This window comes from Denticeps clupeoides, chromosome 11 (genome assembly GCF_900700375.1).
Source record: "Denticeps clupeoides chromosome 11, fDenClu1.1, whole genome shotgun sequence".
Classification (NCBI taxonomy): domain Eukaryota; kingdom Metazoa; phylum Chordata; class Actinopteri; order Clupeiformes; family Denticipitidae; genus Denticeps; species Denticeps clupeoides.
In genome coordinates this window covers 18,896,654-19,013,238 of record NC_041717.1, presented here as the reverse complement: position 1 = coordinate 19,013,238, position 116,585 = coordinate 18,896,654, and the positions used below count along the sequence as shown (strand labels likewise).

Here is a 116,585-nt window from a genome sequence, read left to right as displayed (position 1 = left end):
GTGGGTAACCATGCAGTGCATATTTTTAAAATCGATATTTTGTAACTTTTGACCTGCGAGAATCCTTTTCAGCCCGCGATATCTCACACTAGAACGGCAGCTTTGCATCGGCCTATGGGACGGGCCGGTGTTGGTCGCTCCAGGGGCTTCCATGCACCATGAACGTGACTGTGGGCAGGACTATGTGCTTAAGGCATTCATAACTAAGCATAGGTGTTCAGTGTTCATTCGTCTAGCCGAACAACCAGCCGAGCGCGAAGGGGACGTCCTCATGCCTCTGTCCACGTCCACCAGGACCGGCTCGGCACGCCTGGCCTCCACCTCGGCTGCTGCGGCTTGCTCAGTGTTTTGGTTGATGTGCGATTCTTGGCGTCTGCTTTTCTTCCCACGGAGGCTCTCTGCTCGCTGACAACCCTGCGCACACAATTCCAGTCAACGTTCCCCCCAAATCCATATGGACGGAAAAGAAGGGAAGATTTTACAAGAAAACGCAAGTGAAAAATCAGAAACACTGCTGATGTGTGAAGAGAGATTAAAAGCAGCTCTGGATCTAACCGATCCGTGAAAAGTTTTTTTTTTTTTTTTACTTCTTGGCTCACTTTAGCAAAGTCCCCTGCAGCGTTCGATCGTGTCTGAAGCAGGAACCGCGAGATGGAGAGCTCTCCTCCCTGAGCTCCCCACGCCGAGGTCAGGGCGGAGCGCGTCGCGGGGAGGGGGGGAGTCCATAAAGCTCCCCGGCGCGTCTCCGGACGCGGGGACATGGACGCACCCGGAGCGGGGAACGGCACCGCGTCCCAGCGCGGCGCGGTGCCCACCGTCAACGCGGTGATGTTCGTGTTCGGCGTGGCGGGCAACGCGATCGCCATCGTCGTGCTGTGCAAGTCCCGCAGGGAGCAGAAGGAGACCACCTTCTACACGCTGGTGTGCGGCCTGGCCGTCACGGACCTGCTGGGCACGGTGCTGGCCAGCCCGGTCACCATCGCCACGTACGTGAAGGGCTCGTGGCCGGACGGCGAGCCGCTGTGCCAGTATTTCGGCTTCGTGCTGCTCTTCTTCTCGCTGGCCGGCCTGAGCATCATCTGCGCCATGTCGGTGGAGAGGTACCTGGCCATCAACCACGCGTACTTCCACAACGACCACGTCAGCCGGCGCCTGGCGGCCGTCGCGCTGCTGGCCATCTACGCGTCCAACGTGCTCTTCTGCGCCCTGCCCGCCATGGGCTTCGGCCGGGTGACGATGCAGTACCCCCGGACCTGGTGCTTCGTCGACTGGCGCAGCGACGCCGGCGCGCACGCCGCCTACACCTTCATGTACGCGGGCGTCAGCGCGCTGCTCATCCTCGGCACGGTGGCCTGCAACGTGCTGGTGTGCGGCGCCCTGATCCGGATGCACCGGCGCTTCGTGCGGAGGACGTCGCTCGGGACCGAGCCGGGCCGGGGCCGGGGCGCGGAGACGGGGCGGAGGCGCAGCTTGGGGAGGCTGGCCGGCGCGGAGATCCAGATGGTGCTGCTGCTGATCTGCACGTCCGCCGTCATCCTCTTCTGCTCCATCCCGCTGGTGGTGAGTTCTCTTTCCCCGGAACAGGCCTGCTGGGGTCGGTCTGGGCTCAGAAATGGGAATTACCAAGTGCGTAAAATGGGGATGCCGGTACCTATCAGACGCCCTTATCCAGATTGACTTACAATCGGTAGTTACAGGGACAGTCTCCCCCCCTGGACACACTCAGGGTTAAGTGTCTTGCTCAGGGACACAATGGTAGTAAGCAGGATATGAACCTGGGTCTTCTGGTGCATAGGCGAGTGTGTTACCCACTAGGCTACTACCAGCAACTTTAGATTATATTAGTGAATATTCTTACTTTAAGTTTGATTTCTTATCAAAATAGATTTTTTGTGGGATGCAGATGAAATCATTTCTCTTACCAGTTTGGAATTCTGCAAAAAAAAAAAAAAAACACCCCACAATGCCACGCGTAAAAGGACAAGTTTGATTTCTTATTAAAAAAGATTTTAATAAGAAACTTTGCGGATGAAAGCCATTTCTCTTCCCAGTGCGGTCAGAGTTATGCAAAAATAAGTTGAAACTTGAAAAGGATCAAACCCACAATACCAAAATACAACGCGAACGTCCCAGGTTTTTGATGTTTTCACCAGGTAGGTGCATATCGTCCGAATTCAGACATGTCCTTTCCCTCCGATTTTCATTACTTGTAGCTGAATTACCTCTTGTATGAGTTACCTTCCGCATTAAGATCCAGGTCCACGGCATGAGCAGAACCCCTGCTTGTATCTTCTATCAAATTGCGACCTCAGCGAGACGTGTCAAAAGGCAGCAAAATGCCATCGTACGCAACTGTCCCTAATACGTCCACAGTAGCACCGTGAGAACATGTGTAGCCGCTGCTGTACGGCGGAATACGCCTGGAGTAGATTTCTGCAAGTTTATTTAATGGAATAAATGGGATACCTGTGTGCTTCGGTGCTAAAGGTCAAAGGTCTGCACCCCGGATCGCACGTCTTTAGTTCAGCCACCGTTGTGTGTAGCCTGAACTCCTCCTACTTGTTCCCATGCTTGGAAAACAGGTCCTTTCCTCGCTGGGCCGAGAAGCTTATAAAATCATACGTTTCTGGCGACAAAATGTGTCACCGTCGAAAGAATGTTAAGAGGTTGCGAAACCCGACCAAAACTTCAACACCCTGCTCAGCCAATCACACGAGTAGGCCTAAGAGGCCGGGAAAAGCCCCCAAATTCCCCTGTTCCCATTCAATCCACCCACCCACACACACACATTTACGGCATTGATCTGACGCCCTCATCCAGAGCGATTTACAATCCAGGGACAGTCCCCCCTGGAGACACAATGGTATTAAATGGGGTTTGAACCTGTGACCGCGGTCTTCTGGTTTACTACGCTTTATACCTAAAACATCGAACACGGACACTGTCCAACATCTGCTGGTGGACCAAACATAGTGTGTTAATAGGGCTCATGATCCAGATGTCTCTCCTCTCAGGTGCAGGTGTTCATCAACCAGCTGTACAAGACCGAGGTGGAGAAGAAGATCGAGAAGAACCCCGACCTGCAGGCCATCCGGATCGCCTCGGTCAACCCCATCCTCGACCCCTGGATCTATATTCTGCTGAGGAAATCTGTGCTCCAGAAACTCGTCCAGAACATCAAATGCCTCTTCTGCAAGATCGGCGGCCGACGGGGGCAGACGGCAGCGGGACCCTTCAACTGCAAAGACGCCCAGCAGCTGTCCTCCATCATTTCCAGGGACGAGGTCTCGCTGGTGTCGCGCGAGCTGAAAGAGGTGAGCAGCACCTCCCAGACTCTCCTCTACCTGCCCGAGGGATTGGACGGGTATGTGGGCAGCTACCACGCCGGCCCGTTTGGGAACGACTCTCCTGGAAAGCCCTCCCCGGAAGAGGCCAGAGACTCGAGTTCCTCAGAAGACCTGACACATGAAGACAAAGCTGCTGTGCGCTGATGGAGCAGGAGACCCGGCCGCTCTTTGGGCTCTTCTCGTCAGAACTTTGGAATTCCGGGACTGGAACTAATGGCCTGCAAAAAACCCCCCCTCAAATTTCTTGGATGGACCAAAGCTCTCTAATGTAGCTGAAGAGGAACCAAGAAGGCTGCTCATAAAGGACAGTAAAAGGGCTGCATTAGCACCATTTCAGGTTATTTTCTCTCTCAGTGTTAAGTCTGTAGGGTTGTACATGATGCTTCTGCTGCCCACAGCTGGGTTTCTGTATTAACTCTGGTATATAACGATTCTCCCATGGCCGAGCTGTACCAGGATTTGAACCCACTGGTGTGCCTGGTGTGCTGTGGTCGCCGAATAGCGTAGTGTGCCGCTCCCACGGCCACGTATAGCTTCGTTAAATCATTTCAACAGGCCTGAAGTGACTCCATTCCCATCTTCTGCCTTAGTGAGACACCGTACTCATTTCTCTCTGCGATTCTGCGAAGATTTTTTTTTGCAATACAACTTTTACATGTAAGTGTGTGCATGTGACTGTAATTTGAACTTTGACTGTAAGGGTTTGGGGCGACACTGGCTCTACTGAAATCATTTCATATCAAATCATTTCACAGTTACCCTCATCAGCATCTTAAAAGGCACCCCTTTATTCACCACATCCACCTGGACATGTACCAGAACACATTTACATACGCCCGTACGTGGGACTTTTGCATGCTGGAGTCACTTCAGAAATGTGACATGCTCACGCTGGAATCAGATTTTACCCGAGTTTGAACAAATTGTGTAAATGCAGTAACATGATGGAAATTCTCTCCGTTAACAGATGAAGATGTTAATTATTATGGTTGGACCAAAAATGATCTAAATAATTATAAATAATAATTTATTTAGGTGAAAGCTACACGTCATCAGGACTGCTATAAATGATAAATATTTTGGCGTTTCTGATGGAAATGATTGACACTTTGTGTGTCTGCCTTTTAAATCAGATAACGATTGGCCCCCCAGCCCAAAACAGCGAGCTGTTGATATAGTTCGTAAATATTGATGTGGGAAACTGTAGTTTTCATAAAATAAATCATTTGTCCAACCCTAACACAGATATCAGACATAAACAACAAAAGACTTGTTATTGTCATCAGAGGAAGTCGGGTGTGTATGTGCTCCAGCGCTTGAGCCATTAGCTGGTCGTCTTTATCTATTTAAATGCAGAACAAAGGGATGGCAGTACAATGTGAAAATAGCAATTTTTTTGTAATTGTGAGGGTTGTAATTACCATTGTTGTCTGTAGGGATTCAATTTCTGTGGAGGACTTGTTGGTTTTGTAATAAAATAATAATCTCTGCCTAATGTTGTGTCTCTTTACCCAACCGATCCTTACCAGTGGATCTGCTCACTTGACCTCTTGACCCCACCATTCAGTAGGTCTATTGATCTATGATCCCTGAGGTGTTATATTCCCCTTAACTAATATGCGTTGTTGGATCATTATCTCCATTTGCAGTAATGAACACAGAACACCAAATGTACTACTCACGTGCATGTTAGTAATCATTAGGGACCTATTTTCACAGCGCGACCTAGAGCATGCAACATGTTCATTAATGGCAAGTATATCTTCAGAAAGTGATTGTTTTTGTCATGATAAACAGCACAACACACAGTGCACACAAAAAAGATGTGTCTCTGCATTACTAGTGTTGTGCTCGTCAACTAATTTTTTTGCAAAATATCTTTAACAAATAATCTTTATGATTTGACGGAAACGAGACGAGACGCAATGTAAATGCTGGTCATGTAATGATAACTAGAACAAAATATATCATGTAACATTGTAGATATATAATAGCCACAGTAAATACTATACTAAAAACTATACTAAAATGTCTCTTCATTTTCGTTAACAAAATTGATGCGTTAAAATCTTTCAATTTAATTGCCTAAATTATTGTGTTTCCTGTGTCTCCCTCTTGGTCATACAGATGATGTCACTTCCTCATTCCCGTTCATGTTATTGAGACATCAGAATGCTTGTGGTGGGTCATAGCTATGTGACGGTGGGCTAGCAGATATTGAGAGTTTTCTTGAGCCTATACGGTAACAGCAATGCAACAATAAGATACGATTTAACTAAAAGAAGATGTTGCTTTTATCTGTTCAACTATGTACTTTATTGACTGGGTTAAATAGAATTGAATTACCAAAAACGTTTTTTTTTTTTACTACTCAATCTGTATTTTGGACAGCAGGAGCTACCCACCCAGCCCGTGGTTGGTAATTATTTCTGACAACCAGGAGAAAAACTTCAATTATGGTTCTTTTTTCAAATAATGATGATTGACAGCACTCATTTGCCCTCGTTCTGGATGCTTTAAATCGACTCCCGTCAGTGGGATCCTGTCAAATCTCGTCTCCTCCCTCCCTCCATTAATTGTATACCTGCAGGTCAGTTTCAAGAACCTGGATCCCGTCTTGGTGTCTTTTTCAATGCATTTAAGTGGGGCACCAGCATCAACCACCCCACCACAGCACATAAACTCCTGCAAGCAGAACAAATTGTGTTTGCTCTGTTGAGCTCTAAATGCTGGAGTTGCTGAGAAATGTGTGTGTGTGTGTTTTTTGGGGTGTCCTGGTCCCCACACAACAGACAACACAGACATACAAACACAAGCAAACACAGCTGCAACGAAACAGAGCCCCCGTCTCCCATATCGCCCAGGCATGCTTTGTGCGCGACTTCCGCATCTAGCCTCTCATTGGTGAGGATTTAAGGGTTCGTCGGGAGACGCTTTCATGGGAAAGGACGTCTGCTGATCCTCGCCCTGAACCCGGAGTCAAACCCGGACTCTGGGTCGGCCGCGTGTTTTTGTGAGGGTTAGCAGAGCATCCTGGGGGTTAGCGGATTCCTTGCCTGAAGTCCTGGCGACTGTCATCGGCCGATCGTGTCATGCTTTGGCGAAGCGCTGTGCTGGTCTGTCCCCCCATCCCCCCCGTGGCAGCGCCCCGAGGGCTGTCCTCGGCGTCCTGCTCTGCCCCGGTGTGACAGCCGACATCCTGTACGGCTCAACAGTGCCTGTAAGATACCCCGGCTCTGCCAGACATTTCGACCACGCGCAGGAAACGGTCGCCGGGATGGTGGGGCAGCGGGGGCCTAGCGAGAAAGGGAGGGCACTGTTAACCAAAGAGTTGTGGGTTCAAATCCCGAGCCATCAAGGTGCCACCGAGGTCCCCTGGATCAAGGCACAATCCCCACACGCTGCTCCCCGGGCGCCTGTCATGGCTGCCCACTGCTCACTCAGGGTGATGGGTTAAATGCAGAGGACACATTTCACTGTGGGCACCATGTGCTGCGCTGCTGTGTATCACAATGACAATGACACGTTTGTGTCACTTTGACTTCTTTTTCACATGTTTGCAAACGATTAGCCTGTAACGGCATCTCTCCAGAGCTGGGTCACTGTCACACGCTTTTTCGTCCCCGTATATTTGCCTCACGTTGCTTTGCTTAATCGCCCTGGAAAAAGAGAAAGGAAAAGTTGACTTTGCGAGGGCCGTGTTTGTTGTTTCGTTTCCCTGAGATAGGGACGCCGCGCTCCACCTCACGGACTTCTGCAGCCGTGCTAGTGAGGTCAGCTTATTTCCTGTAAGCGCCGCGATTTGTTGATCGCGAGGAGGGACCGTCCTGAACCCAGATGGAAATATAAACGTCCAGTTGGTTTGTGTGACTGGAGAAAAAAAAGGCGCACATGGGAAAAACATTGCGGGGACATCAGGACACCGCTGCAGTGAACTTCACGGGGGCATGTGAGGATGTGCTTCTGTGCCGAAATACATGTCATGGATGAAATCCCTCATGCCGGAAACCTGAACGTTCACCTACGTGCACCAATCAGGAGCAAATCGTAGTTCTACAAAACAACATCTGCAACCTCCGCCAACTTCAAAAGTATTTTATAAAAACGGGCCGAAAATGAGACATGGGTTCCCGTCCCATGAGCTTCCTCACAGCCATGAAATGGGGTTTGTTAAAATTGAACGGGTTTTATAATACCTGTTCAATATAAAATATATACGGGTTTAAAGAACGTGGTGTACCGTGAAAAAAAAAACTATTCTCCGCATTTCTAATCTGACTAGACAGAACGTTAAAGTAAAACGGGCTATTTTTGAAGCACACGGTGACACAACGAAATGTGTCCTCTGTATTTAACCATCACCCTTGGTGAACAGTGGGCAGCCATGACAGGCGCCCGGGGAGCAGTGTGTGGGGACGGTGCTTGGATCGTGGAAACCTGAGGCTGGCCAGGTTCTGCCAGTCACATGCACACAGGGGTCCTAATCACCCCCAGCTTCCGCTCCTTTAACATGGCCAATCAGAACCCTTTATGTTGGTTTTCTCCATCTCGTGTCCTGCATTGATTAAGTTTTTTTTTGTTCTTTAGTTTTTCCCGTTTACTAAACACACGTTTTCATTTTATATTTAAATTTACAGCATTTATTAGACGGCCTTATCCAGAGCGACTTACAATCAGTAGTTACAGGGACAGTCCCCCCCTGGAGACACTCAGGGTTAAGTGTCTTGCTCAGGGACACAATGGTAGTAAGTGGGATTTGAACCTGGGTCTTCTGGTTCGTAGGCGAGTGTGTTACCCACTAGGCCGCTACCACCCGTTTTCCTCCCAGTTATAAACCTCGAGAATGATTCAGATTTCAGCATTCATATCGAATGTCAGCACACTTGTGACGAAAGGATACGAACTGCGGTCCGGTCCGCTAGTGTTACCATAACAAACGACAGGGGCCTACTGCATGTCGGCATCGCGTTACACGTTACCGGCGTCAGAGCGATGCGGTGTTTAAAATGTCTCCTGTATCTCTTCCTCGGGACACATTAACGCTTCTTTTTTCCATTTTTTTATTTTCGATGGACACGGACGTCATTTCATTTTACTGCCTCCGCCGCTCCCTGCGTGCCTGTTTGCCTGCTCGCCTCTATAAAACTTGAGAGGCGTTTGATTAACTGCGCGTTCGCCAGGGGCCGTCTCGGTTTACAGTAACGACAAACGTGGACGTGCCAGCGCGGGGACGCGATGCCAGGCGGTGAGGGGGAATATCTCCTTTAAAAGGTGAACCCTCCTGGTCACTGCGCGCGGTGCCGTACGGTGACCTCTCACCCACCCCTGCACATGCTGCGCCTTTAATGGCCTCTTTAGTTTTACACAAGGGGCCACTAGAAGTGAAATTATACCCACGGCAGCTCAGCTGGTTCAGATGGATGTTTCAATTATGCTTTCTGAAACACGGTCGAGCCAAAAGGATTATGGTGTAGCGGAGTTCTAGAGAAGTGAACTGGGGATATACGTGATCTATCTGCCTGCCTGTCTATCTATCTATCTGTCTGTCTGTGTGTCTGTCTATCGATCTGCCTTTCTATCTGTCTATCTATCTATCTATCTATCTATCTATCTATCTATCTATCTATCTATCTGTCTATCTATCTGTCTGTGTGTCTGTCTGTCTATCTATCTATCTGTCTGTCTGTCTATCTATCTGTCTGTGTATCTGTCTATCGATCTGCCTTTCTGTCTGTCTATCTATCTATCTATCTATCTATCTATCTATCTGTGTGTCTGTCTGTCTATCTATCTGCCTTTCTATCTGTCAATCTGCCTGTCTGTCTATCTATCTATCTGTCTGCCTATCTATCTATAAATTGTACAGTTTATAAGTGACATTAAAGGGAGGGAGAGTTTTGAAATGAAAAAAGTGCACTAAAGCTACAGTAAAGCGTGTCTGGGGAAGGAACAGCCATTTATTTGTAAAGGATTCAGGGAATTCACTTTCATATCAGCCATGTATAAGGCTGCACGCCCTTTTTTTTGTGTGTGTGTCTATGTGTTTTTATATTGTAAACAGCTTGACTTTTTATATGCCAACATGTCAGGGCGCGTGGAAGTGTAAGCACTTAAAATAATTCTGGCAAGCCCTGGGGCTCAGGAACGCCACAGAGGCCTTCGCGAAGCTGTGCGCGAATATGCTGGGAAAGAAAAAGAACCTAGATTTCACCCGCGATCGTTACTGAACTATGGTACACCGAATTACTGCGAAAAACCCCGGCGGGTGTTTACGCAGCGCGGACTTTATGGTGGGTCCCACCTGAGCAAAGAAAGGTTTCGACACAAGAGGCCCGTCAGAAACCGGACAGAGAGGTGCGCCCGGGCTTTAAAGTGTCCCTCGGGGCGATGGGAAGACTGCAATGAGGAACGAATCCACCATCTATTCACGCAGAATTTATGGTCCCTCCTGTCCCCTGCTTTATCTGCGGATAAGTTCCTCGCGTAAAACGGTGGGTTTTATTTCGCGCGGCCTTGCCAGCCCCTGTAAATCTCGCGGGACACCCGAGGAACAGCAGGGCCGAGCATGAGAAGCGGAAAACACACACGTACACGATAAATCAACCAACGCCCCGGCACCAGAAGTATTTAGTCGGCGGGGAGGGTGGCCGCGTGTCGCCGGCCCTCGGCGAGGACAGCGCCTCTCGGATCACGGGCCGCCTCGGAACCTTCGCTGAGATTATCTCTCTCCGCTTCCTCCTGCCGCCGCATTCTTCTTCATTTCCGACCCCACTTCCTGCGCGAACGCTGGGACACTGTCTCTGTTTGTTTTTGCGTCTCTCTGCGGCGTGTCCGCTCCGCCAATCGGGCCATCTTTGTTTTGTTTCGCGTTCCCGGTGGATTCGCAAAAGAAAGTAAATACATGCAACCTTGGGAAAATTGTTCGCCTAAGCCGGGTATAAAAATCCGTAAAGTGGGCCGGTGTGAGAGATGAGTTTGGGATCCGGCCGCGTGGTCACATAGGCCCGGCGCCACGCCCTCATTCACAGCGCCCCGCCTTCTGATCGCCAGCCACGCCCTCCGCCGCTCAGCGACACCGTCCCCTCTCTGGACGGCACACATTTCTTAGTAACCGCTGTGCTCGATGTCATCACTCCGCTTGCCCAGTTCCATTAACCCTTACATTGATTCTGCAATAGCAAATCAATCAAATTTTGGAAAAAGAAAAAATTGATATGTGAGGTAGTATTTCAAGTCTATTTCGCAAAACTTTTTTTTTGACATTAATATGTCACACGATGCACTAAAATTTATTTAGATGAGGCAAGAATGCATTTTTTGATGCAGTGAACAGAAAGTTTTGCATACATTTATAATACAATGCTTGGGCTTAGCACGATGTGGACTAAAAACAATATTGCGAAATATTGCAATAAAATTTTGCAATAAAATATTGCAATAAAATTTTGCATTTAAACAATGATTTAGAGGAAATTTCCCTCTAAATCATTGTTTAAATGCAAAATTTTATTGCATAAAACAACACTAATATCATGGATTTAAACAAAATGTAGTCGTCTGCCTCCATGCCCAATTAAGGTGTCTGGATTTTCACTCATCACTGTGGATTCGCTTCTCTCTGCTTTCATATGAGCCTGAAGAGCGACATTTCGATGCATCGCTCCACAGGACTTTGAATTTTGTTGAACTTTGACCTTTGCGCATTGTCCAATATGGAAGAGGCCTTGATTATAGCAGTCATTGTAAGTTGATTTATTTCAACCGTATCTCCTCCTCGAAAGCTAAGTACATGCTGTCGGTTTAACAATAACATTGCTCGATGGTCTCAATATATTAATTTACTACATGCCATTTAGTATATTCGATATATCGCCCACCCTACCTTGACCAATCAGTCGCATGTATGCGAATGTCTCAGAAAGAGATTTTTTTTTGGTCTTTTCCTGAATGGCCATGGGGGAAAAGTGATAATAGCAGTGGGTGATCAGCACCGGCACTCATCGGTCTGGTCTTCAACCATGCAGTGTTTTTCCTGCGTTGGAGCAGCATTACAGCTTTCAGCAGCTCTTCAGACCATTGCATGCTGGGAACACGGCCACGGTCCTCGGCCACAGCTGCTCACGTCTGGGAGTATTTCACACTTTCAGAAGTGGCACGGTGTCTCCATCTTCTGGTGGCGGGAGGATCCGATCACCCCGTCCAATGCCCGACTGCACACACCAGGGTCTGACAGCGCCTGACAGAAAAACAAAACCAATCGTGCAAATGGAGAGACTGTACATGGACGCCATTAAAGCAAAGATGTTCAGCTTCTGACCGCTAATTAATGAAACCCAATCCAAGCTCTTAGTGCAAATGAGAGAGATTCAGTGGCATCTGACATCTCAGACGTTCTCGTCACAAACTCAGGCTTTAACACCTCATAACGTCTGAAAATTAATGAAAAAAAATGATAATGAGCTAACAAGTAAACTGATTTAAAAGGTTCCGGTAGATTAGCCGGGAAAAGTTGATGTCTCTCACGTCTCTAATCACCCAAAACCATCTAATCATCAAATGACTGACGGACGGATGGAGGACTTATGAAGTTATGGATGCAGATAAGAGCTCCCCTGTCCTCCAGACCTCCACGCTCCACAGCCCTCGACCTGCTTTTTGCGCCCGCGGTTGTCTGGCACCAGGCCACGGCATCACGGGTCAAATAAGGCTCTCCTCCCTCCCAGGCCGCGCAGAGGCCAGTTACAGTTTCACGGTAGTAAATAAATTAAAGATGCCACCGAGTACGTGTGGGTGGGAGATGAGACCAAGAGAGAGGAAACCGGAGAGGCGGCTGACGACTCCGGGGAGCGGGCAATCGAAGACAAAGAGGAAAAGTCGGGTCGGTGGTACAGATTGCCCCGGCGAAGTGGCGGACGGGCGGCCAGGGCTGAACCCAACACTGGTGTGAGCCAGCGGGGAGAGCAGCAGAGAGGGGAAGGGTTAAAAGGAAAGCGAAAAAGAGGAAGATGAGAGGGGGAACAAGCGAACGGGGATGATTCTGATCTCAAAGCAGGTACCAGAAATATGGCACAGCTGCCAAAAGCTGGTGGACGAAACGGAGACCGGAGTGCAGATGCGTAAAAAAAAAATCCTTAAAGTGGACGACGTCGTTTAAACACGTCAAGGATCTACAATGGGGTCCAAAGACAAAAAGTCTAAAGATGACGACAAAGCAAAAAAGAAAAGCAAAAGGAAGGATAGCGAAGATTCGACCGAACAAGGAGAGTCTGATGAGGATTCCAAGAAGAAGAAAAAGGACAAGAAAGGGAAGAAGGGCGACAATGAAGATGATAAAAAAGGAAAGGGCAAGAAGAAGTCCAAGCAGCAGGACTATGTGGAGATCTACGAGAACGAACTGAGGAACTATGAGGCGGAGAAGGTGGAGAACTACGAAGATGAATACCACAAGAAAAAAGGTATTTTCCACCATCTTCAATGCTTAGATAGATTCACAAATGGCGTTTAGATTCACACTGTCTCAAAAGACTTTCTACCTTTAGAATTCTGCTAATCATTGGACATTTCTGTATTCTAAGACAATCTTAATTGTTCATCAACCCAAACATTATGTGTATCTCCAAAAATAGAATATTGAAAAAAGGTCATTGGATTTCGTAAATTTCATCCAAAACATGAAAACTTTAATCATTCAGCCCCAACCAAGTACGGACCGTATAAATGAAGAGATTTTTTGAAGTTGGACTTTTCTGCATTCCGAAACATCAACAGCCATAAACAACTGCATTTATGGTGGTTTTTGAAAATGTTTTGAGGGTCTAGTGTCCCTGAAAGATCCTTCTAGTCAGAAACGAATGCTCTGGATCTCCATTCTGTCTGTCACAGACTTTATTAATGCACGTACACTTGCTCGGCCATTCTTACGCATGAGCTGGCCAGGGCAGGGCCTTCAGGACCTTTCTTGCTCTCACCCTCTCTTGGCCAGTGTATGAGGTGGTGACCATCACGGGCGACGTCCGAGGGTCGGGCACAGACGCCAACGTCTTCGTCACTCTCTTCGGAGAATATGGCATCACCCCCAAACTCCACCTCGCCAGCAAGTGAGTTCTGCCTGACCCATGCCCCATGCAGTATACTTTCATACCATTTTTATTTCTTTATTTATTTATCTAATCCCTAATCACTGAATTGATTTGAATTCCATTCTACATACCAATGTTCTGTTTGTGCTTGATAAAAAAACATTTTTTAAAATTGGGTCTTCTCCTGCCAGTACAACAAGATGCATGTATTTTACATACTAATTCTGAATAACCTTGTCTCTCCCTGACTCCCCAGCACAGACAAGAGGTATTTATAGTGTTTTCTGTTTTCATGTTCCATGCATTTGAAATGGAAAGTGGCCAAGGATGGCGAACGTGACGTTCCACTGGGCCTTTTAAATGGCTGCGTCTGATATTCTAGATCCTTTTTGCCATGGGTCCTCATTGTGAGCTACAGCTGAAACGCGAGACATTAAGCATGCAGACATCTGCTCAAGCATGAACATGAACATGAAAACCGCGGTCGTTTACCTCCACCTATCAAACCTGCCACTGTTCTAGATACAGATATTTAAAGATTAATGTGCACATTTTGAAATTATATTTACCAATGAAATTATGTCAATAATTTGCAGCAAGCATTAAAAGTGCATGGCAAATTATTCTAATGATGAAATTAAATTATACCATCAAGCATACTTATAGGAAAAGAATCACTTATTTCAACATCTGAATGTAATTCAGTAATGCCAGTGAATGTGACAATGAATATCCATGGCAAAAGGTTGGAATGCTCATGTGCAGTCATTTTATGAAGGCAACATGCTATTTAAAGGGTGTCTCAGAAATGCATAGCACCGCGTTGCATCCTTCGTTGCTTTTGCTGCGAAAAGGTGAGAAGGGTGCTGCGCAGTGCCATGCCGCTTCTGGACACACTTATCTCCACGATGTTGCAACTTGTGTCTGAGTCCCACTGGATTGTCATGCATGGCATTGCATTCCCCGCATTCCTAGCAGTGATCCTCGATGCAATGACATGTATACAACGGTCGTAGCATAATCGGGGACAGTGCGTGTTTTACATAGCTACATTAACACAATGTAACTATTGAAAACACCCCGCCGCCGTTTTAACAGACAAATACTTTCATTTCGTCGGCTCTGCGCACAGGAAAATGTTTGACACACTATGAGGCTTCATGGATTGAAGCCTAAAGGAATATTGTCATACATGCTGTATATGCAAATTTGAAATCGTGTGTGTTCATGCAACTTTGCACTCGAATTTTCATGTACTGGAAAGTAAAAAAAGTGTAAAGTGAAGTGAAGTGAAGTGATTTGTCACATGTGATACACGGCAGCACAGCACACAGTGCACACAGTGAAATTTGTCCTCTGCATTTAACCCATCACCCTGAGTGAGCAGTGGGCAGCCATGACAGGCGCCCGGGGAGCAGTGTGTGGGGACGGTGCTTTGCTCAGTGGCACCTTGGCGGATCGGGATTCGAACCGGCAACCTTCTGATTACGGGGCCGCTTCCTTTTACCGCTAGGCCACCACTGCCCCTGAAATGCAGGGCTTATTGTATCATATATTGTATCAGTACATCGAGCAAATCATGTGTGATTCCATTTTGATTCCTTGTTGTGGAAAAAAAAATCTGCGTTTAAGTTCTGCGACTCTCGACACTTGTTTCCAGTTTCACGATGTCCTAGACAAGTAAAGCTCATTCCTACCGATCACAGCGTCCCATTTCTGTTTCAGGAACAGAACAGCTTTCGAAAAAAACAAAACCGATGTCTTCCGAATCAAAACCCACAACGTCGGACCCCTTAAAAAGATAAGGTACAACACAGCAGGGTTCGCTCTTGTGCAGTTCATTGTGTTTGGCAGCATTGTGTATTGATTAAATGATGCCCGGGGGAACGGATGTCTATAGGGCTTCATGTGGAGAAGCGTTGCACAGTGAAAGGCTTCTCTTGACTGTATCAGTGTTGCTCGGGTTACAAAATGTGTCACTCACGGGGGACACAAACTGATTAAAATGTTCAGCTAAATGACAGAAGGCAAGCCGTGGTTTTGCACGGCTGTCTGGCTTTAAAAGTGAGGCATGCGCCGAGGTCGGTGCGCTTAAGTGCATAGGGCTAATGAATGACCTTTGCCCTCTGCATGACTTTAACCTCCTTTGTCTCTCCTCTAGAATCGAACATGACAACACAGGCCTCAACGCCAGCTGGTTCCTTGACAGGGTGACAGTGACAGACATGACCCGACCACACTTACGCTTCTACTTCGCCTGCAACAACTGGCTCAGTAAAGATGAGGGGGACGGGGTTTTTATTCGGGACCTTTTGGGCACATCAGACCCCATGGAAATGCCAAAATGTGGGTTTTTAATATTTAATCCTGAATTGCTAATCTCTCGCTGAGGCAGCCAAAAAAAGTGACTAATAATAATCAAAACTCGAAATCATAATGTTCGGAGTTTATAGAGGAATTCATATATGACTCTGCTACCTGCTCGTTTAAAGATCCCTCACAGGTGGGTGGTTTCATTGTTCCAAATTCTGACATGTAATACTGTGACTGGCAGGCTTTGTTCCTTTCCAAGTCAGTATTCAGTTTCTGATTTGAACTGATCCCGAATTAGCAGTGTCAGAATTAAATCAGTAGCGATGGAAACTGAGCTCAGCTTCGCTTAAAGCCGCCTCGAAAAACAGAAGCCATTATGACATTGAAGGGAACTCATGTGAACTACTTCTGTGTGATTTTATTCTTATAGACAACAAGTATGTGGTGAGTGTGTTTACTGCGGACACTAAGGGCAGCGGAACAGACGCGGACGTCTTCATTAATATCTTTGGAGAATTAGGAGACACTGGTAAGCGCAGGAATGAATTTACTAGGGCTGTCGATCCATTTTGCGCAGAATGAGCTTGATTGATTTTCTAAATATGGGATTAATTACATTCAGTTAATCACAATCCATTCTGATGACTTTCAACCAGCCAATCAAATGCTTTTTATTTCCAGAACGTGAATGGGTTGGCCATTCGGGTCAAGTAGCTATGTTGTCCAGTGTGCAAAACGCAACAGCGTTAATAGCATTCATTGATTGATCAAATTTTAAATGAATCCATGACAGCCATAGAATATAAAAACAAATGTCTAATACATGCAGATTAGGATAGATTGTGTGTGCGTTTGTGTTCTGTTTTAAGGGGAAAGGAGGTTGGATAACGATAAGAACAACTTTGAGCGAGGTACAGAGGACAAGTTCACCATAGAGGCTCCAAACTTGGGGAAAGTTCGAAAAATCACCATTGGCCATAATAACAAGGGCTCATCGGCTGGGTGGTTCGTGGACAAGGTACGAACGCTTGTTTTGGGTTCCATCCTATCAGTGTTGCAAAAGAACCAGACGCGTGAATCGTTTCTAGTCTGCTCTTTGTTTGACACAACAACAACATTTTAACGTAGCTCTTTATCTCAAAAATGATTTCAGTACAATCGGACAGATGCACATTATCCATCATAGCACAGGCATGGAAGTTCTAGACACCTTATTTCTATCATTTTTTTTTTTATTTGTTTTTCAAATACTTCTCGATTACAATTATGCTTATATAATACAATGTAGTTAGAGTTAAATACAACAAATAACTGGTGGATTGATGGATGGACTGATGGATTGACTCCATGTGCCATAGGACGGAATTTATTTAGGTTCAGATCAATTACTGGTACAACTTTGTCTTTCTTACTCTTTTCCGTATGTGGCGTCTGTAGTGGTATTTTTACTGGAAACATCTCCACCACACCCCCTCCACAGGTGAGGTAATCTCTCAGGCCACCTTATCCCACCGCGAAAGGAAACACCAGGTTACTTTACAGGATCCTTTTACCCGTCGAGCAACATGCGACCCGAGGATTCACCCGCTGGGCCGGGCCTGGCGCCGCTGCCAACTGTAGACCAGAGTCGGCTGTAACCTTCTGCTGCTGTTTGATTAACAGTCACAGGCTGGCTGCGCTCGCCATCTAATTACTTACTGCTTGTTCAGCATTCAGCGGTGCACGTCTATAAAATATATATATATAAAATATAAAATATCAAGCAAGAGGATCGATTTTATACATAAACCATGAAACAGTGGCTAAATTCCTGATTGGATGAAGGATTGACCAGCATACTATATTTAAATAGTGAAGCTCTTTTACAAAATCTGTCCCATTGATTGGCTTGTAGACTATGGCTAAAACGGACAAATTATAGGGCTGTTTCATTTTTACCATAACCGTGTCTGCGCACATCTCTGTCAAGGTGGTTGTGGATGATCTGGGCAATAAGGCATTGTACGAGTTCCCTGTGGGCCGCTGGTTTGCCATTGATGAGGATGATGGAAAAATACAGAGGGACATCCTGGTCGGGGCCAGTCAGCCCACAGGTGAGTATCCTGGATCACCGTTTAGATCACTGTATTTTTCCAAAAGACAATGTTCACTCTATGGACCTGTTTATACGTCATGCATTTTATAAAGTCGTGGAGGCTGTGCCACTTATTTCCTCCTCGATCTGTCACCAGTGAAACCAAGGCTGCTGTTGAAATACCAAGACCAATAGTTTGGCAAAAGAAAAGACCACCATTGGTTGTCATCATTGGCACATAGCCATGAACTTCTCCAGTTCGGTTTTATGGAAATGTAATAGTCCAATCTAACGCAGTGGTCACTCACTTCCTGTCTATCATGCAGCTACCACTCTCACCTAATCCGTTTACTTACCCAATGCGAATGCATTGGCCAATCAGTCAGGTTTTTTGCGTTCGAAGCATCTATGAACAAGCAAGAAACAATCATTGGTTGCCACTCCTGTGCACCCTGCATAGCAGACACACCGACCATCGGCATTTGATCTGATGCATATGTGTGAGTTTGCAGTAAGCAAAACATAACTACATGATTGTAATTTTGACAGCGCTAATTAATTCCAATACATTTAAATGAATTAAATGAAATACATTTACATTCATGTCATTTATCAGGCAACTTACAATCAGTAGTTACAGGGACAGTCCCCCTGGAGACACTCAGGGTTAAGTGTCTTGCTCATGGACACAATGGTAGTAAAACGGATTTGAACCTGGGTCTTCTGATTCATAGGGGCGTATCTTACCCACTAGGCTACTACCAACCATAATATGTAGAAAAAGATTATATTATATGTAATATGTTGAAATACATACATGCCTTAATGGATTTATTGCTTCCAAAGTGTATAGGGAGAGAAACATTTGACACCGTAAACAAAGTCAGAGTACAAATGTGACAAATCAGTTGCCCCGGGTGCTGTGTTCAACAACACACCAACACTGATAACCTCCTGCTCTGACACCCAACGCAGATAAGACAGCCTGATTGTGGCCTGTGGATAAGAAGGCCTGATTGAGCTTCTGACTGAACCCGTAACCGTACCTTTCAGGCATCGTATACAACGTCCAGGTGGGGACAGGCAAAATCAGGGGCGCAGGCACCAACTCCAAGATCCACTTGGTAATGCATGGATCCAAAGGCGTGAAGAACAGTGGCAAGATCTTCCTGGAGGGTGGCAAGTTTGAGCGCGGACTAATAGACATCTTCAACGTAGAGATCGCCGCCCTGCTCAGCCCCCTCAGCCGTGTCACGATTGGACATGACAATGGCGGAGTCAGTGCCGGCTGGTACTGTGAAAATGTAAGAAAAAATACCCGAGACCTACCCGAGAGTACATTTTGGGTCCCAAAAGCATGTTTGTGGATGAAGTCTCTGTTTTGCTGTGCTCTTTGTATCTCAGGTGGTGGTTTACTGCCCCTTCACTGGCATCGAGCAGACCTTCCCCTGCTGCAAGTGGCTGGACGAGAATGAGGGAGACGGACTGATTGAGAGGGAGCTCTATGAGATGGTGTCCCTGCGGCAGAAGAGACAGAAGAGTGCGTGGGCACCACACTGTCCGCCCAACAGCAACATTTCATCTGCATGTCTTGTTATTGTTTTAATTAATTGGACTCCAAAATTATGTCATAATTTTATAACCCAAACACCATTCCATGCATTTATTCCATGCATTTTATAATATTTTGCCTAAATAATAAAAATAAGTAGCCTGAAAAATGCCAAATGAGCTGGAAATTATACACAAATCACCCATAACATTATAACCCGATGTTGAGTAGATCTCCCTCTGGCCACCAAAAAGCCCTGGCATGTCAAGGCATGGTCTCTGGAAGGTACATACCAAGAAAGCTGCAGTTTTGGAGATGCTATGGCCCAGCAGCCTAGCCTTACTCTTACCCATCCAAGATGCATCCAAGACATCAGCTTCAATGACAAAAATGTTCACTTGTTGCCCAATATATCCAACACTGTACATTATAAGGTACCTCTGTAACATAACAATCAATTTTATTCACGTCTCTTGTGGTCAAAATTATATGCATAATATATCGAATATACATTTGTTCCCTCAAAAATATACTAATAGTAAAGACATACTAAGAAGATGAAAATCTATTGATATAGTCATAATGTAGGGGTGTGCTATAGTATGATGTGCTGATGCGCTAAAGTATGTAACCATGATGGACTTTCTTACTTTAGAAAAATAGAAAAAGTAAAATAAGGCTTGTTATTTACAGAATAGACTGAACTAGGACCTATCACTTAAAGACACTACAGCTGAAAGTGACACTATGGGCAGGGTTAACTACTATCTTTATGATGTGTGGTGACAGCGGCATGTAGGGCTCATTGTTTTTGGCTCTGCCCCATTATCCAGAGCACCCCTGGTCACTGTGGATCTGGACGTCGGACCTCCCAGGGGCGGGAACGGACTCTGCGGTTTTCTTCCAGATTTACGGAGAGAAGGGCAAGTCGGACGAGATGAGGATGGACAACAAGACAGACAACTTTGAACAGGGGCAGCTGGACAAGTTTATTGTGAGTAAAGAGCCCTAAACACAGAAACTTGTCTTAGAATAGGCACTAAAAATACTGTTTATGTAAAAAAAAAAATTGCTTATTCAAGCAATTTAAATTATACATTAATTTGTAACTAAGTAAATTATATAATTGCTAAAAAAGAAATGTAATTCAAGCCACTGTTATTATTAATTTACGGCATTTATCAGACATCCAGAGCGACTTACATCAGTAGTTACAGATAAACTGGAATCAAGCTAATCCAGATAATAACGTTCAAATGCCAGGGCAGTCAATTTTACTCTGATATATTTTAATGTGGTATATGGTCGATGACACACGGCAGTTGCTTTAATGCATGTTTCATGACCATGATTTCTTCATCTGCTCTGAAAATCACGCACAGGTAGAGCTGCCTGATCTTGGGAAACTCACCAAACTGAGGATATGGCACGAACGGAGGTCTCCATTTGCCGGATGGCATTTAAGCAAGGTATTTTAATACCTTGATTATATGGCATTATACCAAGGTATTTTACATTGTGTACTCATGTGAGGTATTTTTCATTTTCTATTCTAAGGCATCTCTAATGAAAACCCTAACCAAAGAGATTTACAAATTTCCATGTGAACGCTGGCTGGATGTTAATGAGGATGATAACGAAGTCATCAGGGAGCTGCCAGCCACTGGAGACCTCATTTCTGAACCTCTGCAGTGTAAGTGAGACGTTTTTTTTTCTCATTTTTTATTCTAAGGCATCTCTGATGAAAGGGTGGTAGTAGCCTAGTGGTTAACACACTCGCCTATGAACCAGAAGACCCAGGTTCAAATCCCACTTACTACCCTGAGCAGGACACTTAACTAAGTTGCTCCAGGGGGGGACTGTCCCTGTAACTACTGATTGTAAGTCGCTCTGGATAAGGGCGTCTGATAAATGCTGTAAATATAAATGCAAGGTCCAGATTCTGCAGTGTGCATACAGTGCAAAAATTACCTCCCCGCATTGGGCACTCGGTGAGTATGTGGCTCTGAATTGTCCGTAGGTGTGAGTGAGTGGTGTAACTGTCCCCCCCTGTCCCCAGTGTCCCAAGATGGGCCCCGGCAGCCTGACCCTGAGTAATGGAAAGTCAGTGAGTGAGTGAATGAATGGTGCCATGTTGTTCTCTCATTGTGCAGTGATTAAGTACCGGGTAACTGTGTGCACTGGGGACGTGAGTGGGAGTGGGACTGATGCCACCGTCTTCCTCTGCCTTATTGGAAACCTGGGCGATACGGGAGATCGGACGCTCGTCAACTGCAAAAACAACGTCAACAAATTTGAGAAGGGGAACGTGAGTGTGAAGGCCATGCCCTGCAACCGAGCATCGTTGTAGCATCCTCACCGCACCACAGCCAACAAACGAGTCCCCTTCATCTGTACACAGGCAGATGAGTTCATCATCGAGGCCGTGTCCATTGGCCGAGTGAAGAGGGTGCGGATCGGCCATGACGGCCGTGGCGGCGGCTGCGGCTGGTTCCTGGACAAAGTGGTGGTGAGGGAGGAGGGGAAGGCCGAGAGTCAGGCGGTAGAGTTCCCCTGCAGGAGGTACCAATGCCTTAATTTATTTGACCTTTGTTAGCTATCTGTGGTTCCTAGTAAATCTCAGTAAATCCTCGGAATTTTTTAGATAGTAGTCTATGGTCGCAAAATATTCAAGATTTTTTATATTATCTTGTGATCAGTCAGAATAATTAATACATTCCACAATGCACAACACTTTGAGTTGTAATTTATTTTCAGATACAGAGGTTAATAATCTATAAACCCTGCACATCACATATTATATATTATGGCTTTTGGGAAGTGTAAATATGGATTTGGGTGAATCATCTTAATATGCATCCAAAAGCCATGTATAATAAATCTGAAAATAAAATGTTTCCATTGACCACTACAGATGGCTGGACCGAAATGAAGATGACGGACAAATTGTTCGGGAGTTGGTTCCATTCGCTGATGGACAGCGACTCTTCAGTAAGAATCAATAATGTTCTTGTCACGGGTGGGCTGGACATGGCATGAAGGAGGATGCATTCGCACGATTTCACGTGACGGGTTTAATACAGACAAATAGACACCAGGTGAACACGATCAGGGAACATTACACAAGACGAACATGAACATCACCCCTGCCGGTCCGGATCATGACAGTTCTCTCACTCTCCAATGACATAATGCATGAGAATCAACTTATTATAATATATCCGAGGGCATATATATATATGTATATATAATAAATGGGACATGTTTTTAATGATTTTAGACATCAGCTACCAAATAGCGGTGAAGACTGGAAATATCAGCGGTGGTAGCTCAGACTCCAAAGTGTTCGTTAAGTTATATGGGGAGAAAGCAGACACCAGTAAGATGATGCTGGTGGTTTCTGAGAACAATCTGAGGAACTACTTTGAGACTGGCCGAGTGGACGTCTTCACGGTGGACACATTGGACATTGGACAAGTATGTTGTTAGAACGTAATATATATTAAAAATATAAATCAACTTTGTAACTGTTATGTTTCTGAACTTGTGACTGAAGACAAGCAAAGATGAGGTAAAGCACGGCCGTGTAGTGGGATTCTATTTCTTCTCTTTCCATAAGTTTTGCAAAAGGCAGAAGAAAAGGGCCCAAGGACATAATGCAGAGGGGCTGTTATAAACCTGCATGTCAGATAGGGCATTTGTTGCTATAGTTTAACATGAATAAAATATCGACTTTTTTATCAGATCAATCGCCTGATGATCGGCCACACGAATGAGGGAATGCGGGCCGGCTGGTTCCTGGACAGTGTTCAGATCGTGGTTCCAGTGCATGGGAAGCACTACATGTTTCCCAGCCACCGTTGGCTGTGCAAGGACGAAGCTGATGGCAAGACCGAAGTGGAGATTTACCCCAGCGAGATCCTGGATGAAGAGAAATGTAAAAAAAGAGAATATATGCATTTTCATTACATCTACTTTCTGTTATGTCATTATAGACTGCATTTAGGTTAACTATACATATACATGTCTTTAATCCCAAACGTTTTTCATCGATTACAGTGATAAACTATGAAGTGACGGTCATCACTGGGGAGTTATTTGCTGCTGGCACCAATGCCAATGTTTTCCTCCAGATATATGGAGACCAGGGAAAAACTGAGTTACTTACATTAAAAAGCAGATCGAACAACTTTGAAAAAGGGACTACAGAAATATTTAAGGCAAGGCAATTTGAATTTAGAGTTATGCATTTCTGTCAAAATTATGTCAAGTGGCAAGTGTATAATAAAGAAAGAATGTTGAATGCTTGTCAATGGTTGTTCCAGATCGAGGCTGCAGATGTGGGGAAGATCTTCAAGATTCGGATTGGTCACGATGGAAGTGGCCTGGGTAGTGGTTGGTTCCTCGAGAAAGTGGACATCAAGCACCTGGTCATGGGCTTGGCGCCAAAGGAGAAGAAGGAGGACAAGAAAAAGAAGAAGAAGAAGAAAAAGGGAGAAGAGGAGGATGACGAGGAGGACGAGCAAGAGCTGCAAGAGGTCGTGCAGACGTACACGTTCACCTGCTGCCGGTGGATCGCCAAAGATGAGGAGGATGGAGAGCTGGTGGTGGAGCTCCTACCTGAGGACACAGAGGACCTAGAGGGTAAAAAAAAACATCAAACATCATCCAGAGCAAGGGTCAATGAAGAAAACGCTGTATCATTTAACTTCTGGAATGTTTCTGAGGAACTGCAGCGTAGTTTAGTGGGCAGTGGTGGCCCAGCGGTTAAGGGATCGGCCCCGTAATCAGAAGGTTGCCGGTTCGAATGCCGATCTGCCAAGGTGCCACTGAGCAAAGCACCATCCCCACACACTGCTCCCCGGGCGCCTGTCATGGCTGCCCACTGCTCACCAAGGGTGATGGTTAAATGCAGAGGACACATTTCACTGTGTGCACCGTGTGCTGTGCTGCAGTGTATCACAATGACAATCACTTCACTTTCACTATTTCAAGTAGGGTAGTAACTAGAGAGTTTGTCGGTGGTATTTTATATCCAGGTCTCTTGAAGCCTATGGTGATAACAACATTTAAAATGGGACCCAAAATGTCAGAATGGTTTATCCAGCATGACAAAATGTGAATTTAGCCGAACTGGTAACCTTCCGGTTACGAGTCTGTTTCTTTACCTGCTAGGTCACCACTGCCCACCGCATAGCATAGATTTATGAATGATACTTTTGTCTTAGAAGTCTTGTTTAGACTTTTTGTAATGGCAACTGTTTTTTTTTTTTCTTGTTCCTGTCCCACAGATGTTGAGTACGAGATCACCGTGATCACAGGCACCATGTCGGGGGCAGGGACAGATGCCAGCGTCTACGTCAACATCTACGGCGAGAACGGGGACACTGGCGAGCGAGCACTGCGGAAGTCCAACAACATCAACAAATTTGAGACTGGACAGGTGATCCCTCAATATGATGCAATACATGGGGAATTTAGAGCCTACATAACTTTACAATGTCCTCCCCTGTTATCACAGTATGGTGGTGAGGTGAGGGTGCATTTGCAGACATGCTGAAAGAACTGCAGTCAGTCCGGGGTTAATCGTTTGCCGGTGTTGGGTGGTGTAGAGCGATGTTGAGGTGGGGACAAGGATGGTAGTAGCCTAGTGGGTAACACACTCCCCTACGAACCAGAAGACCCAGGTTCAAATCCCACTTACTACCATTGTGTCCCTAAGCAGGACACTTAACCCTGAGTGTCTCCAGGAGGGGACTGTCCCAGTACCTACTGATTGTAAGTCGCTCTGGATAAGGGCGTCTGGTAAATGCTGTAAATGTAATTGTTGGAAATAGGTCACAACCAGAAGAGCAACTTGTCCAAATTGTTAGGCAGTATGGGATGTCAGAAATTGATGTGCTGGGGGCTGGATCATGAGATGCAGGGGTGAAACCCGGGAAATAGTAGGGATAAAGTCATTCACAGAGAAGCTGTCAGGGAATGGCCAGTAGCATAAAACCATGAGGAATTTATGAATGAGCAGCGTCCTTATCCAGAGCGACTTCCTATGACTTCCTGTGACTTTGTGGTCTTCTGGTTCAGAGGTGAGTGTGTTACCCGCCAGGCTACTACCTCCCTCAAACACGAGGAGCTGATCTCGTGAAGGATTTCAGCCGACCTTCATAGGACTGAAGTTGACGTAGACCTCAGAAGTCCACAACATAGCATGAGTTCCCTTCATAATGGCAGCATGAGTATTATACTTACCTACCTTCTTGGTGAGTGGTAGTAGCCTAGTGGGTAACACACTTGCCTATGAACCAGAAGACCCAGGTTCAAGTTCCACTTACTACCATTGTGTCCCTAAGCAGGACACTTAACCCTGAGTATCTCCAGGGGAAGACTGTCCCTGTCACTACTGATTGTAATTCGCTCTGGATAAGGGCTTCTGGTAAATGCTGTAAATGTAAAAATCTTCTTCTTGCGTCTTGGGAGGGAAGAATGTGAAGTAATTCCTACTTTTCACCTATGAATATAGTGTTGGAGGAGCTCCTGGTTCCTTCAGCGTCATTTCCAAGTCTGTAACTTTATAGTCACTGCAATGACGGCAGGAGTTGCAGAATAAATGACAGAGCGTCTGCCCAAAGCGTGACAATGAGCCAGAGCTCGAATTTGAGTGCATAATTAAGAAGTGCAGCCAGGATTTGAACCCGTGATGCCAGCTGCAGAGGGCTGGCACGCGCCACCGTCGGCTGGGGACAGAGCTGACTGCGTGGATCCTGGGTTTTAGAATACCATCTCACATGTCCGCTTTTGAATCAGGTAGCACTGAACGTGCCAGTCGTTCCCGCGCCAAGTCTGAGGGACAGCAGCCAGTCGGGCTCCGGTATGAGGAGGGTTAATGCTTGTGTCCCCAGGAGGATGTGTTCACCTTAACCGCAGTGGAACTCGGGGTGCTGAAGAAGCTGCGGATTCGCCATGACAACACGCAGGCCAACTCGGCCTGGTACCTCGACCGTGTAGAGATCGTCGACACCAAAGAAGATGTCACGTGAGTGGCCAACCCACGGGCAGATTATTTCATTTCTCGATTTTCCCAGCATGCCTGGGAATGATGGCAGCACAGTACACTCCACAGTGACAAAAGAACACAAACTTTTCACTCAGTGAGAGCTGATAATTACAGTTAATTACAGGCAAATGGCCTAGGTAATATAAAAAAAAAACAGAAGTGGAAATACATTTTTAATAGAAATACATTTCATTGTCCGATAAATGTGTTCCGAGTCACAAATTGGCCCTGAACTAGAATTATAAAGTATTTTTAATTTGTTACATTCCATCTCATATGTTTAAATTTAAATAAATTCAGAGAAAAATAAAATCTCTCCCAAGAAACTTACTGTTTTTATTATTATGACTCCGGTGGCTGTTGATGGTGGTATAATAGTACCAGTGTCATTCATACAGCATAATTACAATGAAAACACTTATTTCTTGAAAATATTTGATTTCAGCGAAATCATGGCTATATTCACAGACAACATGGCATAATATTCTAAAACATGTACACTCCTGGACATTATTCATATCTCCAGAATAATAAATAATAATTTATTATTGTTTCTATTATTTCTTTCTATTTCTGTATTTCATCAGTTATTACTTCCCCTGCAACCGCTGGCTTGCCATAGACGAGGATGACGGACAGATAGCAAGGGAGCTGGTGCCGGTGGACGAGGCTTTCATGAAGAAGAATGACGATGAAGAGGAATCTAGAGCCACTCTGGGGCTTGAGCAGAAGGGTAGCGAATCCAGTCTGGCCTTTAAGATCTAGCTGACCACTTTAAAATGTTTTTTTAAGGAGCCAATTTTAGATGCCAATATTTCTTCATATAAAATATTTATGTCTTTCATTTTTGATAACAGCCATGTCGACAACATACACAATGAGGGTTAAGACGGGTGAAAAGAAATATGCTGGAACTGATGCCAATGTGTTTGCCATACTCTATGGAGAAAAAGATGATACAGGTATCTTAGAAGAGTTATTATATAACATGAATAAACGATTTATTGGGAATATAAAATAATCATCTGAGCTGTGTACATGTATTGTACAAAATACAACATATATGTAATTGAATTTTTCCTTTTTGCTTTTCTCTCCTTGCAAGGCCTGATCAACTTGAAAGCCTGCAAATCTCACAAAAACAAGTTTGAGACGGGCATGACTGATGAATTCACCGTGGAGGCTGTGGACCTTGGGGAATTAAGGAAGTTGAGAATTGGCCACGACAACTCAGGTGGGTAGGGATTATTGTTTTCCATGTAATCCATATAAAGTCATTTGGTGTTTTACGGTAAAATTTGATTGGATTTAGTGATTTAATGGAATTGATTTTGAACTTTTCTATAAAAACACACATGCTTTTAAGGTATTTTATAATTTTTATCAGTAAACAAGAGTGGAATTTTTCTGAATGTGCATTCTATGAAGTACTATTGGCAGGATGCGTCTTTTATTAGGGGGGTCACCTGGTTGGTTTTTGGACTGGGTGGACATTAACGCTCCGTCTCAGGGTCAGAGGTTACGTTTCCCATGTGGCCGCTGGCTGGACCGATCGGAGGATGATGGGGCCATAGTGAGAGACCTTTACCCCGCTGACCTTCAGACTGAGCTCTATGTTCCATGTAAGTCTATAGCATCTGCTATGAACCAGTAGAGCTCAACGCAAAACTAGAGTTTTTGTACAAAAGCTCAATTGCTTGAATTGTCATGGTCTCATCAGTAACTGAGCTTGTTGAGCAGAGATAATATGATATTTCAGGCTAATAAAAGCACTTTTTTGTGTGTTTTCGCAGTTGTTCCATACGAGATAACTACTTTTACCAGTGATGAATTTGCAGCGGGGACGGATGCCAACGTCTTCATCGTTCTCTATGGTCAGAAAGGAGTGTGCACACAACAGAAGTACCTCTGCGTCAACAAAAGAGAGAGGCGTATGTTCTTTGAGAGAAACGCTGAAGACATGTTCATTGTGGAGGTGGGCCTACTGTTTTTGTGTAATTGGACCATGCTGATTTTGATGATTTTAATAACTGGTGTGGGGTTTTCTAAAATGAATACAAAGTGCCATAGGAGTTGTCCAAAGTGACTCTTACTGCCACTAAACCCTGAGTGTTGAATCTGTCCAGCTTGAAGACGTTGGTGATGTCATTGAAAAGATCCGCATAGGACATGACAACAGAGGGCCCAACCCTGGCTGGCATTTAGACAGGGTTGAGATTAGAAGGCTTTTGAGGAAAGGAAAGGTATGCAATTGGAACAAATGACAAAAGGTCTCAAATGACCCAACATACTGATGAGATTTACACCAAATAAAAAAAAAACCTGACCAATTTGCAATCAGATTGCTAGTTTGTAGATTGATAATGCGAGCTTTGTTCTTGTCAAGGGATCAGAGACCATTATCTTTCCATGTGAGCGGTGGTTAGCTAAGTCAGAGGATGACGGAGAAACAGTGAGGGAGCTGGTGCCCTCTGACATCATCCAGGAGAAACTGCTGAGGGATGGAACGCTGAAATGCACCGAGACTGAGGTGGAGGACGCATTGGAGAGTATGTCCACTCAGCTTTCTATTGCAAAAATACTAGATCATGTGTACTGTTGGACTGGGATATTGGACTGCATTAGGTAGATTATAAGCGTTTGTGCACTAATTGAGAAGATTTAAGACTTTTAAAAGACATTTATATCAATTATATCAAACTGAAGATTGTTGCGGACCATGTCCACACCTGCATCAGAAGAATAATGTGACCTGATACACTTTTGATGCTGCTTTGATGCATTTTTGCTGTTCTGCCTGGCTGAGTGTTGCTGGGCGTCATGGTTGAACGTGTGCCCTGTTAATCTCTGCCGTCTGCGCTCCGCAGCACACACGTATAACGTGTCGGTGAGGACAGGCGATATGTATGGCGCGGGCACCGACGCAAACGTGTTCCTCACCATCTACGGTGACTTGGGCGACACAGGCGAGCGCAAGCTCGCCAAATCCGAGAGCTCCGGCAACAAGTTCGAAAGAGGGGCGGTAAGTCTGGACTGGGCTTGAAGCGGAGTCTTGTGATGGATTCCCATTTCATTGGACTGCTCAGTCTGTGCATCCTCAAATGACCAATACAAATTAAATAGTTCATTTTTCATATGAGTTTAGATCATTTTATAGATGAAGTTATGTTGAATTCAGAGGGACAGTGTTACAACCTGTAAATTCAAGTCTTGTACCTGAAACAGAATGCCACTTGGCACTGCAGTGGATAGGATCCAGTGTAACAAAAGCCTTGCTGTTACAGGCAAATAGAAAAAAACAAAAAAAAACAGAAGTCATCAGTGGTTAAAAAGTGAATTATTAATGCTGAGAATCATGCATTCCTGCTGTAATTCATAGGTGGACAAGTTTACAATTGAGGCTGTGGACTTGGGCCAGGTGTACAAGGTCAAAATACGACATGACAACACCATGCTGGGGGCCGACTGGTACCTGGACCAGGTGGAAGTTGTGGATGTGGAAACAGAGGAGGTGTACATGTTCCTGTGCGAGCGCTGGCTCTCCAAGAAAAGAGAGGACAGACGAATTGATAGAACCTTCTATGTCCAGGTAAAGTGTGGAATGAAATGCTTTAAAATATCCAATATATTGACAAAAATGTTGGGACGCCTGCCTTTACACCCACATGAACTTTCATAACATCCCATTCCTAAAATGGAGTTGGCTAAGCATTTTCAGACATAACAGCTTCAACTCTTCAAGCGTGAGAAATGCCATCTGTGAGCGTGTGAACTTGTTGAAATGCATGAGCCGGAGCAATGTAACTGGTGTACTGACAAAAGTTCCCCTTTGCTTGATTAAATGTGTTATGTTTTTTCTAATTAATCACAATTAATGCAATTAATATATATACACACACACACAAACACACACATATATATATGTGTGAGTGTGTGTCTAACCCCTTACATTTCTAACCAAAGGGTTATGAGGGGGAGAGAAATGCCAAGAACAACACAATGAGCACCATGAAGAGTCTAGATGCCAACATGAACAAAAAGAAGAAAAAAAAGAAAGTTGCAGAAGAAGGCCCAGGTTTTCGGTCATTTTCACACTCCTCTATTTAAGTCCTTTCATTCTATTTTTCATTTGTTGCGGTTTTGATGTTGAACTGTTCCTCTGCATCAGTGATCCCTTACGACTTCACAATCTCTACGGGAATGGATCGTGATGCCAGCACCACTAGTCGTGTCTACGTGATCATCATCGGCCCCAGCGATGTGGAGACGGACCGATTGTGGCTGGACTTGCCAGAGGGGAAGAAGTGCTTTGAGGCGGGTGGCATGGAACACTTCCAGTGTTACGGAACTGATGTGGGCGAGATCAAGCGTGTTGAGGTTAGAAGCGGCCACAGGGACCTCAGTGGTCACTCACCATGGTCAGAGACTATGTAGATAAATGGGGTCAAGGGTGGCACCGTATGGGCTTCACAAAAAACTAAAATGCAAGAATATAATTCTGCAATATCAGCGGGTGAGGCTTTTTTTTTTTAGATCACAGTATATTCTAAAAAAAAGTCTTATCTTTTAATACTTTCATTAAATGTGAAAGTGAAGGGATTGTCATTATGAAACACCCATCACCATGGTAAGCAGTTGGGCAGCCATGAAAGGTGCCCGGGGAGCAGTGTGTTGGGGACTGTACCCGCTAGGCCAACCACTGCCCCGCTCCAAGTATTCTGTTACACCCCAATCCTGGGCAAAAAAAAAAAGTACATCACGGCATCACAAGTACTAGCCATCACACCAACAGCCAAACACTTATAATCTCTTCAGCGAAAAACAATGAAACGTTTAGACCTCATTTCATCGGACTGTGCGGCTGTGTAATCGTACCCATCCCGGCGTGTGTAGTGATTCTAGGCTTGTTTGCTCTGTTGACAGCTGGGACACAACGGAGCGACACCTGAGAGCTGCTGGTTGGTAAATGAGCTGTCTGTTGCCGTGCCAACTAAAGGGATCAAATACATCTTCCCGTGTAAGTGCTGGCTGGCCAAGGACCGCGGGGATGGCTTGACTGCACGAGTCTTCAACATCCTGGACGCCATCAGCATCAGTATTATCCAGAAGGTACAGCAGCTTTTTGAAACATGGTGCATAAGCTAATAACTTGTCCAGTTTGGATCCAGCAGTTATAATGGGAATCCAGAATCCAGAATTTGAGTGTTCTTCTTCTCTAGGTGGTTTATGAAGTCACGGTTGTCACGGGAGACACACAGTATGCTGGGACAGACACAAACATTTACGTCACTGTGTTCGGGACTAATGGCTGCACGGAGGAGATCTTGCTACCAAAGAATGAGGACAGGTGAAAGGACAAGTGTGGTCCAAAAATAGGAGCTCCTGCAATCTGAATGTAGTATGAAATCTCATCTATAATCTACACAAGGATGAAAACAATAAGAACAATAATGATGATAATAATAATAATAATAATAATAGTTCTTATTATATATTATAATAATAACTCATTAATCACGCATTTAGCTAACAGGGCTAATTTATTGTAATGCATTAAATAGATTACTATTTATTACTAGATTACTATTTAGATTACAATACTAATGCTACTGAGGACATGCAATTCATAACACTAACAATCTTAAATATTTTCCTTAAAAGACACTCTTAAGAGGACAAGTGGAAATGTGATGCCATTGGGAATGAGAAAGAATGAGAGACCCAAGGGCAGAACAACACACAACTTACTTCACAAAAACCAAAAGAAACAAAGCAACACCGGGATGATTCCTGAAAACTCTAGACACACGTGGACAGAGACCAGATACTGACTGGTGGGGGAGTGAGGTCTAGATGGAGGTGCGATTATAGACGGTGAACAGGTGCGGTGTGTTAGATGGGCGTGGTTGCTTGTGATGTTCTGGGTAGCGCCAAAGCCTGACGCGTATGCGTATGTGAAGAAGTCCTGGATCAGCTCTGCTCCTCTGGTCTGTAGCCTACCGTGTCGACCAAGGTATTGGATCTGTTTCCGCTGGTGACAAAAATCCAGTGCCTCGTGTGACGCACGAGGCACACTGATTCTCCTTAAACACCTGCCTCGGCATGGCACCCTCCAGTGCCATCGGACCCTGAACCACAGGCCCGAGGATGGACACCAGAAAAGTGTGAGAAGAGTGCAGCTGTGTGGGAAGATCAAGTGTGACCAGTTACCTCCTCAGCAGGCTCAGCTTTTGGCAGGGCAGGTGGAGACTGAGGTCCTGGGTGGACAGGCACACTCTGGCAGTCGGGGAGGTCCAGCAACTGGCAAAGTTGCCACCCTGAGGTGCGCATGGGCTCCCACCCATACAGTGATGGGGCAGTTTACAATGAAACGCAACAATGTTTCTCAGGAACCCGGTGTTACATGTAACAGTTAAACAATTCAACTAAGTTACATACTGACATAAAGTGCATGTGTGCAACACAGACAAACTGGGCTACATAAAGTGCAAACAGGGGACACAGGCAGTGCAAGGATATCGTTAAACAAAAACATGTGGACAACAATGAGAGTGACAGTGCCAAACAGGTGAAATGAATAAGAAATGTGCAAAGAAAACTAGCGCAAATCTTACTGTGCAAAAAGGAACGGTGCATTAATAGATAAAATTACTCAATATAAAAGAGGTCGTGTGTGTGCATCAGTCCAAAGGGGAAAGTCTCTGAGTGTTCAGTTGTCTTATGGCCTGTAGAAGGAGTGGTGGCCTAGTGGGTAAGGAAGCCGACCCGTAATCAGAAGGTTGCCGAACTTCCAAGGTGACACTGAGGTCCCACTGAGCAAGGTACCGTCCCCACATGCTGCTCCCCGGGCGCCTGTCATGGCTGCCCACTGCTCACCAAGGGTGATGGTTAAATGCAGAGGAAACATTTGGTTGTCTGTGCTGCTGTGTAACGACAATCACTTCACTTACTTCCTACGCTCGGCAATGGCCGGGCCGTCTGTCAGCGTTGGTTGACATGGGAACAGTGATGATTGGTGACACAGGACACACCGGAATTTTGTCAACCCTGCGGTTCTGAGTGTATTCAGGCAGGGAAGAGGGTTGGTTTGGCACTACACCCACAGGGACCATCCCAGCTACCCCCAGGTTATCATTGCCTGTCTGTTTGTCTGGGGATGTTCAGCAGAGGTTCGGCTCACTTGTACTCCTAGCCTCAGAAAAATCGTATGAGGTGAACTGGGGACCACAGTCCATATTTCATTTTATACAAGGACGCACCAGTAGATGGAGAAGCCTGATTCTGAACAAGGTAACCAATTTAGAATACAAAGAATACAATTTAGAATACAATTTAGAATACAAAGCACATTGCCCACTAGCGGCCACCAAAAGAAATAATTCCAGACTATTAAAAAAATTATTGGGAACAACGACAGCCTTAAATAGCAAAAAATAGTAACTATCAATGTCTATGAGTTAAAAAACAGAACAGAAGCTATCAGTGCAACAATATTTGCAATTAAATAAAAATACATATAAAACTGGTCATTAATTATGCCCTAGGTTTGAGAGAGGTCAAGATGATACCTTCAACTTGGAGATAGATGACATTGCTCCACTGAAAAAGATGAGAGTTCGAATTGATGGCACAGGAAGCCGTCCGGACTGGTTTTTAGACAAGGCATGATCTTCTGCTTCATCTTTGGCATGGAATATATAAATGAGCAGCATTTTTGTACACTCCGAACATCACTCAATGGCACCTGTACACTGCATGTAACACAGATCATCATGCGGAACCCGATCTCTGAGGAAGTGTCAGTTTTCACCTACGAGAACTGGCTATCGAAGACCAAGGGGCCAAAGCGGACAAAAGTGTGTGAGCTGGGTGCGGTGGTGGACGACGAGGAGATGGTGGAGAAAACCACTTATATCATCCAGGTCAAAACCAGCGACCTCACAGGTAGCTTCCCGGAATCATGAATGCCAGATCAATTTACTGTTAAAAATGACTGATCTGACATTAGAGACCAGTAGCAAACGCTAGGACAAGGCCAAAATAGCTTGTCATGTGGGGGTGATGTCACTGACGAAGGCCAGGGTTCCAGATAAGACTCACAAATGAGTGTTACCGTACATTTACTTGGTTCAATTCAATTTGTTTCAACAATGAAGCTGCAGGCACGGACGCAAACGTTTTCCTGATTGTGTTCGGGGAGAACGGCGACACGGGGACCCTCGCTCTTAAAGAGTGCAGCAACAGGAACAAGTTTGAGCGCAACCAGGTGGACGTTTTCCGTTTCAGCGACGTTTTCAGCCTGGGAGAGCTGTCCAAGGTTCGGGTGTGGCACGACAACGATGGTGAGAGCAATTTTTGTGTTTTTCCTGGTATGCAAATGTATTGTGCCATAAAAAAATACATAAAAAAAAATGTGAGATAAGCTATGAGATAACAATTAATCAAAATGACGAAAGCATTTGTTCGTCATTGTGTTTATTGTGCACAGGCCCTGCACCTGGCTGGCATCTGGAATACATTGACGTGAAAGATGAAGTGATGGACCAGACCTTTCGCTTCCCCTGTGACCGCTGGCTCGCCAAAAACGAGGACGACGGCCAGATCATGAGGGAAATGGCCTGTGCCAACAATGACTTATTGGACCTCAATGACAAGACCAGTAAGCGTGGCTGCGTTCGCGACTTTTGGACTGTCAAAATTTCTGATTTCTGAGCTTTAATCTGATTTGACTGCTTACTTATTGCTCCCCAAGAATATGAAATTGCCATTACGACTGCGAGCACTGAAGACGCAGACACAAAAGAAAATACCTGGATCGTGCTAGAAGGAAAGAAGGGCCGATCGAAAGAGCTGGTGATGGAAAACAAGAAAAAGAAATTCCTCCGGTAGGCGGCGTGTTTTCTTCTGATTTAGTATTAACGTCACTGGACAGAAAACCAAAGGTGAATATATATATACACTAGAGGTGTGAACCTTCACTGGTCTCACGATTCGATTCGATTCGATTCGTGCCTCGAATCGCAGTGCCTCGATATCGATGCATCGCGATGCAACCCAGACATTTTCTACATGGTCACATGATGTTTCCAAATACCAGAGTTACGTCCGCACTCACCTTGTAACAGTTATATATAGTGGTGGTTCTCCTTTAAATGCACACGGCACTATGTTGTGGGCGGAGTTAATCGTCTGCCCCGGTCCTGATGCACATCGACATGTCCACCAAGCAGAGGAACCGAGGTCCTTGTATTATTTCATTTTGTATTACATAAAAGCAGTAATATTTGGTACGTGTAATGTCCAAAATACGTGCAGCGTAAAACTCCTACCCGGAGTGGCGCTGTTCCCAGATCAGGCTGAAATTGATTATGTTCTGCACTGCATCGATGCAGAATCGTCCACGTCTGCATCTCGATGCATCGATTATAAGATTAATTTTAACACCCCTAATATACACACTTTTGTTCTCTGTTCAGAGGTGCCACTGACATTTTTGAGTTTGGCTCTAAAAATGTGGGTGAAATTGTGGGAATCTGCCTGGGCCACATAACTAAAGATGGTAAGAAGGTGAAGTCGGAGTCTTTCTGGCATGCTCTGGAGGTCGTCGTCACCGAGAAAGAGCTGGGGAATAAGTGAGTTCTCCCCCTGGTTAAAACGTTTTGCTGTTTTGCATGTTTAATTCCCTCCGGCTGAACATTTTAAAATGTACCATCTCTGCACAGGTATATTTTCCACTGCGATGCCCAGATCCCCCTCACGGCAAAGAAAGACGATTTCATGACGTTTGAGTGCACGAAGTTTATTGAGAGCTTCGCCAGCAAAGTCCGTAGCCTTGTCCCTGTCAAGTACGAGATAATCATAATCACAGGCGACGTGAAGGGCGGTGGGTCCGACGCCAACGTCTATGTAACCATATATGGCTCCAGTGGGGACTCGGGCAAACGAGCCCTGAAGCAAAAATTCAGGAACCTGTTTGAGAGGGGCCACACTGATCGCTTCTTGCTGGAAATGCTGGACTTGGGGGAGCTGCTGAGGGTCAGGGTGGAACATGACAACACCGGCACCAGCCCAGGTTGGTACCTGGAGTGCGTGGAGATCACAAACACGGCCAACTGGGTGACCACCATCTTCCAGTGCGGAAAATGGCTGGACAACAAGAAAGCAGACGGGCAGATCCACAGAGTGCTGTATCCCAAATACTGAAGCTCCCAGGGGACTAATGCAAAAACTGTTTTTTTTTTGTATAAACATATCATTTTTGTCTGCAATTATTAGTATTTTTTTTTTTTATACAAAGGCCATGTTTTGTACATTTGTTAGCACAATTAGAATACATTAAAATTAAGTGTGAATTTCACAAACCTACTTAATTATTGTACAACTATAAATTCAATTTAATTAATTTAACAATTCTGCAAAGCTTTGACAATTTACAGTGTACTTATTTTTTTTGCCATAGTTTCAATGTTTAATCACTCTTGCAATCTCCTGAATTTAATGTCTCACAACAAACATTCAATCACACGTCAGATTCCATCGTAGTGTTTTAAGCAATTTATTTGAAAAACACATACAAAAAGATCATGTACAAGACAAGAAATTAAAATAGAAAGTACAGTTTGGGTTAAGCTCTGCAACTTTTTGCATCATCATTAGTAATAAATACAGTACAAAATCCACCAAAAGTGAATCTAAGGACGTTTCTTTTCGTACTTAATATACACTTATCATCTAGTTTATACATGATCATCATTTAGCTATTGCTTCAATATTGTCAATACATATTCTACTTCATCTATAAAATATTCATATCATAAAACATTGCGGAGTTACAGCAAACAGCAGTGTCTTGTACAAAGATAGCCACGCCCCCTTCACTGGCAAATTATTAAGTTCTTTTTTTTTTTTTTTGTCAGCAGCAGAAAAAACATCAGAAATATTAAATGGTATAATAATTAACATATCAATCCATTCCCATGTGAACATTTAATCCTGAGAAAAACATGCATTAGATAGCTTGTGCTTTAAAATCTACTGCTCTTTCGGCCTCACCAAGGATGGAAATACTATTGCTTATGTCCACTAATTGCTGAAAAATAAGGAAAGAATAAGGAACAATGACCAAACAAACGGTACGTTAAGGCAAGTTCTGTGTAATCACGAACCCCTTGGACCAGCGTTCAGGCGCTCTGCCTCAACGTGGGGGAAATGGTGGTGGTGGTGGTGGGGGGGTAAAATAAAATAAAATGTTTAAATCAGAGCATCAGATAATCTACTTGAACCACAAGCTCAAAGTCCAGCTATCAGATCATTATCAGCGGGAACGTTGTTTATTTTATTATTCCTTTTTTAATTTTTTTTTTTTTACAGTCAGTTCAAAAGTGCTAGTTCAGCCCAACGCCGGCTTCGCGAGCAGTACTACCTAGTGTCAACATGCAGCTTTTTTTTTTTTTCTTTTCTCTTTTCTTTCAGTTTGCAGCCCCAAGATTCACAGCAAATTTCCCCACAGTACTTTGTTACAAGAACAAGCCGACATTAACAGGAAAGAACGGAGGCGGCCATTTTTAATTCAGACAGCTGGAAATGCCACAGGGGGAAAAAATGCACAAACATTAGTAACCAAACAAATTCTAATTAAATTCATTTCTGGATTTCTTCCAAAAGGTGCAATATCTGTAGGGAGCCATTACAAATAACCTTTATTTAATTGTACATTTTTGGTGAGTGATGCATTTTACAGCCCCCATTTCTGTTAAATAAACATTAGTAAAGTACATCTAAAAATCCACATCATGGATTATGGAGCAAGCTGTCAGCACAACAAACCACACTATGTGTGGTATGCAGGTAACGTAGGTATGGCGTGACAACCCGACAATCACGGCAGAATTTTCTGGAAACACTTGGGACGGAAAAAACTAAGAAAAATACAAGAACACAAAAGGATAAGTGAGCCAGCACCAGCAAGAGGTTGGCCATGCAGAGAGTGCAAAACCAGAGGGGGACATGCAAAACAATTCCAGTCAGATTTCGCAGCTTGTCCACGACTACATCACGGCAGAGGAGACGTTGCGTTTAATGGAATGTGACTAAGTTAAAAACAGCACCACGTACAAACATGTCAACACGCCCTAGATTTTATGCCTCAGAAATACAACTGCATGCAAAGCAAACTCCCATTAAGGTACACACAATGAGGTATTTTTTACATGTGTTTCTAGGTCTAAATAAATAAGCGAGTCATTCGCAAAGCAATAAAGAAAAAGAATGCAGCCCCTCGTCTATCTGTGTAGTTAGTAATAAATTATGATTGTTAAATACTTAAGGCATCTCAACACACAATGTTCTGTGTAAACTATGTACGTTTTTTCTTTTTAACATGGACAACCCTCTTCGCCTACAGGCAAAGGAGAGCTTTCAGACTCATCACCACACACACACACACACACACACACAGAAAAGCTGTCCTGCAACACTGAATTCTTACTGAGAATTGGTTCACATTTCCAATTAAAATAATCCAAATCAAAATCAAACAGAGCTAATGGACTTTCATCAAATCATAGAATGGTAAAAAAAAAAAAAAAAAGCAGAATGGAACAAAATGCGATGATAGTGATGATACGTATCAAAGAGTTCGGCTAAAATCCTTGTTAGCTATAGTCTACATTTAAAAACACTTAGCATTGTTTTTTTTTTTTTTCTTCTTCTTAGAACGGCAGCCCCTAAAAGTAGGACAACATCGGAGTTACAGTGGCAGCTGAGTGGCAGAAACGAACGAACAAAACGCTCACAATCACATCAGGCAACCTGATATTATAGTGCATTTACAGAAACAATAGCTAGCTACATTAAGACAACAATAAATATTATTCCAGCACTGCAGCTATGCCTTAAAAACAGTGAAAGTGGACGAAGGGATCTGTGTCAACCAGACCCAAAGTCCATATTGGCATAATCAAGAAGAAACAAGAAAGCAAATAACAGCAACACTATGGTAAAAAGAACGGATACGAAGAAAATAAAAGCGTAGGAAAAAAAATTATGTTTGGTTTGTAATCAATCAAACAAATGGCTTTTTCTCCCTTTTTTTTTTTATTCCCCCCCTACTATAAATCTACTCCGAGAACAGCACGCACCACCGCCATGCACAACACAGACTAGGAGCTGTATTCACCGCCAAAGGTCAACACGAAGGTTCAAGCAATACCAGACTCCGACAGTGCTAACCAAGACACAAGAAGAAGGGTGTTGCTATGTCAGAATCACATGTGCTTGTCTTCTAGGCAACAAGGTATTTCACAAAAGGGAATTAACACTTGTGGTCCGAACGCTACCAACGCGGCTCGCTAGGCCGACTCAAGAACCACTGACTGAGTAATGTTTGTATTACTTTTTCTGCTAATTTTTTTGTGTTATTGTTGTTCCTTTTTGTTTTTTTTTTACATTTGTTAGAATATTCTTTCAGTGCAACCACAATAACCCATTGTCTTCACACATTCACAAGACAAAGCCTTGGCCCACCACAAATGCATGCATTTTGAAGATGCGGCAAATAATCAGTACAATTTATTTTTTTCTTCGCCATTTTCCCTCTCCTGCACAGACGGACTTCACACCTGCTCTTTCTCTGGTCACCATGGCTACAAGGTTATAGGTGTCTACCACCATCCATGAAATGTTCAGGAAAAAAAATGATATATATCAGTCGATAAATAAAAACGGAAAAGGGTTAAATTCCAATTTTTTTTCCCCTCTTTGACTTGTTCCTCCTGCAGCCATGCTGGGATGTCGTCACGTAACACTGTAAGTCTACGGCAATTAGCGATAATTATGATTATTCCAATTTACCACAAGCAAATGAAACACCACACGGAAAGTCTTGAGCGCCTATTCTCAGATATAAAAAAAAAAAAAAGAGAGCAGCATCGCAAACGCTTCAAAATGTGTCATGTTGGTTTAACAATTAACATTTACAACACAAAGACAGAGAAAGAGCTACAGGTTTTGGTTCTCCTCTGAGAGGAATAGCCAGGACAACATCGGAGGTATGTGTATAGTGTACAACCGCAGCCACACTACACATGCATGCTGGGACATTTTGACCAGTGACAACTTCATCTTTGTAAGCAAAACTGAGCGTGAACCCTCAACTCAACCTGCCTCCGAAACTTTTCTCCCCCTTTTCTTTTCGCCATTCGCATGCAATCGCACACTTTCCATGCTGTCGCTTCCTCTTAGTTGGTCTTCATGGCAGCTTCTGAAGCGCGAGCAAGACTCCATCAGACATCATGTCTTTTGCCAACAGTGGTCGTCGGTCGGCTCCCAAGCCCAGAGCAAGATGACGATGGAGAAGGTGGAGGTGAATGTTTTGGCAAAGCACCCGGAAAGGGATGAAGAGGGGAATGGAGAGGGACGGCTGACGCAAAGCTCCAGGGGACATCAGCTGTCTGGCGTCAGTTGGGTCTCAATGTCCACCCTGCAGATCGGGCACTTCTTACTCGTGGCCAACCACTGGTCCACGCAGGCCTGGTGGAAGAGGTGCATGCAGGGTAGTCTCCTATGGAGGAAAGGGAGAGGCTTGATTGGTGCAAAATGAAACATCTAGTGTGAAAGTGAAGTGATTGTCATTGTGATACACAGCAGCACAACACATGGTGCACACAGGGGTGGTGGTAGCCTAGTGGGTAACACACTCGCCTATGAACCAGGAGACCCAGGTTCAAATCCCACTTACTACCATTGTGTCCCTGAGCAAGACACTTAGCCCTAAGTTGCTCCAGGGGGGGACTATCCCTGTAACTACTGATTGTAAGTCGCTCTGGATAAGGGCGTCTGATAAATGCTGCAAATGTAAATGTAAATGTCCTCAGCATTTAACCCATCGCCCTTGGTGAGCAGTGGGCAGCCATGACAGGCACCCGGGGAGCAGTGTGTGGGGACGGTGCTTTGCTCAGTGGCACCTTGGCGGATCGGGATTTGAACCGGCAACCTTCTGACTACGGGGCCGCCTCCCCAACCGCTAGGCCACCACTGTCCCTATATCTACAAATATCTTATCAGTATCAGTTAAAGGGACATTAAATGGCCAAATGCCTTTGAAGTCTCATGACACTTTTTTTGACAGTCTAAGGTATAAGTGATAAAATAAATACACTAAGGGACTTGCTGATAAATGGCTTATTGAGAAATATCAAGGCATAAATAAATAGACAAACCATAACCCTAAGTAGTAAAGGATTATAAATCTTAATTGTCATATAATAAGGCACCGGATTCTGAGCATGCAAAGAAGCAAGGTAACGTATTCTATAAGAACAATATACTCCCTTTGTGGTCACCAAAATAAGTCAAAGAGAATGTCAGCAGAATGGATTCAAAACATACTATTCATGACATTCATAGCAACCACCGTGTTAAAGTGTGCAAGACCTACCTGACATCTTCGCCGTCCTCCAGCATGGACAGGCATATTGTGCATTTTTCATCCGTGTCCAGCTCGTCTTCATCCATGCCTAATTTAAGTTCTTGGGGTCTTCTCTGCAAATTGCACATAAGCAAGATATCGTGCTCAGTTATGCTCCAAACCAGCACAGAAATGCCAATTTAGCCAGTGAATGTATGAAATTATGGATTCTTACCTTTTTGTATTTGTGCGGGAACGTAAACCGCTCAATCGTGGTCTGCACAGCCCCTCTGTTCACATTCCCCAACCTGTCCTCCAGCTGCAGGAGCTCCTATAACGTCACACATTTTACACGGATTTCAGTACCATCCAAAGCATTAAAATGGCCTGACTGATTTAAAGCTACTCCTCAGCCACGACTGTAATACACCAAGTTGGAAAATGTGAGTTATTTCATTTTATTGTACTTATTGAATAATTTCCATGTCTTGTGTCTAATTTATGCGTGCATGGGCCTACATTTCAGCAACTTTGGTTTAAAAATGGAACCGAATTTGGCTCAAGCGTACAGCGGCCGGGTGTAAACCGGCACAAGTTAATACATCAGGAGGCATCGAGGTCGCACCTCGTAGCTTTCACGCACTGCAGATGCGTGCCGGGACGGGTTCAGGCTCTGCAGCGCGAGCAGGTGCAGTTGGGGGTACGGGTAGTTGCGAATCTCGTGGACCACCTGCAAAAAAAAAAAAAAAAACAACAGGACTGTCATTACCCTTTCCAAATAAGTCCAACAACATACAACACAATACAGAGCTACAGGGCAAATGGACAGATGGAAAATTCCTCCAAATTATGAAAGCACCAATTCTTTCGTGAAGTCTGTATTTATGATGTCAGCTGAAAATTTGTATTAAATGTGATTGTGCTTTAGGCATCTGATGCTGTAAAAACCCACCACTTGTGCAGAGGAGGCGTTCCTGGGGAAGTGGTGCAGTCGGGGGGAGGTTAGGTAATGCTGGTAGGGCTGGGGCAGTGGCGGGATGTGGTACTGGTGATGGAGCAGCGTGGAGTCCACACTCAGGTCCCTTCAGGGAACAACAGACAACTTTAAAGCAAATTCACACAAACTCAGCTTCAAAACAGTGAACAGTGGGTGAAATACTACTGATATTTAGAAGCTTAACGGTTGACCTGACAGGTCAGAAAGAATTATTCGTTTAGATTCGGTCACGGGACATGGTGACTTACCAGTCAGTTCCCTCAGCCAGGTAACGGGGCTGCTGCGTGACGGGTGGTGGGACGTGTATGGAGGTGGCATAGTCATACCCTGTCCTCAGAGCCTGCGGATGGTGCGGCGGCCTCTCTTGTGCATGCCTGTGCAGAAGCAGTGAGTGAGAGGCAATAAGACAGGACATTCCACAGCAGTCACTTCTAAAGACAGAAGTAATACTTATAATGCAGGGTGGTAGTAGCCTAATGGGTAACACGGGTGCCTATGAACCAGAAGATCACGAAGTCCCAGGTTGAAACCCCACTAACTACCATTTTGAACCTGAACAAGACACTTAACCCTGAGTATCTCCAGGGGGACTCTGGATAAGGGCATCTGATAAATGCTGTAAATGTATGTCCCCCATATAGGCAGGGATGGAAGTAACAAAATTAGATCTACTTGTGTTAAGTTAGTTAAATGTAAAAACAAATATTTTTGGCTTTTATATCGGTCTTGTTTGTCCCCTCATACTTTATCTCAAGTCTCTTTCTGAAATTCAGCCATGGTGCAGAATTACAGTCCCACAATGTTTAGGTGTCTGTAGATTTAAATGCTAATAAGGAGGAGGAGGAAAGCGGCCAATAGAAGTGCACAGGCGGAACAGGAAGTCGCGTCAGCATTTTTCCAGAAAAAATAAAATTCATTAACCAATTGGTTCTTCAATGGCTCACGTGACCAAACTAAAACAAATACATTTGTGCTCATTTTTACATCGAATCACTGAGCAACTGCAATGCTTCGCACGTTTTGAAGCCATGACTACCCCTAAAGATTTTTATTTTTTTTTAATATTTGGGTCAACAGAATACAAGCTCAGAGGGGCCAAAGATTACCTGGAGTGGGGCATGATGCGCCGGTGCTGGGCCTCCAGTAGCTGCTGCTGTATGAGGTATTGCTGGTGTAAGGCCTGAGGTAGAAAGGGAGGTCCTTGGATGTCCTGGAACTGGGGCGGTGGCGGAGGAGGGGGGATGGGATTGAGGGGCGGGTGGAGCTGGGGGGTTTGCTGGTGGGGGCCGGGCGCCAGGTGGGCGGCCAGGCCGGGCTGAGATTGTCCTGGATGGGGCATGGGGAAGTCGACGGGGATCTGGGCCTGTGGGCCTAAGTGGAAATGCCGGCAAGAGGTAGCATGGCTGTGCTGATGTCTGTTAAAATGGGAGCCTGGAAGGAACAAGGAAAGCAAATCAGGACCACGCATCATTGATTTATCATCTAATTTTTCATTTTTATGTTCTTATTTATATATAACATGATACAGAATTAAGATCATGCCATTTTTTTGGAGGGTGGGGTGGGGGGGTGGTTGGCATGTCACATTTATCTTTCACGGTTGGTCTTCTCACCTCTGAGCAGCTGACTCCACATTAATGGGCGTGACAAGGGCTCATATTATTTACAGTCTATTTAAAGCAGCTGACTGGGAGTCTCCCTGTCTTAGCTCAGGGCGGGATGAAAAGTTAGCCAACTGCGAGCTTCGGTTTCAGCGGAATGGGATTAGAATTCCAGCTTCAGAGGGAGGACTCTAAGGCTGGGGTGGAGGCCGTGCCGGATCGAGCTAACTTGAAGGCGTGTAGGATCTCTCATGCAGGCTAAAGTAGTCCGCAAGAATTGCTTTTGTGAGGAGCAGTTCACAACCTGCCATTACTGCTGTTTTGGACCTTATTCAACAAAAAAGGGACTAGTTTAGTTTTTTTTTTTTCTTAACTTAGTGACTAAAACACATGAACGGGTCACTTATGACATGAAACAGAAAAAAACTGACCTGCAAATCAAAACCAAGGGACAAAAAATTGACATTGAATATCTGTTGAATGAAAACGCATCCTCCATTTTTTTTCCGTAAGAAAAATATATAAATTCCTAAAGTCCTACCTGTGTCTGAGACATATACGGACATCCCAACCTTGAGTGAAACACACACAAAAAAAAAGCCACCATAATGGTGTCTTCAGTCAACATAGCTAAGCTAATGACGCATTTTTCTCCTTCGCTGATGTCGCATGTATTTTTGGTTTGACCAAGTAGATTTAGAACAACTTTTTAATTAGTGCATTTAAATGATTAAACTATGTTGGACCATGTTGCAGAAGGAAAAAAAAAAAAACTATAATTTTACGGATGTTACAATCGGAATTTTAATGCAAGTGGAAAATGTTAATGTATTTATTTTCATCTGTAGATTTTAATTCTGCAGTCTAGCGCTCCTCTTTGGAAGAATCACACTGTGAGAGCTGGAATGTGTGAATGCATGCTTTCGAGCGAGAGCTGCAGGCCACAGTGTGGGCAGGGCTGTGGGCAGCGCATCAGAAATGGAAGGGAGAGGAGGAAGGGGGAAAACAATTAAATAAAGATAATAAAAATTGAAAACCCACAAAGGACGGTAACCCACGAATGGAACCACTGAGAACAAACCAGTAGAGACGAGTGACTAGGGCATGGTGGGTTATGCCAGATAAGCCAATTAAAAAAACGTTTTCGTCTGAGGAGAACCACAATACTAAATGATGGCTGATTTCTCGCTGTTAAAACTGATTCTGAAGTAGGCTGAGAAATGACAGATGAAGGAAAATGACAGGCCAAGAAAGAACCACCTATCACCATGTGATGCAGAGCTGAGAAACAGCAAGAGTTGGGGGAGATGACTCGCAATGTAGAATAAAGTCATGCTAAATATAATCCAACAATATTAGAATTATGCTGCGGTCATTAAAAGCTTCAGCAAATGAAGACTAGATTAATATGAGGGTATGATCTTTATCATTAGCCAAAAGAATTTCAACCTAGTTAACAAAACTAGTTTAAACAAGCATTTCCAGGCGTTCCTTGTGAAGCATTTAGAAGCTGTTTCAAGTGTTAGAAGAGCAAACGAAGCAGGATGGAAGACCCATCCACCCACAGGTATCACAGGAAAAGGGCAAGGTCTACATTGCATTAAGATCATTTGCTGGGAGCACACTTAACAGGTGAAGATGAATGGAGCTATAGACAAATTTTTAACAGATCTTCTTCCAAAAGCAGGGACAAATATGCAAAAGATGCAATAAAAATAAAGCCCCATTCTCTGGATCAAACGCAAAAGCACCACCACTGCACCTACAAGCGGCTCCTCATAGCAAACGCGATGAAGATCGGGAAAGAAAACGTTAAAAAAATAAAAACAGGAGCAAGGAACTCGTCTATCTTTGTCACGGCAGGAGGGAGGAGGTGGAGGGGGGGAGGGAAGACAATAAATGGAAATCAGCAAGAAGCACACTGAAGGTTAGGAAAAATACTATATTCTTTATTGAAAAATATTAGTACGTGTGGAACCGTGTCATAAATATAAACACCATGCAACAAAATAATAAAGAAATAAACAACACTGACTGAAGGCAAGGCCCACCATGCTCTGCATAGGGTTAACAGAACAAAAGCAGCATCCAATGAGCAGATGTGTTGGCTACAGCACATTACATTACAGCAGGGTACATCTTTGCTACAGAAAGATTACATTGGAAAATACTCTTCAATGTAAAACAAAATAATATGAATATATAAAACGTGACCATGCACTGAAGTCTATTACCAGAACAAAAGGTAGAGAGACCACAACCAAACAATAGACAATTGTAATCTAATAAGAGGATTTTTCTTGCAGTGCAGGAAAATAATCATCCCTGTGAAATGGATAGCATTTTGGTTTTGTAAATATATCTCTTTTTTTTTTTTGCACCAACTTTCCGATTAAGCAAGTTTTATTTTGATTAATTTTTTAGTCTGTGCCGCATGAATAGAAAGCCTTGCACCTTTCACTGTTGAGAGCGAACGTTGAGCAAGCAACAGCCAAACTGCGGAGCAGCGTTGAAAGGCGCAGAAAAACGAGCCCTGGTGCAAAATGTATCCACTTTACAGGAATTTACACATGTTGTCTACCAAGACTAGATGGGAGGTACATGAAAACTTGTTTTATCCGCTAACGCTACAATGGGTTAACTATTGCAAATTGACATTTAAAGAAACACAACAAAACAAAAAGAAGGAGACAATTGTTAGCTAGTTCAGCTTGCTTCACACAAGGGAGTTACATTCTTAAGGTGCTTTAGAAAAAAAAAAAAATACCAAAAAATGTCGTCTTCGGATGGAAAGAGGAAATGAAGAAGGGGTTCACAATAACAGCTAAATGCAGAGTACAGGCAGAGGCCACACCACACAGCAGCAGATGATCATTAGCTACACAATGGAGGGGGGGACGACAAAGATCTGATAATGCAGAATGTAGAGCCAGCCTCGATACTATGGAACAGGAAATAAGAACAGAAATAAAAGCACAATGAAAAATCACTGATGCCATGTGAAAAAGAAAAATAATAATAATAATCAGCTTTTTTTTTTTTTTTTAAGTAAAAGAAGAGAGCCACGCTACCGCCTAGAAAGAGCTGGAAAGAAGCCTTCCGAAGTAAACTAGCCAGCCCGCCAGTTACCTCAGCAACCGGGCAAGCTAGCCGGTTAGCTGGCCGGCCCGCTTGGCTAAGCCGCCGCACGGCCGCCGCCAGCGAACACGTTACCGGTCGGCGCTATTGCGGAACGCCGCCGTCTCCCCGCGGGGACAGAAAACGAAAAAAAAAACAAAAAAAAAAAAAACACGTTGCGTTAGAGAAGAAGCCCCGCAGTTCGCGGCGACGTTAGCTAGGTGGTGTTAGCATGCTAGCAGTACGTAATCCCCCCCCCCCCACATGACACCATCCGCGTAGAGAAACACTCGCTAAACGTGTAACTAGCACAACCTTTTGGAGTCGTGGTGTATATACATTTTTTTATCTTTCTCTCTCTCAAATAAACACATAAGTGACGATTAGTTACGTTTATTTGCAATAATCAAGCCTCGTTAATCCAGGATTAGCACGTTATCGTAAAATTAAAAAAAATGGCGTTAATTGACATATCCGAAGGATTTATATATTTGTTGTTGGGCTTTTTTGGAGGGGGGGGGGTCAAAACAAGCGTCTGAAAAGCCGCACTTTGGGCCCGCTAGGCGTGCGAGAAAAGCCACATTGAAACAACATGGACGCGGTTAGCGCCGCTTTAATCTCACCCCCCCAAAAAAGCAGCCCAGCTAGCCAACAAGCAGCCGCCGCGCCGAGCTAATCGTTATCACCCTCCCCCCCTCCGTCTTACAAAAAGACACCGGCGATCGAGGCATTCCGTCCGGCGCGGTTGTCAAGGATAAATAGATATAAATACCTCGATTTCTTACTGAGCCAAAAACAGGAAGAACCAGATATCCGACATGCACTAAAACCATCCTTGAGCTCGTCTGCTTCTCCTCCCCGTTCCGGACCCTACATTCAGGCTATCCGCGCAGCGCCGCGACGCAGACAAAAGGAGCAGCGCGCTGCCCTACCACCGGAACCAAGATGGGCACGGGCGGCGCGGCGCGGCACCGGAGATCCGGCGGGCGACGCTCGCCGCCGCCGCCAGGGGGCGCCGCCGACGCGCGGCGAAGAGACCGTAAAACCGGCCCGCCGTACGTGCGGAAGACGAGCAGGATCGGGTTTATTGGCCAAGCATGTATTCCGGTAGATGGTGTAGAAGAAAACAACAACAACGTGTAAGGATGTGTGCAATTGTTATTTGTACAAGTTAATATGTATAATCTGTTTATAAATACATATATACACTGGATATAAATATATGTATGAATGTACATATCTATACAAACACAGACAAACAGAAGAAAAACTCTCACGGTCGTGTTGGAATTCACGACTATGGTGGTAGTAGCCTAGTGGGGAACCAGAAGACCCAGGTTCAAACCCCACTTACTACCATTGTGTCCCTGAGAAAGACACTTAACCCTGAGTGTCTCCGGGGGGGGGGGGTTGTCCCTGTAACTGATTGTAAGTCACTCTGGATCAGGGCGTCTGATAAATGCTGTAAATGTAAATGTAAGACAAAGCCGCACACAAGTCACAACCACATAGTGGGGTAACAGAAGCCCTCTGTACACTGGAGCGGTTTTGCACAACCTTATCATTAAAACAAATCCTCTTAATACTAATGTACTATACACCACATGTTCAAGTGTACCATGTATTTGTTGATTAATGCAAATATTTACTGTAGGTCAAATTTGGCCGCAAGGGAAGAGACTGGTAAAACGATAATAATAAAAAAAAAATAATTCCTCTGCTGCCATAACACACGTCTCTCTCCTTGATCAGCTGCTGCGGGCATCCTGTGGATGAAGAAACGCGTCGGTTGCGGTTTTAGAAAGAATCCCACGAAGAGCCCAGGCCGTGCCATCCATCAGAGCGGCCCTTCAGTGACCTCCCAGGCAGCCCTGGGGACAGGGGTCAGCAGATGGACACAAGGAATCCTCACAAATGAAAGCATCAAAAGCGTCACAACAAAATCCCCACGGTCCTAGTGCTTCTTAACAAATCTTGCCAGGTTGTCTCTGTGGTGAAAATTAGAAAAAAAAAAAAATTCCCTTTTTATATTATAACTTTAATATCTTTGCACAAACAACAGAGCGGTTCAGGATGCATTTCACGTTGTACTAGTATTAGTAAAGTAGTAGTAGTAGTAGTAGTAGTAAATTGCATGTGATGAATAAAAATCCACGTTCCCAGCATGGAATAACAGATTTGTTTGAAATTTTATTACCATAAATGTCGTGTGAACCAGTACACACAGTTCATTCAAGCTGAACCTTGGTACGAGTTAAAGTAAAAAAAAAAAAACAACAACAATGCAACAGTCATAAGATACAAATAATACACTTTTCCCAACCTGGAATTAAAATAGAAAAAAAAATTATTTTTTTTTTTCGTGATCTCTGGCCACAGAAACGACAACCTTGGGCCTGTAGCAACCTTATAAAATGATGAAAACGCAGTTATTAGTTCTGTGCCGCCCGTCCTCAGTCCGTGCTGCCGTAGTGGTGTCCGTTCGTGGTTGTTTCCTGCAAGCTTGTATGTGAAATGTCCTCTTCTGACTTCAAACTCACACGTTTCTTGAAAAAGTCAGACACAAAGAACACCTACGAGGGGCGAGCAGAGAGAGTCTTGTCAGAGAAAACGGACGGCTCAGCCAACTGAATATAGGCAAACTGAGTGTGATTTCACCCACCAGTCACAGATTTGAAGGAGAACATAACAAGACTGGAGCTTTTAATTCCGATGAACACATTACCGCAATGTTATGTCACACCAGGCTGCAGACAGGCTGACACATTGTCCCCTCGCTAGTGTAACTCAGTGGGGGGCAGTGGTGGCCTAGCGGTTAAGGAAGCGGCCCCATGGTCGGAGGGTTGTCGGTTCGAATCCTGATCTTATCACGTGCCAAGGTGCCACTGAGCAAAGCACCGTCCCCACACACTGTCATGGCTAGCCACTGCTCACCATGGGTGATGGTTAAAAGCAGGGGAAACAATTTGTTGTGTTTGTTGTGCTGCAGTGTATCACAATGACATTCACCTCACATTCACGACAGAACACTGTACTAGGTCATACAGTATATCCGTTTGCTTTAGCATATACATTACAGGCCAAAGGTTTGGACACACCTTCTCATTCAATGTGTTTTCTTCATTTTCATGACCATTTACATTGGTAGATTCTCACTGAAGGCATCAAAACTACGAATGAACTATGAATGGACCTGGACCTGAACCCAATCCAGATGGTTTGGGGTGAGCTGGACCAACAAGTGCTAAACACCTCTGGGAATTCCTTCAAGACTGTTGGAGAACCATCTCAGGTGACGACCTCTTGAAGCTCATCGAGAGAATGCCAAGAGTGTTCAAAGCAGTAACCAGAGCAAAGAAACTAGAATATAAAACATGTTTTCAGTTAATTCACCTTTTTTTGTTAAGTTCATAACTCCACATGTGCTCATTCATAGTTTTGATGCCTTCAGTGAGAATCTACCAACGTAAATGGTCATGAAAATAAAGAAAACACATTGAATGATAAGGTGTGTCCAAACTTTTGGCCTGTACTGTATATTAAAGTCAGTATGTGCACAACAGTCAATACACTTTGGAGTTTTTCCTGTGCTTCTGCACGCCTCAGCTCTTTTTAAAGAAGCTGAACCTGTCAAGCCTCACATGACCAATCGGTGTCAACAACTGCGCACGTTAAGTCAACAGAACTGGCTGTTCAAGAAACGTCAGCTGCTCCTGACACACCGAGTCACTGTTCGTAGGGCTGAACGAATAAGGATTCATACATATATACGTGTATATATATATACACACACACACACACACACACACACACACGTATATATTGATTTTAAACAAGCCTCACTGCCTATGCAAGGGCTGTGCTGGTTGGCATTCTCATATACAATATATAGAAATATATTATATTTTATATAGAAATATTATCTCTCTCTCAAAACCCATGGCTTTATTATAGGTATACTCACAACAAGCATGGCCACTACAGCGCCCTGAAAGAGACCGGTGAGGACGTCACTCCAGTGGTGCATGTAGTCGGATATGCGAGACAGGCCCACGTACACAGAGGCAGCAATGAGGAAAAACTGGACGGAGGGACGAAGCAAGCGAGCCCATTCTGCCCGGAGCCTCGCCTGCAGATACAGCTGGGGACAGGAGCGTGGAGTCAACAAACAGTTCAAGGTCACACACACGTCATTCAGTGACTGTTTCGACCTGGGAAAAGGGCCGAAGTCTGAACTTACTGCCAGGAAGACCATGCAGTACATGGAGAAGGAGGAATGGCCGGAGTAAAAGGAAACACTGCGAGACAGAAGAGGGAAGAACTGCGGTCAAACGCTATTTCGACACAACAACACTGACTGAAGCGTAATGATCCATCGGTTTAAATACGGCTCCGGTTTCCCAACGCTGGATCTGAAGCGCCGCCTACCGACACTGTCTTACGAAAGCTCGGCATTTATGAACACCCCACCTGCATCGTATCGCACTAAGATCACTGCCCTGAGGGCTGCTGATCCTTGCCGCGCCCGGAAATACGGCAACTAATTTAATCCAAGCTAAATTCCGAGGCATCGCTAGGCAACCAAACAATCGAAATCTGAAGATTTTTTACACTCACCGACTTTCGTTGACTAGGCCCTTATCTCCAGTGCAGACAAAGTCCTCGATGTAGCCGGACTGGCAGTCGATGTTGCTCCACTGGGGTTTGCAAACGGCCAGGAAGTGAGGCCTCAGACGTCCGACGGAATACTTCGCAATGTCCGTCAGCGACTGGCTCACCGCGGCTCCGAAAACGAAAGTGCTCAAAGCCTTGTAGGTGTAAGGTCCGTAGCTGTTTCTGAAGGTCTGTTGTGACTTGATGGGCTTGTGGTACAGATAAAGGCACTCCCCGATGACAATCTGGGAAAAAAAATAAAAATATATATATATATATACACACACACACACACACACACACACACACACATATAAAAAAACGTAATAAAGTTTAATATAGTTTCAATCACATCCGGCCTGATACTTACAACGAGCAATGAGAACGGGATCATAATTCCACCCAGCAGCTGGTACGATATCGTGTCTTCCTTGACTGGATACTTGATGGAGTCATCGCTACAGAAGAACCCTCGCTTGAATGGATTGTGCAGCGGAGTTAATATCGCGAATGGGAGAGCAGCTGCCGAGAACAGTGAAAAGGAAAGATCACATATGGTATCACAACTCCTCTGTTAGGCCACTGATCTAATGAGAACACAGAGCAATAAAAATACACTAGAGGGTTTTATTGATTATCATCAGGGCTTGAAAAAGAACTGGTGGCCGGATAATGTATTTCACTACAGTATATAAACCGTAATGAATTCAGAATGGGTTTAAAATACATACGCATTACCAGTAAAAAGTTTGGACACCCCTACTCTGTGGCAGTTATGAAAGTGGAGTGATTGTCATTGTGAAACACCGCAGCACAGCACATGGTGACACAACGAAATGTGTCCTCTGCTTTTAACAGTCACCCTGGGTGAGCAGTGGGCAGCCATGATGGGCGCCCGGGGACCAGTGTGTGGGGACGGTGCTTTGCTCAGTGGCACCTCGGTGTATCGGGATTCGAACCGGAAACCTTCTGACTTTCGTATTTGTTGTATGAGGGGAAAGTGAAGCATGTTCCTTTTATGACTAATTGTTCACTATTGTTGTCAGCGAAAAGACGCTTGATGAGATGCTCATTAACATGAGAGAATAAGAGTTCAGCATGAACCTTCAGGACTGCAGGAAAAAAAACGTCCCCGTTGTCCAACTTAAGGTGGTGGAGAGAAGACGAGAATATGACATGTTACCATCACAGCAAAAGCTCCCTGACTTGGAGTTCAAAAGATTCAATTTTTTACATAACTTCACACGTATAATTACATAGTCCTGCGTCTTCAGGTTTTTACTCTAAAAAAAAAAAAAAGAGCCATAAATGAGTACTTTCAAACCTATGACCGGTACTGTAGAAAATACTCTTTTGAAATGCGTGCGTAAAACACATCTTAATATATCTTTTGTAATACACATAGGTGGTAAAATTACCAGTTATTGGTGATCCAATGATTCAGCAGTCATGCAGAATATGGATGATTGTGACTTCAAGCAATAAATTACATTTTTAAAGAAATGCTTCTCAGTCAATCATAAAGTTGTAACTAATCGTGGCATATTTAGAGACAATAAAAAATAACTCCACCACAAATACAGTTAAAGAACATTCCTATCAGACAGTCTGGACACATGAACCGTCCGTGAATACATTACAGTCCCCTGAAAATGACGAGAATGCGAACTCTGGTCACCTAATGACGGAACCCCGGTGCAGACGGGAAGGGGGGGGGGACCAGACAGATCAGTTTATTGCACCGTGAGCGTCTTTAACCCAGGGCGAAGTTCGGATTCATCCCACTTGCGGCAGTGTGCAGAATTTACACAATTTCCCCGCCGAAAAAAAACGAAGACACACAAAGCAACACAGAGCCCCTCCTTCAGTGCGTCAGGTGACTATTGAGGTTCAGGACTGTGGTGTAAAGAATGACGCCGTCACAGCACATTCTTCTCCCGGTCGAGGGGAACGTCCTAAACGAGTTACGGAGTCACGGGCTTCTTGTTACAGCTTTGGGGCACGCACAATCCCAATTGTGTGAACAATGACGCCGGCGGTCGAGGCTGCAGTCAACGCGTCTACGTTGAGATTTGGGAAATATCAGAAGCTAGAAACGGGCAGTGACACCTACATAATAAAACACAATACAACATATGTTTTAATTAAAATAAATTAAAACATATGACAAAAACACTAGTTAATTCAGAAGACATTAAAACACAAGTAAAGAGGTATCTTGGACGAGTCAAAATGTTCCGGTGTTGATGTTAAATCCTTTAAAAATTGTATACAAACCACAACAATGATAATAATAATAATACTAATACCTAAAGAACTTGCATACAGACAGAATACAGACACAGAAAAAGAAAATATAAGCAGAGTGGCAACAGGAAAAGCGGGGAGGTCACACGCTGAGTTAAAATGTAAATTTTTTTACAGTCATTTATTTATTCATTATTTCTAACCGAATAAAACAATTTGTTGTTTGAAAAGGGGAATTGAGGGACTTGAAGAAGCTACATACCTGGGTGGTAGTATCCTAGTGGGTGAGACACTCGCCTATGAACCAGAAGACCCAGGTTCAAATCCCACTTACTACCATTGTGTCCCTGAGCAAGACACTTAACCCTGAGTTGCTCCAGGATGGGGGACTGTCCCTGAAACTACTGACTGTAAGTCGCTCTGGATAAATGGTGTAAAAGGAAATGTAAATACCGAGCACGATGCAGAAGGCGTCAAGCAGGACGACGCAGATTCCCCTGGGCTCGAACATCCTGGCGAAGGGGCTGCAGGTGTACCGCAGACGGTGAACTTCAGGCGCGGAGCGTTCCCATCACCCGCGGAGCAGCCCTGCCCAGCCCTGCCCCTGCCCTCGGCAAACCGGGGAAGACGGACGACCAAGGACGACGATGACACGACGACGATCACAACAGCGTGTAATCATCACGCCACTGCCGGTAGGAAAATGCGTTCCGAGAAGGGTTGCCAGATCTGGTATAAAAACAAGCGCGCGTCTAAAAGTCTAAATAACAATGGTCAATCAACAAAATCATTATCATTATCTATAAAAATACATAATACATATTTAATTACAACTGAATATACGTACTAAAAATGCACGAGACTGCATTAAAAATAGTAAAAATGTTGACTAAATAAAAGTACTAAAGTAATAAATATATGAACGTGTGTTTTAAATTGATCTGGCAACATAAAATCTCAGCACGCACAACGCGGACACGAGGCATGGAAGCCCCTCCCCGTGGCAATCGGCCGCTTACACTGATCTGAAATCAGCGCTGAACTCTTCGACATTACCAAAATGACGTGGATGGGCCTCAAAACCCCGATCTACGATCAGCGCGACTATAAAATAGTCCGTACCGAGGCGGAAGTCAACCAAATTCCGTCACATGTCCTTAAAGTCAACGTGTCCGAAAATAGTAAAAGGCAAGTAAATAAGAAAGTAATGTGCGAATTTGATTATTCATTCATCGCAAACTCTCTTATTGTCTTGAACAATAGGTAAAAATGAATAAACACTTAGACATAAAGAGAGAGGGTTATTTATTTATTTACCTTGTCTTCAAAAAGTACATTCATTGATTTACCTGCATAGCTCAGGATGGTTCCTTTTCCAGTTGTACTTGTTATATACGGGCACGGCCTTGAGAAAAGATTTTTGTTGCTGTTACACCCCAGAATGCATTACTGACATATTTGTCACCCATTCACTGCATTAATTAACATCCAATTCAATATACCTGATATGCATTTCTTTGATATGAACTACTTTTCTGCCTTGGGTCCATTACAGTCTTCTTCAAATATTTGCATTGTAGTTTTATTTACAATACTGTAAAAATCTGTGATGTTTATTGTGCTTTCAAACGGCTGTAAACTGTTTAGAACCAGTTTCCTGTCTGAGGTTAATGTAAATCATCTAAATGTTATAAAGGTCCAATTTGAGACATATTATAATGTGTATGAGGACTTCTAAAGGTCGGTTTGTTTTCTGCATCAGTAAGTTGAAGAGCGGCTCGGCCATCTGACCATGCGAGGCCTGACCCACGTCCCAGCGTTGGATGCAGAGCCCGCACGTGTCTGCATGGCTGCTGTCATGCCACGGGTGGAAGAGGCTGAGCGAGGTGGAGCACACCGCCACCAGGTGGCCGTGCAGGTACTTCAGCACCAAAGCCACCTTCGAAGACGAAGGAAACACAGTTCTGATGTGCTGTGCAGTGTGTTAGATTGATGCAAACTGGCGGAAAATTAGGTTAAATGGTTGATGAAGTCTGACCTTCCAAAAGCAAAATCTATTCAAAAGCCAATTCAAGTTCCAGAATTCAACTTCTAGCTTTTAAATGCATAACAACTTCAAACTCTCATCACTGAATGAATTCTTTAAAATAATTGGCAAATTAAGAACATTTACGATTTGCTTTTTTTTATCGAAGGTATGAATAGCCTCATGGGGACCATAGATGAACATCGAACTGGGTTTGTGTTGTTGGATTCTTAATTTGTTGTTTTATAGTGATTGTTATCGTTAATTTATTAGAAAAAAAGTCTGTTAGCAGTACCTACAACCACCCCTAACTGTGTGGCAAGTAAACTCAAACTGGTTGTACAAAGACAGCTTCAGTGAAAGAAAGTGAAGTAATTGTGATACACAGCACAGCACACGGTGACACAACGAAATGTGTCCTCTGCTTTTTTTTTTTTGTTTGTTGCTCAGTGGCACCTTAGCAGATCAGGATTGGAACTGGCAACCTTCTAATTATGGGACCGTTGCACCAAGCGTTCAGTGTTTTCAAAAGTTTTCTGTTGCTTGAAATCATTGATCGAATCTTCAGCAAATCCTCCACCACAGGCGTACATTTGAATCTAGATGGTAGTACATGATGAACATAATAAATAGGAAAAAAAAAAAAGTTCTATAACTTACATTACTAATACTACTTCACTACTTAAATATATACAGCTTTAACACATGCATTTGTTCTAAATTCACCAAAACACCTTCAGATTTAGAATGTTTTATTAAAAAAAGCAAGACACAACCAAAACATTTTTCACATAGGAATTTCTTCTGAACTTTGTATAACAAGCATGAATGCATGGTAATATTTATTTTGTTGTATGCCTGTCTTTTGAAGTTCTAAATTGTAGAAAAAAAACATTTAGAAAACCATCCCTGTAAACCCCTTAATGAAAAAAAAATGTCCCAAACAGAACTATGTGCAATCTTCAAGTTCCACATCTGTCCCCGAGCTGAGGCCACAGAATGGTGTGGTTACCTCGACAGAATCAAATATGAAAGCACTAAAGACAATATGCTTTCAAAAAACTTTACATATTAAAAAATACATGTAAAAAGTTCACTGTACGTGTTCAGCTTTAATAATAATGAACAAGGAATAGAGAATTTATACACAATATTCAGAGCAGCCGGCATCGTAAAAGTGGGCAAAGTTCACTGCTCAGGCTTTGACCAAGTCGTAGACGTAGATGTGATAGTCATCTTGGAACTTGATGAAATAGACGGACGGTTTGGCCTCCACCTGATAGATGACCTGACCCAACCTCTTGGACCCGTCCTCGGAGTTGCTGTGCTCCACCAGCTGTCCCAGCAGGCTCTCGGCCACCTCGCCTGGTTCCATGTCTGCAGTGAAGTCGTCGTCTGCAGACAGGGAGAGTCACGTCAGATTCCGGCCTCATGACCGCACAATAAGGCCAGACCAGTGAAACCAGTGCATTTGTGACAAAAGCTGCAGCTGGAAGTGAAGCCTTTAACCCTCAGAAATACAGCCTGACAGGAGAATAACAGGGGAGTTTACAAATCCCCATAAAAGGAAACACAGAGAATGAAGAGGAATAAAAATCACATGCCATAAATTATGGATCATATTTACAAAAGTTCAAACAGAACACTAGACGGCAATGCATAATATATAACTCAAATTGATACATAAATGGGATAAAGATGGAAAATGTAACTGTCTTTCTATTATTAACCAACATGTGTATGGATGTTTATTGACACGAGATGATAATCTATAAATGGGCCGTTTTAAAGAAATCAAGACAAGTTCCTCAGTCCAAAGACACATCTGGACAATATGGAAACCATCCCACCAGTTCCCCACGGTCATATCAGTTCAAGATCAATCTATCATGCGATGAAACGCATCCTCACCTGGCAGGAGGCAGAGGTCACCTGACCTGTAGTCGTCCATGAGCTGGTACATGTACAACACCGGGTCCTTTTCGTAGGTGATGTAGAAGCAGGGATGCATTACTGGGGCTTTGGCCAAAACCAGGCCCTTCCATTTGTCTTTGGAGCCGTCGCCATTTTCAAACATGTGCTCCACGGGCCTTCCCAGCATGTAGTCCGCCAGCTGGCTGTCGCCGGGGCGAAAAGTGGCTAAAACAACGACGTCGGGGCCGACATTTACCGTTTGCCCTCAAGAGGCTACGTTGCATTTAAGGGTGACCGGCCTCGACTTACCACTAGCATCTGATACGATCTCGAGGTCCTGCACACGCTCGTCCTTGTGAAGCTCAATGCCGTAGACACAGTCGGCTGCATCGTATTTGATCAAGTAGAGAGCCGGCAGGGCCGCGATCTGCTCCAGGACGGTCCCCTTCCAGTAGGACAGGCTGCCGCTGTCCTCCCGCCATTTGTGCCGAATCACACATCCCACGAGGTTCTGTTGGGCGGGCGAGGTACCCCTTCTCCAGCCCTCGCGGTTCCTTCAAGCACACCAGACGGGGGTCCCAAAAATGTTCCGACCCTAACGGAGAGATTTATCGGCGGTGAACTTTAAAGTTCTTACCTGGAGTGCTTCCTATTCATACTCTTTAACAACGCATCAGGAAGCCTAAAAAAAAAAACACATAGTACATAATCTCAGTTCATGTCAGACATCAGAGATGATTATTTTAAACTATTTTTTGTTGCAGCTTTGAGTAAAAGGGGAATTAAGTTTGTTTTAAAAGTAACATTTTCAATCAGAATTTGTGTGCAGCTCATTTTGCAAAATAAATTTGAGAAAAACTTTAAATTGTGAATTTTTAATTGAGTGCAATGACACACATCTGAACAGCCCAACAGCAAAAAGGCAATTCAGTAAACACATTTACGCACAGGGGACAATATTGATATTGATCACCAGTCTTCTCCATCTTAACAGTGCCGGGCCACATCGCCGCCGGTAAGCTGGACGGCACACAACGGTGCTTTTCTGTACTCTTCCGTTTTTCAGCGCTCCTGTCTGTCGTGGTTGTCCACATGTTTTTGTTAAATGTTACTTTTGCACGGCCTGTGTCCCCTGTTTGCACTTTATGTTACCTGGTTTGTCGCACACGTGCACTTTAGGTCACTATATAACTTTGTTTAATTGTTCCAATGCACCATGTTAGAGAAACGTTATTTCGTTTCACTATGTATTGTCTAACACGTATTTGGCTGAAATGACAACGTTCAGCTTCAAATCAAATTCTGCAACTGCCAGGGCCAAGATCTTCACTGTCCCCGCCATAGGACATCTTTCAAAAGTAGCTTTCAGACGCAGGGTGATGCATCTGCTTATATGGCCACAAAGTTCGGCAAAAACAAATTTTTTTTAACTATAAAAGCTCAAAATGAAATATTTATTTTCTGGACATCGCTAAACTGTACCAAGTTGAAGGTCGCAGGACAGTGGGGACGAGCCACCACAACGATCGCCCCGCCCTTCCTGGTAGAAGGTGGATATTGTATGGGGATGAAAAAACTTTTTTTTTTTTTTTTTTTTTGTTAAAACCATCAAACTGTTTTCACGACGCAGTGTGAAACGCCCTAACTTGCCCACTAACGGGCGTGAGGCTTGGATCTTGGCTCCTAGTTCCGGGCCAGCAGCACGAAATTCAGTACAGTCTGATTGTTTCAGCATGTTCTTTATAGTTCAAAATATTCGGTCGTCTCAGTGCCCCCCTCACCTTCTCTAATATTTGTGTCCAGACAATTTAACTTAATGAAGGCCATGGCTTTGTAAAATAAAAGGAAAAAAAAAAAGGCAAAAAGGTGTGTTTAAGAATGATTTTATCCCATGTTGGTAAATGTGGCTCTGCTTAAAGTATAAATTCTATACATATTATCACACGAACACGTCACCAGAATAAAGAATAGTTAAAAAAATGTTTAAAAAAAAAAAAAAAGTCTACAGAACGAATGAAATGCTGATTATTAGCGGAATTCGTGCCGCTCGTTTTTCGTTGTTAGCGCGTTTCGTTTTCTAACTTTCGCGATGAGATGTCTGTTTTAAAACGTCTACAGATCCTCATGCGCAACACGAACAGATCAGAAATAAAACCTCAACACAGCTGCGCTTCACTTTAACTTGCTCACCCACGCATTCCCGGCGCAAACCTCCTCACAAACAGACAAAATGCCGGCGTCTGTTGTCGCCCGGTCCGGGACCACGACACTCGCCGCCAGGTCGGTATCGGCGACCTGCCGTGTGTATGTGTGGGGCGCGCATGCGCGTCAGGGTGACTGTAGCCGGAAGTGGGGAGGGTGGGGGGGATGCGACCCCTGACCTGGCCTGGTATGACCTGGCCTGGCCTATTTTACCCCGAGGGGCAATTTACAAGGCACAGTGGAGCAGTGGAGGCAAAGTGGAGCTCATGTGTAACACTTGTTACAATAAACACAACACACAGTACGGGCCAAAGGTTTGGACACACCTTCTCATTCAATATGTTTTCTTTATTTTCATGACCATTTAGATTCTCACTGAAGGCATCAAAACTATGAATGAACTATGAATGTGGAGTTATGTACTTAACAAAAAGTGGAGACCTGGCCTCCACAGTCACCGGACCTGAACCCAATCCAGATGGTTTGGGGTGAGCTGGACCAACAAGTGCTAAACACCTCTGGGAACTCCTTCAAGACTGTTGGAGAACCATTTCAGGTGATGACCTCTTGAAGCTCATCGAGAGAATGCCAAGAGTGTGCAAATCAGTAATCAGAGCAAAGAAACTAGAATATAAAACATGTTTTCACTTATTTCACCTTTTTTTGTTAAGTACATAACTCCACATGTGTTCATTCATAGTTTTGATGCCTTCAGTGAGAATCTACCAACGTAAATGGTCATGAAAATAAAGAAAACACATTGAATGAGAAGGTGTCCAAACTTTTGGCCTGTACTTTATGACACACAATAAAATTTTCCTTTTATTGCACTATGAACATGATAACTGTACATAACAGGAGCAGTAAGGTGCATCATTTAAAAGTGTGTGAGGTGATAATGGTTGTTTTGGGGGGATGTGCAGAGTTCAATAGAAGGACAGCTTTAGGAACAATGGTGACCTTCCTCCTCTGTGTCCTGCAGCCGGGGCATCGGAGCCGGCGTCTGGAGTGGAGCCACTCAAAGGGCAGCGTTCAGAGGGTGTGAGGGATCTCTAATGATCTTGAGTGGTAGCCTGCATGTCTGATGGTCACTTGTGTGATAAGGATCTCGTAGGCAGTCCAATATTCTTGGAGCACTCGCTGATGGTGCTCTGTAGGTGATTTCTGCTCTGCATTCTGGTGGAATGGAACCAGCAGATGATGGAGATACTCTCTACTCTCATACTCCCAAGCGTTCTAATGTTCAACACCAACACACCCTTCTTCAGCGTTATATAAGATGGGAATTCACTGGTTCATGAGGTTCTGCGCTTTTGTCTTGCGTAGAGGTTCATCACCTTTGTTCTCCATATCTTTGTCAAATGGCCTTCCCCAGAGCAAGACGTGTGAAAGGCCAGCCAATTGTTTGGGGTCCCCTGCTTTGTCTTTGTTGGGCCACGACACCCCCTAAACAGGACACACCAAGGGCGTGACAGGGCGGAAACAACAAAGTGAAAGTATCACAAGTGACAATCACTTCACTTTTTTTTGCTTTCCATCAGGAACTGAAAGTGAAAGTGAAGTGATTGTCACTTGTGATACACAGCAGCACAGCACACGGTGCACACAGTGAAATTTGTCCTCTGCATTTAACGCATTGAGCAGTGGGCAGCCATGACAGGCGCCCAGGGAGCAGTGTGTGGGGACGGTGCTTTGTGCAGTGGCACCTCAGTGGCACCTTGGCGGATTGGGATTCGAACCGGCAACCTTCTGATTACGGGGCCGCTTCCTTAACCGCTAGTCCACAACTGCCCCTGCGGCCAGGCTCTACATTTACATTTATAGAATTTATCAGACGCCCTTATCCAGAGCGACTTACAATCAGTAGTTACAGGGACAGTCCCCTCCTGGAGCAACTTGGGGTTAAGGGTCTTGCTCAGGGACACAATGGTAGCAAGTGGGATGCGAACCCGGGTCTTCTGGTTCATAGGCGAGTGTGTTACCCACTAGGCTACTACCACCCATTTCCACTATATTTCTCTATCCCATATATTCTACCCAGTGGTGGTCATACTTTACTTTACTTTACTTTACTTTATTTAGCAGACGCTTTTATCCAAAGCAACTTACAATAGGAAGACACCAGCAATTCTCGTTCTTTTTTTTAATATACAATACAATATATACAATGTATTATATGTATTATATTTTTGTGTTTTTGCTATTTTGCACACTATTTTGTTTATCTGTACATAACTGCTTTTACTACCTGTGTCTTTCTGTTGCACTGTAGAGTTCTGTCACTAAAGCAAATTCCTCATATGTGTAAACATACCTGGCAATAAAGCTGATTCTGTCGCTATGGGCGACATGGGAGGTTGGCCAGCATGCTGCCATCATGCATCTAATAACCAGCTCACAAAGTAAAACACTGAAGTTATTATTTGAATTGTCCGTTCCACCTTAAATACTGCTCAGCAGGCTGTAATACCCATTTAGTTCAGAGAGGCTTACAGCCAGGGAATCTGTTTCAGAGAAAAAGAACAGTTTAAGTCTGTATATGGTGATGATCTCAACATCCTGAACTACTATAAATGGTATCCTGTTTTACCTGTCTGGTCCAACACGGTTTTTGCTGAAAATTTAAGGGTTAAATAGGATCTGTAGAAACAGTATCAAATAATACCTTTCAGGCCCAAAACTTTTTTCACTGTAAAATTAACCTGGGAACTTTGCTCATGTGCACATAGAGTAATGGTGAATATGGTCATTTCAATGTAAAATAAACAGTATTGGTTCAGGTGGAACAGACAATTCGAATAAGGAACTGTGAATAATCCAAATAAAGCACATTTCAGTCATAATATTGTCAATCCACGGCCATTTTGTCACAATTCATTTTTCCTGGGTTGTCCGAAATGGCAGAAAAAAATGACAAAAACCGAATGTGTGCATTAAAGTGTCTATTCATTTACATTGCAGTGATCCTCGGGTTGGAGGACGGGTATTGATACTGGAGAGCAAAGTTAACACCGATAGATGATGGTCAAAGAAAAGGTCAAAGCCCCATACATGTTTCGAAAAAACAGGTTTAACAAAAGAAAAACGTTAATATATAATTCTTATGTTTCATGATTTGGGGGGTGTTGGGGGTGCCACAGGGGATGTTCGCCCGGGGAACCAGGCATGTTAGGACCACCCCCGATTCTACCGGTTAGATTATCATTTCAACCAAATCTCACCAAAACAAGAAGCAGTTGGAGAACCATCACTAGTTTATCAAAAACATAAAGAACAGGTTATATTTTACACAGTCACAAGGCAATAGGTTGAGAAATAAGTGCTGCAGTGATAGACGAAATCGCTGTATAATTTTATTTTAAAAATTATTTAACAAGATAAGCACATTTGATTACTTACACATTCATATAAAACATATTGTACTTAATTACAATTTTAAGACCATACATTTACATTTACATTTACAGCATTTATCAGATGCCCTTATCCAGAGCGACTTACAATCAGTAGTTACAGGGACAGTCCCTGCCTGGAGCTAAGTGTCTTGCTCAGGGACACAATGGTAGTAAGTGGGATTTGAACCTGGGTCTTCTGGTTCATAGGAGAGTGTGTTAACCACTAGGCTACTACCACCCTACTTGACTAATGAATACATTTTCATTTCATATTATGAGAAAACTGCACATCTGTTCTGCACTGTGGAGAATAGAGCATATGCAGGGAAGGTCTGAAGGAAATGTGGTTGCTTTCCCATGGTAATGGTATAAACAAGTCCTTGATGTTTTAGGGAGTCTCCTAAGGAAGTATATACTCACTTAGGAGACGGAGCCTTATAGAGCGCGATAAGGGTCCAAGATCATAGCTAGTCAATATTCAAGGCCACGGATGTAATTAAGCTTGGATACTGGGACATGTTGCACTCCCAAGACGACCATAAAACACAGTCACTGTCACTTAAAAAACCTGCAGTGGCTTTAACAAGGGCAGCTAGCTCTTCATCAGTGGTTCCAAAACTGCACCCGCCAACAAGCTGAGTGAGCACGAGCACTCCAAGGATCATGCCACAGATGTTTTGTTTTTTTTCTCGTTGTGACACTGCACAGCACAATATGACACAACAAAATGTGTCCTCTTCACTTAATCCATCACCCTTAGTGAGCAGTGGGCAGCCAGGAAAGGTTGCCTGTCTCATGCTTATATGGCTGAGAACAAGAGGAAATGGTTTCACTAATGGAGATCTCTGAGAAGTTTTTTTTTATCTGTTTTTTTAATTACAGGAAAACCGGGTGGCGTTCAGCGTCATAGAAAATTTTTTTAAAGCGAAGTGATGGTCATTGTGAATCATTGGAGCACAGCACACAGTGACAAAACAAAATGTGTCCTCTGCTTTTATCCATCACATTTGGGGAGCAGTGGGCAGCCATGACAGGTGCCCGGGAGCAGTGTGTGGGGACGGTGCTTTGCTCAGTGGCACCTTGATTTTCTATATGCAAATGAAGTAAAATAATGGAGATCAAGTAATGTATGAATTTATGTGTGAAGTCTTGAATGACTACGTATCATAATTAACTGTCACAGCAGCTTCACTGTTGATGTTCGACCAACCCAAAACCCAGGATAGAGGGGCTGAGTGAAGGTGGTCTGGACCCTGTACAGGAGGGTCATGGTGTGAGAGATGCTGTAGAAGGACAGAGTTCCTACCCTGTGATCCACATACACTCCTATTCTGGAGGTAACTGGAGTGAGTTCAGTCTGTTTATTATTGTGCCAGAAAGAGAAGCCGGATGTAGAACAGAACAAACTCCAGGACTGATCATTATATCCAAACCCACAATTATCACCCGCTCCTTTCCTGCTGACTCCTTTATATGAAACTGATACATAAACCCTCCCACTCCACTCCACCTCCCAGTAACAGAGTCCAGACACACCCTCTCTACACAGAACCTGGTACCACACATCAAATCTGTCTGGATGATCAGGATATGACTGGACCACGTCACTCCGTGTCACTCTTCTGTTCTCATCAGACAGATGGAGATATTTATTTGCCGTGTTTAGATCCAGAGTCAACTGGCAGGAATCTGGTCAAGAGGTAAACAGACAGATTTTCAGGGATAAAAAAATTACAGATAATTAAATCTGGGTTATATATATTCTCTATTGTATCCCAAGAGGGCATAAAACCTCCAAAGATTCATATACAAAAACTAAAATCCCCAAATCATCCAACATAATCAACCAATAAAATAATTCAGTATTTACAGAGAGACAAATCAGACCAACAGTTATTAATACAAATTAATACAAATACAGCAGAATCGTGGGTACAGGTGTTCCTGTGAAGCTGAGAATATTTAATGTGTGTGAGAGAGAGAGAGAGAGAGAGAGAGAGAGAGAGAGATACTCACATTGTAAGAAATTAGATCTGGTCAAAGGTTCAGCAAATTCTATTTTGACGTGTTTTACTATGGAAATAGAAATATTCCATCATGACTAATTCTTACCACATAATCCTGTAATATATTTGTAATAATATATTAGTTTTCTCAACCACATCTATTATTCAATTCTCATATTTAATAAATTCCCAACCTGCTGCTGATATCTTCTCCTCTTCCTGCTTGCAGAAATCTTCCAGTTTGTCTTTCAGTGCAGAGACAGATTTTACTACAGCCTGAAAAGAGAAGCTCTGGTTGACGGTGATGTTGGGGAGATCTTTAGATCCAGGAGCAGCACAGAGAGACAGGAAACTCTACAGAGACAAACAGACCAGAGACAGAAATGGAGAGAGACTTTAAATACACTTTACTGGGGAGAAGTGAAGTGCAGCTCCATAGAAGAGAAGTTTGTGAGGGACGCCCCCTTCTGTAGATGATCAGAGAGCAGTGATGGTACCTGGAGGAAATGGATGTGATCTACTGTGTGTGAAAGCTGCTCCAGCTCAGCGTCTCTCCTCCTCAGATCAATGATCTCCTGCTCCAGCAGCTCCAGGTGTCCTTCAGCCAGACTCAGTTCAGCCTTCTCCTGATCTCTGATTTTCTTACACACCTCAGAGCGCATCTTCTCAATGGAGTGGATCATCTGAGTAAAGATCTTCTCACTGTCCTCCACTGCTGCCTGTGCAGAGCGCTGTTAGGAGACACAGAGAGAGGACGGGGTCCATTTGAAGCAGCAGACCTTCACTCAGCTCCTACTGGGACCCCAGACAGCAGCCTGTTCCTCACAGTGTGGTGTCTCAGTGGAACTGGAAAGTGTCCCAACACTGAGCTCCTCACTGGCTGACTGGAGGAGAGACCTGACTGAGTCCTGAAATGTCTCTTCTCCTTGTCTCACTTCTCACCTTGAGAGTCTCCACAGCCTCTCTCAGCTCCTGTACTTTCTTCTCTCTCTCCTGGAGTCTCTGCTGGGATCTTCTCTGGGTCTCCACCAACTGCTTCTGTAATAACATATCATCATCACATTCTTTAATATGCTCTAGTGAATTAATTGCCTCCAGAATTTGAAATGAGCTGAAATGATCAATAACTTGTGTCTTTCTGTGATAATCGTATTATAAAGATGCGCTGTTCCTTGTTTGTGAAACTAGTCCTCACTGCTGCTTTTTGAAGTTGGAGTCAGAAACATTAAACACTTTCTATTTGTCTACTTGGAATATGAACCCAGTAGCAGCATGTAAGTGTGATGCTGGGCTACATAGAGCGCAGTCAGTGAAATGCAATCATTTTTACACATAAACACATTACTGTTGGCATCTTGGGAGGAAAACGTTCATTTTACAGATAAAATTGCAAACAAAAAGTAAACAAGCATCGTTTTTGTCATGTTTATAAGGCCACACGATGCACAACATTATGATTAATATTTATTTTTAATAATAATAAAAATGAGAGTCTATATTCAGAACGTTCTTGGCACAGTCTAAGCTGCTTGGGAAATGCTGACATTCTAACCGGGAAGTGTGTCCAGGTCCTAGAAGCAACAACACAACGAGGGAACACAAACAGGGAGCCTAATTACATGTAATTAACATGTGATGGTGATTAGGGCTGACAAGATGAGGAAACAGCACCACCTGGTGGGCAAGGAGTGCCATGTTGTTTCATTGTTTCCTTAAAGTCAGATTTATGATAAAAATCTGAAATTTCATCTGAAACACACTGACATGGTTCTGTTTTCATGTCTTATTTGAATTTATGAGAACGAGAACAACTAAAATAAAATTATACTTATAACAGGTTGACTAAACAACACTTTTCTCATTTCAGTTTAATTTCTCACCAGTTTCTCCATCTTTTCTGCTGCCAGTGAAACTGCATCATGGCCTCTGTGCTTATCCATCATACACAGATAGCAGATAAACTTATGATCAGTTCTGCAGAAAATCTCAAAGAGTTTGTTATGCTGAGAGCAGATCTTCTCCTGCAGTGGTCCAGTAGCATCAGTCACCGTGTGTTTTCCTCCTGGATTTACTTCATTATGAACTTTGAAGTGAGTCTCACAGTAAGAGACCAGACACACCAGGCAGGACTTGACAGCTTTGACTTTTCTCTCAGTGCAGACGTCACACTCCACATCTCCAGGTCCAGCGTAACAGAGAGCAGGAGGAGCAGCTTGGAGTCTCGTCTTCTTCACGTTCTCCACCAGTTCAGCAATAAGAGGGTTTTTGAAGAGAACAGGTCTTGGTGTGAAGGTGTGTCTGCACTGTGGACAGCTGTAGACGCCCTTCTGGTCTTCCTCGTCCCAGCAGTTCTTAATGCAGCTCATACAGTAATTATGTCCACAGGAAAGAGTCACCGGATCCTTCAGTAGATCCAGACAGACTGAACAAGTGAACAGATCCTGATCTTTAGAAGGAGCTTCAGCCATTTTCCTGCTTTACAAACAGATGGTGTCACACACAGACGGAGCAGCAGAAAGAAGAGTTAACTTTCACTTTCATTTCTCAGAAAGGATCAAACTTCCTGCTACAGAAAAGGGGCGGAGTTGTGGACTGGTGATGTCCGTATACAAAACAGTCAACAAGAAAAATCTGTTTTATAGTTTATTATAAAAATATGAACTATAGATGCAAGACATAACAATTAGTTCTAGAAGTTGATGTGTTGGAGGAAAGGAAAAGTGCCAAAGTTGCAGTTAGATCAGTATTTTCTATGTAATCAGTACCAAAGCACCTACTTTGTTGCGGTTATAGAGACTAAGATGTTTTTGTTCTCTTTTAAAATAAAGAAGCGTATTTTCAGTTATATTTCATGTTGTATTTTATTAATACAGAGTGACTCACCTTACATGGTATTTCATCCTGTTTATTACTATAGACTCTCTCGTCACAAGCTGCTTAACGCTGCTGCCTCCTAGTGGCCAGAAGTAGAACAGCATAGAACCACTGAGGCGGATACTCAACATATAGACATCTCACAGGTATCAGTTTTTGTAATGGAAAATTATCAAGTTTCCTCTGATTGCAGGTTTTTATTAGTGAATAAGGACAAATAGCATTCTTTTTCTCAGTTTTTTTTATGCACGTACAAAGGTGTATTTTAATTTAGTATTTGCAAGAATCAGGTCATCTTAATGTTCTTCTTCAGTAAATAACAGCAGGATGGAAAAACATGCTAATCAGGATTTGGTCCCAGCTGCACAGCAGCGGCTCTCAATAAACTTTTCTCACCAAGTTGGGTTGTTGGAATCTTTATTTTCGACAACACTTTTCTTTAGCAACTATTTTACAAAATTCCACTTGGTATAATACAATACTAAGTTAACAGTAAATGATTATAGATTCCAGTATGCAAATACCAAACTCAGAATTATTTGGCTTGCTCGTTAACTTCAGACTTCTCTTTCTAAATGTAACACAGATTCAGTCTTTCAGGTTTATTAATTGTCTTTGCAGACTTTCTGGTCTCAGTTGCATCTGGAATGTGTGTCTTGGTTTGAGTCTCAGTGTAGGTGTCTGTGTTGCAATCTGCAGGACATGGAGAGATGGACTCACTGAGCTCCTCATCTGCAACAGTCCCTGGTGTTTTTATAGACTGCGCTGATTTCACCTGATGATCTGGCCTTCCTTTGTTCTCACAGTAAAGGTTTTTGGAACAACGGTGTCTTTTCTCATTTTCAATCTCAACTGGGTCCTTCCCGAACAGTGTGAGAAGATGCTTAGCCGTTCTGTCTTTTGCAACATTTTCTTTGTCTGTTTCATCTTATTTTCTAGCTTAGGAAGTCTCTTTTTTGTGTGTGTGTGTGTGGATGGTGTGTGAAATGGCGTCATCGGTGGATCTATTGTGACGATATGCAAATTGAAGGGGGTCTAGACTGGTCGGAATGGAGCTCAAGATGTGCCCCATTACCACATGTTAGTGCCACAGGCCAAAAGTCATTAAGGCAGCTGGCTTTGTTCTTCTTGGGAACTGGGACAACGGTGGTGTTTTTGAAGCAGACGGGGACAATTGTTCTAAAAATATCTGTAAAGACGGCAGACAGCTCTCTCACTACACACGACCCGAAGTTCCATCTGGACCGGTGGCTTTGCGGACGTTGACTCTGTTGAAGCACCTCTTCACGTCCACGACAGACATGGTGGGAGTGACGTCATGCAGATCTGCTGGAGCCCATTCCTGGAGGATGAGAGTTAGCGAGCTCGAAGCGCACATAGAACGCGTTCAGTTCTTTTGGGAGTGATGGGCCGGTGGAAACGAGCGTGTGTGCTTGTGGTATGTAGTCCGTCAGTTAAACCGGGAGTCCACTTTACTGCTCTACTCCCGTTTTGCGCTCCTGATGGCTTTCCGGAGATCGTATCTGCATTTTTTTTTGTACAGGTCCGCTTCTCCAGACTGGATGGTAGCGTTATCCCGGGGTTTGTGGTTGGGGAATGTCCGTACAGCGTTAGTGGGAATGCATTCCTCCACGCAGGTCTTAATGAAACCAGTGACCGCAGTGGTGTACTCGTCCAGGTCAGAGGAGGAATCTCTGAACATGGCCCAGTCCACACAGTCTCTCCTCTCCCTCCCGTGTCCAGCGCTGCACCGTGCGTGTAAACAGGCAGTAACAGAGAGCGATATGCACCCCGACGTGCCGTGCAGCAGTGGTCGAGCGTGTTGTTTCCCCGAGTGGGACCGGAGACATGTTGGTGATATTTAAATCTCCAGAGACAATGAACAGTCCGTTCGGCTGCGCATTCTCATGGCTGGTGATCAGCTGGAAGAGTTCAGTCAGAGTGTGCTGTGTGGGGGGTGTCAACTGTAGGGCCTGTCAAAGCCCATTAAGACATACTGTATGTGATTTTGGGCTATATAAGAAATAAATGTTGTTGTTGTTATTGTTGTTCCCTTGCGGTGGGATATATACCGCACAATATATATATACACACACACACACACACCGGAAACACTGCGCTGAACTCTCGGCAAGTAGAACGACCGGCACTTTATCAGCAAGTACTCGCGTCCTCAGGGTCTAAAACAGCAGTTTTTCCATATTGTTCGCCAATTTTTTTTGCCGAGTGTTTTGTCTGTCGTACTGGATTAAACTACTCACCGACTGCGAACTAGACATTACAAACAAGAATATACACGCAAAACAGACAAATCTACGAGAAGCGACATTCAACACGTTGCCACTCTACGCGCCGCCGCTGAACATCACAGCAGTTTCACTGTTGATGCTGGACCCAACAAAAATCCAGGATAGAGGGGCTGAGTGAAGGTGGTCTGGACTCTGTACAGGAGGGTCATGGTGTGAGAGATGCTGTAGAAGGACAGAGTTCCTGCCCTGTGATCCACATACACTCCTATTCTGGAGGAGCTGGGGACTCGAGGGAGTTCAGTCTTTTTATTTTTGTGCCAGAAAGAGAAGCCGGATGAAGAACAGAACAAACTCCAGGACTGATCATTATATCCAAACAGACAATTATAACCCCGTCCTTTCCTGCTGACTCCTTTATATGAAACTGACACATAAACCTTCCTACTCCACTCCACCTCCCAGTAACAGCGTCCAGACACACCCTCTCTACACAGAACCTGACCGAACACATCAAATCTGTCTGGATGATCAGGATATGACTGGACCACGTCACTCCGTGTCACTCTTCTGTTCTCCTCAGTCAGATGGAGATATTTATTTGCCGTGTTTAGATCCAGAGTCAACTGGCAGGAATCTGGTCAAGAGGTAAACAAACAGATTTTCAGGGTTAAAAAAATGACATATAATGAAATCTGGATTATATATATTCTCTATTGTATCCCAAAAGGGATACAATCAGACCAATAGTTATTAATACAAATTAATACAAATACAGCAGAATTGTGTGTACAGGTGTTCCTGTGAAGCTGAGAATATTTAATGTGTGTGTGTGTGTGTGTGTGTGTGTGTGTGTGTGTGTGTGTGAGAGAGAGAGAGAGAGAGAGAGAGAGAAAGAGAGAGAGAGATACTCACATTGTAAGAAATCAGATCTGGTCAAAGGTTCAGCAAATTCTATTTTGACGTGTTTTACTATGGAAATAGAAATATTCCAACGTGAATAATTCTTACCACATAATCCTGTAATATATTTGTAATAATATATTTGTTTTCTCGATCACATCTATCATTCAATTCTCATATTAAATCAATTCCCAACCTGCTGCTGATATCTTCTCCTCTTCCTGCTTGCAGAAATCTTCCAGTTTCTCTTTCAGTGCAGAGACAGATTTTACTACAGCCTGACAAGAGAAGCTCTGGTTGACGGTGATGTTGGGGAGATCTTTAGATCCAGGAGAAGCACAGAGAGACGGGAATCTCTACAGAGACAAACAGACAAGAGACAGAAATGGAGAGAGACTTTAAATACACTTTACTGGGGAGAAGTGAAGTGCAGCTCCATAGGAGAGAAGTTTGTGAGGGACGCCCCCTTCTGTAGATGATCAGAGAACAGTGATGGTACCTGGAGGAAATGGATGTGGTCTTCTGTGTGTGAAAGCTGCTCCAGCTCAGCGTCTCTCCTCCTCAGATCAATGATCTCCTGCTCCAGCTGCTCCAGGTGTCCTTCAGCCAAACTCAGTTCAGCCTTCTCCTGATCTCTGATCATCTTACACACCTCAGAGCGCATCTTCTCAATGGAGTGGATCATCTGAGTAAAGATCTTCTCACTGTCCTCCACTGCTGCCTGTGCAGAGCGCTGTTAGGAGACACAGAGAGAGGACGGGGTCCATTTGAAGCAGCAGACCTTCACTCAGCTCCTACTGGGACCCCAAACAGCAGCCTGGTCCCCACAGTTTGGTGTCTCAGTGTGACTGGAAAGTGTCTCAACACTGAGCTCCTCACTGGCTGACTGGAGGAGAGACCTGACTGAGTCCTGAAATGTCTCTACTCCTCGTCTCACTTCTCACCTTGAGAGTCTCCACAGTCTCCCTCAACTCCTGTACTTTCTTCTCTCTCTCCTGGAGTCTCTGCTGGGATCTTCTCTGGGTCTCCACCAACTGCTTCTGTAATAACATATCATCATCACATTCTTTAATATGCTTTAGTGAATTAATTGTCTCCAGAATTCAAAATCAGCTGAAATGATCAATAACTTGTTTCTTTCTGTGATAATCGTATTATAAAGATGCGCTGTTCCTTGTTTGTGAAACTAGTCCTCACTGCTGCTTTTTGAAGTTGGAGTCAGAAACATTAAACACTTTCTATTTGTCTACTTGGAATATGAACCCAGTAGCAGCATGTAAGTGTGATGCTGGGCTACATAGAGGGCAGTCAGTGAAATGCAATCGTTTTTACACATAAACACATTACTGTTGGCATCTTGGGAGGAAAACGTTCACTTTACAGCATAGTTTTTTGTCATGCTGATAAGGTCACATGATTCACAACAGCATGATTAATATGTATTTTTAATAATTAATAAAAAAGAGAGTCTACATTCAGAACGTTCTTGGCGCAGTCTAAGCTGCTTGGGAATTGCTGACATTCTAACCGGGAAGTGTGTCCAGGTCCTAGAATCAACAACACAACGAGGGAACACAAACAGGGAGCCTAATTACATGTAATGAACATGTGATGGTGATTAGGGCTGACAAGACGAGAAAACAGCACCACCTGGTGGGCAAGGAGCGCCATGTTGTTTCATTGGTCACTTAAGTCAGATTTATAGTAAAGTTCTGAAACTTCACCTGAAACACGCTGTCATGGTTCTGTTTCATGTCATAATGTGAATTTATGAGAATGAGAACAACTAAAATAAAATTTCACTTAGAACAGGTTGGCTAAACACTTTTCTCACATCAGTTTAATTTCTCACCAGTTTCTCCGTCTTTTCTGCTGCCAGTGAAATTGCATCATGGCCTCTGTGCTCATCCATCATACACAGATAGCAGATGATCTTCTGATCAGTTCTGCAGAAAATCTCAAACAGTTTGTGATGCTGAGAGCAGATCTTCTCCTGCAGTCGTCCAGTAGCATCAGTCACCGTGTGTTTTCCTCCTGGATTTGCTTCATTATGAACTTTGAAGTGAGTCTCACAGTAAGAGACCAGACACACCAGGCAGGACTTGACAGCTTTGACTTTTCTCCCAGTGCAGACGTCACACTCCACATCTCCAGGTCCAGCGTAACAGAGAGCAGGAGGAGCAGCTTGGAGTCTCGTCTTCTTCACGTTCTCCACCAGTTCAGCAATAAGAGGGTTTTTGAAGAGAACAGGTCTTGGTGTGAAGGTGTGTCTGCACTGTGGACAGCTGTAGACGCCCTTCTGGTCTTCCTCGTCCCAGCAGCTCTTAATGCAGCTCATACAGTAATTATGTCCACAGGGAAGAGCCACCGGATCCTTCAGTAGATCCAGACAGACTGAACAAGTGAACAGATCCTGATCATTAGAAGGAGCTTCAGCCATTTTCCTGCTTTACAATCAGATGGTGTCACACACAGACGGAGCAGCAGAAAGGAGAGTTAACTTTCAGTTTGGTTTCTCAGAAAGGATCAAACTTCCTGATTCAGAAAAGGGGCGGAGTTGTGGACTGGTGATGTCTTTATACAAAACACTCAACAAGAAAAATCTGTTTTATAGTTTATTATAAAAATATAAACTGTAGATGCAAAACATAAAAATCAGTTCTAGAAGTTGATGTGTTGGAGGAAGGAAAACTGCCAAAGTTGCAGTTCAGTATTTTCTTTGGAATGTAATAAGTACCAAAGCACCTACTTTGTGGCAGTTAGAGACTAAGATGTTTCTGTTCTCTTTTAAAATAAAGAAGTGTATTTTCAGTTATATTTCATGTCCTTTTTTATTTATACAGAGTGACTCACCTTACATGGTATTTCATCCTGTTTATTTTTATAGACTCTCTCGTCACAAGCTGCATAACGCTGCTGACACCTAGTGGCCAGAAGTAGAACAGCACAGAACCACACCCTCTTTTTTCTGAGGTGGATACTCAACATATAGACATCTCACAGGTACCAGTTTTTGTAATGGAAAATCATCATGTTTCCTCTGATTGCAGGATTTTATTAGTGAATAAGGACAAGTTGCATTGTTTTTCTGTGTTTTTTCTATGCACGTTCAAAGGTGTATTTTAGTATTTGCAAGAATCAGGTCAGCTTAATCTTCTGCCTCAGTAAAAAAGAACAGGATGGAAAAACATGCTTATCAGGATTTCGACCAAGCTCTGCGGTAGGGGTGAGATATAAAGTCATGTGTGGACCTTAGTTAGACAGTTTTTTCTGCTGCGCAGCAGAGCCTCTCAATAAACTTTTTTGCAAATGTGTCCTCTGCTTTTAACCATCACCCTTGGAGAGCAGTGGGCAGCCATGACAGGTGTCCGGGGAGCAGTGTTTGGGGCGGTACTTTTCTGTCACAATTACAATCACTTCACTTTCAGATGTAGGTCCAGTTAATCTTCACCATGGTCAGGGGTGGACACTGGCACCTGATAGACTATGTCATAGTAAGACACTGTCACATCAGTGATGTGCTCATAACAATGAGGACAATGAGAGGTGCGGAGTTCACCATGATATTGCATGGGAGGCGGCTTCACTGTGAGCATCTGGAAAACATTCAAATAAGAGATGAGATTTGTTGCTCCCTGGCTGAAAAACTCCTGGAGCAAGAACTCTTCCTAGTGGTGAACAGTGATGAACAGTGGACAGCCTCCATCAAGCAGCAGCCAAGACAATTGTCTTCATGAGCAAAAAGCACCAAGACTGGTTGGACAACAACTCGGATGCCATACACAATCTTCTAAACATTATGCACACAGTACACCCGGTAGCCCTAAAAAAGCCTTCATCCAAAACGGCCAGAGGAGTCTGTGGGCCATGCAATATGAGTGGTGGACAGCAAAGACACAGTAAATCAAGTCTTTTGCAGATAGGAATGACATGCACAACTTGTACAGTGCGGTCAAATCCATATATTGACCAACAACAACAACAACATTTATTTCTTATATAGCACAAAATCACATACAGTGTGTCTCAATGGGCTTTGACGGGCCCTACAGTTGACACCCCCACACTTGACCCTTCTGCACACAGGTAAAAAAAAGAGAAGAAGAAACGTTGGGAAGGAGTGGTACAGAGAGGGACGCCCTTCCAGGGTAGAGTGAGCCTGCAAATGGTGTCAGTGCAGGTTAGTGATGATTTATCCAATAAGAGAAAAGGTCCTACAGTTGTAGCGGTGGAGAAGTCCAAAGTGTAGTCCAGTGTCATGGTGTACATTACACGTCCATTATGATGCTACTGGTCCATTTGAAAATCCCTGAAGCTTTGTTATTGTCAGGATTGACTGCAGATGTGCTTATCACCTGTACCCAATCCTGACAGTGCTTAAAAACCGCAGATGTCCGCCCCTTCGGGAGGGACGACATTTTCGTGAACTCTGTGACACGTCGCCCATTCTGGTGGAGCGTTTTCTCCCCGATAAGCCATGGTACGCAGCGCCGCGTGATGACGTCACCCCGTCAACGTCGGCGGGTGAGTGGGCAGAGCGAAGACAGTAGCGTTGGCAGCAGCGAGGAAGTGACGTGGGCAGCGAACGCAGAGGATGCGACCCCCACGATCTTCGCCATGTCGAGCCAGGAACTTGCACTCTGCTGGCAAGGCTCCCCGTGGACTTGGACGACACGGACGACGAGAGCACGGGAGACGTGGATTGGGCTCCGCACATCGCGTCCGTCCATGATCGTCGCGAGGTCCGTGGGGACCCACGTCAATTCCAGGGGGGTAAGCCACAATCACAGCGGCGTTCCTCCAGCGAGGAGGTGGGCAGGCTCCAGCCCGAATGGCCAGAGTACTGCCCATGGGAGCTGATTGGATGTCCGCAGGGTGGACGACCCTCGGAGTCACCGGTGGGAGGACACGGATGACGAAAGCGGCAATGACGTTGATTTTCTTTGGGCGGTCGGTGCCGGGATGGCTCCGCCCATTGCGTGCGTCCGAGATCGTCGCGACATCCGTGATGACCCACTGCCCGGACGTTCCCCAGCTGAACGGCAGCGCAGCACCAGCGCCCCCGCCTGCTGGAGAAGACGTCCATCACCCTCCACGCCACACTCCCACCACCATCTCCAATGACGTGCCCAGCCCCGTGTGGGACAGCCCAATGGCCCCGGGACCCTTCAGTGGGGCAGCAGACGCAGATGAGATCACCACCATCCTCGCGTGTCTGTCTGGGTCAGCATGAAGCTGGGGCGCAGCCCTCTGGCAGCAGGGAGAGACAGACAGAAGCCAGGGATTGAACTCTGCCCCTCCTTCACATCCAGTGCCAGTCAGGAAGAAGACCCAGCACTGGTGGGCGACGAGCAGGTCGTGCCTCCCGAGATCCTGGCTGTGCCCCCTGAGGAGGTCCCGGAGTGCCCAGAGAGGGAGCCAGACAACCCGCTCTTCTGTTTGTCTCTGTCTGTGTGTGCGTGGCAATTGTGTCCATATGTCGCCCCCACTTCCCCTCTTTGTGTCCACCAGATGGCGACCCAGCCGCAGAGCCGAACCCCGGGGAGGAGGTTCCTGACCCGAATGTGCTGGTCCAAGACGAGGTGGACGAGCCCCATGGTCCAAGTCCAGCCGGAAGGGGGGGGGGGTGCGCTCCCCTAAAGAATTTTTTGGGGGGGTGCAGTTCGGGTTGGGGGCTCCTCCTGTAGGTGGGGAAGCGATAAAGCTGGGTCCTCCGGTAGCCGGTGAGGAGGGCGGGCCAGGCATGGGCCTGTGTCCGCCTCCAGAGGGGTGGAGCACCATAGAGCCCCCTGGTAGGCATGAGGACCCAGCTGGGACAGGCAGGAAGAGGGCCTGATTGTCCCAACGGACGCAGAAGGGGCTAGCCGGATGGTCTGGCAATGCCCCCCCCCCTTGGCACCAGGGGCGTGCAGTGAGAGGGGCTGCATGTGCCGAGAAGGCATCAGCCTGGGGTGCCTGGAACAGTCGCCGGAGGCTCCGAGACAATCTCCCTGCGCGGTGCAGGGGGTGACACAAGACGTGTCAGAGGGGACGTGTGGAGACAGGGCCAACACGTACCCAGATGGATCGGCCCTGATTATTGTGTGCAGGTACGAGGGTCCGGAGCCGCCACGCGGGACCACACCGGGAAGCCAGGCCGAGGGTCCGGGGCCGCCACGCCTGACCTCGCCGGGGAGCCAGGCCGAGGGTCCGGGGCCACCACGCCTGACCTCGCCGGGGAGCCAGGCCGAGGGTCCGGGGCCACCACGCCTGACCTCGCCAGGGAGCCAGGCCGAGGGACCGGGGCCACCACACCTGACCTCGCCGGGGAGCCAGGCCGAGCCCTTGTGGTTCCCGCGGACTTGCGGGGGCTTTCCCCGTAAGTCCGTAGTCGTGACAGTTATGGTGATGGTGGCTGTGGTTACCCTCTGGTTCTGACCGGCAAGATGTTCCACAACTGTGGAGCTCTACAGGAGAAGGATCTGCTCCCAGCTGTGACCTTTGTACTTTGGGTACCAGTAGTGACCCTGCACCTGTTGATCGCAGGGGGCGTGTCGTGTCGTAAATAACTAAGAGTTCACTCAGGTAAGGTGGAGCAAGACCATTTAGAGCTTTATAGGTCAAAAGCTGGATTTTGTAGTAAATCCTAAATTTGATGGGTAGCCAGTGCAGTGATTGTAAGACTGGGGAGATGTGGTCAAATTTTCTAGTTCTAGTTAGAACTCTGGCTGCAGAATTCTGGCTGGAGTTTACTCATGCACCTACTCGAGCATCCAGACAGTAATGCGATGCAGTAATCTAACATTGATGTGATAAGGGCACGGACCAACTTTTCTGCATTGAGCATTAAGATTATGTTTCTTATCTTTGCAATACTTCTAAGGTGAAAGAATGCTATCCTAGTGATATTATCTACATGCGAATCGAATGAGAGACCTGCATCAACGAGAACACCTAGATCCTTTAATTCTGTACTTGGTGAGATAGAAAGGCTATCCAGAGTTACGATGTAGTCAGACAGCTTATGGCATCGTAACTGGCTGCTGACCGCAATACCTGGCAGCCAGTGGTGGAATGTAACGAAGTATTTGTACTTCCTTACTGTACTTAAGTACATTTTTACGTATCTGTACTTTACTTAAGTAAAAATAATAATGCATACTTTTTATTTTACTCCACTACATTTTGCGGCAATTATCTGTACTTTCTCCTCCACTACATTTCTACAATTTATGCCGTTACTCGTTACATTTCATGAACACAATTTCCTCAAAATCTTGCATGAAAAAATGGTTAGCCTATCGCGTTCTGGCGTTGTTTGCCATTTCCTACCTATCAGGCTTTATTAGCTCCAATGATGACAGAGCGTGCGTCAGTTAGCTGCACGAGCTGGTAGACCGGCTTGATAAACATATAGAGGTAAGCTATGCTATGGTATGCTATGCTTTTGGGTATGTTATGACATGTTATGATACTATTATCTAGCGAAATGTATGCTGACATACAGAAATAGTATAAAAATCACACCAGTGTAGCTTCATTATTCTTTTAACATGGTGGTAGGATACAACTGGCTTATTAGCTCAGAGAAGATAGCTTAATGTCTTTGCTAGCATAATGTCCAGCTCAGTGTTGTGCTAGTGAACACTAGTTCACTTCGTTCTTTAGTTTTTTTTTTCTTTCAGTCCGTGAAAATGTAAACAAACTGCTTCTGCAGAGGCGTCCGGACTCAAAGCACCAGCCATGCTAGCCTGTAATTGCCAGAGTGAACATCACTCACATTCATAATTTGTAAACTGATTCGTTCAGTTCAGCGTTCACGAAAAATAGGAACTCGTTCAGTGAACGCCGTTCATTGAATGCGTTCATGCACAACACTGGTCCAGCTTGGCTGGAAGTGGTGCTTTCCGCCTGTTTCACAATCAGTAGTCATCTCTGACTAGAGATGTGATTACAATAGACCAACACTATTTCCTGGGTTTCTCACATATTTCAGGACCCTCTCCAATTTGGTTTTGTATTCACTTAAATGCAATCTCTCGTAATTATAAGGTTTATATACATAGTTTAACACAGTAAATAGACCTAATAATATACTTGATTGTGCTAGTTACTTTGTTAAGATAAACCAATCAGGACATGATATATCTTTAAATCATTTATGTACTATTCAAAACTATTCAACATTTCTGTTAAGAGCAGTAAAAGGGAAACACAACAGTAACACAACCACTGGTGTTTGGTTACTGTTGTGTTTCCCTTTTACTGCTCTGAGGGATCAGAGAGCAATGATGGTACCTGGAGGAAAAGGATGTGATCTTCTGTTTGTGAAAGCTGCTCCAGCTCTGCGTCTCTCCTCCTCAGATCAATGATCTCCTGGTCCAGCTGCTCCAGGTGTCCTTCAGCCAGATTCAGTTCAGCCTTCTCCTGATCTATGATCATTTTACACACCTCAGAGCGCATCTTGTCAATGAAGTGGATCATCTGAGTAAAGATCTTCTCACTGTCCTCCACTGCTGCCTGAGCAGAGCGCTGAGAGAGGAACACAGAGAGAGGACGGGGTCCATTTGAAGAAGCAGACCTTCACTCAGCTCCTTCTGGGACCCCAGACAGCAGCCTGGTCCCCACAGTGTGGTGTCTCAGTGGGACTGGAATGTGTCCCAACACTGAGCTCCTCACTGGCTGACTGGAGGAGAGACCTGACTGAGTCCTGAAATGTTTCTTCTCCTCGCCTCACTTCTCACCTTGAGAGTCTCCACAGCCTCTCTCAGCTCCTGTACTTTCTTCTCTCTCTCCTGGAGTCTCTGCTGGGTTCTTCTCTGGGTCTCCACCAACTGCTTCTGTAAAAACATATCATCATCACATTCTTTAATATGCTCTAGTGAATTAATTGCCTCCAGAATTTGAAATCAGCTGAAATGATCAATAACTTGTGTCTTTCTGTGATAATCGTATTAATCCATCATACACAGATAGCAGATGAACTTCTGATCAGTTCTGCAGAAAATCTCAAAGAGTTTGTTATGCTGAGAGCAGATCTTCTCCTGCAGTGGTCCAGTAGCATCAGTCACCGTGTGTTTTCCTCCTGGATTTACTTCATTATGAACTTTGAAGTGAGTCTCACAGTAAGAGACCAGACACACCAGGCAGGACTTGACAGCTTTGACTTTTCTCCCAGTGCAGACGTCACACTCCACATCTCCAGGTCCAGCGTAACAGAGAGCAGGAGGAGCAGCTTGGAGTCTCGTCTTCTTCACGTTCTCCACCAGTTCAGCAATAAGAGGGTTTTTGAAGAGAACAGGTCTTGGTGTGAAGGTATGTCTGCACTGTGGACAGCTGTAGACGCCCTTCTGGTCTTCCTCATCCCAGCAGTTCTTAATGCAGCTCATACAGTAATTATGTCCACAGTGAAGAGTCACCGGATCCTTCAGTAGATCCAGACAGACTGAACAAGTGAACAGATCCTGATATTTAGAAGGAGCTTCAGCCATTTTCCTGCTTTACAAGCAGATGGTGTCACACACAGATGGAGCAGCAGAAAGGAGAGTTAACTTTCAGTTTGGTTTCTCAAAAAGGATCAAACTTCCTGCTTCAGAAAAGGGGCGGAGTTTGGAATGGTGATGTCTGTTTACAAAACACTTAACAAGAAAAATCTGATTTATAGTTTATAATAAAGATATGAACTATAGATGCAAGACATCTATACATCTAACAATCAGTTCTAGAAGTTGATGTGTTGGAGGAAAGGAAAAGTGCCAAAGTTGCAGTTAGATCAGTATTTTGTTCGGAATGTAATAAGTACTAAAGCACCTACTTTGTGGCGGTTATAGAGACTAAGATGTTTTTGTTCTCTTTTAAAATAAAGAAGCGTATTTTTAGTTATATTTCATGTTGTTTTTTATTAATACAGAGTGACTCACCTTACATGGTATGTCATCCTGTTTATTCCTATAGACTCTCTCGTCACAAGCTGCATAACGCTGCTGCCTCCTAGTGGCCAAAAGTAGAACAGCACAGAACCACACCCTCATTTTTACTGAGGTGGATACTCAACATATAGACTCTCACAGGTATCAGTTTTTGTAATGGAAAATTATCAAGCTTCCTCAGATAGCAGAATTTTATTAGAGAATAAGGACAAATGTTTATTTGCAAGAATCAGGTCAGCCTAACCTTCTGCTTCAGTTTCTGACAACGGGAGCAGGTATGAATGGACTGGAAGCTCTTATTTGGGGCCCTGCACAGCAGCGGTACATGGTATTGGTCACTGACATCTGGGACTGAGTGGCCCAAAAGTGCAACAGAGGACAAAAATAAATTTTATTGTCAGTGTTTCACAATGGAACATGGAACATGAGGACCATTCTGGACCTCCGTGGCAAGTATGGAGTAAAAAACACATTTTTTTAACTATAAAAGCTCAAAATGAAATATTTATTTTCTGGACATCGCTAAACTGTACCAAGATGAAGGTCGCAGGACAGTGGGGATGAGCCACCACAACGATCGCGCCGCCCTTCCTGGTAGAAGGTGGATATTGTATGCGGAGGAAAACTCTTTTCAAGGTTCTTTTTTTTTTTTTTTTTTTGTTAAAACCATCAAACTGTTTTCACGACGCATTGTGAAACGCCCTAACTTGCCCACTAACGGGCGTGAGGCTTGGATCTTGGCTCCTAGTTCCGGGCCAGCAGCACGAAATTCAGTACAGTCTGATTGTTTCAGCATGTTCTTTATAGTTCAAAATATTCGGTGGTCTCAGTGCCCCCCTCACCTTCTCTAATATTTGTGTCCAGACCATTTAACTTAATGAAGGCCATGGCTTTGTAAAATAAAAGGAAGAAATGGCAAAAAGGTGTTGGTAAATGTGGTTCTGCTTAAAGCATAAATTCTATGCATATTATCACACGAACATGTATTATATGTATTATATATTGGGTTTTTTCTATTTTGCACACTATTTTGTATATCTGTACATAACTGCTTTTACTACCCTTGTCTTTTTGTTGCACTGTAGAATTCTGTCACTAAAGCAAATTCCTCATATGTGTAAACATACGTGGCAATAAAGCTGATTCTGTCGCTATGGGCGACATGGGAGGTTGGCCAGCATCGTGGTGGGGGTGGCATCACGGGCATTAGCAGTTTTTTTCCCTTTTTTGCACGTGCCCATGCTGACATCATGCATCTAATAACCAGCTCAGTAAAACACTGAAGTTATTATTTGAATTGTCTGTTCCACCTTAAATACTGCTCAGCAGGCTGCACAACCTGTTTAGTTCAGAGAGGCTTACAGCCAGGGAATTTTTTTCAGAGATAAAGAACAGTTTAAATCTGTATATGGTGATGATCTCAACATCCTGAACTACTATAAATGGTATCCTGTTTTACCTGTCTGGTCCAACATGGTTTTTGCTGAAAATTTAAGGGTTAAATAGGATCTGTAGAAACAGTATCAAATAATACCTTTCAGGCCCAAAACTTTTTTCACTGTAAAATTAACCTGGGAACTTTGCTCATGTGCACATAGAGTAATGGTCAAAATGGACATTTCAATGTAAAATAAACAGTATTGGTTCAGGTGGAACAGACAATTCGAATAAGGAGCTGTGAATAATCCAAATAAAGCACATTTAATTCATAATATTGTCAATCCACGGCCATTATGTCACAATTCATTTTTCCTGGGTTGTCCAAAATGGCAGAAAAAAAATGACAAAAACCGAATGTGTGCACTAAAGTGTCTATTCATTTACATTGCAGTGATCCTCTTGTTGGAGGATGGGTATAGATACTGGAGAGCAAAATTAACACCGATAGATGATGGTCAAAGAAAAGGTCAAAGCCCCATACATGTTTCGAAAAAACAGGTTTAACAACAGAAAAACGTTAATATATAATTCTTATGTTTCATGATTTGGGGGGTGTTGGGGGCGCCACAGGGGATGTTCGCCCGGGGAACCAGGCATGTTAGGACCACCCCCGATTCTACCGGTTAGATTATCATTTCAACCAAATCTCACCATGACTAGTTTATCAAAAACATAAAGAACAGGTTATATTTTACACAGTCACAAGGCAATAGGTTGAGAAATAAGTGCTGCAGTGATAGACAAAATCACTGTATAATTTTATTTAAAAAATTATTTAACAAGATAAGCACATTTGATTACTTACACATTCATATAAAACATATTGTACTTAATTACAATTTTAAGACCATACATTTACATTTACATTTAAGCATTTATCAGATGCCCTTATCCAGAGCGACTTACAATCAGTAGTTACAGGGACAGTCCCTGCCTGGAGCTAAGTGTCTTGCTCAGGGACACAATGGTAGTAAGTGGGATTTGAACCTGGGTCTTCTGGTTCATAGGAGAGTGTGTTAACCACTAGGCTACTACCACCCTACTTGACTAATGAATACATTTTCATTTCATATTATGAGAAAACTGCCCATCTGTTCTGCACTGTGGAGAATAGAGCATAAGCAGGGAAGGTCTGAAGGAAATGTGGTTGCTTTCCCATGGTAATGGTATAAACATTTTACATTTACATTTACATTTTCGGCATTTATCAGACGCTCTTATCCAGAGCGACTTACAATCAGTAGTTACAGGGACAGTCCACCTGGAGCAACTTAGGGTTAAGTGTCTTGCTCAGGGACACAATGGTTGTAAGTGGGATTTGAACCTGTGACTCTGTAGTCTTCTGGTTCATAGGCAAGTGTGTTACCCACTAGGCTACTACCATCCCTTATAAACAAGTCCTTGATGTTTTAGGGAGTCTCCTAAGGAAGTATATACTCACTTAGGAGACGGAGCCTTATAGAGCGCGATAAGGGTACAAGATCATAGCTAGTCAATATTCAAGGCCACAGATGTAATTAAGCTTGGATACTGGGACATGTTGCACTCCCAAGACGACCATAAAACACAGTCACTGCCACTTAAAAAGCCTGCAGTGGCTTTAACAAGGGCAGCTAGCTCTTCATCAGTGGTTCCAAAACTGCACCCGCCAACAAGCTGTGTGAGCACGAGCACTCCAAGGATCATGCCACAGTTGTTTTTTTTTTTTTCTCGTTTTGACACTGCACAGCACAATATGACACAACAAAATGTGTCCTCTTCACTTAATCCATCACCCTTAGTGAGCAGTGGGCAGCCAGGAAAGGTTGCCTGTCTCATGCTTATATGGCTGAGAACAAGAGGAAATGGTTTCACTAATGGAGATCTGTGAGAAGTTTTTTTTATCAGTTTTTTTAATTACAGGAAAATCGGGTGGCGTTCAGCGTCATAGAAAAAAAAATTAAAGCGAAGTGATGGTCATTGTGAATCATTGGAGCACAGCACACAGTGACAAAACAAAATGTGTCCTCTGCTTTTATCCATCACATTTGGGGAGCAGTGGGCAGCCATGACAGGTGCCCAGGAGCAGTGTGTGGGGACGGTGCTTTGCTCAGTGGCACCTTGATTTTCTATATGCAAATGAAGTAAAATAATGGAGATCAAGTAATGTATGAATTTATGTGTGAAGTCCTGAATGACTACGTATCATAATTAACTGTCACAGCAGCTTCACTGTTGATGTTCGACCAACCCAAAACCCAGGATAGAGGGGCTGAGTGAAGGTGGTCTGGACTCTGTACAGGAGGGTCATGGTGTGAGAGACGCTGTAGAAGGACAGAGTTCCTGCCCTGTGATCCACATACACTCCTATTCTGGAGGAGCTGGGGACTTGAGGGAGTTTAGTCTCTTTATTATTGTGCCAGAAAGAGAAGCCGGATGTATAAAACTCCAAACTCCAGGACTGATCATTACATCCAAACCCACAATTATCACCCGCTCCTTTCCTGCTGACTCCTTTATATGAAACTGATACTTGAACCCTCCCACTCCACTCCACCTCCCAGTAACAGCGTCCAGACACACCCTCTCTACACAGAACCTGATAGAACTTATCAAATCTGTCTGGATGATCAGGATATGACTGGACCACGTCACTCCGTGTCACTCTTCTGTTCTCCTCAGTCAGACGGAGATATTTATTTACTGTGTTTAGATCCAGAGTGAACGGGCAGGAATCTGGTCAAGAGGTAAACAGACAGATTTTCAGGGCTAAAAAAATGACAGATAATGAAATCTGGATTATATATATTCTCTATTGTATCCCAAGAGGGCATAAAACCTCCAGAGATTCATATACAAAAACTAAAATCCCCAAATCATCCAACATAATCAACCAATAAAATAATTCAGTATTTACAGAGAGACAAACCAGACCAACAGTTATTAATATAAATTAATACAAATACAGCGTGTGTACAGGTGTTCCTGTGAAGCTGAGAATATTTAATGTGTGTGTGTGTGAGAGAGAGAGAGAGAGAGAGAGAGATACTCACATTGTAAGAAATTAGATCTGGTCAAAGGTTCAGCAAATTCTATTTTGATGTATTTTACTATGGAAATAGAAATATTTAATCGTGACTAATTCTTACCACATAATCCTGTAATATATTTGTAATAATATATTTGTTTTCTCGATCACATCTATCATTCAATTCTCATATTTAATAAATTCCCAACCTCCTGCTGATATCTTTTCCTCTTCCTGCTTGCAGAAATCTTCCAGTTTCTCTTTCAGTGCAGAGACAGATTTTACTACAGCCTGAAAAGAGAAGCTCTGGTTGATGGTGATGTTGGGGAGATCTTTAGATCCAGGAGGAGCACAGAGAGATGGGAAACTCTACAGAGACAAACAGATCAGAGACAGAAATGGAGAGAGACTTTAAATACACTTTACTGGGGAGAAGTGAAGAGCAGCTCCATAGGAGAGAGGTTTGTGAGGGATGCCGCCTTCTGTAGATGATCAGAGAGCAGTGATGGTACCTGGAGGAAAAGGATGTGATCTTCTGTTTGTGAAAGCTGCTCCAGCTCAGTGTCTCTCCTCCTCAGAACAATGATCTCCTGCTCCAGCAGCTCCAGGTGTCCTTCAGTCAGACTCAGTTCAGCCTTCTCCTGATCTCTGATTATCTTACACACCTTAGAGCGCATCTTCCCAATGGAGCGGATCATCTGAGTAAAGATCTTCTCAGTGTCCTCCACTGCTGCCTGTGCAGAGCGCTGTTAGGAGACAGAGAGAGAGGACGGGGTCCATTTGAAGCAGCAGACCTTCACTCAGCTCCTACTGGGACCCCAGACAGCAGCCTGTTCCTCACAGTGTGGTGTCTCAGTGGGACTGGAAAGTGTCCAGACACTGAGTTCCTCACTGGCTGACTGGAGGAGAGACCTGACTGAGTCCTGAAATGTCTCTTCTCCTCGCCTCACTTCTCACCTTGAGAGTCTCCACAGCCTCTCTCAGCTCCTGTACTTTCTTCTCTCTCTTCTGGAGTCTCTGCTGGGATCTTCTCTGGGTCTCCACCAACTGCTTCTGTTGGTTAAATAAAAATACTTCTGATATGCCCCAGTGACTTGTTGTAAATCTGTTATGGACCAAGGGATCTTCTACTTGTTCTTACCTGTTTCTCACTCCTTTCTGCTGCTGCTGCTACTGTCTTATGTCCACTGTGTTCATCCACCAAACACATCAGACAAACGCATTTCTGATCAGAGCAACAAAAGACCTCCAGCAGCTTGTGATGCTGAGAGCAGATCTTCTCCTGCAGTGGTCCAGTAGCATCAGTCACCGTGTGTTTTCCTCCTGGATTTACTTCATTATGAACTTTGAAGTGAGTCTCACAGTAAGAGACCAGACACACCAGGCAGGACTTGACAGCTTTGACTTTTCTCCCAGTGCAGACGTCACACTCCACATCTCCAGGTCCAGCGTAACAGAGAGCAGGAGGAGCAGCTTGGAGTCTCGTCTTCTTCACGTTCTCCACCAGTTCAGCAATAAGAGGGTTTTTGAAGAGAACAGGTCTTGGTGTGAAGGTGTGTCTGCACTGTGGACAGCTGTAGACGCCCTTCTGGTCTTCCTCATCCCAGCAGCTCTTAATGCAGCTCATACAGTAATTATGTCCACAGTGAAGAGTCACCGGATCCTTCAGTAGATCCAGACAGACTGAACAAGTGAACAGATCCTGATCTTTAGAAGGAGCTTCAGCCATTTTCCTGCTTTACAAGCAGATGGTGTCACACACAGATGGAGCAGCAGAAAGAAGAGTTAACTTTCAGTTTGGTTTCTCAGAAAAGATCAAACTTCCTGCTTCAGAAAATGGGCGGAGTTTGGACTGGTGATGTCCGTTTACTAAACACTCAACAAGAAAATTCTGTTTTATAGTTTATTATAAAAATATGAACTATAGATGCAAGACATAATAATCAGTTCTAGATATTGATGTGTTGGAGGAAAGGAAAAGTGCCAAAGATGTAGTTAGATCAGTATTTTCTTCAGAATGTAATCAGTACCAAAGCACCTACTTTGTGGTGGTTATAGAGACTAAGAAGTTTTTGTTCTGTTTTAAAATAAAGAAGCGTATTTTCAGTTATATTTCATGTTGTTTTTTATTAATATGTAAGGCGAGTGACTCGCCTTACATGGTATTTCTTCCTGTCTATTCCTTTAGACTCTCTTGTTACAAGCTGCATAACGCTGCTGCCTTCAGTGGCCAGAAGTAGAACAGCACAGCACAGAGGTAGAAACTCAACATATAGGCATATCACAGCTCTGCGAGATGGCCACAGAAGGAGGGAAGGGGTGAGATATAAATACATGTGTGGACCTTAGTTTTTATGCTGAGATCCCTCACATGGGCTGCAGGTGGGCAGATGTCTTCTACGAGGCTCCGCTAAGCTAAAATAAAGGGTTAAGTTAGAGTGAAGCTGCCAGGTCTTATCTCTTTTAAGGACAAGCGGCCAACGAGGTTCTTGTTAAAATGTTCTGTTTATGTTCATGTTGAATATTTGTATCATGTAATTGTTAACGTGTTATACTGTTTACTTAAATACAGTTCTCACCGCACAAGTTGCGCAAGTGTTACAAGAACGTCCACGCAATAAAGCCCATTTCGAGAGCCGACCTATGTCTGTGTTGTCTTTAAGAGAGCTACAAACTATTTTGCTTAACTCCAATTTCATTCCCAGAATATTTAATCACATCAACAGTTATTAATCCATCTGAACACAGATGTAGCTGCATCAAGTGTGCACATATTCCTGTGAAGCTGAGTATACTTAAGAGTCTGTGTGTGTGTGTGTGTGTGTGTGTGCTTTTGCACAGGGCGTGCGTGAAGCATCTTGTGTAGTAGGAGAGGGTAGAGGTGTTTGTAGTTAGTGCCTTAGTGTCTGCTTTCAGCTACTGCCTCTGGTTAGCCCCTGCAGGGGTTAAAAAAAAGAGCAGAGTATATAACCCTTGTGGTGCCTTCTTGTCCCGGGCAAAACCGCAAGGGATCTTGAAGCAGCAGTGGGCCCCAGAGACATTAACATTTACAGCATTTACCAGACGCCCTTGTCCAGAGCCCTTATCTACTTACAATCAATAGTTACAGGGACAGTCCCCCCCTGGAGACACTCAGGGAGATAATGGCTGTGAAGAGCACACTGCTTCCAAGGCTCACGGAAACACCTGTGGGCATCAGAGAAAGACTAATGAGTCTCCATATTCCATTTCACTCTGCCTTCAGTAGTGAGATAAAAGACTTCTTCTATCAATCACTAGATGAGGCTCTTCGCAGGTTCCCCAGGAGTATGTCAGAACAGTAAGGTTACCTGCCCTCTGCTCTGAGCACAATCTGACCATAACCAGCACCACCTTCCAACAGAAGACCAAGTAAAACACATGGATGCACCCGCACTCCAAACACTGGCACCTGATAGACTATGTCATAGTAAGACGATGTCACATCAGTCATGTGCTCATAACCCGGACAATGAGAGGTGCAGAGTTCACCATGATATTGCATGATAGCCAAAGTCTGCTTGAAATTGCACCCTCAAGGTAATGTAGGTCAAATGTGAGGCGGCTTGACTGTGCGTCTGGAAAACACTAAAGTAAGAGGTGAGATTTGTTGCTCCCTGGCTGAAAAACTCCTGGAGCTAGAACTCTTCCTAAGTGGTGAACAGTGATGAAAAGTGGACAGCCATCAATTCAGCCCTCCAACAGCCAGCCAAGACTGGTTAGACAACAACTCGGATGCCATACACAATCTTCTAAACAATATGCACATAGTACACACGGTAGCCCTAAAAAACCCTTCATCCAAAACTGCCAGACAATGATGGTGGAAGCTCAACAGAATGTGCAGAGGAGTCTGTGGGCCATGCAAAATGAGTGGTGGACAGCAAAGGCACAGGAAATAAAGTCTTTTGCAGATAAAAATGACATGCACAACTTGTACAATGTAGTCAAATCCATATATTGACCAACAACAACAACAACAACAACATTATATATCTTATATAGCCCAAAATCACATACAGTGTGTTTCAATGGGCTTTGACGGACCCTACAGTTGACACCCCCACACTAATAAGAGAAAAAGTCCTACATTTGTGGAGGTGGAGAAGTCTGTAAAATATGCACATGGGGAGTGTTGGGCAGTGTGTGTTTTGTGTGTGTTCTGAGTTCTGAGTTGTTGGTGTTGCTGTAAGGCATTGTGGGTTTATGGAAGTAAAGAGAGAGAAGCAAAAACGTGTTGAGTATCTGCGTATTTATTCAGCAGCAGCGAACAAAACGTTTGGCGACGGGGATGGAGTTTTTTCTACCTCCTCCACCTCCTTTTCTGGCTTTGCCCGGCGAACCGCCAGTGCCCTGGGACCGCTGGTTTGAATCTTTTTAGACTTATTTCATGGCCGTCGGCCTCGCGGATTCTCCACACCAGCGTCTGCAAGCCTTGCTGCTCCATAACCTGGGCATGGAAGGGCAGCGGATCTTCAGGACCCTGGGAGCCGACACAACGTATGGGGCCGTGCATTTCACCGCCCCACAGAGCGTTATCTGCGCCACATTGTTTTTTTGCCAGAGGAGACAGCAACCGAGCGAGTCGGTTCATCACTACGTAGCGGACCTGCGGGGGCTGCCGTGTTTCTGTAAGTTTGGAACAATGGAAGACGAGTTTTGTCGGGATCAATTGGCAGAGCACACAAACGATCCCAGAATCCGCGAAAAGTTAATTATGTCCTCGGACGAACTCACGCTCGCAAAAGCTGTGGAACTGGCTTTTCAGATGGAGCCAGCAGCCGAATTAGCATCTCGCCTGGCACCGGTGACCCCTCTTCAGCCTGCAGTGCCCACGTTTACGGTCCAGCCGCTACTCTTCGTTCTGTTACTGCAGCATCTCCACCATTCAAAACGTGTCTGGTACAGTTGGATGGTGTTCCACTGCCACTGCTGCTGGATACAGGGGCTTCACGCTCCGTGCTGAACCTGTCCACTGTCAAGCAGATTTTTTCCCATCATACCCTCCACCCTGACTATGAGCTCCTGAGTGGATATGGGAATTCCAAAATAGACATGGTGGGAACTACTTCCCTACCGCTTCAGTATCAGAGCAGGACTCTCGTGACGGGGCTAACCTAATGGGTTTGGACTTGTTCAGCAGGCTGGGCTTTTCACTGATTCATGTGGATGGTGCCACCATTCTCACGGTGGGCTCACCCTGGCAGCAGCGCTGGCCCTCTCTGTTCACTGGCCTGGGCTGTCTCACCACATTTAACCACCAGCTCCTGCTCAAACCCTCTGGCTCGAGCTGAGCATAATTGAGCAGATCGATGCTTCACCCTGGGTCTCCAACCTGGTGCTGGCACGGAAGAAGTCCAAGACTCTCCGGCCACACGTGGATCTAAGATCTGTCAACACAGCTGTCGTTCCCGAAAAGTACCCGCTGCCTACTGTGGAGGAACTGGCCACTAAACTCCATGCTCTACTGTCTTCTCCAACTACCACTTACTACCATTGTTTCCATGAGCAAGATACTTAAACTCTTTATTAGAGTGAATGCTGAAACTGTAGGACATGGCACTTCATTTCTTTTTTTTATTGAGTGGCATGTTTTGCCAGTTATGCATGCAATTGTGTTTTATATTTTTTTGAGAACTACCAAAATATGTATTATGGCTGACATCCCATGGGTAACGGTTCCATGTCTGGGTAGTAGTAGTCATTGGGCAAAAAAAAAAAAAACAAAAAAAAAACACATACAAACCTGATGTTGCAAATCCCACTTACTATCATTGTGTCCTTTAGAAGGACACTGGAATTTCTCCGGGAGGCCTGTCATTGTCAGTAATGAAGGGGAGGGAGTTATGAACAGTTCTATATACCAGTCACTGAAGATGAAGAGGAAATTTACCTTTCAACATGACAGTAACCCCCAGCATGCAAGCAAATAAAAAAAATACGTTTTGGTCTTTGCGCAGTCCTAAATTCAAGAGGAAATCTGTTCGTGTGACCTGATAAGCACCGTACACAGAAGATTCCTCAAAAATCTTTGCCAGGAAGGTGCACCGTACTCATGGACTCCTATCCAAGCAGAATGAATGCTGCAAATCAAAGTGTGTGCAGACATGATATTTTTCCCTCTAACAGATTTGTTTCTTGTTTCATTGAATTGTACAGGTTATAGGACACATTAAAGGTAGAAAAAATGATTTTGAAATTATTTTTTGTGGCCTCATTTTCAAACATCAAAGAATTTAAAGTTAAAAAGGGACAAATAATGTTTGGTTTGTGTGGGGATTTTTTTTAAGGGTTAAGGGTTTTGCAGTTTTCTGTAACTCTGGTGTAGCGCTATTCATGCCTACTGAATATGTTAAACTCCAAATTTCTTAATGAACAGCAATATTAAACATTCAATATTTTTATCATGAGCGGAAATGATTGAACCCAGACAAGGCGGACATAGGTGACAGTGTATTTCTTGGTGCTGGTCCCAAGCCCGAAAAAATGGGGACGGTGGCATCAGGAAGGCCATCTAGAACAAAATAAAACATTCAACCAAATCAGTGGCAGCTGAAGGAAGAAAATTCAGACATAAGAGATCCTGTCTGAATAAAAAATGTGGGTTGATCTGTTCTCTGTATCGACAGATATACAAATAATTGAACATCACAGCAGTTTCACTGATCCAGAAGAAACCCAAAACCCAGGATCTGTGATCCATATACACTCCTATTCTGGTAGAGCTGGAGACTTGAGGAAGTTTAGTCATGTTACCTTTAGGCGACGTCATCCGCAAACACGGTATTAGCTTTCATTGCTACGCTGATGACACACAGCTGTATCTGTCAGCAATGCCAGACCAGAGGCAGCAGCTGAACAAAATAGAGAATTGTCTGAAGGACATTAGACAGTGGATGCTCACCAACTTTCTCCTGTTAAACCCTGACAAGACAGAAGCGCTTGTACTTGGGCCTCAAACAGCCAGGCATAAACTGGCTGACTACACAATAACCCTGGATAGCCTTTCTATCTCACCGAGTATTGAAGTGAAGGATCTAGGTGTCATCATTGATGCAGGTCTCTCATTCAGTTCGCACGTAGATAATGTCACTAGAATAGCATTCTTTCACCTTAGAAATATTGCGAAAATAAGAAATATCATTTCAATGCATGATGCAGGAAAGTTGGTCCATGCATTTATTACATCAAGGTTAGATTACTGCAATGCATTATTGTCTGGATGCTCTAGTAGGTGCATGAGTAAACTCCAGCTAGTACAGAATGCTGCAGCCAGAATTCTAACCAGAACCAGGAAATTTGACCACATCACCCCAGTCTTACAATCACTGCACTGGTTACCCATCAAATTTAGGATTGACTACAAAATCCTACTTTTAACCTATAAATCTCTAAATGGTCTCGCCCCACAGTACCTGAGTGAACTTTTGGTTCCTTACGAACCGCCACGCCCCCTTCGATCAATGGGTGCGGGGTCACTACTGATACCAAAGGTGCAAAAGGTCACAGCTGGGAGCAGATCCTTCTCCTATAGAGCTCCGCAGTTGTGGAACAGCTTGCCTGTCAGTGTCCGGGATTCAGACACAGTCTCAGGGTTTAAATCCAATCTCAAAACCTATCTGTTTTCTCTGGCTTTTTGCTAAAGTCCTAGACCCTCATTTCACTTGATTTTGACACAGTGTCAATTATAAAGTCCAGTTTATCACAGAGTCCCCCTGTTAGACACAGACAAATTCACCAGTTAGGCTGTCCTAGTTAGGGTACCGGGCCACTGTAGCACCAATATACCACATATTTCAGTATCGGTCGTACAGTCCAACCGTCTGCCGCTGCTTCTGTTTGTTTTTCTCCAAGACGCGGAATCAGGCGCCCAGACTACTGGCAGACCCCAGTGATCAGACCAGCAAATAAATCCTGGTTCCTGACAACTGCTTTACAAGGACAAAACATGAAACAAACCAGAGGGTCACCACAGCCACCACCACCGTTACAACTACAGCTCCAGGGATCTTCAAATGGACCAGTAACATCGTTACAGACACCTTATCTAGACCATGACACTTAATACATCCTGGACTTCTCCAACCCTACAACCGTAGGACTTATTATTATATCATATCCAACCCTGCACTGACACCGTTTGCAGGCTCACTCTACCCTGGAAGGGGGTCCCTCTCTGTATCACTCCTTCCCAAGGTTTCTTCCTTTCTTTTTTTCTCTCTCCTAGAGTTTTTTTGTGTGGAGTTTTTCCTTGTGTGCAGAAGGGTCAAGTGTGGGGGGTGTCAACTGTAGGGCCTGTCAAAGCCCATTGAGACATACTGTATGTGATTTTGGGCTATATAAGAAATAAATGTTGTTGTTGTTGTTGATATAGAGAATCAAAGACCTAAAATCCCCAAATCATCCAACATAATCAATCAATAAAATAATTCTGTTTTTACAGAGAGACAAATCAGTCCAACAGTTATTACTACAAATTCATACAAATACAGCAGAATCGTGTGTACAGGTGTTCCTGTGAAGCTGAGAATATTTAATGTGTGATGGTAGCCTAGGAGTAACACACTCGCCTATGAACAAAAAGACCCAGGCTCAAACTACTAACTACTGATTGTAAGTCACTCTGGATAGAAGCTATGGTTGACGGTGATGTTGGGGAGATCTTTAGATCCAGGAGGAGCACAGAGAGACGGGAAACTCTACAGAGACAAACAGACAAGAGACAGAAATGGAGAGAGACTTTAAATACACTTTACTTGGGAGAAGTGAAGAGCAGCGCCATAGGAGAGATGTTTCTGAGGGACGCCCCCTTCTGTAGATGATCATAGAGCAGTGATGGTACCTGGAGGAAATGGATGTGATCTTCTGTGTGTGAAAGCTGCTCCAGCTCAACTTCTCTCCTCCTCAGATCAATGATCTCCTGCTCCAGCAGCTCCAGGTGTCCTTCAGCCAAACTCAGTTCAGCCTTCTCCTGATCTCTGATCATCTTACACACCTCAGAGCGCATCTTCTCAATGGAGCGGATCATCTGAGTAAAGATCTTCTCATTGTCCTCCACTGCTGCCTGTGCAGAGCGCTGTTAGGAGACACAGAGAGAGGACAGGGTCCATTTGAAGCAGCAGATCTTCACTCAGCTCCTACTGGGACCCCAAACAGCAGCCTGGTCCCCACAGTGTGGTGTCTCAGTGAGACTGGAAAGTGTCCCAACACTGAGCTCCTCACTGGCTGACTGGAGGAGAGACCTGACTGAGTCCTGAAATGTCTCTTCTCCTCATCTCACTTCTCATCTTAAGAGTCTCCACAGTCTCCCTCAGCTCCTGTACTTTCTTCTCTCTCTCCTGGAGTCTCCGCTGAGATCTTCTCTGGGTCTCCACCAACTGCTTCTGTAATAACATATCATCATCACATTCTTTAATATGCTTTAGTGAATGAATTGTCTCCAAAATACGAAATCAGCTGAAATGATCAATAACTTGTGTATTTCTGTGATAATCGTATTATAAAGATGCCCTGTTCCTTGTTTTTGAAACTAGTCCTCACTGCTGCTTTTTGAAGTTGGAGTCAGAAACATTAAACACTTTCTATTTGTCTACATGGAATATGAACCCAGTAGCAGCATGTAAGTGTGATTATAAGTGTTAATAATAATAAAAATATATTCAGAACATTCTTGGCGCAGTCTAAGCTGCTTGGGAAATGCTGACATTCTAACCGGGAAGTGTGTCCAGGTCCTCGAAGCAACAACACAACGAGGGAACACAAACAGGGAACCTAATTACGTGTAATGAACATGTGATGGTGATTAGGGCTGACAAGACGAGGAAACAGCACCACCTGGTGGGCAAGGAGTGCCATGTTGTTTCATTGTTTTCTTTAAGTAATATTTATGATAAAAATCTGAAATTTCATCTGAAACACACTGACATGGTCCTGTTTTCATGTCTTATTTGAATTTATGAGAACGAGAACAACTAAAATAAAATTATACTTATAAAAGGTTGACTAAACAACACTTTTCTCATTTCAGTTTAATTTCTCACCAGTTTCTCTGTCTTTTCTGCTGCCAGTGAAACTGCATCATGGCCTCTGTGCTCATCCATCATACACAGATAGATTCTGACTTCTGATCAGTTGTGCAGAAAATCTCAAAGAGTTTGTTATGCTGAGAGCAGATCTTCTCCTGCAGTCGTCCAGTAGCATCAGTCACCGTGTGTTTTCCTCCTGGATTTGCTTCATTATGAACTTTGAAGTGAGTCTCACAGTAAGAGACCAGACACACCAGGCAGGACTTGACAGCTTTGACTTTTCTCCCAGTGCAGACGTCACACTCCACATCTCCAGGTCCAGCGTAACAGAGAGCAGGAGGAGCAGCTTGGAGTCTCGTCTTCTTCACGTTCTCCAACAGTTCAGCAATAAGAGGGTTTTTGAAGAGAACAGGTCTTGGTGTGAAGGTGTGTCTGCACTGTGGACAGCTGTAGACGCCCTTCTGGTCTTCCTCATCCCAGCAGTTCTTAATGCAGCTCATACAGTAATTATGTCCACAGTGAAGAGTCACCGGATCCTTCAGTAGATCCAGACAGACTGAACAAGTGAACAGATCCTGATCTTTAGAAGGAGCTTTAGATGGTGTCACACACAGACGGAGCAGCAGAAAGGAGAGTTAACTTTCAGTTTCGTTTCTCAAAAAGGATCAAACATCCTGCTTCAGATAAGGGGCGGAGTTTGGACTGGTGATGTCTGTATACATTTACAGCATTTATCATACGCCCTTATCCAGAGCGACTTACAATCAGTAGTTACAGGGACAGTCCCCCCCCTGGAGCAATTTAGGGTTAAGTGTCTTGCTCAGAGACACAATGGTAGTAAGTGGGATTCGAACCAGGGTCTTCTGGTTCATAGGCGAGTGTGTTACCCACTAGGCTACTACCACCCTAGTGGTAGGGTGTACATAGGGTGTATGGTGTACAACAGGGCTGTACAAAACTGCTTGTTTATACAAAACACTTAACAAGAAAAATCTGATGTATAGTTTATAATAAAGATATGAACTATAGATGCAAGACATAACAATCAGTTCTAGAAGTTGATGTGTTGGAGGAAAGGAAAAGTGCCAAAGTTGCCTTTAGATCAGTATTTTCTTCAGAATGTAATAAGTACCAAAGCACCTACTTTGTGGTGGTTATAGAGACTAAGATTTTTTTGTTCTCTTTTAAAATAAAGAAGCGTATTTTCAGTTATATTTCATGTCGTATTTTATTAAGACAGAGTGACTCACCTAACATGGTATGTCATCCTGTTTATTCCTATAGACTCTCTCGTCACAAGCTGCATAACGCTACTGCCTCCTAGTGGCCAAAAGAACAGCACAGAACCACACCCCGTTTTTTACTGAGGTGGATACTCAACATATAGACATCTCACAGGTACCAGTTTTTGTAATGGAAAATTATCAAGCTTCCTCTGATAGCAGAATTTTATTAGAGAATAAGGACAAAGGTTTATTTTGACTTAGTATTTGCAAGAATCAGGTCAGCCTAACCTTCTGCTTCAGTTTCTGACAACGGGAGCAGGTATGAATGGACTGGAAGCTCTTATTTGGGGCCCTGCACAGCAGCGGTACATGGTATTGGTCACTGACATCTGGGACTGAGTGGCCCAAAAGTGCAACAGAGGACAAATTAAATTTTATTGTCAGTGTTTCACAATGGAACATGGAACATGAGGACCATTCTGGACCTCCGTGGCAAGTATGGAGTAAAAAACACATTTTTTTAACTATAAAAGCTCAAAATGAAATATTTATTTTCTGGACATCGCTAAACTGTACCAAGTTGAAGGTCGCAGGACAGTGGGGACGAGCCACCACAACGATCGCGCCGCCCTTCCTGGTAGAAGGTGGATATTGTATGCGGAGGAAAACTCTTTTCAAGGTTCTTTTTTTTTTTTTTTGTTAAAACCATCAAACTGTTTTCACGACGCAGTGTGAAACGCCCTAACTTGCCCACTAACGGGCGTGAGGCTTAAATCTTGGCTCCTAGTTCCGGGCCAGCAGCACGAAATTCAGTACAGTCTGATTGTTTCAGCATGTTCTTTATAGTTCAAAATATTCGGTGGTCTCAGTGCCCCCCTCACCTTCTCTAATATTTGTGTCCGGACAATTTAACTTAATGAAGGCCATGGCTTTGTAAAATAAAAGGAAGAAATGGCAAAAAGGTGTGTTTCAGAATGTTTTTAGCCCATGTTGGTAAATGTGGCTCTGCTTAAAGTATAAATTCTATGCATATTATCACACGAACATGTATTATATGTATTATATATTGGGTTTTTTCTATTTTGCACACTATTTTGTATATCTGTACATAACTGATTTTTCTACCCTTGTCTTTTTGTTGCACTGTAGAATTCTGTCACTAAAGCAAATTCCACATATGTGTAAACATACGTGGTAATAAAGCTGATTCTGTCGCTATGGGCGACATGGGAGGTTGGCCAGCATCGTGGTGGGGGTGGCATCACGGGCATTAGCAGTTTTTTTCCCTTTTTTGCACGTGCCCATGCTGCCATCATGCATCTAATAACCAGCTCAGTGAAACACTGAAGTTATTATTTGAATTGTCTGTTCCACCTTAAATACTGCTCAGCAGGCTGCACAACCTGTTTAGTTCAGAGAGGCTTACAGCCAGGGAATTTTTTTCAGAGATAAAGAACAGTTTAAATCTGTATATGGTGATGATCTCAACATCCAGAACTACTATAAATGGTATCCTGTTTTACCTGTCTGGTCCAACATGGTTTTTGCTGAAAATTTAAGGGTTAAATAGGATCTGTAGAAACAGTATCAAATAATACCTTTCAGGCCCAAAACTTTTTTCACTGTAAAATTAACCTGGGAACTTTGCTCATGTGCACATAGAGTAATGGTCAAAATGGACATTTCAATGTAAAATAAACAGTATTGGTTCAGGGGGAACAGACAATTCGAATAAGGAGCTGTGAATAATCCAAATAAAGCACATTTAATTCATAATATTGTCAATCCACGGCCATTATGTCACAATTCATTTTTCCTGGGTTGTCCAAAATGGCAGAAAAAAAATGACAAAAACCGAATGTGTGCACTAAAGTGTCTATTCATTTACATTGCAGTGACCCTCTGGTTGGAGGATGGGTATAGATACTGGAGAGCAAATTTAACACCGATAGATGATGGTCAAAGAAAAGGTCAAAGCCCCATACATGTTTCGAAAAAACAGGTTTAACAACAGAAAAACGTTAATATATAATTCTTATGTTTCATGATTTGGGGGGTGTTGGGGGCGCCACAGGGGATGTTCGCCCGGGGAACCAGACAAGTTAGGACCACCCCCGATTCTACCGGTTAGATTATCATTTCAACCAAATCTCACCATCACTAGTTTATCAAAAACATAAAGAACAGGTTATATTTTACACAGTCACAAGGCAATAGGTTGAGAAATAAGTGCTGCAGTGATAGACGAAATCGCTGTATAATTTTATTTTAAAAATTATTTAACAAGATAAGCACATTTGATTACTTACACATTTATATAAAACATATTGTACTTAATTACAATTTTAAGGCCATACATTTACATTTACAGCATTTATCAGATGCCCTTATCCAGAGCGACTTACAATCAGTAGTTACAGGGACAGTCCCTGCCTGGAGCTAAGTGTCTTGCTCAGGTACACAATGGTAGTAAGTGGGATTTGAACCTGGGTCTTCTGGTTCATAGGAGAGTGTGTTAACCACTAGGCTACTACCACCCTACTTGACTAATGAATACATTTTCATTTCATATTATGAGAAAACTGCACATCTGTTCTGCACTGTGGAGAATAGAGCATAAGCAGGGAAGGTCTGAAGGAAATGTGGTTGCTTTCCCATGGTAATGGTATAAACAAGTCCTTGATGTTTTAGGGAGTCTCCTAAGAAAGTATATACTCACTTAGGAGACGGAGCCTTATAGAGCGCGATAAGGGTCCAAGATCATAGCTAGTCAATATTCAAGGCCACGGATGTAATTAAGCTTGGATACTGGGACATGTTGCACTCCCAAGACGACCATAAAACACAGTCACTGCCACTTAAAAAACCTGCAGTGGCTTTAACAAGGGCAGCTGGCTCTTCATCAGTGGTTCCAAAACTGCACCCGCCAACAAGCTGAGTGAGCACGAGCACTCCAAGGATCATTCCACAGTTTTTGTTTTTTTTCTCGTTGTGACACTGCACAACACATTATGACACAACAAAATGTGTCCTCTTCACTTAATCCATCACCCTTAGTGAGCAGTGGGCAGCCAGGAAAGGTTGCCTGTCTCATGCTTATATGGCTGAGAACAAGAGGAAATGGTTTCACTAATGGAGATCTGTGAGAAGTTTTTTTAATTACAGGAAAATTGGGTGGCGTTCAGCGTCATAGAAAAAAAAAATTAAGCGAAGTGATGGTCATTGTGAATCATTGGAGCACAGCACACAGTGACAAAACAAAATGTGACCTCTGCTTTTATCCATCACATTTGGGGAGCAGTGGGCAGCCATGACAGGTGCCCGGGAGCAGTGTGTGGGGACGGTGCTTTGCTCAGTGGCACCTCAGTGGCACCTTGATTTTCTATATGCAAATGAAGTAAAATAATGGTGTTAGGTTTATCTGTCAGTATAACATTTACTAAACAAAGAGAAGAAAGACACAAAGCATTTGAGTCCGTTTTACTTGCAAGGAGAGCGAATGGAAGTCACGCCTTACAACAGGCTTCCAAAAGCTCTGCCGTCCTTCATCGCATCTCCTTCTTTTATTTGGTAGGTTCATTAGGGTTCACATAAAATCACACCATATTAGTTAATAATTGTGTATTAAACGTAGTCTTATGAATTGATCTTTGGTCGAGTCATGGTGACATGGTGACATGTTCATCTTCGTCTGTAGATTCTTCAGGTGATTGGACTCTGGTTCATCATGGTCTGCTTGTTGTTGGTCCTCAGGTCGCGGTCATGCAGTCCTGCAAACTTAAAACCTTTGCTTTGAGATTTGCTAATGATTAAGAGTTGTCAGTAATATTCCAAGGATTAATACATATTCGTGCTTAAAGGATATGAATAAAAGAAGTAATTACATGATAACATATATACATTTTTCCAACATTTCCCTCCTGTTTATCATGTTATTTACTCTTTTGTTAGCTTCCCTAATAATCTCTTCCTTTAGGATTTTCAACTATTAGTTCATACAATGAGAAATACATTTACACACAAAAGGTCAGTCGTCTTTTTCTTGTAGAGGACTCTCTTGAAAAAGTTGAGTTAGCTTGAAGTCACTAAAATCATAGCTCCCGTAAAATTCTTCATTTTCCAAAAGTGGGTACGCCTGTGTAGGCTCAACATCCCTTGGTGATAAGGCGGTAGTGATGAGACGGTTCACAAGACTGCGTAGACAGGGAATACAACAACATCCACACAATGTCAGAATTGCTGCAAATACAGCCATTGAAACTAAAACAGATTGAACTAGAGCTCTGTATTTCCCAAATACTTTCATCCAGGAATCCCACATGGTCGTTTCCACTCCCGAATGCTCCTTCATCTTCCGGTTGAGGGTGCGTAGGCCGTCAATGGCCATTGTCAGACTGCCTCCTGCAGCTGTGTTGTTTGGTATGGGTATTGTGGTTTTGGAAACTGCCCACGTTTTGGTCTTAAATTACCTTGGCTGTTATGTTTAGCACAGATCAAACATGCTCTACAAAAGTTTTTTGAATATAGGTTAAACCCATATGTGGTGAAATTTTTTTGTACCAGTCCTACCATCCCTCCTGTTGAGACATGTGATTGCCCATGGCTCAATATTGCAGCCCATTTATACATATTCTTTGGTAGGATTGGTTTCCCCCGGGGTCACACATAAATTTTGTTTTGTTTTGTAGCCCCATGCTTTATCCATGCGTCTATCTCATGTGGTGTGCTTTGTTGTTGCATGTCAATGAGAATGTCAGAAGTTATCAATTGGTCTTGGTCTGTAAACAAAACTTGTATACTTTGTTCAGCAGCTTGTTTCGCTATGCGGTCAGCGAAGGCATTACCGAGTGAAATTGTGTTTTTGGAATTTGTGTGTGCTGCACATTTACATACAGCTAATGTAGCAGGTAGATGGACAGCTTTTAACAATTCTTTTAGTAATTGAGCGTGAGTCACTGGTTTCCCAGTAGATGTGACCATTCCTCGGTTATGCCAATACTGAGCAAATGTGTGAACTGTAGCAAATGCATATTGACTGTCAGTATAAATGGTGACATCTTTCCCTTTCATTAATTTACATGCCTCAGTCAGAGCGACAATCTCGGCAGCTTGTGCTGAAAAAGTTGATGGCAAGTGTCCAGCTTTAAGTACGGTGTCTATTGTTACTACAGCATAACCCGTTAGTGTTTTACCCAAATCATTTTTCCTTGAAGAGCCATCAACGAACACTACCTCTCCCTGAGACAAAGGTTGGTCGCTTAAATCTAACCTAGATTTAGCTGTGTGTTCTGCTAGTGCTTGGCAGTCGTGTTGCTCTCCATCATCAGGTAAGGGTAGCAATGTGGCTGGGTTCAATGTGGTGCATCGTTCGATGGTGAGGTGTGGCTGTGACAGCAGCGTGGCCATGCAGGAGAGGTGCCTTGCAGGTGATAAAAAGATCATGTTAGTTTGCAGTAGTAAAGCCGCTACTGCGTGTGGGACCTTAAGGGTCAATGGGTGGAATAGAACTATTCCGGCACTCACTTCTACTGCCATTGACGCTGCTATCACCGCTCTCACACAATGTGGTAATGCGCAAGCTACATTATCTAATTTGGAAGAAAAATAAGCTATTGGTCTCAATTTATCTCCATGTTGTTGACTTAAAACAGAAGTCATGTACTTGTCTTTGCAGTCCACCATCTGTATAAACGGTTTACTATAATTTGGCAAGGCTAAAGCTAAACTGGAGGTCAGTGCTTGTTTAATATCACAAAAAGCTTTCTCTGCATCTGACGTCCAGTTCAGTGGTGATGTCATTTTTAGGTCTTCAGAGTAAATTAAAGCTGTGAGTGTGGAAGTAATTTACGCGTAGTTTGGAACCCAACTTCTACAATAATTGGTCAAGCCTAAGAATGACATCATCTGTTTCTTAGTAATTGGTTTTGGCGCCTGTAGGACTGCTGTTTTCCGTTCTTCTAGAATAGTTCTGCCACCTGCACTAAGGTGGTGGCCTAGATATTTGACCTGTGGTTTCCATAATTGTAGTTTGTTTTTACTGACTTTGTGCCCCTCCTGAGCTAGGTGTTTAAAAAGGGCCACAGTGTCTTCTTTGTATACTTCTAGACTCGGAGAAGCCACTAATATATCGTCAACATAGAGTAGTATTTGACTTCCCCCAGGTGGTTGAAATTTGGACATGCTAGCATGCATGGCTTGTGAATATATAGTAGAGCTTTCGCAGTAGCCCTGGGGAAGTCTAGTATAGGTGTATCGTTTCCCCCTGAATGTGAAAGCAAACCAAAATTGGCTGTCTTTGTCAATGGGAATGGAGAAAAAGGCATTACTAATGTCAACCACAGTAAATATTTGTTCCAATTGGTCGCCCATGTCTGTCCAATCCGTTGCACTGTCACCTTCTTGAACTATGTTACCCAACGACTTCCAACCCCTCTCCTTGTTTTTATACAATGAGATGTGAGGTGGGTACCATCCCCGGAGCATGGCTCTGAGTGGGTTGGGTAAGGTGACCTCTGCCACCACGTTACCTTGCCCGTCCGAGTAAACGCAAGAAATTGTTATGGTTGTTGGGGTGAGTTGTGACAGTTTCTTTTCATATGTTGGATCAGGCCCAGGAGTGTTTTTGTACCACATGGTGACGTGTAGTTCATCAGAGGGCATGGGTTCCACATCTGTCATGATTGGTTGACAGTGTCCCACTTGTCCTCCTACCTTTAGCAATTCAGTTCCCACCTTATGAGGTTCTTGGTCAGATATGTCGAGTGTGTAGTAAAAATTTGGAACGCGTCTTCCTTCTAGGGGGAAAAGGTCACCTCGTTGTAGCTCGGCTCTGCGTTTGATGACCAGTCTCCCCCCAGGAGTGGAGACGAGCGCCAAACCTAGATTGAGTAAGCCATCTCTTCCCAATAAATTAACAGGACATTCTGGCATAAAAAGGATGGACATTTTGCATGATATACCTTTAGGATCTCTTACCCAAACTGGTTTAGAAACAGTGACTACAGTTTTACCCCCATTAGCTGATCGTACAATTACTACCTCATCACTTAGTTCACTATAGGGTATGTGTTCCTTACATGTAGTTCTGCATGCTCCAGAGTCACAGAGGAATGTGATTTCTTTCCCATTTACCATTAAGACTATTTCTAGTCTTTCTTGATTTAAAGAAAAAATTTCTTCCAAATTTAAATCCACATGAGTTTCATCCTCTGTGGACTTTGGACCATGCAGTTTCTGTTCCAGTCATGCTGTGTTATCTTTTGGCCCTGAACGACAGTCTTTGGCAATATGCCCAGGCTTCCCGCAAGACCAGCAGCCTGCTCCCCATTGGCTACGTGGTGTCCACCCTCGTCCCTGGATACCTCCTCTCCTTCCTACTCTGCCCTTTTGGAAGTGTCCTCTCTGTCTCCCTCTACCTCGGCTGTCCTGGTAAAATGTTTCCGCGTCAGTCCCGATACTTCCCCAAAAGGTGTCCGGTTTCTTTGTAAGTTTATCTTTTACTTTTTTAGTTCTTATTAATTTGTCGATGTGAACGGCGTGATCAGTGTACTCATCCAAGCTCCTAGTGGGCATTCCTATCATATGTTTATCTACCCAACTGCGCACACAGTCTTTTGATCCATTATGCAAAGCATTTTTTAATTGCTGATGGTATACCCCCCCATCAGCCCCGTCATCTCTAAGACCGCTATGCAGTTTAAAAACAGCTTCCATTCTTAGTTTATAATCCTCAAACTTCTCATTCTCCTCTTGTTTAACTCTCCCAATTTCAGTGTAATTTGCTCTCTTTCTGTACCTTTCCCGTATTCTTCCCAATAAGTAATTTGTTTTATTTCTCAATTCTGTGTCATCGTGTTTTAGAAGGTCTCCTGTAACCCTTAAAGGAGACCAGTTACCTTTTACATGGTGCCAATCGTGTCCCATTGCTTGCATATATATCTGCTGTACCTCTCTCCCATTTAAGTGATAAGAATGTCTTATTCCTTCCATATCTTCTTCAAATTTTTGCATATCCTCCTTATAGGAAGTGACGCCCTCCACCACTCTTTTTATATCGTCCTGCGTCCAGGTCCGATATACCAAGAGGGTTGTAGACTGTTCACCTGAGTCCACATTAGGGTTGGTCACCTCTATAAGGGGATATTGATTTGCTTCAGTTACTGCCAATTTTTGCGGTTCGGAGGAATTGTCAAACACTTCACCCCAGATCTAGTATTTGGTGTGGGAGTGCTACCGTTAGGGTCATAAGCAGGGGGATTTTCCAATTTGTCTAAATTAGGATATATGTGTGAGATTGCAGGAGCAGAGGGAAGGTGCGGCAAATTCATCGCCCCTTCTGCTTCTGCTCCTTCTTTATAAGCTTCGCTCACCCCTCCCTTACGGCTCCCTCTGATTACTGACTCATCGTCCTCCGTGCGATGAAACAGAATGGTGTTATCAGTTTTTTCAACAGTGAATCCCCCCTCCTCCTTGCTCTTTGCTCTTGCCTGCCTGCCTTCTCTCTCTCCCTCTTCTCTTTTCCCAGCTATTTTAATCCAATGCATTAAAGCTTCAACCCCTTCTTTCTTCATTTGCTTTTCCTTATTCTTACATCCCAGTTTAATGGCTCCCAGTAACTCTATTAAACTTTTTACTCTCAGTTGCCCGTCAAATTTATATTTCGTTATCCATTTATTTAACGGTTCGACGTAAGCCTTATTTACTTGCTCTACATACTTCCAGTCCTTACATTTTAGTTTCTCTTTTGGTTCAGGTTTACTGGACCCCTTACCAGTTTTTAAGTAAAATTTCGACCAGTGTGTTCGTCGTACCTAGGGTAACCTAAAACACTGGTAACTGATCACAGGACAGTGTATAAAAATTCCTCTCGTGGTGTTTTCCACTTCGACCCCAAATGCTTTGGGGTTGGAAAAACCTTGCGTTTGCTTCCACGAGAGGCCACTGTTTACCTCCTGTGAGTTTTATATGGAGTGTCAATCAAGTGACTTTCACTCCCTCTCATTCACACATTCACACCTGCGCGCACGCTCATACACCTGTATGAGTATTATTGAACGTTCTTTTTACAAGCAGAGGAGTCCGCTTCCCCACAGAATTTAACTGCCACCCGGCAGAGGAGTCTGCACCTCCCCACGGAACTTAAAAACTGCCCTTTTACCTGCCAGAGTCTAGAATACCCAGGGTTTTGCTTAAGTAACCTCTTGTTACCCCAGTTACCTCTTGTAACTTCTTATTATGTAACCTCTTGTTACCAAATCATTCATACCATTTTAAATAAGAGTCAACTTACCCCGTGTCTTCTCTCAATTACAGGATCCCGTTCAACCTACGGATCCCAGCCGACAGTCGGTTTTTCCCAGTCCCAAAAAGGGTCTTTCTGACCGTGGCCACGGTTTTCCTGGTGATTTTCCGCTCCGTCTGCTGGTGATCTTTCGGTATCTTGGGATCCGGCTCGAAGGACCAATTAAATGTTAGGTTTATCTGTCAGTATAACATTTACTAAACAAAGAGAAGAAAGACACAAAGCATTTGAGTCCGTTTTACTTGCAAGGAGAGCGAATGGAAGTCACGCCTTACAACAGGCTTCCAAAAGCTCTGGCGTCCTTCATCGCATCTCCTTCTTTTATTTGGTAGGTTCATTAGGGTTCACATAAAATCACACCATATTAGTTAATAATTGTGTATTACACGTAGTCTTATGAATTGATCTTTGGTCGAGTCATGGTGACATGGTGACATGTTCATCTTCGTCTGTAGATTCTTCAGGTGATTGGACTCTGGTTCATCATGGTCTGCTTGTTGTTGGTCCTCAGGTCGCGGTCATGCAGTCCTGCAAACTTAAAACCTTTGCTTTGAGATTTGCTAATGATTAAGAGTTGTCAGTAATATTCCAAGGATTAATACATATTCGTGCTTAAAGGATATGAATAAAAGAAGTAATTACATGATAACATATATACATTTTTCCAACAAATGGAGATCAAGTAATGTCTGAATTTATGTGTGAAGTCCTGAATGACTACGTATCATAATTAACTGTCACAGCAGCTTCACTGTTGATGTTCGACCAACCCAAAACCCAGGATAGAGGGGCTGAGTGAAGGTGGTCTGGACTCTGTACAGGAGGGTCATGGTGTGAGAGACGCTGTAGAAGGACAGAGTTCCTGCCCTGTGATCCACATACACTCCTATTCTGGAGGTAACTGGAGTGAGTTCAGTCTGTTTATTATTGTGCCCGAAAGAGAAGCCAGATGTAGAACAGACTAAACTCCAGGACTGATCATTACATCCAAACCCACAATTATCACCCGCTCCTTTCCTGCTGACTCCTTTATATGAAACTGATACTTGAACCCTCCCACTCCACTCCACCTCCCAGTAACAGCGTCCAGACACACCCTCTCTGCACAGAACCTGATAGAACTTATCAAATCTGTCTGGATGATCAGGATATGACTGGACCACGTCACTCCGTGTCACTCTTCTGTTCTCCTCAGTCAGACGGAGATATTTATTTGCCGTGTTTAGATCCAGAGTGAACGGGCAGGAATCTGGTCAAGAGGTAAACAGACAGATTTTCAGGGCTAAAAAAATGACAGATAATGAAATCTGGATTATATATATTCTCTATTGTATCCCAAGAGAGCATAAAACCTCCAGAGATTCATATACAAAAACTAAAATCCCCAAATCATCCAACATAATCAACCAATAAAATAATTCAGTTTTTACAGAGAGACAAATCAGATCAACAGTTATTAATATAAATTAATACAAATACAGCAGAATCGTGGGTACAGGTGTTCCTGTTAAGCTGAGAATATTTAATGTGTGTGTGAGAGAGAGAGAGAGAGAGAGAGAGAGGGAGATACTCACATAATTCTTACCACATAATCCTGTAATATATTTGTAATAATATATTTGTTTTCTCGATCACATCTATCATTCAATTCTCATATTTAATAAATTCCCAACCTCCTGCTGATATCTTTTCCTCTTCCTGCTTGCAGAAATCTTCCAGTTTCTCTTTCAGTGCAGAGACAGATTTTACTACAGCCTGAAAAGAGAAGCTCTGGTTGATGGTGATGTTGGGGAGATCTTTAGATCCAGGAGGAGCACAGAGAGACGGGAAACTCTACAGAGACAAACAGACCAGAGACAGAAATGGAGAGAGACTTTAAATACACTTTACTGGGGAGAAGTGAAGAGCAGCTCCATAGGAGAGAGGTTTGTGAGGGATGCCGCCTTCTGTAGATGATCAGAGAGCAGTGATGGTACCTGGAGGAAATGGATGTGATCTTCTGTGTGTGAAAGCTGCTCCAGCTCAGCGTCTCTCCTCCTCAGAACAATGATCTCCTGCTCCAGCAGCTCCAGGTGTCCTTCAGTCAGACTCAGTTCAGCCTTCTCCTGATCTCTGATTATCTTACACACCTTAGAGCGCGTCTTCCCAATGGAGCGGATCATCTGAGTAAAGATCTTCTCAGTGTCCTCCACTGCTGCCTGTGCAGAGCGCTGTTAGGAGACACAGAGAGAGGACAGGGTCCATTTGAAGCAGCAGACCTTCACTCAGCTCCTACTGGGACCCCAGACAGCAGCCTGTTCCTCACAGTGTGGTGTCTCAGTGGGACTGGAAAGTGTCCAGACACTGAGTTCCTCACTGGCTGACTGGAGGAGAGACCTGACTGAGTCCTGAAATGTCTCTTCTCCTCGCCTCACTTCTCACCTTGAGAGTCTCCACAGCCTCTCTCAGCTCCTGTACTTTCTTCTCTCTCTTCTGGAGTCTCTGCTTGGATCTTCTCTGGGTCTCCACCAACTGCTTCTGTTGGTTAAAAAAAAATACTTCTGATATGCCCCAGTGACTTGTTGTAAATCTGTTATGGACCAAGCGATCTTCTACTTGTTCTTACCTGTTTCTCACTCCTTTCTGCTGCTGCTGCTACTGTCTTATGTCCACTGTGTTCATCCCCCAAACACATCAGACAAACGCATTTCTGATCAGAGCGACAAAAGACCTCCAGCAGCTTGTGATGCTGAGAGCAGATCTTCTCCTGCAGTCGTCCAGTAGCATCAGTCACCGTGTGTTTTCCTCCTGGATTTGCTTCATTATGAACTTTGAAGTGAGTCTCACAGTAAGAGACCAGACACACCAGGCAGGACTTGACAGCTTTGACTTTTCTCCCAGTGCAGACGTCACACTCCACATCTCCAGGTCCAGCGTAACAGAGAGCAGGAGGAGCAGCTTGGAGTCTCATCTTCTTCATGTTCTCCACCAGTTCAGCAATAAGAGGGTTTTTGAAGAGAACAGGTCTTGGTGTGAAGGTGTGTCTGCACTGTGGACAGCTGTAGACGCCCTTCTGGTCTTCCTCATCCCAGCAGCTCTTAATGCAGCTCATACAGTAATTATGTCCACAGTGAAGAGTCACCGGATCCTTCAGTAGATCCAGACAGACTGAACAAGTGAACAGATCCTGATCTTTAGAAGGAGCTTCAGCCATTTTCCTGCTTTACAAGCAGATGGTGTCACACACAGATGGAGCAGCAGAAAGAAGAGTTAACTTTCAGTTTGGTTTCTCAGAAAAGATCAAACTTCCTGCTTCAGAAAAGGGGCGGAGTTGTGGACTGGTGATGTCCGTATACTAAACACTCAACAAGAAACACTCAACTGTTTTATAGTTTATTATAAAAATATGAACTATAGATGCAAGACATAACAATCAGTTCTAGATATTGATGTGTTGGAGGAAAGGAAAAGTGCCAAAGATGTAGTTAGATCAGTATTTTCTTCAGAATGTAATCAGTACCAAAGCACCTACTTTGTGGTGGTTATAGAGACTAAGAAGTTTTTGTTCTCTTTTAAAATAAAGAAGCGTATTTTCAGTTATATTTCATGTTGTTTTTTATTAATACAGAGTGACTCGCCTTACATGGTATTTCTTCCTGTCTATTCCTTTAGACTCTCTTGTTACAAGCTGCATAACGCTGCTGCCTTCAGTGGCCAGAAGTAGAACAGCACAGCACAGAGGTAGAAACTCAACATATAGGCATATCACAGGTATCAGTTTTTGTAATGGAACATTATCATGTTTCCTCTGATTGCAGGATTTTATTAGAGAATAAGGACAAATTGCATTCTTTTTCTGTGTTTTTTCTATGCACGTTCAAATGTGTATTTTTACTTAGTATTTGCAATAATCAGGTCAGCTTAATCTTCTGTTTCAGTAAAAAAAAGAACAGGATGGAAAAACATGCTTATCAGGATTTCGTCCCAGCTCTGCGAGATGGCCACAGAAGGAGGGAAGGGGTGAGATATAAATACATGTGTGGACCTTAGTTTTTATGCTGAGATCCCTCACATGGTGGGCAGATGTCTTCTACGAGGCTCCGCTAAGCTAAAATAAAGGGTTAAGTTAGAGTGAAGCTGCCAGGTCTTATCTCTTTTAAGGACCAGCGGCCAACGAGGTTCTTGTTAAAATGTTCTGTTTATGTTCATGTTGAATATTTGTATCATGTAATTGTTAACGTGTTATACTGTTTACTTAAATACAGTTCTCACCGCACAAGTTGCGCAAGTGTTACAAGAACGTCCACGCAATAAAGCCCATTTCGAGAGCCGACCTATGTCTGTATTGTCTTGAAGAGAGCTACAAACTATTTTGCAAAACTCCAATTTCATTCGCAGAATATTCAAACACATCAACAGTTATTAATCCATCTGAAAACAGATGTAGCTGCATCAGGTGTGCACATATTCCTGTGAAGCTGAGTATACTTAAGAGTCTGTGTGTGTGTGTGTGTGTGCTTTTGCACAGGGCGTGCGTGAAGCATCTTGTGTAGTAGGAGAGGGTAGAGGTGTTTGTAGTTAGTGCCTTAGTGTCTGCTTTCAGCTACTGCCTCTGGTTAGCCCCTGCAGGGGTTAAAAAAAAGAGCAGAGTATATAACCCTTGTGGTGCCTTCTTGTCCCGGGCAAAACCGCAAGGGATCTTGAAGCAGCAGTGGGCCCCAGAGACATTAACATTTACAGCATTTACCAGACGCCCTTGTCCAGAGCCCTTATCTACTTACAATCAATAGTTACAGGGACAGTCCCCCCCTGGAGACACTCAGGGAGGTAATGGCTGTGAAGAGCACACTGCTTCCAAGGCTCACGGAAACACCTGTGGGCATCAGTGAAAGACTAATGAGTCTCCATATTCCATTTCACTCTGCCTTCAGTAGTGAGATAAAAGACTTCTTCTATCAATCACTAGATGAGGCTCTTCGCAGGATCCCCAGGAGTATGTCAGAACAGTAAGGTTACCTGCCCTCTGCTCTGAGCACAATCTGACCATAACCAGCACCACCTTCCAACAGAAGACCAAGTAAAACACATGGATGCACCCGCACTCCAAACACTGGCACCTGATAGACTATGTCATAGTAAGACGATGTCACATCAGTCATGTGCTCATAACCCGGACAATGAGAGGTGCAGAGTTCACCATGATATTGCATGATAGCCAAAGTCTGCTTGAAATTGCACCCTCAAGGAAATGTAGGTCAATAGTGAGGCGGCTTGACTGTGCGTCTGGAAAACACTAAAGTAAGAGGTGAGATTTGTTGCTCCCTGGCTGAAAAACTCCTGGAGCTAGAACTCTTCCTAAGTGGTGAACAGTGATGAACAGCGGACAGCCATCAATTCAGCCCTCCAACAGCCAGCCAAGACTGGTTAGACAACAACTCGGATGCCATACACAATCTTCTAAACAATACGCACATAGTACACACGGTAGCCCTAAAAAACCCTTCATCCAAAACTGTCAGACAATGATGGTGGAAAGCTCAACAGAATGTGCAGAGGAGTCTGTGGGCCATGCAAAATGAGTGGTGGACAGCAAAGGCACAGGAAATAAAGTCTTTTGCAGATAAAAATGACATGCACAACTTGTACAATGTAGTCAAATCCATATATTGACCAACAACAACAACAACATTATATTTCTTATATAGCCCAAAATCACATACAGTGTGTTTCAATGTGCTTTGACGGGCCCTACAGTTGACACCCCCACACTTGACCCTTCTGCACACAGGAAAAAAAACTGTAGGAGAGAGGAAACAAGAAAGGAAGAAACGTTGGGAAGGAGTGATACAGAGAGGGACGAGTGAGCCTGCAAGTGGTGTCAGGGCAGGGTTGTGATTATTTATCCAATAAGAGAAAAAGTCCTACATTTGTGGAGGTGGAGAAGTCTGTAAAATATGCACATGGGGAGTGTTGGGCAGTGTGTGTTTTGTGTGTGTTCTGAGTTCTGAGTTGTTGGTGTTGCTGTAAGGCATTGTGGGTTTATGGAAGTAAAGAGAGAGAAGCAAAAACGTGTTGAGTATCTGCGTATTTATTCAGCAGCAGCGAACAAAACGTTTGGGGACGGGGATGGAGTTTTTTCTACCTCCTCCACCTCCTTTTCTGGCTTTGCCCGGCGAACCGCCGGTGCCCTGGGACCGCTGGTTTGAATCTTTTTAGACTTATTTCATGGCCGTCGGCCTCGCGGATTCTCCACACCAGCGTCTGCAAGCCTTGCTGCTCCATAACCTGGGCATGGAAGGGCAGCGGCTCTTCAGGACCCTGGGAGCCGACACAACGTACGGGGCCAGAGCACGCGAACGATCGCAGAATCCGCGAAAAGTTAATTATGTCCTCGGACGAACTCACGCTCGCCAAAGCTGTGGAACTGGCTTTTCAGATGGAGCCAGCAGCCGAATTAGCATCTCGCCTGGCGCCGGTGACCCCTCTTCAGCCTGCAGTGCCCACGTTTACGGTCCAGCCGCTACTATTCGCTCTGTTACTGCAGCATCTCCACCATTCAAAACGTGTCTGGTACAGTTGGATGGTGTTCCACTGCCACTGCTGCTGGATACAGGGGCTTCACGCTCCGTGCTGAACCTGGCCACTGTCAAGCAGATTTTTTCCCATCATACCCTCCACCCTGACTGTGAGCTCCTGAGTGGATATGGGAATTCCAAAATAGACATGGTGGGAACTACTTCCCTACCGCTTCAGTATCAGAGCAGGACTTTACCGCCTTTTACTTTTCACGTCTCTCGTGACGGGGCTAACCTAATGGGTTTGGACTTGTTCAGCAGGCTGGGCTTTTCACTGATTCATGTGGATTCTCACGGTGGGCTCACCCTGGCAGCAACGCTGGCCCTCTCTGTTCACTGGCCTGGGCTGTCTCACCACATTTAACCACCAGCCCCTGCTCAAAACCCTCTGGCTCGAGATGAGCATAATTGAGCAGATCGATGCTTCACCCTGGGTCTCCAACCTGGTGCTGGCACGGAAGAAGTCCAAGACTCTCCGGCCACGCGTGGATCTAAGATCTGTTCACGACAAGTACTCACAGCCTACCGTGGAGGAACTGGCCATTTATCTCCATGCTCTACTGTCTTCTCCAACTACCCCTTACTACCATTGTCTCCCTGAGCAAGATACTTAAACCCTTTATTAGAGTGAATGCTGAAACTGTAGGACATGGCACTTCATTTCATTTTTTATTGAGTGGCATGTTTTGCCAGTTATGCATGCAACTGTGTTTTTATATTTTTTCTGAGAACTACCAAAATATGTTTTATGGCTGACATCCCATGGGTAACGGTTCCATGTCTGGGTAGTAGTAGTAGTCATTGGGCAAAAAAAAAAAACTCACATACAAACCGGATGTTGCAAATCCCACTTACTATCATTGTGTCCTTTAGAAGGACACTGGAATTTCTCCGGGAGGCCTGTCATTGTCAGTAATGAAGGGGAGGGAGTTATGAACAGTTCTAAATACCAGTCACTGAAGATGAAGAGGAAATTTCCCTTTCAACATGACAGTAACCCCCAGCATGCAAGCAAATATAAAAAATACGTTTTGGTCTGTGCACAGTCCTAAATACAAGAGGAAATCTGTTCGTGTGACCTGATAAGCACCGTGCACAGAAGATTCCTCAAAAATCTTTGCCAGGAAGGTGCACCATACTCAAAGAATATCAAAGCAGAATGAATGCTGCAAATCAAAGTGTGTGCAGACATGATATTTTTCCCTCTAACAGATTTGTTTCTTGTTTCATTGAATTATACAGGTTATAGGAAACATTAAAGGTAGAAAAATGATTTTGAAATTATTTATTGTGGCCTCATTTTCAAACATCAAGGAATTTTAAAGTTAAAAGGGGACAAATAATGTTTGGTTTGTGTGGGTTTTTTTTTTTTCATTGGTTTTCTATGTTAAGGGTTTTGCAGTTTTCTGTACATGTGTTTTTGTCATGATGGCTGGACATGGTGAAGAAAGAAGGATGCATATGCATGACATCACGAGACAGGGGTTTAATACATAATTGACAAGACAAGAGAACGTCACCAGACAATGACCCAATGATGAACAGACAAAACAGGGCAGCTTTATACACTCATATAATTATACACAGGTGAACACAATCAGAGAACATTGCACATGACGAACATGAAACTCCGGTCCAAACTCCACACCCGGAGTCACCCCTGTCGGACCGGATCATGACAGTTGAGTTTTCAGAGATGTGTATTATTATACAAGTTTTATTTTATGCATGATTTAGTTAGGAAATTGTGTGAATCATGTCATGCACTTTATTACCTGGGTTTGCAATAATTGTATATTTAGCATGCATTTTTATATATAAATGCTAAGTGGGTATTCAGTGTCTGGACTCCATGCTGCGCTCCATCTCCTGTATTTCTATAGTTATATTCCTGTTAGAAACTCTTTGGGGATCCTGTGATCTGCACTCCATCAATTAATTTTTTTAATTGCGCTCTGAATTAAGTAGCGCTAGTTTTTTTTTCTTTAGGGATTTCGTTGTGGGATTTTCTTTCCCAGATTCCAGGGACAGATTTTGAAGTTAAAAAAGGGACAAATACTGTTTGGTTTGTGTGGGATTTCATTAATGTTCTATGTTAAGGGTGTTGCAGTGTTCTGTACATATGTTGAGTTTTCATTGTGATCGGATTGTCAATGTGACCAAGTGGCCTGTGCTTTAGTCCAACAATAAATGTTAAACGTGATAAAATTGTTTGACCGGTAGTATACTTCTACCAAACCCTGCAGCTTCTCCTGTTATTGGGGTTATAAAACCAGGTGTTAAAATGCAAGTGAATTATGTGAAGTGAAGTGACTGTCATATGTGATTTACAGCAGCACAGCACACAGTGCACACAGTGAAATTTGTCCTCTGCATTTAACCCATCACCCTGAGTGAGCAGTGGGCAGCCATGACAGGCGCCGGGGAGCAGTGTGTGGGGACGGTGCTTTGCTCAGTGGCACCTCAGTGGCACCTTGGCGGATCGGGATTCGAACCGGCAAGCTTCTGATTACGGGGCTGCTTCCTGAACCACTAGGCCACCACTACCCCTGAATTATGGCCCATATTGCCTTGTTTCTTTCCTCGCCGAGAGAGACCGAGCAAATGTGTTAGCAGAGATGCTCGCTGCAGCAGTTCTGGCGTGTACATGAAGGAACTGGACCAAATAAGAACTGTGGAGAAAAGAAAGACCCGATGGCGACCGTTTCCTCGTTCAGAACTTTATTTACACACAGACAGAATTTGTCCGTCACAGCGCTTCTCTATCGGCTGTCATTCCTGCATAACAAAAATACACCACATATAAAACATATGTACAATAAACTTGTGGAGGAAAGAGAAGCTGGATGTAGAACAGAACAAACTCCAGGGCTGATCATTACATCCAAACAGATAATTATAACCCCGTCCATTCCTGCTGACTCCGTTATATGAAACTGATACATAAACCCTCCCACTCCACTCCACCTCCCAGTAACAGTGTCCAGACACGCCCTCTCTACACAGAACCTGATAGAACACATCAGATCTCTCTGGATGATCAGGATATGACTGGACCACGTTACTCCATGTCACTCTTCTGTTCTCCTCAGACAGATGG

At 44.0% G+C, this 116,585-nt stretch overlaps 9 protein-coding genes, 1 long non-coding RNA gene and 1 pseudogene across 22 annotated transcripts; 3 read left to right on the top strand and 8 right to left on the bottom strand.

Moving 5' to 3' along the window:
- The first annotated feature begins 239 nt into the window (after window positions 1-239).
- Window positions 240-4,837, top strand: ptger4a (prostaglandin E receptor 4 (subtype EP4) a). The gene is made up of 2 exons (XM_028995807.1): window positions 240-1,560; window positions 3,015-4,837. Exons 1-2 carry the CDS (start codon window positions 760-762, stop codon window positions 3,489-3,491), a joined length of 1,278 nt encoding a protein of 425 aa, XP_028851640.1. The 5' UTR covers window positions 240-759; the 3' UTR covers window positions 3,492-4,837.
- loxhd1b (lipoxygenase homology PLAT domains 1b) lies at window positions 1,426-36,710 on the top strand. 4 transcript variants are annotated; one of them, XM_028995802.1, is made up of 42 exons: window positions 12,112-12,802; window positions 13,330-13,444; window positions 13,683-13,694; window positions 15,152-15,232; window positions 15,588-15,772; window positions 16,170-16,268; window positions 16,609-16,757; window positions 17,709-17,832; window positions 18,867-19,117; window positions 19,218-19,353; window positions 20,199-20,359; window positions 20,748-20,834; window positions 20,923-21,058; window positions 21,519-21,673; window positions 21,767-21,927; window positions 22,280-22,356; window positions 22,646-22,842; window positions 23,110-23,302; window positions 23,425-23,585; window positions 23,691-24,009; window positions 24,657-24,808; window positions 26,265-26,398; window positions 27,007-27,152; window positions 27,277-27,381; window positions 27,525-27,653; window positions 27,877-28,041; window positions 28,213-28,394; window positions 28,546-28,662; window positions 28,806-28,968; window positions 29,287-29,441; window positions 29,799-30,008; window positions 30,383-30,494; window positions 30,588-30,796; window positions 31,343-31,528; window positions 31,639-31,766; window positions 33,964-34,081; window positions 34,186-34,363; window positions 34,576-34,761; window positions 34,908-35,078; window positions 35,172-35,304; window positions 35,896-36,051; window positions 36,142-36,710. In XM_028995802.1, exons 1-42 carry the CDS (start codon window positions 12,520-12,522, stop codon window positions 36,620-36,622), a joined length of 6,798 nt encoding a protein of 2,265 aa, XP_028851635.1. In that variant the 5' UTR covers window positions 12,112-12,519; the 3' UTR covers window positions 36,623-36,710. The 4 variants fall into 4 exon arrangements, with proteins under 4 accessions (XP_028851637.1, XP_028851635.1, XP_028851636.1 ...); XM_028995803.1 differs by lacking the exon at window positions 13,683-13,694; XM_028995804.1 differs by lacking the exons at window positions 12,112-12,802; window positions 13,330-13,444; window positions 13,683-13,694; window positions 15,152-15,232 and adding an exon at window positions 1,426-1,560.
- Window positions 36,711-37,271: 561 nt separating this feature from the next.
- ark2cb (arkadia (RNF111) C-terminal like ring finger ubiquitin ligase 2Cb) lies at window positions 37,272-48,541 on the bottom strand. Of its 2 annotated transcripts, XM_028996858.1 has the most exons (9): window positions 48,313-48,541; window positions 47,191-47,364; window positions 43,929-44,253; window positions 43,071-43,196; window positions 42,778-42,907; window positions 42,451-42,555; window positions 42,061-42,156; window positions 41,856-41,959; window positions 37,272-40,979 (listed from the first exon to the last, which is right to left on the bottom strand). In XM_028996858.1, exons 1-9 carry the CDS (start codon window positions 48,371-48,373, stop codon window positions 40,862-40,864), a joined length of 1,239 nt encoding a protein of 412 aa, XP_028852691.1. In that variant the 5' UTR covers window positions 48,374-48,541; the 3' UTR covers window positions 37,272-40,861. The 2 variants fall into 2 exon arrangements, with proteins under 2 accessions (XP_028852691.1, XP_028852692.1); XM_028996859.1 differs by lacking the exon at window positions 47,191-47,364.
- A 1,169-nt stretch (window positions 48,542-49,710) lies between these two features.
- plpp1b (phospholipid phosphatase 1b) lies at window positions 49,711-55,152 on the bottom strand. Of its 2 annotated transcripts, none has more exons than XM_028995587.1 (6): window positions 54,894-55,152; window positions 52,512-52,715; window positions 52,158-52,467; window positions 51,781-51,838; window positions 51,505-51,681; window positions 49,711-50,113 (listed from the first exon to the last, which is right to left on the bottom strand). In XM_028995587.1, the coding sequence occupies exons 1-6, from the start codon at window positions 54,949-54,951 to the stop codon at window positions 49,994-49,996; spliced, it is 927 nt and encodes a 308-aa protein (XP_028851420.1). In that variant the 5' UTR covers window positions 54,952-55,152; the 3' UTR covers window positions 49,711-49,993. The 2 variants fall into 2 exon arrangements, with proteins under 2 accessions (XP_028851420.1, XP_028851421.1); XM_028995588.1 differs by having other exon boundaries at window positions 52,158-52,438; window positions 52,564-52,715; window positions 54,894-55,143.
- LOC114799189 (tripartite motif-containing protein 16-like) lies at window positions 53,101-68,512 on the bottom strand. Of its 4 annotated transcripts, none has more exons than XR_003751198.1 (7): window positions 67,864-68,512; window positions 66,926-67,021; window positions 66,481-66,714; window positions 66,178-66,337; window positions 65,994-66,050; window positions 65,049-65,666; window positions 53,101-53,133 (listed from the first exon to the last, which is right to left on the bottom strand). XR_003751198.1 is itself a non-coding variant. In XM_028995586.1 (7 exons), the coding sequence occupies exons 1-7, from the start codon at window positions 68,449-68,451 to the stop codon at window positions 65,155-65,157; spliced, it is 1,341 nt and encodes a 446-aa protein (XP_028851419.1). In that variant the 5' UTR covers window positions 68,452-68,512; the 3' UTR covers window positions 64,151-65,154. The 4 variants fall into 4 exon arrangements, 3 of the variants coding, with proteins under 3 accessions (XP_028851419.1, XP_028851417.1, XP_028851418.1); XM_028995586.1 differs by lacking the exon at window positions 53,101-53,133 and having other exon boundaries at window positions 64,151-65,223; window positions 65,530-65,666; XM_028995584.1 differs by lacking the exon at window positions 53,101-53,133 and having other exon boundaries at window positions 64,151-65,666.
- Window positions 57,326-60,687, bottom strand: spinb (spindlin b). The gene is made up of 5 exons (XM_028995589.1): window positions 60,571-60,687; window positions 59,018-59,062; window positions 58,690-58,934; window positions 58,378-58,605; window positions 57,326-57,861 (listed from the first exon to the last, which is right to left on the bottom strand). Exons 1-5 carry the CDS (start codon window positions 60,576-60,578, stop codon window positions 57,662-57,664), a joined length of 726 nt encoding a protein of 241 aa, XP_028851422.1. The 5' UTR covers window positions 60,579-60,687; the 3' UTR covers window positions 57,326-57,661.
- A 1,235-nt stretch (window positions 68,513-69,747) lies between the features above and the next one.
- Window positions 69,748-74,532, bottom strand: LOC114799143 (tripartite motif-containing protein 16-like). Its single transcript, XM_028995426.1, has 6 exons — window positions 73,859-74,532; window positions 72,951-73,046; window positions 72,506-72,739; window positions 72,203-72,362; window positions 72,019-72,075; window positions 69,748-71,740 (listed from the first exon to the last, which is right to left on the bottom strand). Exons 1-6 carry the CDS (start codon window positions 74,444-74,446, stop codon window positions 71,223-71,225), a joined length of 1,653 nt encoding a protein of 550 aa, XP_028851259.1. The 5' UTR covers window positions 74,447-74,532; the 3' UTR covers window positions 69,748-71,222.
- Window positions 74,533-75,262: 730 nt separating this feature from the next.
- Window positions 75,263-81,503, bottom strand: LOC114799148 (E3 ubiquitin/ISG15 ligase TRIM25-like; annotated as a pseudogene).
- A 3,119-nt stretch (window positions 81,504-84,622) lies between these two features.
- Window positions 84,623-110,217, bottom strand: LOC114799147 (tripartite motif-containing protein 16-like). Of its 2 annotated transcripts, XM_028995433.1 has the most exons (6): window positions 109,537-110,217; window positions 109,353-109,448; window positions 108,908-109,141; window positions 108,605-108,764; window positions 107,631-108,180; window positions 84,623-85,513 (listed from the first exon to the last, which is right to left on the bottom strand). In XM_028995433.1, the coding sequence occupies exons 1-5, from the start codon at window positions 110,122-110,124 to the stop codon at window positions 107,669-107,671; spliced, it is 1,590 nt and encodes a 529-aa protein (XP_028851266.1). In that variant the 5' UTR covers window positions 110,125-110,217; the 3' UTR covers window positions 84,623-85,513; window positions 107,631-107,668. The 2 variants fall into 2 exon arrangements, with proteins under 2 accessions (XP_028851266.1, XP_028851265.1); XM_028995432.1 differs by lacking the exon at window positions 84,623-85,513 and having other exon boundaries at window positions 107,492-108,180.
- Window positions 85,495-95,183, bottom strand: LOC114799144 (tripartite motif-containing protein 16-like). Of its 4 annotated transcripts, none has more exons than XM_028995428.1 (7): window positions 95,136-95,183; window positions 87,503-89,547; window positions 87,319-87,414; window positions 86,874-87,107; window positions 86,571-86,730; window positions 86,387-86,443; window positions 85,495-86,069 (listed from the first exon to the last, which is right to left on the bottom strand). In XM_028995428.1, exons 2-7 carry the CDS (start codon window positions 88,088-88,090, stop codon window positions 85,552-85,554), a joined length of 1,653 nt encoding a protein of 550 aa, XP_028851261.1. In that variant the 5' UTR covers window positions 88,091-89,547; window positions 95,136-95,183; the 3' UTR covers window positions 85,495-85,551. The 4 variants fall into 4 exon arrangements, 3 of the variants coding, with proteins under 3 accessions (XP_028851261.1, XP_028851262.1, XP_028851263.1); XM_028995429.1 differs by lacking the exon at window positions 95,136-95,183 and having other exon boundaries at window positions 87,503-89,297; window positions 89,456-92,093; XM_028995430.1 differs by lacking the exons at window positions 86,387-86,443; window positions 95,136-95,183 and having other exon boundaries at window positions 87,503-92,093.
- Window positions 108,450-110,955, top strand: LOC114799150 (uncharacterized). Its single transcript, XR_003751195.1, has 3 exons — window positions 108,450-108,856; window positions 110,583-110,681; window positions 110,849-110,955. It is a non-coding gene; the product is annotated as an uncharacterized LOC114799150 (long non-coding RNA).
- Window positions 110,956-116,585: the final 5,630 nt, after the last annotated feature.

What these genes read in the sequence shown, in the direction of transcription:
- ark2cb (XM_028996858.1), bottom strand. Translation starts at nt 48,373, where the DNA reads ATGGTTTTAGTGCATGTCGGATATCTGGTTCTTCCTGTTTTTGGCTCA. An exon ending in ACGCCTCCTCTGCACAAGTG is followed by an intron (nt 42,556 to 42,777) that starts GTGGGTTTTTAC and finishes TTTTTTTTGCAG; the next exon opens with GTGGTCCACGAGATTCGCAA. An exon ending in GAGGACGGCGAAGATGTCAG is followed by an intron (nt 40,980 to 41,855) that starts GTAGGTCTTGCA and finishes TTTCCTCCATAG; the next exon opens with GAGACTACCCTGCATGCACC.
- plpp1b (XM_028995587.1), bottom strand. Translation starts at nt 54,951, where the DNA reads ATGTTCGAGCCCAGGGGAATCTGCGTCGTCCTGCTTGACGCCTTCTGC. An exon ending in GGCCTAGTCAACGAAAGTCG is followed by an intron (nt 51,839 to 52,157) that starts GTGAGTGTAAAA and finishes TCTGTCTCGCAG; the next exon opens with TGTTTCCTTTTACTCCGGCC. An exon ending in ACTGCATGGTCTTCCTGGCA is followed by an intron (nt 51,682 to 51,780) that starts GTAAGTTCAGAC and finishes TCCTGTCCCCAG; the next exon opens with CTGTATCTGCAGGCGAGGCT.
- LOC114799144 (XM_028995428.1), bottom strand. Translation starts at nt 88,090, where the DNA reads ATGGCTGAAGCTCCTTCTAAAGATCAGGATCTGTTCACTTGTTCAGTC. An exon ending in AGGCTGTGGAGACTCTCAAG is followed by an intron (nt 87,108 to 87,318) that starts GTGAGAAGTGAG and finishes GTCTCCTAACAG; the next exon opens with CGCTCTGCACAGGCAGCAGT. An exon ending in GGAAAAGATATCAGCAGGAG is followed by an intron (nt 86,444 to 86,570) that starts GTTGGGAATTTA and finishes CTATTTCCATAG; the next exon opens with TAAAATACATCAAAATAGAA.
- LOC114799143 (XM_028995426.1), bottom strand. Translation starts at nt 74,446, where the DNA reads ATGGCTGAAGCTCCTTCTAATGATCAGGATCTGTTCACTTGTTCAGTC. An exon ending in GGAGAAGATATCAGCAGCAG is followed by an intron (nt 72,076 to 72,202) that starts GTTGGGAATTGA and finishes CTATTTCCATAG; the next exon opens with TAAAACACGTCAAAATAGAA. An exon ending in CAGATCTGATTTCTTACAAT is followed by an intron (nt 71,741 to 72,018) that starts GTGAGTATCTCT and finishes CCTCTTGACCAG; the next exon opens with ATTCCTGCCAGTTGACTCTG.
- ptger4a (XM_028995807.1), top strand. Translation starts at nt 760, where the DNA reads ATGGACGCACCCGGAGCGGGGAACGGCACCGCGTCCCAGCGCGGCGCG. An exon ending in TCTGCTCCATCCCGCTGGTG is followed by an intron (nt 1,561 to 3,014) that starts GTGAGTTCTCTT and finishes CTCTCCTCTCAG; the next exon opens with GTGCAGGTGTTCATCAACCA.
- spinb (XM_028995589.1), bottom strand. An exon ending in ATGAATAGGAAGCACTCCAG is followed by an intron (nt 58,935 to 59,017) that starts GTAAGAACTTTA and finishes GTGTGCTTGAAG; the next exon opens with GAACCGCGAGGGCTGGAGAA. An exon ending in TGACCTCTGCCTCCTGCCAG is followed by an intron (nt 57,862 to 58,377) that starts GTGAGGATGCGT and finishes CCCTGTCTGCAG; the next exon opens with ACGACGACTTCACTGCAGAC.
- LOC114799189 (XM_028995584.1), bottom strand. Translation starts at nt 68,451, where the DNA reads ATGGCTGAAGCTCCTTCTAAAGATCAGGATCTGTTCACTTGTTCAGTC. An exon ending in GGAGAAGATATCAGCAGCAG is followed by an intron (nt 66,051 to 66,177) that starts GTTGGGAATTTA and finishes CTATTTCCATAG; the next exon opens with TAAAACACGTCAAAATAGAA. An exon ending in CAGATCTAATTTCTTACAAT is followed by an intron (nt 65,667 to 65,993) that starts GTGAGTATCTCT and finishes CCTCTTGACCAG; the next exon opens with ATTCCTGCCAGTTGACTCTG.
- loxhd1b (XM_028995802.1), top strand. Translation starts at nt 12,520, where the DNA reads ATGGGGTCCAAAGACAAAAAGTCTAAAGATGACGACAAAGCAAAAAAG. An exon ending in TGGAGAATTAGGAGACACTG is followed by an intron (nt 16,269 to 16,608) that starts GTAAGCGCAGGA and finishes TTCTGTTTTAAG; the next exon opens with GGGAAAGGAGGTTGGATAAC. An exon ending in TGGAGAAAAAGATGATACAG is followed by an intron (nt 27,382 to 27,524) that starts GTATCTTAGAAG and finishes TCTCCTTGCAAG; the next exon opens with GCCTGATCAACTTGAAAGCC.
- LOC114799147 (XM_028995433.1), bottom strand. Translation starts at nt 110,124, where the DNA reads ATGGCTGAAGCTCCTTCTAAAGATCAGGATCTGTTCACTTGTTCAGTC. An exon ending in CAGAAAGGAGTGAGAAACAG is followed by an intron (nt 109,449 to 109,536) that starts GTAAGAACAAGT and finishes TTTAACCAACAG; the next exon opens with AAGCAGTTGGTGGAGACCCA. An exon ending in ATCACATCCATTTCCTCCAG is followed by an intron (nt 108,765 to 108,907) that starts GTACCATCACTG and finishes TTGTCTCTGTAG; the next exon opens with AGTTTCCCGTCTCTCTGTGC.